The 136,841-nt window shown below is 50.5% G+C and overlaps 8 protein-coding genes, 1 long non-coding RNA gene and 1 pseudogene across 25 annotated transcripts in view; 4 read left to right on the forward strand and 6 right to left on the reverse strand.

Annotated features, from left to right (window-relative positions):
• Nucleotides 1-3,922: 3,922 nt before the first annotated feature.
• CES4A (carboxylesterase 4A) lies at nt 3,923-20,377 on the reverse strand. 4 transcript variants are annotated; one of them, XM_081513267.1, is made up of 14 exons: nt 20,320-20,377; nt 16,972-17,173; nt 12,999-13,140; nt 12,784-12,917; nt 12,311-12,464; nt 10,744-10,848; nt 10,562-10,666; nt 10,399-10,437; nt 9,749-9,889; nt 9,165-9,239; nt 8,620-8,773; nt 7,836-7,964; nt 7,551-7,623; nt 5,885-6,624 (listed from the first exon to the last, which is right to left on the reverse strand). In XM_081513267.1, exons 1-14 carry the CDS (start codon nt 20,375-20,377, stop codon nt 6,483-6,485), a joined length of 1,653 nt encoding a protein of 550 aa, XP_081369393.1. In that variant the 3' UTR covers nt 5,885-6,482. The 4 variants fall into 4 exon arrangements, with proteins under 4 accessions (XP_081369395.1, XP_081369393.1, XP_081369394.1 ...); XM_081513269.1 differs by lacking the exons at nt 5,885-6,624; nt 16,972-17,173; nt 20,320-20,377 and adding exons at nt 3,923-4,086; nt 15,935-16,031; XM_081513268.1 differs by lacking the exons at nt 16,972-17,173; nt 20,320-20,377 and adding an exon at nt 15,933-16,064 and having other exon boundaries at nt 12,999-13,223.
• Nucleotides 20,378-26,785: 6,408 nt separating this feature from the next.
• On the reverse strand, nt 26,786-41,604 carry CES3 (carboxylesterase 3). Of its 4 annotated transcripts, none has more exons than XM_081513263.1 (14): nt 41,523-41,604; nt 40,236-40,440; nt 39,990-40,128; nt 39,706-39,839; nt 39,093-39,246; nt 38,881-38,985; nt 37,918-38,015; nt 37,793-37,799; nt 37,419-37,556; nt 30,373-30,453; nt 28,959-29,106; nt 27,776-27,925; nt 27,545-27,623; nt 26,786-27,433 (listed from the first exon to the last, which is right to left on the reverse strand). In XM_081513263.1, the coding sequence occupies exons 1-14, from the start codon at nt 41,602-41,604 to the stop codon at nt 27,238-27,240; spliced, it is 1,716 nt and encodes a 571-aa protein (XP_081369389.1). In that variant the 3' UTR covers nt 26,786-27,237. The 4 variants fall into 4 exon arrangements, with proteins under 4 accessions (XP_081369389.1, XP_081369388.1, XP_081369391.1 ...); XM_081513264.1 differs by having other exon boundaries at nt 27,238-27,433; nt 27,545-27,614; XM_081513262.1 differs by lacking the exon at nt 37,793-37,799 and having other exon boundaries at nt 37,914-38,015.
• Nucleotides 41,605-46,750: 5,146 nt separating this feature from the next.
• CES2 (carboxylesterase 2) lies at nt 46,751-59,647 on the reverse strand. Of its 4 annotated transcripts, none has more exons than XM_081513274.1 (12): nt 59,512-59,647; nt 52,911-53,115; nt 51,855-51,996; nt 51,032-51,165; nt 50,688-50,946; nt 50,147-50,245; nt 49,738-49,878; nt 49,541-49,621; nt 49,157-49,301; nt 48,598-48,723; nt 47,595-47,667; nt 46,751-47,188 (listed from the first exon to the last, which is right to left on the reverse strand). In XM_081513274.1, the coding sequence occupies exons 3-12, from the start codon at nt 51,963-51,965 to the stop codon at nt 47,002-47,004; spliced, it is 1,356 nt and encodes a 451-aa protein (XP_081369400.1). In that variant the 5' UTR covers nt 51,966-51,996; nt 52,911-53,115; nt 59,512-59,647; the 3' UTR covers nt 46,751-47,001. The 4 variants fall into 4 exon arrangements, with proteins under 4 accessions (XP_081369400.1, XP_081369398.1, XP_081369397.1 ...); XM_081513272.1 differs by lacking the exon at nt 59,512-59,647 and adding an exon at nt 58,189-59,454 and having other exon boundaries at nt 47,595-47,668; nt 48,635-48,723; XM_081513271.1 differs by lacking the exon at nt 59,512-59,647 and adding an exon at nt 58,189-59,454.
• Nucleotides 53,675-53,845, forward strand: LOC145514692 (small ribosomal subunit protein uS14 pseudogene; annotated as a pseudogene).
• CIAO2B (cytosolic iron-sulfur assembly component 2B) lies at nt 59,484-61,399 on the forward strand. The gene is made up of 5 exons (XM_081513275.1): nt 59,484-59,675; nt 59,844-59,923; nt 60,177-60,302; nt 60,741-60,786; nt 61,189-61,399. The coding sequence occupies exons 1-5, from the start codon at nt 59,504-59,506 to the stop codon at nt 61,284-61,286; spliced, it is 522 nt and encodes a 173-aa protein (XP_081369401.1). The 5' UTR covers nt 59,484-59,503; the 3' UTR covers nt 61,287-61,399.
• Nucleotides 61,400-67,387: 5,988 nt separating this feature from the next.
• RRAD (RRAD, Ras related glycolysis inhibitor and calcium channel regulator) lies at nt 67,388-70,681 on the forward strand. 3 transcript variants are annotated; one of them, XM_081513278.1, is made up of 5 exons: nt 67,388-67,498; nt 67,716-68,100; nt 68,757-68,830; nt 68,957-69,161; nt 70,023-70,681. In XM_081513278.1, exons 2-5 carry the CDS (start codon nt 67,731-67,733, stop codon nt 70,298-70,300), a joined length of 927 nt encoding a protein of 308 aa, XP_081369404.1. In that variant the 5' UTR covers nt 67,388-67,498; nt 67,716-67,730; the 3' UTR covers nt 70,301-70,681. The 3 variants fall into 3 exon arrangements, with proteins under 3 accessions (XP_081369404.1, XP_081369403.1, XP_081369405.1); XM_081513277.1 differs by having other exon boundaries at nt 68,957-69,133; XM_081513279.1 differs by having other exon boundaries at nt 67,388-67,494.
• Nucleotides 70,682-74,767: 4,086 nt separating this feature from the next.
• CDH16 (cadherin 16) lies at nt 74,768-83,724 on the forward strand. Of its 4 annotated transcripts, none has more exons than XM_081513281.1 (17): nt 74,768-74,815; nt 75,091-75,174; nt 75,733-75,888; nt 75,959-76,097; nt 76,453-76,611; nt 77,605-77,801; nt 78,437-78,559; nt 78,727-78,877; nt 79,085-79,312; nt 79,395-79,471; nt 79,545-79,733; nt 79,836-80,077; nt 80,631-80,768; nt 81,690-81,862; nt 82,009-82,116; nt 82,443-82,559; nt 83,361-83,724. In XM_081513281.1, the coding sequence occupies exons 1-17, from the start codon at nt 74,768-74,770 to the stop codon at nt 83,456-83,458; spliced, it is 2,427 nt and encodes an 808-aa protein (XP_081369407.1). In that variant the 3' UTR covers nt 83,459-83,724. The 4 variants fall into 4 exon arrangements, with proteins under 4 accessions (XP_081369407.1, XP_081369406.1, XP_081369408.1 ...); XM_081513280.1 differs by having other exon boundaries at nt 80,631-80,764; nt 81,620-81,862; XM_081513282.1 differs by having other exon boundaries at nt 80,631-80,760; nt 81,736-81,862.
• LOC145514696 (uncharacterized) lies at nt 82,772-96,112 on the reverse strand. Of its 2 annotated transcripts, XR_014060303.1 has the most exons (4): nt 95,314-96,112; nt 92,658-92,950; nt 90,357-90,584; nt 82,772-83,838 (listed from the first exon to the last, which is right to left on the reverse strand). It is a non-coding gene; the product is annotated as an uncharacterized LOC145514696 (long non-coding RNA). The 2 variants fall into 2 exon arrangements; XR_014060302.1 differs by lacking the exon at nt 95,314-96,112 and having other exon boundaries at nt 90,357-90,630; nt 92,658-95,134.
• Nucleotides 96,113-98,568: 2,456 nt separating this feature from the next.
• Nucleotides 98,569-106,389, reverse strand: PDP2 (pyruvate dehydrogenase phosphatase catalytic subunit 2). 2 transcript variants are annotated; one of them, XM_081513286.1, is made up of 2 exons: nt 106,288-106,389; nt 98,569-103,325 (listed from the first exon to the last, which is right to left on the reverse strand). In XM_081513286.1, the coding sequence occupies exon 2, from the start codon at nt 103,272-103,274 to the stop codon at nt 101,679-101,681; it is 1,596 nt and encodes a 531-aa protein (XP_081369412.1). In that variant the 5' UTR covers nt 103,275-103,325; nt 106,288-106,389; the 3' UTR covers nt 98,569-101,678. The 2 variants fall into 2 exon arrangements, with proteins under 2 accessions (XP_081369412.1, XP_081369411.1); XM_081513285.1 differs by having other exon boundaries at nt 106,210-106,299.
• Nucleotides 106,390-133,574: 27,185 nt separating this feature from the next.
• CA7 (carbonic anhydrase 7) overlaps nt 133,575-136,841 on the reverse strand; it is a 9,088-nt gene continuing 5,821 nt past the window's right edge. Inside the window, exons 3-7 of the mRNA XM_081513287.1 lie at nt 136,769-136,841; nt 135,703-135,798; nt 135,537-135,599; nt 134,856-135,011; nt 133,575-134,352 (exon numbers count right to left, since the gene is read on the reverse strand). The exon at nt 136,769-136,841 is cut by the window's right edge and continues 46 nt beyond it. Of these exons, the coding sequence (XP_081369413.1) occupies nt 134,230-134,352; nt 134,856-135,011; nt 135,537-135,599; nt 135,703-135,798; nt 136,769-136,841 (511 nt within the window). The 3' untranslated portion in view covers nt 133,575-134,229. The remainder of the gene's footprint in view (nt 134,353-134,855; nt 135,012-135,536; nt 135,600-135,702; nt 135,799-136,768) is intronic.

Genomic DNA, 136,841 nt, shown 5'->3' on the forward strand with positions numbered 1-136,841 from the left:
GGCAAGGTCAGAATTCCTCCTGGCAGGAAGGATCAGAGAGGTCAACCGAGTGTCAGATCACACAGCAGTTGTATTCAAACTCAAGGCCACTGTCTATCAGCAGCCTTTCCTAGCACTGTAGAATCCCATGATTCAGAAACAAAAAAAAGAATGATGATGGTGCCCCCCTCCCCGAGATGCTGAAAATCCCAGTAAAAGGTCCAGTGTTTTCAAGTTTTGGGTATTGGGTCTTTGGAAGACCCTGGAAGCTACCAGTCGTGCCCTCAGCCCAGAAGAGCTGTTTCTTAGGTAAGAGACATGAATCAGCAGCAGGCACTTATGCCAGCTTTTGATGAATTTTCCTGCCACTGGGGCTAATTTCCTGAAAGGCTTTTCTTCCACCTTCAGGCTCCCCTTCCAAAAGATCCTTGCTCCTTCACAGTATAAGATAATGTAATGATCACCCAGTGACTCCTTGGGGAGGTCACGGGTGTGCTCCTCCATAGCACCTATGGATGAACAGGCTGAGAGTAGACAGGCACCCTAGACCATAGCTGAAGGGGAGGGAGGCTAGAGCAGTGTCCTACCCTAGAGATTGCTCCCAGTGCACTGGAGAATAGAAACCAGGTCCAGATAGGCAGTGGCTCGCCTGAGGACACACACACAGAGGAACAGGCCCAGACAGGAACACACAGCTCCCAAACTCTGCCTAAAAGAGATAGGTCAAACTCTGTTCTGTGAGGCTGTCTGCTGTCAGCTTCTGAGTTCTTTCAGGGCTCCAATGGGCCTTCCTCCCCTTCTGATTTGCTCCACAGACAAAGAGGCCCAAACTCAACCCCTCATGGCCATGGAGCTATCATTGCAATGATAGAGGGTCAGCGGCAGGAAGTTACAGTACTACCTTGATTAGCTTCTGGCGAGGGTGGTCAGACGGGAGGTGCTCTCCCAGTAACACCTGGCCCTCTGGGCTGTGCCCCAACCTGGGCTGGACACCCTCTTAGGCTTTTTCCTGGGCCCAGGCCCTAAGGTGGCTTCACTTGAGTTCCAAGGCTGGGTGGGAGAGCTCTGAGCCAAGGGCCCACCTGTGGATGGCAGCGGGTGGATGCTCAGAGCTGATCTCCTGCCTTGGCCCAAAGCTCCTTGGAACAACGAGACACCTAGGAGTCTCTCTCAACTTCCACCACCCCTCCCCTCCTCTGTCACCAAGTCTTGCCCATCTGCTTTATGAAGCTGTTTGCTCTGTTCTCTGAAGGACTCACTTCCAGTTCTGCACCACCCTTCCCTGGCCTCCCCACTTCTCCCTTCTCCTCCTCCAGTTGCTCCTTCTGGAAGGTAAACCTAACCAGTACCTGTCCTTCCCATGGCTCTCTAGTACCTCAGGGTAAGGACTGTGCTCCCTCCCAGGCTTACAGGCCTGGTGCTCCAGCTCTGGGCCTGGTTCCTCTTTTAATCTTCCTGTGTGGGCCATGGTGATGCACAGCTGCTGGGATGGAAGAGGCTAATTCCTGCCTCCCGGCCTGGGTTCCTCCCCTTGCCTCTCCACCTGCATCCCCTCCACTCATTCCTACTGGTCCTTTCAGGTGCTCCTCCTGGAAGCTTTCCACAACACCCCAACCCAGTCCAAGATAGGTTCATCTCTGTGCTCCCACAGCCTTTCCAGATGACCCTTCTGTCCTGCCCCGAAGGGTCTCAGCGGTCAGACAACTGGGATGAGAAACAGATCCTTTGCTCTCTGCCCCCTTCTAAGTGCCCAGGTAGTGCTCTTCTCCAGGACAGCCCCCAGCACTGCCCTGGCTCTCTGTCCATTTGCTTGTCTGGGTGCATGTGTGCCTGCTTCTGTTTCTTTTCTCCACACTCTAAGTTTCTTGGCAGACTGTTTCACTGTCTCTGTCACCTATCTCCATACCTTCCCACATGCTTTTTTTTTTTCCCCATTCATTTATTTACTTACTTGGCTGTGCCAGGTCTTAGTTGCAGCAGGATCTTCTGTCTCCGTTGTGGCAGGCAGGATCTTCAGTTGCAGCATGCGACCTCTTAGCTAGGGCATGTGGGATCTAGTTCCCTGACCAGGACTGAACCCAGGCCTCCTGCATAGGGAGCACAGAGTTTTAGCCACTGAACCACCAGGGAAGTCCTCTCATGCTTTAATTTAATGCACTGTCACCTCATTCCACAAAGGACCCAAGGTGGTATCTCTGTCATGGTCTCTCTTCCTTACTCAGTCCCCACACCCAATTTCTCAGTCTTCCCCCACCCTTTCTCCATACAGCTAATCACCTTGGTATGTAGAAAGGGGGAATTCTCATTCCCTTAGAAGTGATCCCTTCTCCTTCACAGGAAGTCTGGTCCAGCAGGGTCTGAGTGAGGTTCTAGAGCAAAAGGCAGGCTCCTGGCCCTTCCCTACTAAGACCAGACCTGAGTGGTGTGCATGCATGCGTGCTAAGTTGCTGACTCTTTGTGACCCCATGGACTGTAGTCCGCCAGGCTCCTCTGTCCATGGAATTCTCCAGGCAAGAATACTGGAGTGGGTTGCCATGACCTCCTTCAGGGGATCTTCCTGCCTCAGGGACTGAACCTGTGCATCTCTTACAGCTCCTACATGGACAGGCAGATTCTTTACCACTAGCACCACCTGGGGAACCATGGGGGCATAGAAATAAGGCCACTCTGAACCCCAGGACACTGTGTGCAGGACTGGTCAGAGGTCCCAGCACCTCTTACCTGGCCCTGTGTGGCACAGGAAATGGGAGTCTTGTACAGAGGATCTCTGGTGAACCTCATTTGTGAGCCTTTCCACTAAACCCTTCTCCCCTGCTTCTTCCGTTCCCCAGCCTCATCCAGAGTGTGTCCTGGGCATAGGCCCACCCCGCCCCCAATGCAGGGCCCCAGTGTGTCCAGTCTGGGCTAGAAAGGAGTCGGCTGGGGAAGGGGAAGCCTTCAAGTGGCGATGCCACCTCTTTCCTTCACCTGAAGCCTCCCTGGACCTCAAGAGTTTCCATGAGCTTGGGATCCCAGCCAAGTCCCTGGCAATTCTGTCTAGGCAGCCTGTGAGCTCCCGAAGGACAAGACTGATCCCCCTTGAGTCTCAAAGCCTACAGGTGAGCAAGGCAGCTTGTGCAGGGCCGGGACCCAGGGGAGGAAGTCCATGCATTGGCTTCTCAGTGAAAAGGGTCCTGCGGTGCCACACTGCCCACCCACCCTTCTGCCCACCTTGCCTGCCGCTGGAGCTTTATCAAGCATAAGCCCAGGGTTTCTCAAGCCAGGCCCTGCTAAGGCCGCCAACAGGGAACTGCTCTGGGCTTGGCCACCCTAGGAAGGAGCCTTGGAGGTCCCCAAGTCAGAGGACCGTGAGGCTGTAAGAGGAACCTCTCCTCTTACCCCAGCCCACCACTGTGCCCCTGCAGCCTGCCTGCCTGGCGACTGAAGGCAGGCGCCAGGCGCGAGCCGTCGGGGGCTCAGGAGTCTTCACAGGGAGGGAGGCCCCATTCTGCTCGCCCCCACCACCCAGCAGCAGCAAGTTGCAGCTCCCGGCGCCCTCGCGTCCGCCCGGGCTCTGGCCCCACGCCAGGCTGCTGGATCCATCACTGCAGTTGGCGGGAGGCCGGACGGCGCGTCCCCCGGGGCTCCCAGGCGGCTGGCGCTGTCTGCCCGGCAGGGAGGGCGGCGGTGGGCGAGCGGCGGCGGCGGCGCTGCGGGGGCTGCGGTCAGCGCGGGCACAGCCGAGGGGCTGCGACTCCCGCACTAATTGGCCCTTCCCCGGCCGCCTCTGCCGGTAATTGCTGCTTTGGGGGTAGGGAGCTGGGGGTGTTGGAGGAGAGGAAGGGGCCCGCTGAACCCCGCCTTTGCGCGCCGTTCCCAGGCCAGCTTTGCAGCGGTGCGCCTTTGTGCTCACAGTGGCCGGGGCGAGCCGCGGTAAACGTGCGGAAAAGCCACAGAAGCGCCCTGGGGTCTTCGCCAAGATCTAATCAGTTCTGAGAAGGGCTCCCTGCGACAGGGGATTTAGGAAGGACTCTGGGTGGCCATCGGGGGATCCCAGCGAAGGCATGAAGACAGGATGAAGACGGCAGTCTGTCGCCTTCTCCAACCTCTTCATCCAGCAGTGACATCCTAGAAGAGCGGACAAGAAGGGAGGATATGAGGCAGGGACTACGAGAGGCAGGGGCCCAGCGCAGCATCCAGGTTGCCCATCAGAGTTCTTGCTAGCTTGAGTTCTTAGAGAAGGTGCCAGGGTTCTCGGAATTCCTTTATGATCCTTGCAGCTCCTGCAGCTGGCTGAGCCCTGGCTCCGGTTCAGCTGCTCTCCCTCTGATTCGGAAGAGACTAGCCTATGGGTGGGGGGCTGTTCCCACAAGCTCCCTTCCCCAGCCCTGCCTGAGAAAGTCTGAGGGAAGAACTGAGGGAGCCTCAGAAGCAGGCCTGGACCAGCCTGAGGTCAGGCCTCTGGATCCCCAGGGCAGCACGTCCCATGTAGGCATTGTGTGTGTGTGTGTGTGTGTGTGTGTGTGTGTGTGTGTGTGTGTGAAGCCCAGCTAGACCTCAGTCAGCATCTGCTGATTTCTCTATCAGTTGCCCAGGACCGCCCTCCAGGGGGCTGAGCTCCCAGTCCTCACTCTGGCTCTCACTGAGAAATGGCTATTTAGTCACCTGTTCCCTGGTTAGAGGTAGACAGGGACTTCTGGCTATTCCTCCCCTGAAATTGGAGCTGTCACACCTCCTCTGGGGGCCACCTTCTCGCAGGGGTTGTTCCAGGTCTGGATAGAGGTGGCAGGGTGAGTCAGACAGGTCTGGATCAAATTCCCACTCTGCCACCACTAGCTCATGACCTTGAGCAAGGACTTTTATGTCTCTTGTCTCAGTTTACTTGTCTGTAGAAACGGGATAATAAAATCTATGTGCCAGCATTGTCATGAAGATAAATGTTTACCCGAAAGGGGCTCTACTCCCTCCTCCAATCATCCCTTTGTGGGAGGCTTAGATGTGAGGGTATGGAGGATTGGGTGTCCCTCACCCCATGGGGCTTTGCAGCCTCCAATTGTCTCAGAGACTAAGGAAACCCTCTAGGAATAAAGAACCTAATCAACATTATAGTTTATAGCACAAAACCTGTGGGACCCTACACTCATGTTCAGAGCATTTTTCACAACAGCTGAAAGGTAGTAACAACCCAAATGTCCATCCACAGATAGAGAAACAGAATGTGGTATGTACATACAATGGAACATAATTCAGTCTTAAACAGGAATAAAATTCTGAAATATGCTACAACATGGGTGAGCCTTGAAAAAAGCCAGACACGAAAGGACAAATACTGTATGATTCCATTCACACGAAGCTCCTGAAATACTCGAATTCATAGGCTAGGAAGTAGAATAGTGGGTACCAGGGTTTGGGCGCATAGGAAGCTGTTGTTTAATGGACGCTGAGTTTCAGTTTGGGATGATAAAAAAATTCTGGAGATGGATGATGATGATGATAATGTGAATGTACTTAATGTCACTGAAATTAAAATGGTTAAAATGGTAAATTGCATGTTGTGTATATTTTCCAAAAATAAAAAAACCCACAAAAAGTCCCCAAATAAAACAAAAAACCTGTGGGATCAGTGAGGGTATGCCCAGGTTACAAGAGAGACCAGAGAGTAAGGAGTCTGAATGCAGCACGAAGGCCTCACCCAGTGGACAAGTGAGCATGGAGTATGGATGTCCTGAAGGGTGCACTCGAGACAGTGAAGAAAAAAGCCAGGTGTTCTGCAGCCCAGGCAACTTTGCAGCAGCTCTCCTTGACTGAGTAAGCAGCACAGGCTCAGCCCAGCAGAGAGAAGCCAGCAGTGCTCCCTCCCTCCAAGGACTCAAATCGCGAAACCATCCGCTTCACCCAACTGTTTCACAGATGGACACAAATTCAGGGCGAGTCAACGTGTCTTTATTAAGGACTGTCTCTGTGGCCAGGCTTTGAAGGGGTCCTGGGAAAAATCGGTATGGAAAGGGGAGAAGATCCCAGCTGTCAAACCATTACTCCTTATAACATATAACTTGCCCAAGGCCTCAGTCCGATGTGAAAAGGCATAAGGTTGAGCAGGATGAATGGCAAACGGCAAACTGTTTGCAATGGTGGGGCAGTGGCAATCTGGGTGGACTTCCCATAAGAAGTGGCTTCAAGTTGACCTTGATGGGTGGGAGGATTTGGAGAAGGAAAAGAAGCATTTGTTCTGAGTCTGGGTAGCTGGGCAGAATCCAGCAGAAAGGGCCTGGACTAACCCAATGGTCAGTGAGATAGCTGGATATCATGGGATGTCAGGCTGAAGAGGGTGATTCTAGGCCACAAACAGGCTAAGGCTCTACCATGGAAGGAATAGGGACGCTCTGCAGGACCTGGACTGGGGAGGGCAGGATGCTTGTTCCAGATATGTCCATGGCCAGTCTTCCCAAGGCCTGTGTGGTGGGACAATCCCTAAGGCTCCCTCCTGCAGAGCCACCCTCAAAATTGCCTTGCTTTTCAGGTCCTTAATTCTGGTGCAGCCTCTTCCAAAAGGCCATCTTCTCCTTCCTGAGCATCACACCCACCCTTGTGGTTAAATCCAGCTGCAGGTACTTCTCATCCTTGTTATAGCGTGGCCAGTAGGGCAGCTTCCCACCATTGGGGTTTCTGCCCAGGAGGAAGGAGAGAGGATTATTTGAGCTGGTCTTCATCTTGCCTCCTTCTGTTACTTTTCCCTCATTCACTTTCCCTTTGGGAGGTAGGGTTCAAGAAGGCCTTACAGAGATGATGTTTAGACAGATCTTTAGGAAAGAGGAGGAAAAGTGTGGTGGGAGGGGCCTTCAAGGCAGAGGGAACTGTATGTGCAAAGGGTTGGAGGTAATGAAAGCCCAGGGCTTTTGGAAGAAAGCACAAGTACAGGATTAGGTGAAAATATAGAGTGTGTCAAGAGAATAGGTGTGGAGAGGAGATGAAACAGGAAGAATTTTGAAGATTTTTGTTCCAAGTGAAGGGGATGGGACTTTACCCGGGAACAAAGGGAAGCCATGAAGTTTTAAGTGGTTGACTTGGTCAAATGATATTTCAGAAAGATCCCTTGAGTGTCATCAGGAGGATGGAGAGAAAGGAGAGAGAACGTGGAGATGGGAAACTAGTTGCAAGACTACCCAAAGCTCAGCTCAGAAGTCATCTCTGCCAGGAAGCCGCCCCTGCCCACCCCAGGTCGGTCAGACACCTCCTCTATGCTCTCATAGTGCCTTCTGCTCCCCCAACACAATTCTCATCATGCCAGATGATAACTTAATATTTTTGTTAACCGTTAACAGGCTTCTGGCAGATGGGGATCATGTCTACAATACCTTTGAATTCCAGCTCCCAGTATTGAGCTGGCCACAAAAAAGCGCATTGGCAGTGACTGTGGAATGCTTGAGTGAATGAAGGATGTGGTCATGGGACGAAGAGAGGCACATTCTAGGGACATTTAGGCCCGGGTGCCTTTTCTATGGGACACACAAGGACAAATATCTGAAAGAGCTGACCATTGGGTCTAACACTGGTAGGAAGACCACTCACATGTGTTGGGGGATCAGACTCACCCTAAGCGGGCAAAGTTGGCCCAGTATTTCATCATCTGGAGGCTCAGTGCCTTCTCCTCGCTTGAGGAATGGCCTGGAGGCAGAATGGACGGTGGTGTTTAGAACAGAGCGTGAGATGGGGACATCCCACCCCACTGCTTCCATGCTGGGAGGCCTTCATTTGGGAAGCATTCCAGATTAAGAATTTGCTAGTTAACTCCCTGTGGTCAGTCAGGGAGGGTGGGGTCAGAGCACAAAGGTGGAGAGATTAGACACCCAGTGGGGAGTCAGGTGGGGCTTCGGCACCTTTGGAGAAAGGACTCCCAAAGACGAAGCCAATCTCATCTCCGTGGTCTGCCCCATCAGTGCGGGGTTTTATGATAGTGCCAGGAGCATAGTGCTCAAACTCGTACAGGTAGACAGGGAAGCCAGCATCTAGGAACAAAGGAACCCAGCGAAGGCTGCTGAAAAAGTCTCAGCCCAGGCTTCTCATCCACCCCACGCATCCCACCCACCTGCATCAAGTAGGGGAAAGAGCCTCGGCTTCAGAACCCAGGGAGCAGATTCAAATCCTACCTAGCTACTCATGAGCCATGTGACCTGCGGCCAGACACCCAACCTCTCAGAGCTGCAAGTCATCTGAAGACTAGGGATGTGAAAACAGTTCATGGGATTGTGGCAAGCCTTCCTCTTCCCTCCACTGAACCTCTCCTCTCTCTATTTGGCACTTAAGTTTCTTCAGTGTCTACCTTCTCCAGCCCCTCCTTTGACCTCTCACCCACGTGTTGCCCAAGCCTGGGTCAGCCTGGGGAGGATCTCTAAGATACCCCGATAGAGGCCTCTCCTCACAGCCAGGAGACCTTCCCTGACCACCCTAGGCTGTTTCCTCTGGGCTGGCCTTGGCCTTGCCCTCCTCAGCCCTAAGGAACAGCCTCTCTTCTCTGCAATTGACAGCATGCTCCCTCTTCTGTGGCCACTTGGAATTCTACATCAGCCCAGAGGTACAGAGAGGGTGAGTGAGTGCTTGGTCAGCCCAGTGGCAAGCAGCACCAGTGGACAGGGTGTGGCCACTCTTGAGGACCCCACATACTGCGGTGGTAGCGGGCAGCCTGCAGTGTGGAGTACACAAAGGTAGCATCCCCAGCTAGGTCCATCACATGTTTTTGTAGCATCTTCTGGTCGTGGTCATCCACATCACTCAGGTACTCCTCCAACACCAGTGGTAACTGCTCCTTGGTGACATTCTAGGTGGGGAAGTCATACCCACCCTGAGGTGTGGGGTGCCAGCTCACCAGTGGTAGAGGTAGGCACACCAGTGACTTGGATCCAGGCTCGGCACCCCCAGGAGTTTTTGGCCTGGGTGTGGGGGGATGAGGAGCCTCCTGGGAAGGTCTTCCCCTTTGATAATTCTTATCCCAGTGTTTTTGCTGCATGAGAACTGCCTGCTGTGTCTCCAAGGAAGTCTGAAGAGCCTTGCCCAGTAGCAGCCACATGATCCCATGCAAAACCCTAGGCCCCCCCAAGGAACATCTCTGTCCTGGCTGGGAGCCCTTTGTGAAGAGCAGCTACTAGGTAAAAATAGGGAGGCTGCCTTGTCCAACCAAACAAAGCACACGTGACAGCACGGCCCCTCACCAACAGCATGCTGGTACTCCAAAGCAGCTTGATGATGGTTTCTTTCCTCAGATGGCTCATCGGAAACTTCATGATCTGCTCCACAAGGCAAGGGCCCAGGTGTAGGCCAGGCCCAAACATTAGGAGGGATTCCAGCTGTGCTACATCAAGCCCCAAGACTCTTCTCAGAGCAGGAGTGCCCATGACCCTTTCCCACACTCCTGCTCCCAACCTCTCCATCACTAACTTGGTTTGGAGCTGCAGTGGGGGCCAGGAGGGCCCTCCTGAGCTCAGGCATCTGCCCTGATCCACCCAGGAGCAAGGGAGGGACCCAGGATGTACAAGCCACATGGAGGTGAAGGAATGGACATGAGGACCCATCCACACTATGAGCTAAAGATTTGGGGCCCCCAAACCTCCAAGAGAATACACTTATCTCCCTCTTGTCATTCCTGTACAGTTCTCACTGCACAGGGACTGCAGGAGGCTCCCAAGCTCTTGGACATCCCCAGAGAGGCCTCTGGGATCTGACCTGGTACCCAGCACCACTCAAGAGGCATCCTCTGCTACCCCTACTGTGATGGGCTTCCCTCCTCTTCACTTACAAAAGGCAAGAGCCAGTTGAACTCCAGACTGTTCACACCCAGAAGGTAAGGCACAGGTGCAACATGCCCCTGAGTCAGGAGCACAATAGGGTTGTCTTGGAACACTACACCGTCCACCACGGGGCTCATGAACCACACAATCTATAAGGCAACAGAGTTTCCAGCCAATCCTCCCACTTACCCTCCTAGGACCCCGTTGGTCTAAGATACCAGGTCACCAAGTTCCAGATATTACTCTAGCTATATGCCCTTTGACTGGGAAAAAGCTGGGGCTCAGTCAGCCTGTTGTGAGAGAGGACCAGCCACAGGCAGGACCAGGCCACTCAGACTCAGGATTCCCCCATCTCCCACCCCTCAGCTGACACCAAGAGGTATTCACATAGCGCAGTCTCTCATCTCTTGAAAATCTTTGCTGAGACTTCTCATTTCCTGCTATTTAAAATCCTACCCCTCCCGACATGCTCAACCTCCTTACTCTCCTCCTTTTGTTTCCATTAGCTTATCACCTCCTAAAGAAGTGAATAGTTCATTTATTTATAGTGTTTATTGTCTGTCCCCAGTGGAACATCAGCCCTGTGAAGGAATTTTGGCCTGAGTATCCTAAGTGTCTGGCTCACAGGAGATGTTCAGACAGAATGGGGCCTGCTCACCTCTTGGGGGTCTTCCTGGAGGTGCAGTTTTAAGAATCTCTGTGGGAAGAGAAGAGGATGGGACTAAAGGGAATCTTCTGAGGCATAGTGCCTGGGGTGGCTGGGTACCAGGTTGGAAGGATGCAGGCAGCTGGGTCAGAGGCCAGAAGGAAGTTCTACCTACCATCTTCCGGGAAACACGCATCACCTCAGCCCCTGATAGTGTTCTCAGGCAGTCTACCAGAATCTTTGTGCTGTTGTGATTGCAGCCTGCCAGCTGGGCAATCTTCTGTGAAGAGAAGAGGTGCTTAGGGGTGTGCCCATCCTGCCTCCCTTGCTGAACCTTAGGAGAGAGGAGACACTCACCTTGGCCACCTTCAGTGGATCAGGAGTGATGAAGATCCGGAGTACTGCAGTGCCACTCTGGGAAATGGCCCGATGGGAGAGACCCCGGGCTAGGGGTGATGTCATCTGCAGGGATGGGGGGAGTGGCAGCTATGACATGCACAAATGGGGACCACTTGGGCAGTTTGGGGTGCCTTTCTGGCCTGGCTGGGCTGCTTAAAGGGGCCCAGAGAGGGCAGAAGCAAGGGGGGAGACAGGAGTTCTGGGTTGGAGTCCTAAACCTAGAGCCTATGCCTTCCACTCTCTGGGCATCCATGTCCTGGTCTGTGGAATGGCCCCAGGGGTCCCCCAGGGCATCTGGTGTTGTTACAGTGGTTCTGCTGTTGTAACAAACCAAAAGGGCCCCCCCCCCCCCGCTACTGGGCTAGGAATATGGGAAGGGGACCCTATCGTTCCCATGACCCCGTTACCTGAGCTGATAGCTCTTAGCCTTCCCCTGCTACCCAGGTTGGAGAGAACAACCACATATGGGACCCCCATCCTGTCCCCTGGGCACCTCAGACTTCATGTGTCCCAAACTTGCTCCAGCCACTCCCCATCTGGGTGTTGTCCCCTACCCACACCATCCACCTGGGCCTTCCCTCTCTCCTCCAGTCATCTGCATGCTGCAGTTGGCCCCGTCCTGTCTACTTGGCCTCCTGCATCGCTCCTCTACTGTCCATCCTTCCTGCTTCTATTTCAGAACTAGCCCCCTTCAGATATACCATCCCTCACCCCAGGCTGGTCTCCAAGCCTCTGTCTGTACTTCATTTTAACCCAGATCCAGCAGACAGAGCCAACTGTAAAGGCACATCTGATTGTGTCACTCCCCTGCTTAAAATCTTTGCCTACTCTCCAATGCATTTTCAATAAAGTTGCTTAACTTCTCTGGGCCTCACTTTCTTCCTCTGTAGAGTGGAGAACACTTCTCTTTTTGTAGAGTGCAGAAAGGGAATACTCTTTTTGGATTGTTGAGGTAATTCAATGAATGAATGCGCTTAAGGTGCTTAGAAAAGTGACTGGCACATGGAATGTGCTCAAGTGTTTGAGTGTTATTACTGTGGCCCACGAGGTCCTGTGTAATGTGGTCCCTGCTGACTGCCCAGCTACATGTCCCTCACAGGGCACCTGACCTACCCTCAAACTCTAGGTCAGCAGTACCCCAGAAGTTAGGGGCAAAGCCCAGTCTCTAACCTAGGCCCGACTCTTACGCCTGATCTGTGGCCCCAACCCTACCCAGAGGGCACATAGTGGTCTCTGTTTTGGGCATAGACCTCTGGGGGAATGTGGAGAGGCAGGAAGTGCTGGATGATCTTTCTGGCCCACCACATTCATAGTCTTAGCATTGCCCTTTCTGGGCTGGCTTGGTTTCCTCCCTGAATGGAACAGATATCCTTGGCTGTGAGGGGTGGTACCCATGGCAGTGGTGAGGGCAGGTCTGTGGATTGGAATGTTCTTGTATACCCAAATCTGCACAAGTATATGTGCAGAACCCGTAGGCCACGCGGTCCTGCGACCGTGCTTAGGTCTATCTGGGTATTGCACTCACCAGTCCCGAGATGCACATGGCCCCTGATGACTGGCCGAACAAAGTCACGCAGCCTGGGTCTCCCCCGAAAGCTTCGATGTTCTTCTGCACCCAGCGCAGAGCCGCAACCTGGTCCAGCAGCGCCCAGTTCCCGCGCGCTTGGCTGTCCCCAGTGCTGAGAGCGCGGGGCTCACTATCAGGGTCAGGACCCCCGACGCCTGGGTGCTGGGGAGCCCCGCGCCTTGTCCCGCCCTGTCCCTCAGAGACTGGGTCTAACCACCGCATCTCCTTCCTCATAACTGGGCGCCGCCCCACTGAGCACCTACCTGTCTGCTCCAAGCATTAGACCCCTCCCTGCCACGCCCCTCACGAAGATACGCCCCCATATGCCACGCCCCCTTTCTTCCACCCAATCCTCACCTCCTCCGCCCTTAGCCCAAGTGCCGAGGAGGCCTCGCCCCTGAACCCAGGAGCGGGTTTCCGGTCCCGCCCACCTGAGGAAGCCCAGGATGCCGAGCCTGTGCTGCAGAACCACGATCACCACTTTCTCCCGGGCAGCCAATTCGGAGCCATCGTACGTGGAAGCGGAACCCACGAGGAAGGCGCCTCCTGGGAACCAGATCATCACCTGGGCGAGAAGGGCTGAGGCCTGAGCGGGACAGTGGGGTGCTTGAGTGGGATGGTGGGTGGTTGAAGGCTGAGTACTCACGGGCTGCAGAGGGTCCCTGCACGCTCGCACTGGCGCGTACACATTCAGGTACAGACAGTCCTCACTGAAGTGCAGCCATTTATATCGTTTGTGTGTGTTGAAATACATGGAGGTGACCTGCCCCCAGGACTCCTGGAGGCACCTGTGGACACGATGTGAGTTGGGGTCCAGAGCCGTGGTGATAGTGGGGAGAATGGTTTCAACCCAGGTTCCAGTAGTGAGGGACTAGAACCCAAAGCAAAATTCAGGCAACGTGTGTGTGTGTGTGTGTGTGTGTGTGTGTGTGTGTGTGTGTGTGTGTGTGTGTATCCTTGTCCTAGCAGTCTCCACTAACATTAGGTCCAGGGGTGAGAGGCAGGTTGGCATTCCCTGCCCTGCGCTTTGGTGTGCCTCTTCCCAAGGAAGGATGCAGTTCCCTGCTCCTGTTGGAGACCTGTTGGTGCTGTCAAGCTAGAAACCTGGGTGCCCTGAGCACCTCCTTTCTTACATGCCCTGTCCTCCCCTCAGTCTCTATTCTGACTCCAAAACGGCTTTTGAATAGGCCCCCTCTGTTCACTTCAAGGCTGCTGCCCTGTAAAAGCCACCATCACTCTGGCCAGGACTCTGCCCCTGCCTCTTCACCTCCCCTCCAACTCATCCTCCACTCCCTGGCCGGAAAGATTGACAGACAACACAAATCTGACCGTGTCACTCCCCTCCTTATTACCTTCCCTGGTTCCTCCTGCCTCCAGGATAAAGTCTAGGTTCACCCACACTGACCTAGACTCTCCTTCCCATCTAGTCAGCTCCTCCCAGTCACTCTTTGCTCCAAATACAGATGACCTCTTGCCTCCCACCTCCAAGCCCCCGTGTCTCTATTCTCTCTACCAAATGCCTTCTCTTCTGCCCAGCAAGCTCCTACTCACATTTAAGGTCCAGCTTATATGTGTCTCTGCTGGGCACTTTCCCCTCTGGGCCTCCCAAACCTCTGTACACCACTAACTACAATACTGGCTTGGAGTAATTTTGATTGGTTGTTTTTGCTTCCAAAGGGTAGGGATGGAGATGTGTTCATCTGATTCCTGGCACTTGGCCCTGTGCCTATGCACTGTATGGATCTTGGGCTGTCAGGCCATCTCGCCTTTCCTCCATGCTGGCCCAGCCCTGGGGATGGCTATTCTTATAATAGGTGGGGCTGGGCTCATTTGGCTGGATGCAGGAACCCTGTCTACCTACTCCTGTGTTCCCTTCTCTTGTCCCAGCCTGTCTTCACTGTGTGTATGTGTGTTTTTGTAGGTTTAATTCATCCTCACCTCCCTAACCCTAGATCATCACCTGCTCCTTTTCAGTCCTTCCCCACAGCACTTCAACATACCTTGGTCCAAACCTATCTTCTACTACCCACCTTCTCCAGCAACTAATCTATCTCTCTCTTCCCCTCAAGGCCAAACTTTTCAATAAGTTTTCTTTCCTTCCACACCTATCAGCCTGTCCAATATCACCAGTAGGCAACTTGTCTTTCTTTCTACAGATTGTCTTTGCTTGACTTCTCAGCAGCAGCTAATGTTGGTGTTAGGATCAGTTCAGTTCAGTAGCTCAGTCTTGTCCGACTCTGCAACCCCATGACTGCAGCACTCTAGGCCTCCCTGTCCATCACCAACTCCCAGAATTTACTCAAACTCATGTCCATTTAGTCAGTGATGCCATCCAACCATCTCATCCTCTGTCATCCACTTCTCCTCCCGCCTTCAATCTTTCCTAGCCTCAGGGTCTTTTCCAATGAGTCAGTTCTTCACATTAGGTGGCCAAAGTATTGGAGTTTCAGCTTCAGCATCAGTCCTTCCAATGAATATTCAGGACTGATTTCCTTTAGGATGGACTGGTTGGATCTCCTTGCAGTCCAAGGGACTCTCAAGAGTCTTCTCCAACACCACAGTTCAAAAGCATCAGTTCTTCGGCACTCAGCTTTCTTTATGCTGTCCAATAAATCACATCCAGCATCCCAGCAGGAAGGCCAGGGCTCTTAGAGCCTAGAACTGGGGTTATAAGCATTTGAGGCCTCTGTCTCCAACCTGCCACTAAAGCCATCCCCATCGAAGTCACCAATGACTTCCATCTTGCTAAATCTCTCCCATCATCTTACTTGCCCTGGTAGCCCCTCTATATGGTTGACCATTCTCTGCTTCTTCAAAGCTTTGCTTCTCTGTTGTTGTTCAGTCACCAAGTCGTGTCTTATTCTTTGTGACCCAGTGGACCAGGCTCCTCTGTCCTCCACTGTCTCCTGAAGTTTGTTCAAATTCATGCCCATCGAGTCGGTGATGCCATCCAACCAGCTCATCCTCTGCCACCTGACTTCCTTCTCTAGGCTTCTGTAATCCCACTCTCCTGGTTTTCCTGCCACCTCATGGGTGACTCCTCTTCTTTCCAGCTTAAGCAGGAGAATGCCCCAGGCCTCAATCCTCATTTCTCTTTTCAGTCTGATTATTCTTTCCTGCGCTGATGTCCTTCAGGCCTAGGACTTCACACCATCAACATTCTGATGACTAGTCTCCTTCCAGCTCCCTTTGTCCAAACCACCTATTCCACATCTCCACATGGATATCTATTAGACATGCCAAACTTAACATACCCCAAAATGAACTCTTGTTTTGCCCAAACCTGCTTTTGCCCTAGTGTTCTCCATTAAGGTAAATTGTGCCTCTATTCGCCTTGCTGCTCTGCCTCCAAACTAGTCATTATCTTTGATTATTCTTCTTTCCTTGTGACTCACATCCAATTCTCCAGAAAATCCTGTCAATTTTACCTTCAAAATAAATCTGGAGCCTGACTACTCCCACCCACCTCCACTGTAACTACCCTGGTCAAAGCCACCATCTCTGTAAGAGCTTTCTTTCTCCCTGTTCTCCCCTTAATTACCACCCCACAATCTGTTCTAAGTTATCCACAAATTCTTACACCTGACACTCTGTGTTCCAAACAGCCAGTGGCCAATATTCCCACAACTGACACCCAGATGTTTATACAAGGGACACCTCAATCTCAAAACTCCTGATCCTCAGTGTTCCAACAATGGTTTTTCCATGTTCTGTCACCTGATCCATGGAGTTCCAAATAACAGTCACACAATGTTCAGAATGCCTAGGCTTCTCTCAGTAATGGCCAGTAGTTTAACAACCAACACCCCAGTGTTCCAGTAACAGTCAATCACGTTCTAACAGTGGACATCCTGTTTTTTAACAACTAGATACCCAGGTAGTTGTAGTTTTTTATATCACCTGACACCCGGGTTCTTACAGTAGACATTTTTCTAAATCCAGTAATTCATCCGACCGATGCTGAACAGTGTTAATGTTCATCACAGAATGTTCTGGACAGTGCGTTACTCAATGGTCTGAGTGAACAGTAAATATACTTGTTCTTGGTAAACTGCCAAGCCCAGTGCTTCAAAGGGCAGTCATTGTCCCAACATGCTCATGTGATTCAGGCCCAGCTAGGGGTTGCATTAAGACCCTGGGACATTGAAACTGCGACTGAGTCCAGGTTTCCCCATATTCTGCAGTGAAGGGCTGGGGGTGACATGTGGGCTTCTTAGGTTCAAGCACCAAGGAAGAGGGAAGAGCTCAGGGTTCTATGTGTGTGTGTGTGTGTGTGTGTGTGTGTGTGTGTACTGTTCCTCACACACATTTAGGGAAACTCAGTTCCCCAGCAGGTCCTGGGGGTACAATCAGTATGCACCTCCTCTTTGCCTGGAGCCTTCCCACAAGAGAATGAAAAACAGCCTTATCAGTGCCTTAAATACCATCTAGACCAGCTACTTCATTATATAGGTTTGGAAACTGAGGCCCAGAATGGTCCCCAGGCTTGCCTGTGGCCACACAGTGAGTTGTTCACACTCTTCAGTGAGTTGTTCAAACCCTGGCCCAGAAGAGGGCCTGGGTTCACCGCCTTGCTTGGGATCTGCCCACCTCACACCCCACAGTCCTCTGGTTCTTACACAGGGGCATGGGTGGTGGCATCTCTGATTCCTTCCCAAGGCTCTAGGGGTTCTGGGGCAGCGAACCTGCGGGCACCCACAGGAGGCTTGGAGAAGGGAACTCCTAGGAAGACATTGATGGGTGTCTTCCCCACGTGTATCTGTTTTCCTCGGAGTGTCCCATGTTTGGTATCCACTAGAGGCTCCTTGGTGTGCAAGGCACCTAGAAAGAGAAGAGAAGGGTCACCCTGGACACCAGAAACACCTTGACCCATCTGCCACCGCACCAGCTTGAAGCTTTTCACAATTGTGTCATTGTCTACTTCTTTTGTGTTCCTCTTAGTAATTTTATCTAGTGTATTTGATTTAAGATATCAAAGCTATGTCTGTTTGTTTGTTTTTCCCCTTCCTGAAGCACCCCTGCCATTTCTTTCTCCTCCTCCCCCTTTATCAAAACTAAATTTTGGGGGAATTTCCTGATGGTCCAGTGGCTAGAACTCTGCACTCTTACTGCCAAGGGCCCAGGCTCAATCCCTGGCTGGGGAACTAAGATCTCACAAGCCACATGGTCAAAAAACAAAACAAAATGCCGAATTTTCTGTGCCCTGGTTCCCTGGGGGCTCACCCTACAAAATGACAGAAAGCAAATCTAATATTATTGAACTTGATTAGGCATTAGAATCCTCTGGAGGAATCATCAGGAAATTCAAATTCCTAGGTCCCATTCTACATCCTCTGAAAGAGAATCTCAGGTCACATCAGGAAATTAGATTTACAACCCCTTCTAGGAGATTTTGATGCAACTCATTTTTTGAATAGCATTGATACAGCTGAGTGCCAAAGAATTGATGCTTTTGAGCTGTGGAGCTGGAGAAGACTCTTGAGAATCCCTTGGACTGCAAGGAGATCAAACCAGTCAATCCTAAAGGAAATCAACCCTGAATATTCATTGGAAGGACTGATGCTGAAGCTGAAGCTCCAATACTTTGGCCACCTGATGTGAAGAGCTGACTCACTGGAAAAGACCTGATGCTGATAAAGACTGAAGGCAATAGGAGAAGGGGTGGCAGAGGATGAAGTGGTTAGATAGCATCACTGACTCAGTAGGCTCAATGGACATGAATCTGAGCAAACTCTGGGAGATAGTGGAGGACAGAGGAGCCTGGCGTGCTGCAGTCAGGCAGCAAAGAGGGATCGAAAAGAGTTGGACGTGACTGAGCAACTGAACAACATTTGGTGTGGTAAGAACACACCCTCACACCCCAGGTGCAGGTGCCCTCTCTGCCCACGTCCCCAGGTCTTACATGAGCAATATCTGGGCACAAAGAACTGGCCACAATAGTGACTCTTCAGACATGGAGGTATGCCAGTGGGGGCAAGGGACCATCTCAAACCTCCTCTGTGTGTGTGTAGTCCCTTACAACTTACAAGGCCCTTTCACATGGTCCTCTCATGTAGGCTACTCAATGGCCCTTGGAGGAGCAGGGTGGGGCCTTGAGGCCCAGAGATGGTTAGTGACCAGCTTGAGATCTCATAGGACAGAGCCAGGAGGTCAAGATCTATCATATTACTCAGATTTGCCCTGAATCCTGGGTCCACTCATGATTGAATAGCTAATGACTATGATTGACTGATCTTTTATTATAACTTGGCACTCTGCCAAACACTTTTATGCTATCTCACCTCATCTGCCTAAAAAAATTTATAAGGTAACTGTTTTATATTTTCCTACTACACAAATGTGGAAATGGAGGTTCAAAGGGGTATATAACTTGTCCAAGATGACACAGACTGTCTCACATCAGAGCTCTGCTTTAAACAGTGATGTTTTACTGTTATCACCCCAGCCTCTGGGAGCACCTAAGCATGTGACAGAGAGCTCTACACCCCTGAATCAGAGCTGATGAGAAGAGCTCCTGGTCCTAACTCTGCTACCCCGAGGCAATATGTAAGCACTTATGAAAACAATATTCCTTGTTTTTAGAAGTCATAAAACACTAATTAAAACCAAGAGTTACAATTTCCACCTAATAAATTAAAAACAACGGCACCTCAACTTCCCTGGCAGTTCAGTGGTTAAGACTCTGTACTTCAATGCAGGGAGGGTGTGGTTCCATCCCTGGTCCCACATGCCTCGCAGTCAAAAAACCAAAAACATAAAACAGAAGCAATATTGTAACAGATTCAGTAAAGACTTGAAAAATGATCCACATCCAAAAAAAAGAAGTCTTTAAAAAATGATAGCATCCAATTCTGGCAAAGATGCAATGAAAAGGACACTCACATATGCAGTTGGTGGAAGATAAATTGATACACCACCTCGAAAAAATAATTTGGCAAAATATATAAGAGCTGTAAAATGTTCACATGCTTTGGTTCAGTAATTCCACTCTAGGTCCACCCTTATGAAAATAGTCAGAAATGTATTAAAGACTTTATGAATCACAGTCATACTTGCCATAGTGGGGACAAGAAGCATTATTTGTATCTGTGGATCAGGAAAAGTAAATGTAATTATGAACTCAGGTTATAAACTGTTTATGCATGATCTTAAGTGAAAAAGAATAAAATTGTTTAAGTGCTTATATCACAGCTATATACAAATATGCAATAAAAAGACTAGAAGACAATGTGCTAGAATGCTAAAAGTTGTTTTAGCAAAGTTTCAAGTTAAAAAAATTTTTTAATGTGGGGACTTCCCTGGTGGTCCAGTGGTTAAGTCTCTGCACTTCCACTGCAGAGGGCTCAGGTTTGATCCCTAGCTGGGGAGCTAAGTTTCTGCATGTAACCAAGAAAAAAAATTAATGTGTTAATATGGGCAAAACTGAATTATGATAGCCATCAGAATGGTGGTGGTTATTTTGAGGGTATTGACTGGGAAGGTATATGTCAGATGTTGGAAATGTTCTAGATCTTTTTCTGTTTTTTTGGCCTTGCCTCATGTTATGTGAGATCTTAGTTCCCTGACCAGGAACGGAACCCACCCCAGTGCATTGGTGCACAGAGTCTTAACCACTGGACCACCAGAGAAGTCCTGAAATGTTCTAGATCTTGATCTGGTTGGTGGTTACATGATGATTTTACACACACACACTTACACTAATATATATATATACTAACATAATAAGAATTTCATACAGTATTAATTGTATAAAGAATATAAGTATACAATCATAAATATAGTTATGTAAATTATAAGATACATTTTATAAAAATGTAAATATAAATGTCCATGCTCCCAGCTGCCCAGCACCCCCATCCACCCAGATCTCTAAATGTCCCTACCCTGCTGCCCCCAGGAGAGGTTGAGTTGGGGGCCTGTCCCTGTGGCCTATGTCCCTCTTGAACCAGGGAAGGGTGGGGGCTTACCCCAGGCTGTCTGCACCACCAGAAGGAGGGTGAGGCTCAAGCACAGAATCCAGTTCATTCTCCAGCCAGCCAGCTCCTGCCACAGTCTGGGACGATGTCCACCCCGCAGATGTCAGATGGTGGGTGTGTCTGCGGTGAGCTGGGCAGTCCGACTTTTATCTTCTTTTAATCATCAATAGAAGGTGAGAGGGTGAAAGAAATTGTAACCAGCTCTCCCATCAGCCCACAGCCATATCCCTGCCTTGGGGTGATAAGTCACTGTCAATGGTCTTGGCTCTTAGAAAATCTGACCAGCCTGTACCCCCTTTACAGTTTGCTCATCTATGCAATGGGCTTAAAGTTGAGGTAGTGTGAGTCAAGCACTGAGCACCAGTAAGGTTGGAGCGGAACACCTGAGCACTGAGTTCTTAGCCCGCAGGCTTCCTCCCTGTGGATTTAAAGTCCTCACCCCCATCTCCCCCTCCACATATACGCAGAGGCTCCCCTCTGGTTTGTGCAGTCTCTTTTACAGGCACTTCCTAACCCTTCTCACACGTGCTGACTTTCTCAGCCAGGACCATGTGGGTCTGGAAGCAGTCATGATGTGGAAGTCCAGAACTGGGTGATGGTGGTCAGGGACCCAGGGTAACCAAATAAATATTAAAAACAAAACTACCCTATCCTTTGACCGAGAAATTTGGTTTGGGAGACCATCCAAAACACACAAAAAATTGTTTACAGGATGAGTGTCCTATAGTCTTGTTGACAACAGCCTCACCCCAGTAAGACTGTAGGGGATGGGTGAAGAAGGATGTTACATCTACAGAATATGATTTATGCTACACGGTCAGTAATATCATATTCCGTAAGACTCTAGAGTAGCTGATGATTTAGCACTGGTTATGAGCTAGGCTACTGGGCTTGAATCCCAACATTGACACTTATAAGCTGTGTGACTCTTCTGGACTCCAGTTTCTCCATCTGTAAATTCTGCATGATAATAATACTTACCAAGTTGTAGTGAGGGTTAAATGTGTTCATGTAGGTAAAGCACTTCAAACAGGGAAAACCCATTTTCAGCTGTCATCATTAGTCCTTGGGGAAAGGCTGATATGGTTTAATAACTTGAAAAAGGTAGAATCTGAAATTGTATATTGAATATGACCATGGAAAGTATATACCAATATACTCCAAAGATGTCTAAAGTAACAGGAAGGATTGATGCCAAAATGGTGTCTGTGGTTGGCTCTGAGTTGCAGAGTCATCAGTGACCTTGATTTTTTTTTCCTTTAAATTTTCTGTAGTTTCTATGTTTTCTTTAGCCAGCATTATGGAGAATTCACCATCACTGTGGGATTTAAAGAGTCAGGTATGGGAGAGAACAGGGAAGGCAAGATCAGGGAAGTACGGGTTACCAGCAGCTTCATCTGGCCTGGGCCACGTTTCTCTTTCTGGATCATATTCCCCTTCACATTAGTTCACGCTGCCGGCCTCCCCTGTGGTCCATGCATGGCCACATCAATGGGAGTACGGAGCCTGGTTTGGGGGAAGTGACAGAGCCACTTGTTTCTGCTTCCCAGGCTCTGACAAGGTTAGTTTATCTGTTTGTACTAAGCATGTGTTACTGAAAGGAAGGGCCAAGCTGGGAGGTGGAGGGGAGTGTGAGTGTGGAGGACAAGGGAAGTGGGTGGTGGAAAAGGCAGATAAGACTGGGAGTCCACCTGCCAGGCAGGCCTGGAGGCCAGTCACGTGTAGAATCCCCAGTCCAGCTGTGCGGCAACTTGGCCAGCTCTGTGTGGGCCTTAAGGACCGGTCCTGCCAACAGCTGGCTCCATTCGCGCCACCTCTCCCTGGGGAAGAAACAACCTTTCACCTGGGCCATATGGGTGGGAGTAACCCCAGGCCAGGCTTCTTGAGTAGAGCACCCTGGACTCATGTGGGTACCATCCAATGCCCACATGGGGCACAGGGAACATTGAGTAAGTCGCTGGGTCAGTCAGGTGGCCCTGGGAAAACATTATCTTAGGGGTAAGAACCTGAGATTCTGACATGTAATGCTAGGTGATCTTCTCCTGGGTCACCCAGTACCCTCTGTTTTTCTGAGAGAAAACTGAGGCTCTATCAAAAGACAGGGAAGCCTGGTGTGCTGCAGTCCATGGGGTCGCAAAGAGTCAGACACGACTGAGTGGCTGAACTGAACTGAAATGAGGCTCCATCCGGTCCACGACTGGGCTTCACAGATGCATGACAAGTGGGGTGGAGTGTCCTTAGGGGCCAGATCACAGGATGAAGCCAAGCTCCTGATAAGAGAAGCAGCCTGTGTCTGGAGCTCTGCAGGCCCAGTCAGTGTGGTGTGGTCATCTTTCATCTCTGTACTGCCTGAACTATTGCAAAACTCCCCACTCTGGGCCTTACTTGCTGACAGTGCTAGCTATTGGAATCCCAGTTCCTCTGCCTACATCACCCCTTAGACCCTGACTCCGGCAGCTGGAAAGCTCACTGTAGGCATGAGAGCACAGTCTGGAGGGAGGCCAACTGGTAGGAGTCCTGGCTCTGTCCTCACTCTCTGTGTGGCCTCAGGCCAGGTGCTTCCCGTCTCTGATCCTCAGTTTCTTCCTCTGTAAAGCAGGGATCCACTCAGGACCCCAGAGGATGGCCCAAAGGTCCTATAAGACTACTCAGGACCCCAGAGGATGGTTCAGAGCCTTGATGGAGAGAAAGGATGTGAGTGAACTTGAGCACAGAGGGAAGCTCAGCAAGGCTCCCTGGGGGGGGGGGGGGGCGTGTGAGGCCGGGCTCTCTGATTGCCTGGTGTCCTGGGCCCTGGTCAAGACCTCCAGAGTCAGAAGAGTCAGCTCAGGGACAGTAGGGAGGGGCAAGGCCACCTCAGGAGAGGCTCCAGTGGGCAACGCCATCTCAAGACATGAGGAACCTGGGCTGATGGGAAAGGTAGCCCAAGGGCTGGGGCAGAGGGAGGAGGGATGTGTGGATGCCACTATTCTCTAGTAACAGAGCTGGTGTTCCTCTGCCAAGTAGCTTCTTGTTTTTGGAATGGTTTTCCCAGGGCCTGGGCAAGCTGGGCTGGGAACTGGGGTCCAGGGGGACTGGAGGGCATACATCTAAAATCCAAAAGGAAGGACTGCAGGTAAAGTGGAGGAGGGGCTTGTATGACAGCTTTCCTGAGACCCTCAGGGAGGATCATTCAGAACATCATAGAGCTCCACCTGCCACCTCTTCTAGGCAGACACAGGCCCAAGAGTTATTTCAAAGTGAAAAAGCCTCATACTAACATTATGATGGCACCCCTAATGTCCCCCAGTTCTTCTATCTTTGAACTGTGGTTGAGGGAGCCATATGATTTTTTCAGACAGTGCAATTGAAGTGTGTGTCCACACCTACACCAGGGGGCAATTGTTGAGCACTTGGTGTGTGTCAGGCACTATTCCAGGCACTTTACAACTAACTATAACTCAGTCCTCATAGCAGATCCATGAAGGAGGAAAATACTATCATTACCCCCATTTTACAGATGGGAAAACTAAGGAATAGAAAAACTAAATAACTTGCTCATACATATCTAGTAAATTGCTGAGCTGTATTGGAACCCTATTAGTGAGGGTATGGGTGTGGATGTGTGTGTGTGACTGGCGCTGGATATGAACACACTTGTCTGCATCTACTGGGAGTATCTACCAATCTCTTATCGGGTGGCTGGGTCCAGGTGTGCACATTTGATCCTGCAGTACCCCCTGGTGCTCACACACTCACACTGCTCACTGGGTCCTTCCCATCACCCTGCCTTGGGGAGGTTCCCTTGGTCCACCAGTCCCTTCCCTGCAGGGCCTGGTCCTTCTGAATTTGTGGGTGCCCCTGGCTTGTTCCCTTCACTCTGGGTCCTAGGGCTGGACCATCAGTGGATGGAGGATGCGCTGCCAGCAGGGGAGGGCAGTTCCATGAGTAGTGGCCCAGGGAAGTGAGAGAAGAGAGGCAAGAAGACTGGAATCCTAGGAGCACCCCCTTGTCTGGCACTGCCTCCCCCTCAACCCCAAGCCACTGGGACTGTGCCAAGCCATTCCTCTCCCTCCCATGGACAGAATACCCTAGAAGTTGGGGGAAGGAGGAGAAGGGGGAAAGTTGACCTGGGACATGGTCTGACGCCTCACCAGCAGGCTTGCCCACCCTCCTCGGAGCTTTCTGGCAATGGTGACACCGAAGCTGGTATGTGTCCCCCCCAGCCCGCAATTCCCCACAGCTGCCAGGTGTGGTGTGCCCTCCAGCCTGGAGGAAGAGGCCTGTTGTAACTCCAGCATGGTCTAAACCAACCCCTTGATTCCCAACCCAGGCAACCCCTCATCCTCCAGGAGTCTTCCTTCTCTCATCTTCTTGTCCCCTCAATTACCACGTCAGCCTGTCACTGCTAAATCTAGAGCCCACCAGTGCCTTCTGTCCCACCCTGGAAGCCCGCACTGGCCCCCTTCTTGCTCTCCCTGTCCCCTCTCTCATCACCACCCCCAACCTGTTCATGTCATCCCCCCACCCCCCAGATTAAACCTTTCCCAGGCTCTCTGTCACCCTCTAGTCCAGGCTCCCAGTCCAGCCTGCAAGGCTGCTCCCAGTCTGGTCTTTGCCGGCCTCTCCAGATGTACAGAACTGTGTTTTCTCAGCACATCTCAACCTCCAGGCCTTTATTCCTGCTGTTCCATCTGCCAGGAACACCCTCCTCCCTGCTGCCATCACTCAAGCCTACCCGCCTGGCCTGAGTCACTTCTGCTGGTCCTTCCAGTGTCAGCCTAGATGTCCTGCCTTCCCTGTCCCCCAAGTCAGGCCGGTCTATGCCTCCATGTTCCTACAGCCCTTTGTGTCTCCAGTAACACACAGTGGAATTGGAGCCTGTTTACCTGTCAGCCTCTCTTATCAGCTTGTGGGGACAAGGGGATGAGAACAGAAGGCCTTCCATGCTGTGTAAAGAGCTTGAACTTGCCTCAAGGGCGGCAGGGAGCTTCAGAGTAGCCGAGCAGCACGACTTGGAACCTCTCTGGTTTATAACTCTTTTCTGCCCCAAATGGACTTCCCAAAGCAGAACTTCCCAGGTGGTGAAAGTGGCAAAGAATCTGCCTGCCAATGCAGGAGACACAAGAGACATGGGTTTGATCCTTGGGTCGGGAAGATCCCCTGCAGGAGGGCATGGAAACCCACTCCAATATTCTTGCCTGGAGAACCCCATGGACAAAGGAGCATGGAGAGCTACAGCCCATGGGGTTACAAAGAGTTGGACACGATTAAAACAGCTTAGCATGCATGCACAAAACAGAATTGGTCTCAATTGCAAGTAGTTTTCATTCATTCAGCAGCAGCCAGGAACTTATTCTGACTGAGGAAGGGAGTATGTGGGACCAGAGTTGGTGGGAAGAGATAGTGGGGGGAGGGGAAGTCATTGTGTTTGAATTAAAATCCAAATGTCTCAAGGGAAGGGTATATTGATCCTCAAAAACAAACAAAAGAAAGAAATGTGTGCCCCACTCAAAAACCTCTGGCTGCTTTTCACCTGTTGTTGCCTGAGAGGGCAGACCTTGTCTTCTCTCTGCGACAGCAGCCTGAATGATGCACTAGTCCAGACACCCACCCTCAGCCTGTTCTCCCTGTCCTTGTGGTGCTCCGAGAACTGTGCAACCCCAGAAGTCAGTCTCCCCAGCTGGAAGGAGAGGAAAGAGCCCAGGCAGGCCATAAGCGGGTGAGGTACTAGGGCTGGGAAGCTTGCATCTCATGTCCAAGGGTCAGGGCCCTGGCCCTGCTGGACTCTGCTCTGTCTTGTGCAAGGGCCAAGACTGGGCAGCATGGACAAAGGGACCTCCCCCAGCCCTAGTCAGAGGCCTCTGAGATCAGTTGTCGGCTGGATCCCCTGAGGCCTCAGGACCCATCCTCTCCAACCCCAGGTCTCTGCCACCAGAGTCCACCCACCTTTCTGATCACATTTGTCCAGAACTAAGCTGAGCTTTGATGCCTAAAGGGCCTGGGTTCACATGCAACAGTCCCCATCCTCATACTTTCTCAGTCTCTCACTCAGCAAGCATCCTTTGACCCCATGTCCTCCCTGATCCTGGTATGGGAGATGCAGAGTGGGGTCAGGCTGATTTCCACTCTCAGAGAGCTTCTGAGAGGGGAAGAGGAATACTGGCACCAACAGTGCCAGCCTAGAGTGGGACACAATGTCATGCACAGAGCCCAGGCCAGGCCCAGAGAAGGCAGGGAAGACTTTCCAGAGGAGGATCCTCTGGGGAGCTTGAGGTATGTATGGGCTGGAACTTTCCATGGAGCAAGTGAGAAGATGGAGAAGTTTGGGCAAAATCCCCCTAGATGAGAAGCAGGCAACATTTCACAGGAGTCACGGAGAGACGTCCCCGACATTTTCAGCATCAGGGACTGGTTTTGTAGAAATTTTTTTCATCAAATGGGGAGGGGGGAACGGTTTCAGGATGAGTCAAGTGCATTACGTTTATTGTGTACTTTATTTCTATTATTATGACATCAGCCCCACCTCAGATCATCAGGCATTAGATCTTGGAGGTTGGGGACCCCTGCTTTAAGAGACATGACTGCCCATCAGCCTGAGCAGTCTCTTAGCAGTGAGAGAGGGCTTCCTAGATGGCACTAGAGGTAAAGAACCCGCCTCCTCATGCAGGAGATGTAAGAGACCCAGGTTCAATCCTTGGGTCAGGAAGATCCCCTGGAGGAAGGCATGGGAACCTGCTCCAGTATTTTTGCCTGGAGAATCCCATGGACAGAGGAGCCTGGCAGGCTATAGTCCGTGGGGGCTGCAAAAGAGTCAGACACGACTGAAGTGATTTAGCACATAGCACAGCAGGGAGAGAAGGAGGCTGCCCGCCTGGGATGTGGCCATTCCTAGGGCTGAGCTCCAGCCCGCAAGGCCCAGGGCCTGCCTCAGAGCTCCTCCTGGGCCTTCCTGCCCTTCTGCTTCTGCTGCCACTGCCCGAACTTGGTGGGAAGCATCTCTGCCCAGAGCTGCATTCGGGCCTCCCTTGGCTTCTGGTTGACCCGTGGCACTAGGCTGATTTCCAGGTATTCCTCTGAATGGTTGAATGGGGGCCAAAGAGGCAGCCCCTTGCCATTGGGGTCCCTGGGTGGGAGGAATGAATGAATGAAGACCAAGGCCTCCTGTATTGCTCCAAGACAGGCAGATCTAAGTAGTCCTAGGCCCAAAGCCATGCAGGCCTGTTTGCTTACTCACCCTGTCCGGGCAAAGTTGGTCCACTGAGCCATCATGGTGAGGCTCAGTTGCTGCTCCTCCTCCATGGCTTCTGGAAAGGCTGTGGGAAGAACAGACTTGGATCAGGGTCAGGTAGGTCCTGAAGGAGACTCCAGGGTCCCTTATGCTGACCTGAGACCTCTGTTTCTGCAAGCCCCATTCCTCCCCTGGTGGAGCCAGAAACCCAAGGATCACTGGTCCATCCATCCTCACCCAACATGGAGCTCTCGTCTGTGAGGAAAGGACCCCCGAACATGAAGGTCAACTCAGCCCCATGATCAGCCCGCACCCAGGCTGGCTTGATCTTCGCAAAAGAACTGGGTCGATGCTGGAACTCATAGAAAAAGATGGAGACCCCAGAATCTGTGGAGAGAGGGCTGGATGAGAGATGGCCACCCACAGCCTGATCAGGCACTATCTTTGCTAAGCCAGGCTCATCATTACACCAATACCAGCGATAATAATGATGATGACAAAACGATGAGCAGCAAGCCTTTACTGAGTACTTGCTAGATGTTCAGCACCAGTCCATGTGCTTTAATGTGTCATTGTTCAGTTCATCCTCATAATAACCTATGGATTAGGTCATTATGCATTATGATTGCCATTTTATTTTTTTTAATTTTTATTTATTTGGCGGCACTGAATCTCGCTGTGGCACGTAGGATCGTTAGTTCCCCCCGACCAGGGATTGGACCCAGGTCCCCTGCATTGGGAGCCTGGAATCTTAGCCACTGGACCATCAGGGAAGCCCTTATTATAGCCATTTTAGAAATGAGAAAACCAAGCACAGAAGGGTTATGGATCTGCCCAAGGGGTCACAAAGACAGGAACCCGGGACTGTTCTAGGACTGTGTTAAGGTTTAGCCACAACAGGGGTCCGCAATCTCCAGGATTGAATGCCTGATGATCTGAGGTGGAGCTGATGTCATAATAAATAGAAATAAAGTGCACAGTAAACGTAATGTGCTTGAGTCATCCTGAAACCATCCCCCTCCCACTCCTGGTCTGTGGAAAAATTGTCTTCCATGAAAACAGTCCCTGGCGCCAAAAAGGTTGGGGACTGCTGAGCCATGAGGCTTGGAGGAAGCAAGACTTTTCTCCCAGGAGGAGGGCTGAAAGCAGAAAAAATCACTCATGAATCAGTTGAATCCCAGAGAACTGGTGATAAGCCCTGCTGGGCGACCTCTGACAGGTCACTGCACCTCTCTGTGCCTTGGTTTTCTCCTCTGCAGAGTGTCCTGCCAGAGTCACCTCTAATTGCTGTGACACTGCATCCCAGAGAGGAAGGGGTGAGTGGGGGAAGCAGTGGGGCGTGAGGCCGTGTCACCTGTGATAGCTCAGGTCCTGGGCTCGAGTGGGAAGGGTGGGACAGGTTAGACAGTGATAGGCTTACCTTGGAAGTCTCTCACAAATTGCAACATGGGTAAGATTATGATAATGTCACTTATCAATTCCTGGAAGGCTTCTCGTTTGGCTTGTCCATCTGAGCTGCTGCCTAGGTATTCCTTTATGATGGTGGGCATCACCTCAGGGGGCATATCCTGGGGCGAGAGGCCTTGTCAGATCCCACAGCCATGGCAGACCCTTCCAAGAAGTTCTGCATCCTCCTGTCTGGCCTTTTTCATGTCCCAGGTGGCTCCTGTGCCACCTGCCTTCCTTGGGAGTTCTAGATGATGTCTTGGTGGGAAGAGGTCAAGTCTGGAGTTAAATGCTAGCTCTGCAATCGTTGCTTGGCTGTGTGACCTCAGACAGGTTGCTGAACCTCTCTGAAAGTCAGTTCCTCCCTGTAAGGTGGTTTGGCAGCCTATGTGAATCACAGAGTTCTGGCCTAGAGCAGGCACTCAGTTGAAATTAACTAGGAAGTTAGTGGAAGAATGAATCATGGGACTTCCCCACAGCTCCAGAGAGCAGTGATGAGGTTGTGTGAATGAGGAGGGATCTAGGGAGTCTCAAAGGAAGGAAATGTACATCAGTTGAGCACCTCCCTGGATACCAGCTCCCTGGGAGACTCTTCCAATACAGCATCCAGTATCTTTCTTAAACAGCTCACATGGGTGGGAAGTAGCATCCCTATTTATGAGTGAAGAAATGGAAGGCTAACTGTGGACAAGTAGCCAGGGTCAGGATTTGACCCCAGGTCCACCTGGTTTTCTGGCATCCCAGGAGGTGCTAGTGGTAAAGAACCTGCCTGCCAATTCAGGAGACTTAAGAGATGAGAATTCAATTCCTGGGTCAGGAAGATACCCTGGAGGAGGGCATGGCACCCACTCCAGTATTCTTGCCTGGAGAATTCCGGGGACAGAGGAGCCTGGCAGACTATAGTCCACAGGGTTGCAAAGAGTCGGACACAACTGAAGTGACTTAGCATGCATGCACCACCTGGTTTCTTAAGCTCTGGGATCAGATGACTGGAGCAAGCTCTGCCTCTGCCCTTTACCCACCACGAGGCCTTGAGCCTCAGTTTCCTCATCTGTAACATGAGGGTAATGAAAGTCCCTGCTTCACAAGGTTGTAATGAGGATTGGAGGATATGAATGCCTGTCCTAGTGCTCAGCACAGCACAGTTCCTGGCAGAGTGTGTGCTCATTACGGGTAGTCTGTGATGAAAATGATGTGGTGATGATGGTGGTGATCTTCCTTTGAGAACCATGTTGTGTCATGTCCAGGGGGATTCCTAGACAGAACTAAAATCCAACAGTTGCCCCCTAGGCTTGGTGGCAGGTAGATAGCTGGGTGTTGGAGGGTAGGGGGTAGAGACTGTGTTGGGTTCAGCCCCACTGGACTATCCTTTCCTGCCTTTTTCTCACCATACTAGTCAAGAAGGGCCTCAGGATGGCCAGCATGTCCTCTAGGCTCAGTTGATCCATCTTATCCAGGAGACCCCAGCCCTGTGGAGACACCAAGGCCCTCTCAGTGCAGCCTCATTACAGCTCATGCCCTCACCCTCACCTTCCCAGCCCGCTCCCAGCTTGGAGCAGGCCAGTGTTCACAGCCCTGTGACCATGAGCTCATTATGGAGCGGAGTGTGGCCAAACCCACTAGCCTGAAGACCTCCCTAGAAATAAACTTCTAATTTGGGAGGGAGGAAAAGCACCAAATATAACAAGTAAGTGGTTAACAGCAGTCTCGGAATTTGTTCAATATTTTCATAGAATACCATCAAGACCCCCAGGTCCTGTAGCAGGGGTTACAAAGAAAGTTAAAATGTCTTTAAAATTGAATGTTGACTTTAGGAACTTCTCCGGTGGTCTGGTGACTAAGACTCTGTGCTTCCCATGCAGGGGGCCTGGGTTCGATCCCTGGTCAGGGAACCCACATGCTGCAACTAAGAATTCGCATGGTGCAACTAAGACCTGACACAGCCAAATAAATAATAAAAATTAAAAAAAATATTTTAAAAAATGTTGGCTTTGCATGTTACAGTTTTAAAAGCTCAATCTCTGGTTCAAATCCCAGCTCCGCTACTTACTATGTGCATACCATGAACCAGTTCCTTAAACTCTCTATGTCACAGTTTCTTAATCTGTAAGTGAGTAACAGTCGCTCAGTCATGTCTGACTCTTTGCGATCCCATGGACTGTACAAGTCCATGGAATTCTTCAGGCCAGAATACTGGACTGGGTAGCCTTTCCCTTCTCTAGGGGATCTTCCCAACCCAGGGATCGAACCCAGGTCTCCTGCATTTCAGGCAAATTCTTTACCAGCTGAGCCACAAGGAAGCCCAAGAATACTGAGCTATGAGGGAAGCCCCTCTTAATCTATAAAAGGAGTGACAATATCTTGCCTCATGGGATTGTTGTGAGGACTGGGTTAATGCATAAAAGCCCTGACAGAGTAAGCAAGATAGAAAGGTTAGTTATTAAAGTTATTTTCATGGCTCCTAGACTCTTGGCCAATCTTTGTAGCAGCAGAAACAAAAAATTCACAGATGAATAAACACAAAAACTGTATACCAAAGGGGAGATGTTAATCTTCACTAGGAATTAAGGTACTAAACTAAAGGCCACGGAAGCTAAAGTAGCAAAACTTTTTAAACGGTTGTTCTACAAGATCAATATACCAATTGCTTCTATACACTGGCAATGAACAGTTTGAAGGTGACATGAAGAAAACAATTCCATTTACAATAGCATTGAAAAGAATAAAATACTTAGGAATAAATTTAATAAGGGAAGTACAAGACTGTACATTAAAAACTAGAAGACATAATTGAGAGAAATTAAAGAAGACTTAACTAAATGGGAAGATGTTCCATGTTCACGGATTGGAAGACTTAATATTGTTAAAATGACAATACTTCCCAAATTGAACTAGAGAGTCAGTGTGATCCCAATCAGAATGTCAGTTGCTTTTTTTCTCTTTTCAGAAATGGACAAGCCGACCACAATTCACGTGGGAATGCAAGGGACTCAGAATAGCTAAACAATTATTACGGACTGATTGTGTCTCCACATAAAAATATGTGGAGTCATAATCCTCAGTACCTCAGAATGTGATCTTATGTAAAGATGAGGCCATTAGTCAAATTCAGATGATTACAGAGGTAATCATTAGGGTGGGCTCTAGTCTAGTATCAGCTTCCCTGATGGTTCAGTGGGTAAAGAATCTGCCTGCAATGCAGGAGACACAAGAGACACATGTTCAATCCCTGAGTAAGGAAAATCCCCTGGAGAAGGAAATGGCAACCTACTCCAGTATTCTTTCCTGGGAAATCCCATGGACAGAGGAGCCTGGTGGGCTACAGTCCATGCAGCCACAAAGAGTCAGATGCAACTGAGCACAGAGCACTGTCTAGAAGTCTAGTGTCCTTGTAAAAGGGGGAAATTTGGACACAGAGATAGATGGGTCAGAGGGAAAGCAACATGAAGCCAGAGGGAGAATGCCATCTATAAGCCAAAGAATACATGAGGCCAATGGAAACATTAAAAAGAGGTATAGATTCTCTCTCACAACACTCAGAAGGAACCAACCTTGCTAACATCTTGATTTCAGACTTGTAGCCTCTAGGACTGTGAGACACCTAATGTCCATTGTTTAAGCCGCTCAGATTGTGGTTCTTTGTTATGGCAATTCTGACAAAATAATATAGCAACCTTGAAAAAGAAGAACAGAGTTGAGGAATTCACACTTCCCAATTTTAAAACTTACTATAATACTGCTGTAATCAAGATACTATGGCAGTGGCATACGGATAAATTAATGGAGTAGAATTCAAAGTCCAGAAATAAACTCCTTCATTCATGACCAACTGATTTTCAATAAGGGCACCAAGACAGTTCAATAAGAAAAGAATAGTTTTTTTCAACAGATCATGCAGGGACAAGAAGATATCACATGCAAAAGAGCCCTTAGCTCACACCATATACAAAAATTAACTTGAAATGAATCTAGACCTAAATATAACAGCTAAAACTATAAAATTCTGAGAAGTAATCATAGAGGTAAATCTTTATGATCTTGGATTTAGCAATCATTTCCTAGGTATGACAAAAAAAAGGGCAAGAAACAAAAGAACAGATAAACTTCATCAAAAATTTTTTTTTAATTGTGTTGCAAAGGATACTGTCAACAACGTGAAAATACAATCCACAGAATGGGAAAAATATTTGAAAATCATATATCTGGTAAGGGACATCTATCTGGAATATATGAAAAAATTTACAACTCAACAATAAAAAGACAAATAATTCAGTTTTAAAATGGGCAAAACAGAAGACAGTTCTCCAAAAGAAATATCAAAATGGCCAATAAGCACATGAAAAGATATTCACCATTTTAGTCACTAGGGAAGTGCAACTCAAAACCACAATGAGATACCACTTCACACCCACTGGGATGACTACAATCAAAACAAAAAATATTAACAAGCATTGGCAAGGACGTGGAGTAATTGAAATCCTTACACACTGCTGATGGGAATATAAAATGGTGCAGCTACTTTGGAAAATAGTTCAGCAGTTCCTGAAATGATTAAGCATAGATTTACTCCATGACCCAGTGATTCCATCCCTGAGTATATAACCAAGAGCAATTAAGGCATATGTTTGCACAAAAACTGGTACACGAACGTTCATAGTAGGGGAATCCATAGGAGGCAAAAAGGTGGAAACAACCCAACTGTCTATCAACTGATGAATGGATAAACAAATGTGGTATATCCATACACTGAACTATTCAGCCATAAGAAAGAGGGAAGTACTGATATCCACTACAACACAGATGGCCCTTGAAAACATATTAGGTGAAAGAAGTCAGACACAAAACCCCACATATTGTATAATTCTGTTATATGAGAATCACATATTATATGATTCTGTTATATGTCCAGAAGAGGCAAATCCATAGATTTGACAGAAAGTAGATCAGAGACAGAAAGTAGATTCGTGGTTGCCAAGTGCTGGGGTGGGGGGCATGGGGAGGGCTGGGAAGTGACAGCTAAATGGGTATGGGATTCTTTCTGCGTGATGGTGAAGCAAATGTTCTGGAATAAGATATGGTGATGGCTGCACAGCTTTGTGACTGTACTAAGAACCACTGAATTGTACACTTTAAAGAGATAAGTTTTATGCTATGTAAATTATATTTTTCAAAAGTTGACATTTAAAAAATTGTGCTCTGCAAATTCTGGTAAGGTTGCAAGAAAGCCTGTAGGCTCCAGGGACTTCACTGGTGGTCAAGTGGTTAGGACTCTGTGCTTCCACTGCAAGGGGCGTGGGTTTGATTCCTAGTCGGGGAACTAAGATCCCGCAAGGCTCACAGGAGTCAAACAAAATGAAACAAAACCAAACAAAAAACCTGTAGACATTCCTGGTGGCAGTTCGAATCAGTGGAGTACTTTCAGAAAGTGCTGTACCAATAGCAACATGTAAGAAGTGGAGAGGTTTCCATTAGGCATACAGATTACTTTCCATGGCTAAAGCTTTCACCGTGGATACTTCGTAAACATCTAGTAAACATCTAAACATCTTAGTAAACATCTAGTAAACATCTGAAAATGTTATGGTTGTGCTTCTATGGAGAGTGAAGGGAACGCTTGCACTAGTGATGGGGTGAGCAGCCCTCTGAATCACCAGCTCTGAGAAATATCTTTAGCCACAAAGTCCTGGGCACAGCGTTCCACACCAAACAGATTTGCCCGTGTCTTGGGAGCCAGCGAAGTCAGCTCTCTTTCACTGTTAACACTCACAACTCAAAGTTGCAAGTGTGGGGGCAAGGCTGCCTACCAGAGTCCAGGGCACTGTTTCCCCTTAACACTCTTCTGCTACCACACACACACACACACACACACACACACACACACACACACCTGGACTGTAAACTCCTACAAACTTCAGTGAGTATCAACATTGCTTAAGGCTTTCATCTAACAAGCACCCAAAGGTCCCCCTGGGGATTAAATCAAAGGAAATTAGTCAGAGGACAAAAGCTGTGGACATGAAGATGTTCACTTCAATATTAGCTTCAGTGATTAAAATGAGAAGCTGCCAAAGTGATGAAATGAAGGAAGATTATGAGATGACCCTTTCTTTGTGGAAGGTTTTGCAGGCATTAAATTCATTAATTGTGAAGATGGGCGGAAGAGTGAGAATGAAATATGAGAAGATGCTTAGAAGCAAGGTATGATGGTGACACTCTGTGTGGGGTATTCTGTGCACCTGAAAAGGACTGGGAGGCACGTGGGCCGTGATATCTTCCAGTGACTTGACATTGTCAGAAACCTGGGAATCTCGGGTGGTTGGTTTCTCAGGTACAGAGTCACACAAACTAATCTCATAGAGCCTGATTTATAAACCAGACACCAAGGCAGGAATATGCCATGGATGAGTACTGCCTAGAAAGTACAAAAATGTGGTCCCTAAGAAGGAAATATTTGCTTTGAGGAAATGAAACTGGGTAACCTTGAGCAGAGCTCCAAGAATAGCAAGGAGAGATAAGAAAGCCTTTCTCAGCGATCAGTGCAAAGAAATAGGGGAAAACAATAGAATGGAAAAGACTAAGGATCTCTTCAAGAAAATTAGAGATACCAAGGGAACATTTCATGCAAAGACGGGCTCAATAAAGTTCAGAAATGGTATGGACCTGACAGAAGCAGAAGATATTAAGAAGAGGTGGCAAGAATACACAGAAGATCTGTACAAAAAAGATCTTCACGACCCAGTTAATCACGATGGTGTGATCACTCGCCTAGAGCCAGACATCCTGGAAGGTGAAGTCAAGTGGGCCTTAGGAAGCATCACTATGAACAAAGCTAGTGGAGGTGATGGAATTCCAGTTGAACTATTTCAAATCCTGAAAGATGATGCTGTGAAAGTGCTGCACTCAATATGTCAGCAAATCTGGAAAACTCAGCAGTGGCCACAGGACTGGAAAAGGTCAGTTTTCATTCCAATCCCAAAGAAAGGCAATGCCAAAGAATGCTCAAGCTACCACACAAGTGCACTCATCTCACACGCTAGCAAAGTAATACTCAAAATTCCCCAAGCCAGGCTTCAGCAATACGTGAACCGTGAACTTCCAGATGTTCAAGCTGGTTTTAGAAAAGGCAGAGGAACCAGAGATCAAATTGCCAACATCCGCTGGATCATCGAAAAAGCAAGAGAGTTCCAGAAAAACATCTATTTCTGCTTTATTGACTATGTCAAAGCCTTTGACTGTGTGGATCACAATAAACTATGGAAAATTCTGAAAGAGATGGGAATACCAGACCACCTGACCTGCCTCTTGAGAAACCTGTATGCAGGTCAGGAAGCAACAATTAGAACTGGACATGGAACAACAGACTCGTTCCAAAGAGGAAAAGGAGTATATCAAGGCTGTATATTGTCACCCTGCTTATTTAACTTATATGCAGAGTACATCGTGAGAAACGCTGGGCTGGAGGAACCACAAGCTGGAATCAAGATTGCCAGAAGAAATATCAATAACCTCAGATATGCAGATGACACCACCCTTATGGCAGAAAGTGAAGAGGAACTAAAGAGCCTCCTGATGAAAGTGAAAGAGGAGAGTGAAAAAGTTGGCTTAAAGCTCAACATTCAGAAAACTAAGATCATAGCATCTGGTCCTTTCACTTCATGGCAAATAGATGGAGAAACAGTGGAAACAGTGGCCGACTTTATTTTTCTGGGCTCCAAAATCACTGCAGATGGTGACTGCAGCCATGAAATTAAAAGACACTTACTTCTTGGAAGGAAGGAGTTATGACCAACCCAGACAGCATATTAAAAAGCAGAGACATTACTTTGCTGACAAAGGTCCGTCTAGTCAAGGCTATGGTTTTACCAGTAGTCATGTATGGATGTGAGAGTTGGACTATAAAGAAAGCTGAGCACCAAAGAATTGATGCTTTTGAACTGTGGTGTTGGAGAAGACTCTTGAGAGTCCCTTAGACTGCAAGGAGATCCAACCAGTCCATCCTAAAGGAGATCAGTCTTGGGTGTTCATTTGAAGGTCTGATGTTGAAGCTGAAACTCCAATATTTTGGCCACCTGATGCGAAGAACTGACTCATTGGAAAAGACCCTGATGCTGGGTAAGATTGAGGGCAAGAGGAGAAGGGGACGACAGAGGATGAGATGGTTGGATGGCATCACTGACTCAATGGAACTGAGTTTGGGTGGGCTCCAGGAGTTGGTGTTGGACAGGGAGGCCTGGCATGCTGCAGCTCATGGGGTTGCAAAGAGTTGGACACGACTGAGCGACTGAACTGAACTGAACTGACAAGTCCCTTGAAGCTCTCAGCCTCTGATTTCTCACCTATGAGATAGAAGGGTCTGAGCTCACAGCACATGGAGATGATGTCAGGGTGGGAGAGAACCACCTGGGGCAGGGAGGGCCTTGAAGGGCACACTCACCCTGGGGATGAGCCAGCCAAACTCGTGGTTGTTGACACCGAAGAGAAAGGGCACAGAGTGGAACTGCCTCTCTCTCAGGAGCTCCTCAGGGCTCTTGGGAAAGAAGGTGCCATCAATGTTGTGCGAAGCTATTTTATTCTGTTGGAGAAAGCAAGGCAGAGACCCTTCCAGTCAGGCCTTCAACAGATGGGACCCTAGAGATCCCTTGGCTGCCTGCCTGGGTGGCTGAGCCTTAAGGAGAAGAGAGGGGATGAGATCACCAAGGTGAGAAGACTGGAGGGAGTTGGGAGACCGGGCCCGTGATGCTTCTAAGCCGTCTTCTTTGCTAGAAGACTCTCAGGACTGGGGTGGCCCCCCTCTTCATGTCCCCAGACCCTTAGCCTCCTGGGTAGCTGCCTTACCCCACACTGCTGATTGCCCCTCTGCTCCTGCAGGCACTGGACAGAATCCCCTCTGTGTCACAGCCCACTGCCGTTCCCTAAGAAGTGAGCATACCGACTTGTAGGCGAGGATCATCTCCTCGCTTGTCTTTTGCCGAAGGCACTGCACCATCTCAGCCGAGGAGTCAGAGTTGCAGGCTAAGGAGTCTGCGAGGGTCTGGGGACAGAAAAAAGTGTCTTGACTCCCTCTCACTCATCAGTGCCCACTTCCAGCCCTCTGCCTCCCACAGAGAGGACAAATTTGTAGGAGAACAGGGGCAATGATGTAAGAGACAGGACCTTGACACTGGCCAGAGATCTGCCACCAACTCAGATAAGCCTTCCTTGCCCACCAGCTTGGGTGGTCCTCAGGCACCCCATGTGTCCCCCATTACGTCATTACTGTCATTATCTGTGTGTGTGTGTCTGGGTCCCCTCTACCCCTATGAGAACAGTGTCATTATCTAATTAACTCTAGTCCCAGAGTCAGCGGTTTTGTGGAGTAAGGGGTGATGCTAGTTGTAAAGATCTTGTCTGCCAGCGCAGGAGATGTAAGAGATGTGGGTTGGATCCCTAAGTCTGGGAAGAGCCCCTGGAGGAGGGTACGGAAACCCACTCCAATATTCTTGCCTGGAGACTCCCATGGACAGAGGAGCCTGGTGGGATACAGTCCATGGGGTCACAAAGGGTTGGACACAACTGAAGTGATTAAGTACGCAGGCACGCAAGGAAAGGAGAGAGGGTTTAGGTGGGGAGGGAGTCCTATGCGCGCTACTCTGGCAGGGAGGGGACCATGGTTGGTGCTGAGGCTGGAGCAGGATCAGGTAGCCCGTGAGGCTGGAGGGATGGCTTCCGGGACCATGTCACACCATGAGAGCTCTGGTGGTTTTCCCTGAGTTCTCACTGGTCGTGTGCTTCCTTCAGCCTAGTGTGTCCCTCTCTGCCAGCAAGGAGCTGGCTACTGGTAATACCTCCACCCTGGGACTCCAAGAGCAAGCATAGGGCAGGTGTACATGGGGTGAGAGAGTGAAAGAAATGCAGACCTGAGCCAGGAGCCAGGGGTCAGGATCCAGTAACCCCGGTACGGTGATGATTCCACTCTGTGCTATAGCTCTGTGGAACAGCCCTGCAGCCAGCGGGGACAGGACCTGGGGGCAATGTGGAGGACAGACGGCTGTCAGAAGAGGGCAGAAGATCTGGGAAGTCTGGGACCACAGGAGACACCGTTGCTGGCTCCCTCCATGGGGTGACTCACCAGGGCAGAGACGACAGAGGCCCCGGCGGATTCACCAAAGATGGTGACAGAGTTGAAGTCACCCCCAAAGGGGGTGATGTTCCCCTGCACCCAGCGCAGAGCAGCCACGACGTCGAGGAAGCCCCAGTTGCCAGGAGCGTGCTTGTCCCCAGTGCTGGTGGTTGGGTGGGGCAGTGGTTAGGGCTGCCTGGATCCCCTGACAGATCTTCCTCAGCCTCTGAAGTTTTGCTCTAAATCAGCCCCTGGGATGCCAGACCTTCTCTTGCTCCTCAATCTGGCCTGGCTATGAGCGACACCCAGTATCCAGATGCCCAGTATGTGGGATGGGTGGGCCTGGCTGGGCAACCCGCCCGCTCTGTCTCTCCAGCAGCTTCTGGAATGTGTTGTTCCTTGACCCTACAAACCCTGTTGACCCACAGGCCAGGAGCCAAAGTCTTGTGTCCAAAGGCCCAAGTCCCACTGTCAAACCCTGGCTTTGGCTGAGCCCCTCCCCCAAGGGGGTGGAGCCTCATCTGACTCTTCTCTGCCCAGCATCCTGCTTGCCTGGGATCCCTTCAAGCCCTGGACCCTCACCCTGTGCAGTTACTGCCCTCCGCCAGGCCTGCTGCCTCACCTGAAAAAGCCAAGGAAGCCCAGGCGGTACTGGACTGTGACCACGACTACGTCCCCGTAGGCAGCCAGGGCGGACCCGTCGTGGGAGGTGGCGGTGCCAGTCACGAGAGAGCCCCCATGGAACCACACCATGACCTGCAGAGACGGCCGTGGTCAGTGATCCCGGCTGCCCACTGACTGGCTCAGGGCATTCTGGGGGCTCCTGGAGCGCTTTCGGGGTGGCGGTGGGGAGGGGTCAGGCCTGGCCGCGCTGTCTGGGTGGACAGAGCCCTCTGGGCAGCTCACTGGCCTTCCTGCCCCCGAGGGGGCCTCAGCCGGGCTGTAGATGTTGAGAATCAGGCAGTCCTCCGAAATGGGGAAAGTCTGGTGCTTTCCATCTAGCGTAAACCTGCTGTTATTCATTCTCTCCCGATCCTGCGGGCACCTGCGGTGGAGGAGGAGATGCCCGAGGGCCAGTGGGTCAGCCCCACCAGCCCGGGCAGCTGGACCCCTGCCACCTGCCTGCCTGCCCACCTCCGCGGGGCTACTCACATGGCGTGGGCCATGCTGGCATCTCGCACGCCCTCCCAAGACTTCGCTGGGCGCGGGGCCGAGAACCGGTGGGGCCCCAGGGGCGGCTGGGTGAATGGGATGCCCAAGAAGACGTTCACAAGACGGTCTGTGCCCTTCACGCCCACCTGCCGGCCTCGCAAACGGCCCAGGGGCGTGTCCACTTCAGGCTGAGTGACCCCCGGCCCTGAGGGCAGGACAGAGGGGCTGTGGGTGAGTGTGCATGGGGTGGCAGATGGACCCACTAGTCTACTCTCTGAGCACCTCCTCTGCCAGGCCAGGTTCTGAGCACTCTGATGAGCTGCCCCAGCCTGCCTGTGAAACGGGTCCTGTGACTACCCCACCCAAATCCTCTCCCCACCTCTCTCCTCCAGGTCAAGTCAGTTCCCCCTAGCGAACAAGCTAAACCCCCCTGAGACCCACAGACTTGCCAGGAGGGCAGTGGGTGGTGGGCTTGGGCCGGCCACTTGCCCTCTCTTAACTCTCACCTGCTGAATAAGGTGTGACAACCTTATCTTTTTGTTTTTTCTGTTCTGATATTTTGATTCCGGCTCGCTGGCCCTGCCCTCCCAGGGCTAGCCAGTTCTTAAAGATGGTAAACAACTCACTGAGACATGTGTCCTTCACAGTCCATCCAGAGGCCATGCCCCTGGCCACCTCTGGGCACCCTCGTACTCCTGGCAACTAACCACCTGCCCTAATCAATGCAAGGCCAGGTCATCTAGGGATAGCCCCATGCCCCAGAACCTACTGAAACCATTCCAATGAGCTAACCCAGACCTGCTCTGCCTGTCTCTCCTGTTCCTCCCACAGGAAATAACAATGAAAGCTCTTATCCACACCCCTCCCCACCCTGCTCATTTTCTCTGCCTCCTGAGGGACCCCTGCTTCCCTGAGTGGCCCTGTTTCTAGGGAATGGCAAGTAAACTTTCTTTCTCATGATAATCATCTCTATGTCTGTGTCTTACTGATTAAATGAAATCCTAGGAACTCTTAAAAACATGACAAATCACACCTAAAAATGGTAAATTTTACGTTTTGCATATTTTATCATAATAAAAAAAGAGGGGGTTAGCATTACCTGGACAGTTGTCCCTGCCAAGAGAGGATGTTCAACACTTGGCATTCCAGCGAACAACAGAACAGAGGGCTCCTTCTCTGAGCAGGCTGCCCACCTTCCCTGTCCCTACCCCACTCTTGCCCCATCCTCCAACTCCTCCCACCAACCCAGAAGCTCCCACCTCTGCAGGCCCTGCAGGTGTGTCTTACCAGTGGCTGTAGCAGAGAATGCCAGGAGCAGACAGGCCACCCAGACTAGGACCCAGGACTCGGTTCTTACCACTGTGCCCATGCTTCTTACTCACACTCAACTGTGGGCAGAAGTGGTGGAAGGTGGAACAATGTCCCTGCCCTTTGGCACAGCCAATCTCTAAAGGGTTGTTGGGAAAGCCTCAGCAGACCACCCCCACCTGACGGGTGGCTAGTCCAAAGATCCAGAGTCTAGCACCCAGGTTGGGGGAGGAGGGAGGTGGGGCTGGGAGAGCAGCCCTGCCAGCAGGAGCCATGGTGATATGACAGCCCTAGGCAAGGGAAGGTGCTCTGCAACCCTGGGTTCAAGTTCCAGCTCTCCTGATACCAAGGCTTCCAGGACACTTTGTACACTCACCTCAAGACACACATATCACCTACTTGAGGGAGTAGTGGACATGACCCTGGTGCCAGTCCTGCTCTGAGTGAGCCAGCTCACCAGGGTGAGGGCCACTGTCTGGTCCTACCTGCTGGAGGGACACCTGAGCTCTGCCGCAGGGTAGAGGGAACTGGGGTTGATGCCGTCTTTAAAAAAAAAAAAAAAGGTATTTATTTATTTTTGGCTGCATCAGGTCTTTGTTGTGCAAGCAAGATCTCCTGGCTCAGGAGTTGGGGCGGTCAGGCTTAGATCCCTGGAGGCATGTGGGATCTTAGTTCCCCCACCAGGGACTGAACCCTCGTCTCCACATAGGAAGGCAGACTCTTAACCACTGGACCACCAGGAAGTCCCTTTTTTTTTTCTTTTTAAATCGAGTCTTCCCTTGTAGCTCAGTCGGTAAAGAATCTGCCTGCAAGGCAGGAGACCCGGGTTTGATTCCTGGGTTGGGAAAATACCCTGGAGAAAGAAATGGCGCAGGCAGGAGACCAGGGTTTGATTCCTGGGTTGGGAAAATACCCTGGAGAAAGAAATGGCAACCCACTCCGCTATTCTTGCCTGGAGAATCCCAAAGACAGAGGAGCCTAGCAGGCTACAGTTTATGGGGTCTCAAGAGTCAGACACAACTTAGCGACTAAACCACCACCAAAAATTCACATTACAATGAACCATTATAAAGTATACAATTCAGTGGCATTTAGTGTATTTGCAATTTCGTGCAATCTCTCTAGTCACAAAATTCTTTCATTACCCCAGCAATATACCCTAGCCATTAAACAGTCACTCTGCATTCCTGCCCCTACTCCCTCACCTTCCATGCCAATACTCCCATCCCCTGATGAGCTGATAACCATTAATCTGCTCTCTGACTCCATAGATTTACCTATTCTGGATGTATCACATTAAAGCAATCATATGATATGTGACCTTTAGTGTCTGGCTTCTCTCCCTCAGCAGGATGTTTTGGAGTTTCATCTAAGTTGTAGCACTTATCAGTACTTACTTTTTATGGTCAAATAATATTTCACTGTGGGTGCACCAAAATTTTTTCTATCCTTTCATTCATTGAACGACACTTGGGTTGTTTCCTCCTTTTGACTCTTATGAATTACACTGTTGTAAACATTTGTTCATGAGTTCCTGTGTGGTCCTATGTTTTCGTTTCTCTTGGCTGTAGAGCTAGGAATAGAACTGTTGGTCATATGGTAATTCTGTGTTTAATGTTTTGAAAAACAGACAAGCTCTTTTCCATGGTGGTTGGATGATGCCTTGAGCCTGAGCAGCCCTGCTAAGGGGCCTGTGGTCTGAGGATACCCAGGGTGCATGTTGGGGATAACTCTTAGGTAGGCTGACCCTCTGGAAGGAGCCTCACGTGACAGCGGTGGAGGCAGGGCACTACCCTCCACAGGACCTGAGACTCCTGGGTAGGGATGATGGAGGAAATGGGGCAGGAAGACTCCTTGTAACAATTCAAATCCTATACTCCACACCCAGGGAAGACATGACTTCAGAGCCAGACCTCCTGCACTGAGATCCTGGCTCTCCCAGGTGGCAGCTGTGTGACCTAATGCAAGTTACTTCACAGTTCCAGGCCTAGTTTTGTCATCCATTAAACAGTGATGATAAGAGGAGCCACTTCACAGGGTTAAAGTGAGGGTACAGTGAGAAAACACGAGGTATGAAACCAGAGGCAAGGGGAACCTGTTGTTGTGTCAGAACAGGATGTCTGGCTCTCTGCTGGCTTGGGAGACCCCCCACCCCATGGGCCCCAGTGTCAGGAACATGACTGGCTGGGAGTGAAAGGTGGGCGGATGGGTGGAGAGTACAATGCACTGGCAAATATTTGCTAATTCAAACAGCTGAATGTGCTGTTCATTGAGGGACAGGGTGAGGGTCATGCCTGGACTGGAAGCCAGATCCTCTCCTAGAGCTCCAGCTCACATCTAAAGTTGGAGAGCCTGAGGATCAAACTTCTCTCCTGCCAGAAACAACCAGGGCAGCTTCCTGAATTCTCTTTGTAAGTTTCCCTGGTGGGGCCATTCTCTCTTCCAGAATCCCAGGTACATGCACGGGCTCATGAGAGAGAGACTGAGAAAGAGGAAGGGGGGTGATGGAGGGAGGTAACCAGCCACAATGAGATACCACTACACATCCATTAAATTAATTGAACGTAAAAGACTGATAAGACGAGGTGCTGGATCTGGAGTAATTGGAACTCACATATATGGCTGATGGGTATGCAAAAATAGTATAGTCAGGTTGGAAGACAGTTTTGATATTTTCTTTCAAAGTTAAGCATACACTTTCCATATGACGCAGTGAATCCACTGTTAGCTATTTGCATGCGTGCTAAGTTGCTTCAGTCGTGTCTCTTTGCAACCCTATGGACCAGACTATAGCCCTCCAAGCTCCTCTCTCCATGGGATTCTCCAGGCAAGAATACGGGAGTGGGTTACCATGCTCTCCTCCAGGAATTGAACCTGTGTCTCTTATGTCTCCTGCAGTGATAGGCAGGTTCTTTATTGCTAGGGCCACCTGGGAAGCCCTAGTGACTTACTATTTGTGAAATGAAAGCATATGTTCACACAAGGACTTCTCTGAAAATGTTCATAGCGACTTTATTAAAAATAGCCTAAAAATGCTCAGTCACTTCAGTCATGTTCGATTCTTTGGGACCCCATGGACTGTAGCCCACCAGGCTCTTCTGTCCATGAGATTCTCCAGGCAAGAACACTGGAGTGGGTTGCCATTTCCTTCTCCAGAGGATCTTCCTGACACAGGGATGGAACCCATGTCTCTTATGTCTCCTGCATTGGCAGGTGGGTTATTTACCACTAGCGCCACATGGGAAAAAATAGAAATAACTCAAATGTCCATCAGTAGATGAATGGGTAAAATGTGGCATGTCATATATGGAATCCTTTCAGCAAGAAAAGAGAAAAACTACTGGTTGAATCTCAAAAACATTATGCTAAGAGACAGAAGCTGGTAAAAAAAAAAAAAAAACCAATTTATATGAAATTTTTAAAAAGGCAACCTATAACAACAGAAAGCAAGTTAGTAGTTGTGTGGAACCAGGTTCGGGGCAGTGTGAGGGTGCACAAAGGAACTTTTCTGAGCAATGGATGCATCCTAAAACTTGATGTGATGGTGATTGTATGTCTTATACATTTATCCAAATTTATAAAACTGTACACCCATTTCACATCTAAAATGGGCGAATTTGTATGTGAATTATTCCACAATAAAGCTGTTCAAAAAATCAGTTTACCTAAAACTAGTCCTGGGAGTCCACTTTTGCGAAGTATACTGTGCATATGCAGGACTGAAAAACATGGAGGCATGGATGCCAACAGATGCTTTGAGGATGCTGGGGAAGCATTAGAACCAGGCAGTGTTCATTATAATGGGCTTCCCTAGTGGCTCAGTGGTAAAGAATCTGCCTGCCAATGCAGGATGTGCGGGTTCAATCCCTAGGTTGGGAAGATTCCCTGGAGAAGAAAATGGCAACCCACTCCAGTATTCTTGCCTGGGAAATCCCATGGATAGAGGAGCCTGGGGGGGCTACAGTCCATGGGGTTGCAAAGAGTCAAACAAGACTTAGCAATTAACTAACAACAACAACAAAACAAAGCCTTCATTAGAAGGAGGTCTCCTTCCTCATCCAGTTGGTCATCTCAAACTCAAGGGTGTACTTGTGTGCCATCTGGTGTCCAGAGTGGGCAATGCATGAATCTCCACTTCAAGCCCAACTTCAGGGGGCTCTGGTTGGGCTGAACACAGTGGGTAGAAAGAAGGGGGACATTTCTCCTGGGAAACCTGGTGCTCAGAGAGTCAGAGGTAGGGAGTCCTGGATCTATGAGAAGAGGGATACAACCTCTTATTGATATAAAGAAAGTGCTTTGGTGGAACAAAGAGGCAGAATGAACATAATTGGTACCTTTGCATGTTGAAATGAAATATAAGATAGGGTTTTGGTGGGGGAGTTGGGGAGAGATGGTGACAAGGAATTAAAAGTTTAGGGAGAATGAGGTCCATAGGAAAACTAATCATGTTGATGCCCACAGTGAGTTGGTGAGTTGGGGAATGTCAGCAGAGGGGATGGTGGAGGGGGGTGGCAGCAGTAGCAAGGGGGATGCTAAAAAGCAAAGGAGACCCCCCTGGATGAAGAGGCCATTGGGAGCCAACAGACAAGTCTCTTCTAACATCCTAGATCTTCTGAACCCTCAATCCTGCTTCCAGGAAATATCCCACAGATAAACCTCTTCACAGATGTGCTGCGATCATGTAAATTCTGGGCCCTACAATGTCTGCAGAATCACTGAGGATAAAGACAGGCTGCAGGAGACAGTGACTGAGGAACCCGCCCACTTCTCCTGGCCACTGTGCAGCTGGCCCAGGCTCCAGCAGCCCATGGACAAGCCCAAATCCTGCTTCCTAAAAAAAATGGGGTCAATCACCTCCGTGGGACACTAAGTGAAAGAGAAGGTTGTTTAAAGGTCAACGACAGATGGCACTTAGTCTAGGAGAACAATGGGTGGGGATAGGGACATTGACATTCTGAGTAGTGGGTAGCCTGGGTGGAGGGTGGGGCTGAGATCCTGCGCTCCCAGGATTCTGGTGTCCAGTTTCTGATTGGCCATTTACAGATGGAGAGCATGGGGGCCTTGCTGAGAGCCATGTGTGCAAGGTTCCTGAAGCACCTTCCTTCAGAGGGAGAGGAGAGAGGGGCTGGGGAGGCAGTGGAAGTAAGGAAAGGAAGATGGGGCCCAGGGCCCAGTGGAGTGCTAAGGAAAGTAAATGTCCATTAGTGTTTGCTCGTGCAGCTTCCTGGGAAGGTTTATTGACTGTGTCTGAGAAGAGAGGACCCATAGCAGGCTAGGGAACGTCAGGCAGTCTGTTCTTCAACGTTTGCCGGATGGATAGATGGGCAGAAGAATGAATGAATGGATGAATGGCTGTGTGAATGAAGGAAAAAACTGCTGGCTCCTCACTGGGCATGTGTGGGCACATCCGGCAGACCCCCACCTATACTCAAGCCCCCCACCCCCCAGATGCAGGGAGCTATAGTTCTGTGTGCTTCTCCTTGGTCTCAGTTAGCTCCTGTATCTTCTGGGGTAGGGTCTTCATCCAGAATTGGAGCCTGTGGGCCCTCAGGGCCCGGCCCACCGCAGGCCGCGTGTTCAGCTGCATGTATTGGTCCTCCTGGTCGAACATTGGCCAGTAGGGCAGACCCTCACCATTGGGGTTCCTGTGGACATGAGGGTTACTCTGAGTCCTACCAAGCTCAGATCCAAGCACCCTGACATATCAGGCAAGGCAGCCAAACAGGGCTTGGGGAATGAGAGGAGAGGTTTCTAGAAGTAGGAAAGAAAGAAACCACCTCCCACCAGAGCATCAGTTCTACAGGGGGCAAGGCAGCCTTTGTTCCTTCCTGACAGAGAGAGGCTCTGTAGGCAACAGCACTGTCACTCCCTCATCCAGGTCACCCAGAGATGGAAAGGGAGTCCAAGAGGATCTTGGAGCTGGGGAGGGGGCCATGCAATGAAGGACACATACGCTCATGAGTCCCCAGAGACAGACCAGGGGAGCCCCAGATGGGTTCCAGGCCCTGCCCTCCCCACCATGGGGGTTAAAGTAAGGGTGTGACATCTCACCCATTTCGAGCAAAGTTGGCCCAATACTTGATCATCTTCCTGCTCAGCAGCTCCTCCTCCTCAGTGAGTTGGACTACAGAGCAAGAAGACAAGGGTCCAGGTCAGGGCAGCTCAGTTCAGCACGTGGGTCGTTCCCCAGTCCCCCCACCATCCCAGGCTCTGCCCTGTCATCCCAGGCCTGGGGCTCTGCCCACTCCCCCAGCCCTGTCCTTGCCCAAGCCCCATATATTCATCCCGGCCTCTGGCTGACCCAACACTGGGTTCAACCCTGACCTAGAAGGCTCTCTTCTTCTGACACTGGAAGAGATTTAAAAAATAAATAGGAGGGCTTCCCTGGTGGCTCAGCTGGTAAAGAATCCACTTGCAATGTGGGAGACCTGGGTTTAATCCCTGGGTTGGGAAGATCCCCTGGAGAAGGGAACAGCTACCCACTCCGGTATTCTGTCCTGGAGAATTCCATGGACTGTATAGTCCATGGGGTCACAGAGGTGGACATGACTGAGTGATTTAAAATAAATAAATAGGAAAAAGAAGGGAAGGGAGGAAGGAAAAAAAAAAAGAGAGAAAGATGCCTTTGAAATATGTTCTCTGCACCCATACCAGACACCTAAGATCAGGTAGGGAGAGATGGAGTGTGGGTTCTGGTCTGAAGAGTCCTGGACTCCAAGCTCAGTCTTTTTTCCCTTTCCTTTTCTTCTTCTTCTTTTTTAAAATTTTCTTTTCTTTTTTCTTTTTCTGTACCTGCAGCATGCAGGGCTTTAGTTTCCCAACCAGAGATTGAACCTTCACCCCCTGCATCGGGAGTATGGAGTCTTAACCACTGGACCATCAGGGAAGTTCCTGGAGTTCAGTCTTTCCAGCTGACAGATCTTGGACACCTGATCCTGTCCTCTCTCGGAGCCTCAGTTTCCTCATCGGTAGAGTGAGGGTGATTGCCCTCATCCAGGGTCTCAGCCAGCATCCCACATCCTGGGAACAAAGAGCCCCACCCAGGACGACTCACTTTGCTCATTCCTGAAGAGGAAGAGAACCTCATCTCCATGGTCCGCCTTCACATAGCTCGGCCTGACATCCTTGAGGAAGCTGGACTGATGTTGGAACTCGTAGAAGTAGACGGGGGCGTGGGAACCTGGGGAGGTAGGGCAGACGGGCCGTGACATGGCGGCCCCTCACTGGGAGCCTTCCTGCATGATCCATGGTGATGACATAGCTAGGTCCAAAGCTGGTTGGAATCTGGATAATGGGGTGAGGGAGTCCCAGGCTGGAGCAACAGCAGTGGGAAGGGCCTGGGTTCAAATCGTGACCTTGGAATTTCCTAGGGTGTGGTCTTGGGCAAGTCACTGAAGGTCAATGAACTCTTTTCCTCCTCTGTAAAATGTGGTAAATGTTTGTCTCTTAGACTAGCCATGAGGATTTACCAAGATGAAGAATCTCAAGTGCCTGGCACCTGGGTCCCAATATATACATATGGGCAGGGACCTGGGCACTGGTAGACCTCCCCTGACACCTGCAGCTCCAAGCTGCTCCCCTGCCAGTCTGGCCTTAGTTACAGATGTACTCACGATGAAACATTGCTACTTGGAGTGCAGGGATCACGAAAATGTAGTCCCCCATCAGCTCATGGAACTGGTTTTGGAGAGTCTGGTGGTCCTCACTATCCTCTATGTATTCCTCCATCAACAGGTCACCAAACTCAGGAGGCATAGTCTGCCCCAGGCGGATGAGGGAGAGTCAGGTTAGGCAGGCTGGCAGGGGCCGGGAGGCAGCAGGGGCAGAGGTGGGGAGATGGATTCTGGGTTGGGATTGAGAACTGGGGACAGGGACCAAGCTCTGGTTGGGGGAGAGGGGAGGTATTGCATGGACAGGATATCTGGGTGATGGGTTCCCCACGCCTTGGGATAGGAAAGGAACCCCTTCCAGTGAGGGCAGGTCCACAGGAACCTCACCATCATTGTTGACAATTCCTGCAAGGCATCCCTCACGGACTCTCTGCTCATTTCCCTCCTGGTTGTAGAATTGTTCACGGTCTGGGTGGTGGGAGAGACTCAAGTTGGAAAATAGGGTGGGCCCAGAACTATGAAGCCCTGAGGACTTCCCATTAGATGGGCTCCCAGGCACCTGGAGGCTTGGGAGTGGGCCTCACCAAGGGGATGATCCAACTGTACTCATCGTTGTTGACACCAATGATGCTGGGGACAGGTTGAAAGTCGGCAGAGGCCAGCAGCTCCTGGGGGTGCTTGGGCAGGAAGATCCCATCCACCAGGCCGGGGATGGTCTTGAAGGGCTAAGGATCCTCAAGGTCAGGTTGCAGACACTTTCTGATGCCACAGACATCATGTACTCCTTCCTGGCTCATCCCAGGATGCTCACACCCACCCCAGAAGGTCCTACATCTGCCTCAACATGGCCTGGCCTCAACTTCCCACCCAGGGCTGTAAGGACACCAGAGTGCAGAGCTAGAAAAACTTGCCCGGGACAGTGAAGGGTATCCAGGCTTGCCTGTCGCACACCTAATGGCCCCTCCCTCCAAAGCCACATCCATTCAGCCAAACCTTGTTGATGGCCAGAATCTCCTCTTCATTCTTGTGCCGCAGGCAGTCCACCAGGGCCTCTGAGTCAACCTGGCCACAGGCAGACAGGTTGGCCACCACCTGTGAAGAGATCAGGCAGTGGTTGGCTCATCCTTCCAGGGAGGGGAGAGAGGTATGCCCAATGCCCCAGGTGCAGGCAGGTGTACACCAAATCTCACTGAGTATTGTGAATGGATTTCTACAGGGTTGAAATTGTCCCAACCCCCCTGTTGCTCAGAGGACTCAGCTGGGGCGGGGGGTGCCATCCCACTTTCCCAGATGGTCCTGCCTCTGATGGGGGTCCCAGGGCAGGAGTTCTGTGGGCCACAGAACACACTCAGCCTCTGAGCTGACAGAGTCCTGTGAATTCTGACCCCTGAACAATCCCCAGGTAGGTTGCTGTTCCCAATGTCCTCTGATGGCAGGGGAGTCCCTGTTATCTCCACTTAACAGACAGCATAATGGGCTGAAGGCTAAGAGATGCGGGAGCAGGTCTGGGGTTTCCATGGGTGAGGGCACTCACTTTGGAGACCTTGTCAGATGAGTTGGTGGTGAAGCCAGGCAGCAGGGCCACGCCACTCTCCATGATGGCGCCATGGAAGAGTCCTTGAGACATAGGGGACATGACATGCAAAGACACGCTTATGCCGCCCGCAGACTCGCCAAAAATTGTGACACGGCCAGGGTCGCCTCCAAAGTAGGCGATATTCTGCTGGACCCAGCGCAGTGCAGCCACTTGATCCAGGTAGCCCCAGTTGCCAGTTGCGTGCTTGTCTCCAGTGCTGAGAGGTGGCAAGGATGAGGGTCATGGGACTGTCTTAGCTCCATCAGTACACGTTGCCCAGCCCAGCCCAGCCCCAGACTCACCTGAAGAAGCCCAGCAAACCCAGGCGGTACTGTATAACGACCACCACCATGTCCTCAAAGGCCGCCAGTGCAGAGCCGTCATACATGGAAGCCATGCCCAGGACAAGCCCACCACCATGGATCCACACCATCACCTAGGGAATCCGAGGTACAGTTACCATGTGGCTCCCACTTGGCCCTAAACCCCACCAGGGCTGCTACCTAAACTAACCACCACTTTGACTCTGCTCACCTAACCACATGGACAGAACTCCAGCAAGACACAGTAGGGTCTTCATTACCTGGACTGAAGGTGACCCACATTCTAGGGTCTTCATTACCTGGACTGAAGGTGACCCACATTCTATCAGGAAAACCCGCCTCCCACATGTAAGGCCTGTCCCACTTACCAAAGCCTGGCCGCATTTCCCCCAGAACCCTCTCTGGGGTGGAAAGGAAAGGGGTGTTTCTCTGATCACCTTACATGCATGCACATTAATTAAAAGAGTACTCCATTCTCACTGGCCCAATGGATAATCCAAGGCTGGGGTCTCTGGCCATCTCAAAGGGCAGGCCTTAGGCACCTAGGTACCTGACTGGGTCCTGGGTATGAGTTGGTTGAGTGAGGCCAGGGTCCCTCCCAGGGACACAGTTTCTGACCTCTGACAGCAGCCAGGGTTCTGTGACCCTGTGCCCAAGGGTCAGCCATCCATACTGGGTAAGAAGCACTCAGCATCTTAACAGGATCCACGTACAGTGGGGCTCATGCTGATCTTGTCCTTTTCAATCTTCTTGCAGAAGAAACGTCCTCCCACCCCTCACCCAGTTATGTCCTGGCACTCACAGGCAGATTGGAGCCCTCGTGGGAATGGGCAGGTGTGTGGATGTTGAGGTACAGACAATCTTCAGACATGGAGGTAGAAGACAGGGTCACATTCCCTAGTTTCAGGGTCATACTTTTCAAGCCATCGACATCCTGCAGACACCTGGTGGCCGTGGCAGGCAGTTAGTCCTGGGGCTGTGCAGTATCTGTAAACAGATCCTGGGCCCCGATTTACTCCCAGCTACCTTTGGTCCCACTTTATCTGATACCCCACTTACATGTGATCCCTCCCTAAAGGACCTTTGCACCAAGTTACAGTCCACAGACTCTGGGAAAGCTGGGATGGAGCCCAGTCTTCCAGGGAAGCCTTAAGCTTATGAGGGCCTTGGATACTATCCTCCTGAGGCTGAGAAATCTTGACTCTTGAGGGCCTCTATGAGAACTATTGGTTGCATGTGTTGACATTCACCACCAGATCCCTGTACTCACACAGACCTGGAACAGGGGAGTAGCCCGTATACATGTGCTGCCAAAATGAATGGATTAATTTCTCAAGAGAAGGGCAATGCGATGTCCTTTACCTTAAGTCAATCTCTCAGGAAACCTCATCTCTCCCACAGTTTCCAGCTGCAAGAATATTCACACATTCCTTAGTCAGTGGCACCTGGCCCTGTTGGTTGGCACAGTGACTGTAAAGACTTGGGTCTGTCACTCCTTGGGAATCTACAGTATGTGCTGCTAGAATCAGGAGCTCCTACAAGGGTCAAACCTCTTCCAGAGCCACTTTCTCTGGTGTCAGAGATCACTTGGTACAACTAAAACTTAGGGAGTTATATGTCTCTGCTTGTCCCTTCAGCATGTAGATCTAATGCTCTTTTGAGTGCTAAGCCCTCAGTCTGGGAAAGTTACTTTGCTCTTTCAAGCTTCAGCATGCTTATTGGAAAAATGCATGTGAAAATCCATCAAACTCAGAAGGAAAACTGGCTGTGGCTTAGATGAAATGACAACTGCAACCTGGCCCAGAGCTCAAGAGTACCCTCTATACCAGGGCCTAAAGTTTCCAGACCTCCTGCTTACTTGGCTGGCTGGGAAGTCCCATCCTTTACACCGCTCCAAGATTCTGGGGGCTCCGGGGGTGCAAATCGCAGCGGCCCTACAGGTGGCTTGGCAAAGGGAATTCCCAAGAAGGTGTGGACCCCCACATCAGCATTCTTCACGTAGACGAGGCTCCCCTGCACCTTCCCTGTGTGTGTGGTCCGGATAGGGGGGGTAGAGTCCTGGCCTGTGGGCAGAGAGATGGACATCAGGGTTGGGTCTCCCCATTCAGCTGCCCTCCCAGATTGTTGATGTTGTCACCTTCTTTCTGTCCTCAGCTCAGCTCAAGGGACACTGATCTACCAACACTTGCTTTACAGATTCCTTGCCTGTAATTCTGCCCCGCTCTGCACTGCCTTTACTGCTCCAGCCTTCTCCATCAGGCTCAGTGAACCTCTCTGGGCCCTGGCACTATGGTTTAGCCCCAGGAGCCTCAAATAGCCATAGGAGCTTGATGGGGGTGAGAGTGTCCCTTCCACTCACTGTGTGCTGGTCTAGGAGCAGCAAGAGAACTGTAGGAATCAGACAGACAAGATTCTTGCCCTTAAGGGTCTCACACTCCAGGTGGCAAGAATGACATAAAGTATTCTCCAAATAAAAAGTGATGTTATGAGAACTACAGAGGGAAGGGCAGCTGTGTCTAGAACATTAGAAAGCACAGCCCACCCTGCTAAAGGGATCAGGGAGCCAAGAAGAGATTGAGAGTCACCTAACACCTTTTGCCTCATTGCAGCCAAGAAAGCAACATGGGTCACCAGCAGCTCTACTGGATCCATCAGAGAAAATTCGGCCAGGGTTCTCGCTCTTGCCAGGTCTGCTAAAACCACCATGGTCTGATTCGAAAATATGGCCTCAAAATGTGCCACCAGCGTTTCCACCAGTATGCGAAGGACATCAGCTTCGTTAAGTTGGACTAACTGAACTTGCTTAAATGGATTGTCCAGCACATTTACCTTATGCAGAAACAATACTAGCTCTTTGAAAATAAAAGTTTAAAAACTTCAAAAAAAAAGAAAGAAAGAAAGCCACCTAACAGATGCGGAGCTGACATTCCCAATAGATAAAAAATTCTATAAATAAGAAAGATGACAGCAATGTACATTTGGCAAAAGAATATGAAATGGTGAAAGTGCATGTTCAGATAGAATGAGGAATACCAATAAATAGCTCTTAAGCAAATGAGATATTTGTCTCAATCATGCTAAGAGAAACGCATACTGAAATCTGAATGTGATGTCAGACATTGTATGTTTTCTGTTGGAAGTCCACTGTACCACATATGAAGCAGTCTTGCCCCTAAACAAAACAAAGCAAAACGTAAAATCTGAATTTGATCGAGACTCTAGAATATAAATACAAATTTACAGGCATACAGGGGGCAGAGAAACAGTTAAAAGATACCATATCAGCAAAATCCAAACTGTTATATGTGGAATTTAAAAAATGATACAAATGAACAAAATGGAAACAGATTCACGGACACAGAAAACAAATTTATGGTTATCAAAGGGAAAAGAGGGGAGGGATAAATTAGGAGTTTGGGATTAACATATACACACTACTATATATAAAATAATCAACGAGGGCCTAGAGCCCTTGTATAGCACAGGGAACTCTACTCTATGTCTTATAATAATCTATAAGGGAAAAGAATAGGAATATGTTTATCGCTGAACTACTTTACTGTACACCTGAAACTAACTTAACATTGTAAATCAACTATACCTCAAGAAAACAAACAAACAAAAATAACCCAAATCCCAACTCTGGGATCCTCTCCAGAACAAACTGGTTTCTTCAACACAACAACAAAATTACAAGGAAAACAGAAGCAAGGCAGAGAAGGAATCTGAAGATTGAGCTTCATGAAATACTTCAAAAAGACAGGTAATAATAAGTGTTGGAAAGGATGTGGAAAAGATGGAACCTTCATACATTGCCAGTGGGAAGCGAAAATGGTGCAGGTGCTTTGGAAAACATCCTGGCAGTTCTTCAAAAAGTTAAACATAGAGTTACCAAATGACCCAGCAATTCCACTCCTAGGTATAAACTCAAGAGAATTGAAAACATATGTCCACACAAAAACTTGGGTATGGATGTTCATAGCAGGATTATTTATGATAGTCAAAAGTGGAAAGAATCCAAATGTCCATCAACTGATAAATGGATTGATAAAATGTACCATATCTACACAATAGAATATATTATTCAGCAGTAAAAAGATTACCAAACATTCTACAACACGGATGAACCTTGAAAATATGCTAAATGAAAAAAGCCAGTTCTAAAGGACCACATATTGGATGATTCAATTTATACAAAATCACAGTTGGGATATTCACAGAGACAAAATGTTGGGGAAAAGGGAAATCAATGTGGTAACTCTGTAAATATACTAAAAACCATATTAAAATATTTATTTATTTATTTTATCCTTTGGCTGTGCTGGGTCTTAGTTGTGGCATGTGGGATCTTTTTCAGTTGTGGCCTGTGAGATTTAGTTCCCTGTGCTGTGCTGTGCTTAGTTGCTCAGTCGTGTCCGACTCTTTGCGACCCCATGGACTGTAGCCCACCAGGCTCCGCTGTCCATGGGGATTCTCCAGGCAAGAATACTGGAGTGGGTTGCCATGCTCTCCCTCAGGGGATCTTCCCAACCCAGGATTGAACCCAGGTCTCCCGCATCACGGGCAGATTCTTTACCATCTGAGCCACCAGGGAAGCCCAAACATACTGGATTGGATAGCCTATCCCTGCTCCAGGGGAATTTCTTGACCCAGGAATCAAACCAGGGTCTCCTGCATTGCAGGCAGATTCTTCACCAGATGAGCTACCAGGGAAGTCCCTACAAACCATATTAAATGCTATGTGAATTATATCTCAAATCTGCTATTAAAAAAAGAAGCACAGCTACCAGTTCTTAAAGTATGAACCTTATATAAATCATGGTTTTAAAAAATATCATAAATATCATGAGATAACATGAAAAAAGAATGTTTGACTAGATGTTTGATTACACTAAGAAATTATGAGACATATATACCTTTTCTTTTAGTAGGACATGATTAAAAAAATTTACAAGTGATATGATATCTGGGATTTGCTTCAAATAATAGTGCAAAGGAGAGGCGATAATCCAAACAAAACTAAGTTGCCCAGGTCTTGATAACTGTTGAAGACATACTGAGTCTGCTGTATTATTCTCCCCACCTCAGATGAGGAGCCCTGCAGCGCTATGTGACCTCAGGCAGTCCTGACCCCCTCTCTGTGCCTCGGGTTGCAGGGAGGTAACCAATCAGGCTCCCAATTCCTCTGGTGCTATCTCCACTGGTTCCCACCTCCCTGGCGCCTTTCTTCCTGTAGGCTCAGGTTCTGTCTGCAGAATTTGGCAGATCTGAGCCTGGTTTCGTAATAAAAAGTGTTCGTTGTTTTTTTTTTTTTTAAGAAAGAAAACAAAAAACAGCCTCACCTGACTGTACTACCCTACACCTATTAGATTAACATGGATTAACAGGCTTGATGACACATATTGTGGGTGAGGCCAGAGTCAGCAGCTACTCTCACGCTCCATAGAGGGCAATTGAGCAATGCCCTTTCAAGTCAGAAGACCCACCATTCTCCCAAGGAACATGCTTCTCTCTAGTTCCTGGTGGGATGTAATGTCTGTCCATGAAATTCACTGCCTCCACTAGCCTCTAATGCTGGTTGTTCGTTACAGCAAAGGACAAAACCTGCTAAAATGTTCCTGATCAGAGGCTGGTTACATTGAGGATGCTTACTTCTTGAAGAGAAGCCCTTTCATCAAACAGTATGAAGAAGTTCTACCACCATGGGGTGTGGAGGTCACTCCTGGGGTCAGGAAGTAGAAAAGCCAGGGACCAGAAAGGGAGGCAATGGGTGACCATTTAGGTGAAAACCAAGGATGCATGCACACACCCATTCTTGGGTGAACTCCTGGGCAGTGTGTGGAAAGCCCTGGAGATCTAGATGGTCCCTGTCGAAAAGCTAGGACTGGGTAGGACAGGAGAGAGACAGACCCATCATCTGTACTTATCAATTCTTCTCCTCTGACAGTGGGTCTAATCCAACACAGCAACATTTTTAAAAAGAGGCCTCAGCCAAGCTTAGCGGATTATGGTGCTGGAAGATTCCGGGGACCTCCTAGAGCCTGGTCAGCAAGGGGTAAGGGTGGAAGCCCAGTGGGGTGGGCCACAGGGGAGTCATGAGTGTGGACCCTGGGCAGATTGGACTGGGAGGGGACAAGATAGTCAAGTGTCACAGGCACAGAACTTCTGAATTACAGGATCACAGCGTTAAAGAGTGGGTACAAGAGCTGGGGCTGTGCCCGGGTACTGTGCCCACATAGCCTAAGCTACTTATCAGTAAAAGCTACTGATGAGGGCTGGCACAAAGAGCGATTACCTTTGCCCTGAAGGCCAAGGCATACCCTCATCTGGGGTGAAGAGGATGTGGCAGCCTCTTCTGCTAGATGTGGCTGCTGGGGATAGAGGCCTCTGTAGCCCGAGCCAGTAACCTTGCCTGCAGCTCCGTGGAGAGAGGCTCAGAGGCTATCAGGACGTCCCTCTGGTCAAGGGTGCAACACTCAGAGCCAAACGGTGGCTGCTGCTGCTGCTGCTGTCGCTTCAGTCGTGTCTGACTCTGTGCGACCCCATAGACGGCAGCCCACCAGGCTCCCCCGTCCCTGGGATTCTCCAGGCAAGAACACAGGAGTGGGTTGCCCTTTCCTTCTCCAATGCATGCAAGTGAAAAGTGAAAGTGAAGTCGCTCAGTCGTGTCCGACTCTTAGCGACCCCATGGACTGTAGCCTACCAGGCTCCTCCGTCCATGGGATTTTCCAGGCAAGAGTACTGGAGTGGGGTGCCGTTGCCTTCTCCGCAAACGGTGGCAGGAAGGTATTATTATTGTTGATGCTACCACCAATCAGCTCCAACTCCACCACGAACACTTGAAGGGAAATGTTCCAAATAACTTTCCAGCCCGCCCAGCTGCGTCTCACACACAGCCCCTAGAGCCCACTTACCCCTCAGCGTAGCTAGACCTGGGGCAGATCAGACTTTTTCTGAGCCTCTGGGGACACAGAGATGCATGGGATCCAGAGCGTGGTTTTGGTACTGTAGCGCTCGAGCGGCTCCCACCTCCCCGACGCCAGTACCCGCTCTTCCCCCACCCCCACCCCACAGCCTCTGCAGAACTTGGCCAAGTCCTACCCCGGTCCCTACGTCGCCCTGTGCGGGAGCCTCACCCTGGCCCGGGACGAGGAGAAGCAAGAACCCGAAGGCCACGGCCATCAGACACACGCGAGGCCCGTCCGGCTTCATCTTGAGCTCACAGGTCTTTTTTGCACTACTGGCGGGCACGCGGCTCTTCATCAAGAGGCTGCGCGGTGACTCGTCCAGCCAGGACTCGACCAGTCAGTGCCTCGCCCAGGCCTGGAGTTTGGACTGGGTAGGGCGTAGGCGGGAGCAAAGGTGGGTTGGCAGGAGAGCGGGACTAAACGGGTGAAGACCAGTGGCAGGCAGGGGATAGCAGAGCCGCTTCCCTTCTGTCTGGGTCCCCTTGGGCTTCCTTCGAAGGGGCACTGAGGCTTCTGCAGTTCCTGCGCAATACCAAGACCGCTCTCCCCAAACTTGCGTTCAGTGTCCCTATAGTCACAGGCTCGACAAATGTGGTGCTGGGGCGGGGGCGGAGCGGGGGAAGGGGCGAGGAGCGCGGAGAGGGAGCAATAAGCTGTAATTGGGGAAACCTGGAGCGTTTCCTTGAGGCGGGGCACAATCAGAATTCCCGCAGACAAGAGATATCAGAACGACTTTCGTTCAGAGCAGGAAAGGAACCGCTCGAGTAAAGGCAGGGAAACGTGACTGCCCGTCATTCCCCAAACTCCTCCTTGCTTTCAGGGATCGATTTCCTGGGTTCACCTTCATCCCTTTATTTTCTCTGGTCTGAGGGTCTCCGTGAGCCCCCCGCCCTACTCAGCAAAGGCTCCCCTTTTGAAATGCACACCTGATGTGACACTCATCTTAAGGACACCCTCAACCTCACCCCGGGTCTTTCCCTGTTCCCAGCTCTCTCCAAAATCGAGGTCAGTTATTTATCCATTGGACAAACATTTAAAGAACGTCTGCTGGTCCGCGTGCTGGGGACTGGGAGAGCACTCTCGGGCCCCAGGTGCAGCTGGAGCTGCAGGTGCGTGTCCGGGAAGTTCCGAAACGCAGTGAGCCGTGCCGGGGCAGACAGAGGCAAGTCTAGGCAACTGCCCAGCCTAAGGGGCAGGTTTCTCGGAGGAAATGATGCCTGGCTTGATCTCATTCGTATCTTCAGTGCTCCAGCCTTATCCTGCCGTGCCCAGCACCGTCCCGGCTCGCACACGTGCTCCCTTCTCGGTGCCGTTGTTGGAGCGCTCCGTATTTTCCCGGGTCCGCGTGGAGAACGCACAGCGGCCGCCATCCCACCCATACCCCAGGTGGAGCACGGGCTGCGTCGCGTGTCCCTCGCGATACCCCGTCACCACGCCACGCCCCCTTCCCGTTCCCCGGAAGTGCGCGTAGGAGAGGAAGTGCATGCCTACGGTCGCCTGCAGCGTTTCCGCGATGGTGGGCGGCGGCGGGATGGGGGGCGGTCTCCTGGAGAACGCTAACCCCCTCATCTACGAGCGCTCTGGGGAGCGGCCGGTGACCGCGGGCGAGGAGGACGAGCAGGTTCCAGACAGCATCGACGCGCGCGAGATCTTCGATATCCGTCGCTGCCAGGCGCGGGGGTGGGGGGGGCGGTTCTCGGGGGCATGGGATGCGGGGGATGAAGTGACGTTGTGTAGTCGGTGGAGCTGTGTTAGGGCCGGGCATTCCGGCGGAGGGTTCTGAGTGGGCAAAGGCGCAGAGTCCTCTTTCCTTCACTTGGCACATTTGATTCGCTGTATCAATGACCCGGAGCATCCCCTGACGCTAGAAGAATTGAACGTAGTAGAGCAAGTCCGGGTTCAGGTGAGTCACTCCCAGCGTCCAGGGTAGCGACTTGTTCGGAAGAGTCAGAATAGCTCAGCTGTGCTCCAAGGGTCTGGTGTGCTTTCAGGTCACGGACTCCTCCCTCAGTGGCTCTTTGGAACATTGCACACCCATTTTATGGATGAGGAAACTGAGGCCCATACTTGCTAGACGACTTGTTTGAAGCAACAGACTAAAAAGAGGGGCTCAGGGCTGAACGGGTCATGACTCCTAACATCCCGCTCCCCACTAGGTGAGCGACCCCGAGAGCACTGTGGCCGTGGCCTTCACACCCACCATTCCACACTGCAGTATGGCCACCCTTATTGGCCTGTCCATCAAAGTCAAGCTTTTGCGATCCCTTCCCCAGCGTTTCAAGGTGAGTTTGAACTTAGCCCTGGGGATGGGGCGGCTGTGAGTGTTTGTCACTGAGGAGGATATGGGAGCATGAGTCTGGACATCAGAGAGATCTGGAAGGAACCTGGCTAGCAGAGATGAAATTGGGAGGAGGCTTTCCAACTGGATAGGACAAGAATAAAGACCCATGCTGGAAAGTGCAGAAAAGTAGTGAGGAGTGTGGCAGTTTGGGCAGTAGGGAGCCACAGATAAGTTTGGAGCAGGGGTGGAGGGTGCAGGCAGGCCTTTAAGTCAGTAGCAGTTGGCCAGTCATTTGGGTAGTGATGGACTGGCAGTGAGTGGATTTGGAAGGCCAGAGTCCAAAAGCATAATTAAGAAGTAGGATGAACTGGAGGGGGTGAGTGGTGAGAAGTGGGTAGACAGGTGTGTGGGTGCTCAGGCCTACCTATCTCCCTCCCAGATGGATGTGCACATTACACCAGGGACCCATGCCTCAGAACATGCAGGTAAATGTGGGCTGATATTGAGGCATTAGCCCCAAGGCTTCCCCCTTGCCATGATGGTTTCTAGGGCAAGATTGGGGGTGTGGCACTAGGTGGATGACTCCTCAGTGGAGGTGGCAGCCTAAAGCAAAGTTGGCCTGACTTGAGTCTCCTATGTTTACCATGTTTTTTCACTCCTGCCCTCTCTCTCTTCTAAGTACATAGGACCAGGGTGTGTCAGGCTTTATAGTGTAGCGGGCAGACGAGAGTGGCCAGGTGGGAGGGGGTCACAAGAAGTTGGGGGAGGTGTGGGCTCAGATGGTTGGGGTAGCCAGATCAAGACTTGGAATCCTGAGAAGGTGGCAGGAGGGCTTTGTTGGGGGTGGGGGGGTTAGATATATTTTACCACTCTCTTCTTTCCACTAGTGAACAAGCAGCTTGCAGATAAAGAGCGGGTGGCAGCTGCCCTAGAGAACACCCACCTGCTTGAGGTTGTGAACCAGTGTCTATCAGCCCGGTCGTGAGCCTGGATTTTTGCTCCTAGCCCCACACAGGGCTCATGGCCTTGTTTTCTTGAATCACTGACAATAAGAAACTAACACTTTGCATTTTGTAATAAACCCTTAATTTATATTCATTTCCCAGCGTGCCTGAGAGTCTTTCATCGCTGTGGGGTCACTCCTGAATTGGGATGGGGGTGGTAGCGAGTGCCTATACAGGATGAATCAAGGAGGTTTGGTTCATTGTTAAAATTTCTCCCAATGGTTTGACTGGGAAAAGTTGCAAGTATGCCAAAAAATTGAAAGAATAAGGTAGCACACAGTCTTGTGTACCCACCACCTAGATTTAAGTTCTTAACATGTTACAACACTGGTTTTATTTATATGTGTGGAGAATATAAATATGCTGCTGCTGCTACATCGCTTCAGTCGTGTCCGACTCTGTGCGACCCCGTAGATGGCAGCCCACCAGGCTCCCCCGTCCCTGGGATTCTCCAGGCAAGAACACTGGAGTGGGTTGCCCTTTCCTTCTCCAATGCATGAAAGTGAAAAGTGGAAGCGAAGTCGCTAAGTCGTGTCCAACTCTTAGCGACCCCATGGACTGCAGCCCACCAGGCTCCTCCATCCATGGGCTTTTCCAGGCAAGAGTACTGGAGTGGGGTGCCATTGCCTTCTCCGAATATAAATATACTTGACAGTAAACTGCAGACATACGACCCTTCACTTCTAAGTACTTCATCCTATGTCTCCTAAGATTAATCCTGTAACCACAGTACTGTTATCTGGTCCCAAAACAAATAATTCCCTGACACTAATATCTAATATCCAGTCATATATGAATTTTCCCACAATGTCACTCATAATTGTTTGTTTAATCAGGCTCCAGTCAAGTTCCATGTATTGCATTTGGTTGTCATTTCTTTAGCCTCTTCTAGAACTATCTCCCCACCTCCCCACGTTTTAATCTTTCTTGACACTATTTTGAAAAGCACAATGTGAGTTGTCCTGGAGAAGTCCCACAGTCTGATTTCTTCCTTTGCTGTGTTTCCTATAAACTAGAAATTGGTTGAGTTCAGGTTAGAGTTTATTAATGAGAGCCTTGCCCAGGAGTGTTCTATGAATCCTTAGTATCCACCAGTAGCTGTGTGATGCCAGCTTGTCTCCACCCTCGGTGATGCTCAGTCTGGTCCCCTGGTCAGGGCAGTGACAGCAGGTTTCTCTGTTGAAAGCCGCCTGAAGCACTGTCTCCACCAGCATCCTCCAAGTGTGTCACCCCAGGTGCTCAGGTCTGGGGCCTCTGCCTCCCTCAGCACAATTGGTCACCAGGATAGGCTGGGGGGCTTAGATCTTGGATCAGCCAGTCAGAAGTCATAATGTAATGATTCCCTGCCTACATTTCTTTGCGGAAAAATTCAGTTATTAAGAAGACTTGTCCAGCCCATCTGGTGGGCAGAGCCTTCCAGAGGCCTTAGCAAGGAGCCTGGGCCCTTGGCAAATCTGTTCCTGGGGGCCTTCTGACGATATTGACCCTGTCCTGAGAGTGGGTATTGGCAGAAGCCTTGATATGTAAGTACCTAGATGGCCAATTCTTGAGCCAGCCCTGTGTGGCATTCTTATCTCTATTTTGCAGGTGAGGAAAGAAGCTTCTAGAATAAGTAATTGACTCCCAAAGACCTCCAGTTAGATAGAGTAGAGGAACCTAAAGAGTTCAGCAGGTACTGCTCAGCTGGCAGGGGGCGCTATTGCCTGGCTGGAGAGGCCTATGCTGTGCTAAGTCACTTCAGTCATGTCCCACTCTGTGTGACCCCATGGACTACAGTCCACCAGGTTCCTCTGTCCATGGGATTCTCCAGGCAAGAATACTGGACTGGGTTGCCATGCCCTCCTCCAGGGGATCTTTCCGACCCAGGGATCAAACCGTCATCTCTTAAGTCTGAATTGGCAGGCAGGTTCTTTACCACCAATGCCACCTGGTTTCCAGGCAGGAGTGGCTTTGCCACCCAGTAACCAAGATCTGGCTGCTCAGAGAGGTGGAGCCATCAGTCCATGTCACCCAGTTTCTTCATGTGTGATGTGGGAAGTGGTGACAACAGCTTAGGACTGTTGTGAGGGGATTGCAAGTGGATCTAGGACCATTTCAGGTGACCTTCCAGGCAGAGTACCCACCCTCCCATTTCCACAGATGAAGCAGCTCAGTGCTCCAGAGAGGCAGGTAACCAACCACCCAGGGTCCCCGCTTCCCAACCACCAGTACCCAGCTGTAGATTTCGCCGCCTGTGTACCTCTGCAGTGATAGCCCGGATCTGTCTAAGATCTATGGTGTCTCTGTTCAGCTGGGGGTGGGAGGGTCACAGGGAAGACAGGTGTCACTGAGTCATTCAGCTGGCCCTCCTGGCAGCCAGGCCACAGTGGATGAGGGACACCAAACTGCTCACATCCAGCCAGCCGGCATATCAGATATCCCCTTTTCAGTTTTGACTCATCTGGGCCTGGCCCCCGGCTGCCTGTAGTGACACCATTTGTGAATACTGAACTAGTGCCCGGGGAACTTTCTGGAATCCCAGCTGCTATCTGTGAACATTGGGGGGATGGGGGGGTGGGGGGAATGAAGTTTCAGGTCCCTGAAGCCCTCTACCAGGTGTGTCTGGCTGTGCTGTTTCTGGCCTGTGACTTCTCAGGCCTCAGTTATCATGTCTACAAAATGGGAACAACAAATCATAGCTAAGTGAGACCAACCCATGGATTAGAGGACACATATGAACATGCTCAGGTCTGTCCATTTTCTCTCATCATCCTACCCAAAGCACAAGGGCCTGGCATACAGTTAGGTACTTAGTACAGGTCAGTGAAATGAATGAATGAATTGAGCCTTAGAACAGAACAGAGGAACTGGGGCATGAGAGCTGTGGTGTGAGGTGGGGTGGGGACACTGAAATCCAGCCAAGTTCCCTTTGCAGCGTTTTGCTACCCGAGGAAGGAGAAGGGCATAGGGTCCCACAGAGAAAAGGTGGGTAGCAGGGAGAGAGCAGAAGTATCTGTACCTGCCCCTGTCCTGGGCAGACCACTGTTGTGGACAGAATAGAGCAGGAGCAGGAGAGAAGCAGCAGGAGAGGGCCCACAGAGTCACTCAACCTGTCCTGTCCAACCAAGGGTGATAATAAAAGTGTTCATATTGAGATATCAATATTACTATATGCCAGACACATGCCAGCCAGTTTACCTCTGAATTTCATGTTATTTATACTTTTTTTTTTTTTGGCTGCACGATACAGCAGGTAGGATCTTAATTCCCCAACCAGGGATTGAACCTGGTTCAGCCCCCTATATTGGAAGCATGGAGTCTTAACCACTAGACCACCAGGGAAGTCCTCAGATTATTCATATCTTGTAACAACCGCCATGAAGGCACTATTCCTGTTCTACACAGGAGGAAACTGAGGCTCAGCCAAACTAAATGGGCAGAGGTGAAACAGCTAGCAAGGTGCAGAGCTGGGATTTGAAGGCCAGGCTATCCTGGGAGTGTTCTTGCCTTGGTCTGTTCCTTCTGAGCAGCCAAGCTCAGCCCAGAGAACTGAGAGGACAGAGAATTGGAGGTGTTTCAAGGGCATGTCCTGGTATGGTTCCTGGGGCCCCTGGCCATACTGATGCATGTGGCATGTCTATCCTGTTGGGGAATGCTTGGGGCCTGAGTGGCCCAGTGTGGATGCAGTTCCCTTGGCAATGAGGAAACATTGCTGAGGTCAAGAGCTTAGATTATCAGAGGGGAAACCCAGCCCTAATTCCTTACATGACCACAGCTACCCCCCCAACACCCACCCTCTGTCGGACATCCAGGGGCTCTTGTCAGCAGCAAGGTCATGTGTAAGGTGGTTAGGAGGGGCCGTGAGCAGCCCAGCTGGGATTCCTGATGGAAAGTGGTTTTCTGGCTCTTAGGATTTTTGTTGTTTGTTTGTTTTTATATTTTTTGGCTATGCTCCATGGCATGGTGGGATCTTAGTTCCCTGACCAAAGATCAAACCCATGCCCCCTGCATTGCAAGCACAGAGTCTTAACCACTGGACCACCAGGGAAGTCCCAAGACTTTTGTTCTTTGACAGGAGGCTCAATCCATGACTCCGTCTTCCCACTGGACCTGGTGCAGGAAGCTAGAGCCAATATGGGGTTGCCCAGTCCTCCAAGACTCCCCATGCCATGTGAAGGACATAAATGGATAGACCACCCCTCAGTTCAGGCCTTGCTTGCTTTGAGGACGTCAAGAACTAGAGGGGCCTGCGTGAACTCTCTAACACTTACCTAGCCAGGCCCTGCTCATTCCAAGGCCATTTCAGATGTTGCCAAGGAAACTGACGCAGCAGCCAGAGAGCCCTCACCCCGGTCTCCATGACAACCTACAGCAGCCCACTAGGATTCATCCATTTGTGATGTCACCTGAGCCCTGAATGGGTGCCCGCCACCCCCACCACGCCTCTCGCAATCAAACGTCAGTCTAATAGCAGGTCCCTGTCACAAAGTACCTCACAGCTTGCCTGCCCCCAGTCCTCACACACCCCAAACATGAGCAAGGCAATAATAGAGGGGCTGGGATAGAATAATAGAAGCTGGGAGAGAAACAAGACCTAGGAGCCTGGGGACAGATTTAGGACTAGAAACCAAGTCTCTCCATTACATCTCCTCCCCTCTGTGCCCCAGCATCCTCCCTGGGTCTCAGGAGGGGGCTGATCTTTGGGCAGTGGTGGCACCAGGTGGTGGCTATCCCATTCCCAAACGCCTGACCCCATCCATGTGTGCATGCGTGCTCAGTTGCTAAGTTGTGTCCGACTCTTTGCGACCTCATGGACTGTAGCCCGCCAGGCTCCTCTGTCCATGAGATTTCCCAGGGAAGAATACTGCAGCAGGTTGCCATTTCCTTCTTGCCAACCCCTAGGGTTCTCCCCAACCTAGGGATTGAACCTGGTCTCCTGAATTGTAGGTGGATTCTTTACCACTGAGCCACCTAGGAAGCCCGATCCCATCCATGCTCTATGACTATGAACCTCCAGACCCCGAGTGTGCCTTGAATTACAGGCCCAGTCTGAGACTAAAGGGAAGGAAGGAGACATTGAAGACTCCGAGTGACTGGAACCAGACCTGATCCGGTCTAGTCCCACCCCTATCCGCTCCTGCTGGTCTCTGACACCTGCCTGCCAGGATTTCCCTAACTTTGGGCAACCTCCAGGCCAGAAGCAGAATGACCAGGTATTTTTAGCAGAGCTGCTGGCAGCTGCCTGGAGGGTGCTGAGGGGGAGGTGGTGCCGAGTCCATCCTTTTCCTTCTCCGGGCCCTCCTCAAGATTCAAGCTTGCACCTCTACCTGCACCACACTGTCAGAGGGCCTTCCTTCCCCACCCCTTCCCCACCCCTTCCCCACAGGCCTCTAAGGGCCCCCTGGGGGGCTCAGGTGTCACTAACCCTCATCTCGAAGGGCAGGCTCATCAGGTAGAATTGTCAACTCCCAGGGGCAGGGATGAGAGTGGGAAGGACCTGGTGTTGAGGTTAGAAGCTTGGATTTAGGGCCCCAAAATAAATGGGTGTCATGGGCAGTGAAGGGTGAAGTATGTGGACCTGTAACTGGTCTGCTTGCTTGGGCAACAGGCCAGGACTGGGAGAGAGGGAAGGGAAAAATCACTTTTAAAGGGCCAGACCTAAGTCTTCCCTAGTGGGGACTTGGCCCACTGGGCTGATGGGGCTTCTTTCCGCCTTGCCCCAACCCGTGATGGCACTCTCCATGTCTGTCCCCCTCCTCCTTGTACCATTCACATACGCCCTCTCCTTCTTCCTTACCTGCCCTCACCCACCCCCAATACTCTCTCTGTCTCTCTCTGTCTCTCTCTGTCTCTCTCTCTCTCTCACACACACACACACACACACACTCAGACCGGGCTTTTGTCTGCGGGGTCTGCCCCTGCCTCGCCCTAGCGAGTGAGGCGAGGGCTGGGTGGGTGTGAGGTCCTAGAAGGAGGGTGGGGGATTCCCCTCGGGGGAGGGAGACGGACACGTCAGCCCCCGCACCGCGCAGACGGGGGCGAGCGCGGGGGTGGGGGCGGGGGCGGGCAGATGCTTAAATAGGCGACTCTGGAGCCTGAGCCCAGTACGGACTGAGAAGGCAGCGGCTGCGACTGATCGAGTGTTCGCGCCTGGGTCTACGGGTGGACTGTATCTGAGCCTGATACCTACCTAGTCCTCACCGTGTCTGAGTAGGTGAGCGTCCTGGCAAAGCGGGGTGGGGGTGGTCTCACCGTCTGGGATAGACGAGCCAGGAGGGTGGGTCACTTGTCAGGGCGCAGAGACCTTCCGCGGCAGGTCCTATACCCCGAGCATCTTTCCTGACCCGTGGTCAGGCAGGCGTGTCCCAGGTCCAGCCTCCTACTCCATGTCCAACGCGGCTTACGCGGCCATCCGGATTCCCGTTCCCCAGACGGCGTCCGACACGATGACTTTGAACCGCGGCGGCAGCGGAGCAGGCGGGAACCGCGGCGGGGGCCGGGAACGCGATCGCCGTCGGGGCAGCACACCTTGGGGCCCCGCTGCCCCGCTGCACCGCCGGAGCATGCCGGTGGACGAGCGCGACCTGCAGGCGGCGCTGACTCCGGGCGCTCTAACAACGGCCGAAGCCGGGACAGGGGCCCAGGGTCCGAGGCTGGACTGGCCCGAGGGCTCTTCTGACTCGCTCAGCTCGGGAGGCAGCGATTCAGACGAGAGCGTTTACAAGGTGCTGCTGCTGGGGGCGCCTGGCGTGGGCAAGAGCGCTCTGGCGCGCATCTTCGGAGGTGTAGAGGACGGGCCTGAAGCGGAAGCCGCAGGTGAGGGGCTGGGAGGGACTGTTCAAGAGAGGGGCGAACACAGGGGTAGGGCTGGGGGCTGCAGGACTGGGGATCAGGGTTAAAAGCAGCAAATACCAACGGAATTCTGAAGGCGCTTTGAGAATCCCGCTGTCACAGATGGGGAAACTAAGGGGGAAGGTACCCCAGCCTTTAGGAGGGAAAGAAATGCTTGGAGTAGAAGACCCAGGGCATATGTTTAATTGTTCTGTAGTGTGAGGACAGGATATCCCTCCCTGCCAGGACCGGGAGAACACAGCCAGAGGGAGTCTAGGAGAGGAGTCCTAGGTAACCAAGGTCCCCAGGGGATGTCTGTTCTAACTCAAGCCACTGTGATCAAAACTATCCCGGATCTCAGGCAACAGGAGGGCAGAGAGCCCAGGAATGGCCACCCAGGACATTGCTAGCTTGGGGAAGGGGTAGCTAGGTGGGGGCCCGGCACACCATGCCCTTCACCCACCCCCCCTATTTCTCAGCCCTGTCATTTCTGTTACTATATAGCAGCCATCAGTGGAGGAGAAGGTTGGGGGGCTTTGAGGAGTTGAAGGGTGTGGCCAGAATAGGACACCTGATGCATTGGGGGGGGGGGCTTGTGGTAGCCAGCAAGTAACCTGACTGCTTACCTGTCTCCTGCCCAGGGCACACGTATGACCGCTCCATCATGGTGGACGGAGAAGAGGCGTCACTCATGGTCTATGACATTTGGGAGCAGGTAAGATGCAGGCTGAGACCCAGGGCAGGGTGGGAGGGGTGAGCTGGGGGTAGGGACCTGCTGGGAATGACAGCGTTGTAGCTGGGGCGTGAGAACTATTGGGTAATATGTGTCTGTGTCCCCTAGGATGGGAGTCGCTGGCTACCTGGCCACTGCCTGGCCATGGGAGATGCATACGTCATTGTGTACTCAGTGACCGACAAGGGCAGCTTCGAGAAGGCCTCAGAGCTGAGGGTCCAGCTGCGGCGGGCGCGGCAGACAGACGACGTGCCCATCATCCTAGTGGGCAACAAGAGTGACCTGGTGCGCTCTCGCGAGGTCTCCTTGGACGGTGAGCAGGGAGCTGGGTCGGAAAGGGAGGGAGATCCTGGCTGCACTATGGTCCACCCAGTCTTGACTCAGCTCGAGTCCCTGGGGATCATCAGTGGCTAAAAATATCCAGGAAGAAAACTCAGGGAGATGGGAGAGAGCGTCTGCCCTCCCACAGGACTCTCAAAGTCCTGAGTGCTGGGGAAGGGACCAGATGCGCTAGAGGAGGTGAAAGCTGCTGGCACTGAGCTGGACCATCTCAGAGCCCTCCTTTTCTGTCCTCTTTGTCCCTGGCCTGGCTGATGAGGGGTGAGGAGAGTTCAGGGCCTCAAGACAGGAGGTCAGAGCCTGGATTCCAGGCCCAGTCTAGTATCGGCATAGTCTTGCCCCTGGGGAGGACCCCTCTCCCAACATTGGGCTCAGCATCCTCTGTGACCCCCAGACCTGAACCCCACAGAAGAATCAGCAGTTACTTGGTGATGTCCTCTCCCCATTCCACCCATCATTCATCATGATATAACAGCAAGCCATAAAACACCATGCTGTCCAACAAAGGTGTCATTTTCCTGCTTTGACTACTATAGCACTACCGTTTAAATATCAAACTTCGAATTATTTCGATAAATGAGTCTCCTTTTGTGGGCCTCTGTGAGCTCCTTAAACATGGGCAAGCTCTACAGTTGGGTGACCCAGTGATGCCTGGGCCCCTCCGTACAGGAGCCGGGGTTCATTGTGTTCCTGGGGAGGACCCAGGACTCCCTTCCCCTTCCCCACGGATAGCTGCCAGGGTGTGGCCAGGGTTGGAGTGGGCTTCTCACCCACTCACCTTTTGCTTACTGATGTGTGCCTGTCCCCCACCCCCTACCCCCACCACATACACCAGAGGGCCGGGCCTGTGCTGTTGTCTTTGACTGCAAGTTCATCGAGACGTCAGCTGCGCTGCACCACAACGTCCAGGCGCTGTTCGAGGGTGTCGTGCGTCAGATACGCCTGCGCAGGGACAGCAAAGAGGCCAACGCACGTCGGCAAGCGGGTACTCGGCGGCGAGAGAGCCTGGGCAAGAAGGCAAAGCGCTTCCTGGGCCGCATCGTCGCTCGAAACAGCCGCAAGATGGCCATGCGTGCCAAGTCCAAGTCCTGCCACGACCTGTCGGTGCTCTAGGCCCTGGGGCACTTGCTGTATTGTGCAGACAGATGGGCAGATTGGTGGGCTGGCCCAGCCAACCGCCCAAGGTGCCTCAGAGCTGGCTCAGACTCTGGGCGTCCCCCACCTCACGGTCATGGACAGACAGACAGACGGTGCTGCCCAGGGAGGCGGCTCCCAGTGGCCGTCGAGGGCTGGGCCCACCGAGATGCCTGTGCCGGCCCGTGTGCATCCCAAGCAGCAGGCTGGCCCCAGCCAGCCCTTGGGGACGGGCCTGTGAGTGGGGAGAGGACTCTTCCTTTCTCTACACCCTGGTGTGCATGCCCTGGAGGGAGGCTATTCAGTGCAGTGGCTATTTGTTTACATGCTGATTTTTGTAATAAAGACTATTTCCTGATAGGCCAGGGCTGGCAACTCTGTGTTTCCTTTGATTCTGGGGGCTGTAGGAACAGGTAAGTTTCCTTAAGTTGAGGAAGGGGTCTCACTGTCCCACCCTAGTCTGTGGCCTTAATTATTCTGTTTGTGCCCAGCTGCGTCCAAGAAGCAGGTGTGGGTTGTGGTCTGGTTGTGGGGGTAATGGGGTGGGGGGTGGGGGTCCAAGCAGCAGGAAGAGACATGAATCTCACCCAACCTGTTATTCAGATTCTTCTGTACTGGGGCCTGGCATTCCCCGGCTGATCAAGGGTTCAATCACTGCAAATCCACTCCAGTATCCTTGCCTGGAGAATCCCATGGACAGAGGAGCCTGGTGGGCTACAGTCTGTGGGGTTGCAAAGAGTAGGACACGACTGAGTGACTAACACACACTGTATGTAAAGGAAATTGAGGCTGCCTGAGAGACCACGTTCTGCCCCCGGGTGTCATGGCCAAACAAGATTCCTGGGTCTGGCGCCTGGGTGGTTGTCTCTGCCCTGCTCCCTCCTGAGGGGCTGGAAAGCTGCTAAAGTGGTGTGACTGTGGAAGACTTCCGAGACTCGCTGTCTGGAGAAGGAGGCAGCTGGTTTGTTAAGGCTGGAGTGAGGAAGGCACAGGGCCTCCCCACTGGCTCAGTGGTAAAGAATCTGCCTGCAATGCAGGAGCTACAGGAGACGCCAGTTCGATCCCTGGGTGGGGAAGATCCCCTGGAGGGGAGCATGGCAACCCACTCCAGTATTCTTGCCTGGAGAATCCCATGAACAGATGGAGCCTGGCGGGCTACAGTTTATAGGGTCACAAAGGTCAAACACAACTGAAGTGACTTAGCACACACGCATGCACAAGAAAGGCACACTCAGGTGGACTTGACTCCATGTGGCTCCCCACTTCCTGGTGGAGGCTGGGTTGCTAGGCAGGAAGTGGTGGGGGGACAGGGAGGGCCATTCTTCTCCCCACTGAGTGGCCACGCCAGAGGGTTCCATGCTCGGCATTGCCTAATGTAGGAACAGGTCCCTGGTGCCCTCCATGCCTGGAATGAGAGGCCTTGCATTCTCGTGTAAATGTATGCATCTTTGCTGATAGCTAGCGGTGTGTATCTCCCCACCGCCCTCACCTGGGAGGGGGAGCCTTCTGGGCACAGGTGCCTGCTTGGTATACCATCATGGTTTCAGGAGTGAGCATCCCCATTCAACAATGGCAGATGGGGAACGAAGCACTTACCTGGGGTTCCACAGGCAGAAGTGGCTGAGTGGGGACTAGAAGCCCAGAGGCAGCCAGAGGCAAGGCTGGGGACGGTTTCTGAGAAGTTTCCAGGCCGGGATCCAGATATTTCTATATTAGTCACTTTTTTCAGGGCTCCTGGGAGCCCTCAGAACTTGGTTAGAACTCTGACTGCGGTTGTTCAATAGCAGGTGGAGGTTTGAAAGCCGTTCCTCAGGAGGTGTGCGACCCCCGTGACTAACCCACATGCTCCCCAGGGCAGCTCAAAGCTGCTCTCCCACTCCCAGTCTCAGTGTACTTCACCAAGGCAAATGGCGGGCGTGGTTTTCTCAGAGTAGGTGAAGGTGCTGAGGTCTGAAGAAGATTCCAGACCTTCTGAGCTCTGTCACTTATTGGCTGTGTGACCCTGGGCAACTCATTCAACTTCTCTGTGCTCCAGTGTGTGACATGGGCATGATGCCCTTTTCAGAATGGAATGGGTGGAATAATGATAGTATCTGCTTAGAGTAGTGCCAGGCACATAGCTGGAGACCCCTCTCATGTGGCCTTAATACACGTGAGACCCTTTCAACATTCCCACGCTGCACTGCTCCAGGCTGGTGTGCCCAAGTGACCTGGAGGCAGGAACTCAGCTTGTGATGGACAAAGTTGGGGTCAGCTGAGGGGTCCTGATCCAGCCTTCTAGCCTGAGAGAAATTAACCAGATATGCAATGGGAAGGACTCCAGGGAAACCACAGGAGAGATCGGAGACCAAGATTCCTGACCTTTCCCACCCTCTTCCCACCACTCCACACACTCAGGCCCCAGGAGCTTCTCCTGACTCTTCTAGCCTGCACCAGTAGGGGAAGGGCCTCCCGTCAGTCCTGCAACTCCCTCAAGGTCACCTGAACTGGCTCAAACTTCTCTCTCCTCTCAAAGGCACAGGACAGTCCATTGTCCCAGCCCTGTCTGTGTCCAGGGGCTAGTGTGAGCACCTAGGGAGCCTCAGGGGTTCTCACGGGCTGCTGTCTGCCTAACCGTGCCCACTCGTCACACTGGTGGGTGGTCTAGAGCTCCGAATATCTGGTTCAGGTCATGCACCACTCCCCTATCCTGCACGTGGCATCACCAGCTCCTTATCTTAGCTCCACAAGTCAGTTGGGAGCTGCCAGGGCCAGGCAAGGACCAGGTCATTAATTACTGGGTCCTTGAGTCTTGCCCCAGAGGGCGTCCTAGTGTGATGGAAGAGATAGCTAATAACAAGCTGGTGCCCTCCTCGGGTTGATAGATATAGTGCTATCTCTATGGCATATGGGCATGGGTAGGGGTGAAGTATCCCCACAGGAGAGCCTCGAACAAACCTGGGAGCCCAAGGAAGCTTTCCTGGAAGCAGGGAATATTTGAGCTGAGCGCTGAAGCCTGAGCGGACAGATGAAGGAGTGAGAAGGGCATTCCAGGGAAAAGGAATAGGGTGGCCAAGGCGGAGCTGCAGACACTGGTGCATAAGGGGGAGAAGAGGGAACAAGTCTGGAGCCACGGGAAAAAGGGTCATGTCCAAATCCAGGGGGCCGAGAAGTACCCACTGAGCTGTGTAGGGGTGGGACAAGCACCAGGTCGAAGATCTCCCCACCTCCTGGGGTTGGCGGTCATGGATGCCAAGCAGCCTCCAGCTTTTCAAAGTCAATGAGTAACTTGAGGGGCTGGGCAGGGTCAGGCCTGCTGCTGTGGGCCCAGGGGTGTTTTCCACTCCTGAGCAAGCGTGGCTGGCCCGCCTACCTGCTCAAGTGTCCGCCCTGCCCTGTTCCACCCAGTTTGGCCTGGCCAGCACTCCTGTAGAAAGACTCCTCTTACCTGGCAGCTGGACCAAGGGAAGCCAGCCTCGGGCATCGGTGGGTGAGGGCCTGGGACCTGGGACCTGGGTTGGTGTCAGGGCTGAGGCGGGGGTTGGTGGCAGGGGAGGGAGAAACACTGCCCTATCGTGCAGGGAAGACTTCCTGGGAGTGATTGGTGTGATTGTCCATGTTCTGTGTGCCCAACGCCATGCTGAGTGCTGGAAAACACTGAGGTGAGGGCAGGGGTCCTGTCCTGTGAGGGCTCCATGTCTGAAGGAAAACAGTGGGAGCTAGAACAGTCTTGGAGACCCTGAACCCTGAGTCCTCTGTTTCAGTAAGAATTCTCCCGTGGTCAAATCCTCTGTGACCTTGGTCAGCTCTTGCCCTTCAGGCCTTGCCTACAATGTGAGGCGACCACAGGCGGTGGCCCTCAGTGTCATCAGGGTCTTTCTAGCTTCAAACTTTGGTGATTCAGGGAGACTGCTGGGAAATGAGTACTTTGGGATCTACGAGCTGGGGAAGCTATGGCGGGAAGGAGACAGAAGTCTGGAGGTGAAGCTCCCTGTGGAGATCCCTGTGGGCACAAGAACCAAGAGATGCAGCACAGCTGGGCCTGGGAGTCTTGGTGGGCCCAGCCAAGGAGCTAGACACTGTGCTGCAGGCTATGGGGAGCCACAGGTCCCTCAAAGCAGAGGAGGAGGCGGCCAGTCTGTTGTGAGGCCTGGCTGGCTATGTGTATGCAGTAGGCTCAGGTCGGGGACAAGGGTGGGAGGGGGTGGGGGCAGTGTCCAAGTGGCGGGGGGGAGGGGCTGCTCTGAGAACTGCTGGGGCAGCACAAGACAGGGCACAGGAGGAGGCCTGACTGCCTGCCCCCTAGTCCAGCTGAAGGAGGAGGGGCCACTGTACCGCATGGGGCCTGGGGAAGCTGTGGCCCAGGACTCAGTGGGAATGGGTGAGGAATACTTTCTAGAGGGAGGGTTATGGGAGGGACCCTCTGCCCACCAACCTGGGCTGGATCCTTACAGGCCCATCCTGACCATGGTCCCTGGTGCCTGGCTCTGGTTGCTTTGCTTCTTAGTCCCCCAGGTGAGTCGGGCCCTCTCCTTGCCCTCAGATCCTGGCCTTGGGGGTTGCACCTTCACCCTCTACTCCACCTGGACCAGTTGCACTGACTATGGATGGTAGTGTCTGGGGGATGTGGCTCTAGGCCTGTCACGGGGTTAGGAGGTCAAAGGCCAGGGGGCGGAGGGATAAAGTATGACCAGGCCCAGGGAAGGGGTAGAAATTCCCCTTCTCTGTTGGGTCGTAGCACCCATGGGAGGAAGGTATAGCTTGGTGACGTGTTGAGAATCCCTCCACAGGCTCTCCCTAGAGTCCAACCTGCAGAGCTGTATGTCGAAGTCCCGGAAAACTATGGTGGAAATTTCCCTTTGTACTTGACGAAGGTGAGTCTGAGAGCTGACTGGGTGGGCTACCCTCCCCCCAGGTCCTGCTTCTCCTATCTCTAGCATCCCTTTCTCTTCATTGCTCTGGCTTTCTAGAGAGTGTGTGGTATAGTGTGAATGGCTAGTAAGATTTTCATCTCAGAAGAAAGTAGAGCTTTAAATGGAAAGAGTGGGACTTCTCTGGTGGTCCAGTAGTTAGGACTCAGTGCTCTCACTGCCGGGACCCCAGGTTCAATCCCTGAACAAGGAGCTAAAAATCCCAGAGGCTGCACGGCATGGCCAAAAAAATTTTAAACATAAAAATTAATTAATTAATTAAAGGATGGAGGAGGGGTTTCAAGCTTCAGGAAGTAGGGAGTATAAGGGAGCACCCGACTCAGGGGAGAGAGCTTTGGCTTCGAATGCCCATCCTGTTCCTTACTGGCTTTGTGACCTGTGGCAAGTGCAAGCCTTCTCTGAGCCTCAGTTTCCCCGTATTAAAAAATGGGGCTATTGGGTGGAAGGGGCATCCCCCAGACTCACCCCCAGCTCCCTTCCCTTCTGTTCTTCCCCCACCAGCTGCCATTGCCCCGTGAGGAGACTGAGGGCCAGATTGTGCTGTCAGGAGATGCAGGAGTGGCAGGGGAGGGCCCCTTTGCTGTGGACCCAGAATCTGGCTTCCTGCTGGTGACCAGGGCCCTGGACCGGGAGGAACAGGCAGAGTACCAGCTACAGGTACAGCTGGGCCAGGGGGAGGGGGAAGCTGCCGGGGGAGGGTGGGGCTCTGACCACGCCTTCTTGTCAGGTCACCCTGGAGACCGAGGACAGACGTGTCCTGTGGGGCCCGCAGCCTGTGCATGTGCACGTCAAGGATGAGAACGACCAGGTGCCCCACTTCCCCCAGGCCTCTTACAAAGTTCAGCTGAGCCGGGGTACTAGGCCAGGTGAGTGCCCAAAGCAGTGAGCTCACAGCAAAGTCAGTTGGGCACCAATGGGAGAACAGAGAGGAAATAGATGGCCAGAGAGATGGCATAGGGACAGGGCAACAGGGTCCAAATCGCCCCCCTCCCATTTCTGTCCCATCTGCACCCCCTACCCAACTGAGGGTCCACAGGTGAGTTCCATCTACTCTAGGCCTCAGTTTACTCATCTGTGCAGTGGGGTGAAGAGTCATGGCACACCTTCAGAGTCCTGATATGATGATGGGTATGGAAGGAAGAACCAGGGAGAGATAGGCGAAGCATGGGAGGCTCTCCCCATCCCTTCACCCCTAATGGTAAACTCTCTCCATACTCCCAGGTATCCCCTTCTTCTTTCTGGAGGCTTCTGATGGGGATGAGCCAGGCACAGCCAACTCGGATCTTCGGTTCCACATCCTGAACCAGGCCCCAGCCCAGCCTGCTTCAGATATGTTCCAGCTGGAGCCTCGGCTAGGCGCTCTGGCTCTGAGCCCTGAGGGTGAGCATGAGCTCAGTGTGAAAAGGGAGGAATGGGGAGAGCTGGGTTTCATCTGAGCTGTAGGATGGGTTTGCAACTCAAGAGATAAAAGAGGAGGAAAGAGTATTGCAACTGGAGAGAGTAGCGAGGCAAAATCAGGTGTGGAGCCAGAACCATGCACGGAGAGTTAAGAAATAGTGTGCCTGGAAGTAGGGTTTCCCTGGTGGTTCAGTGGTAAAGAATCTGCCTGCAATGCAGAAGGACCAGGTTTGATCCCTGGGTGGGGAAGATCCCCTGGAGAAGGGAATTGCAACCCACTCCAATATTCTTGCCTGGAGAATCCCACAGACAGAGTCTTGTGGGCTATAGTCCATGGGGTCACAAAGAGTTGAACACAACTGAGCAACTAAGCATGCATGTGACTGGAAGTGCCTCAACCCTACTTTCTACAAAGCTGGGCCTAAGAGGCAAGGGTAGGAGAGACCAGGCCCAGAACACTGCTGGGAGACCTTGGGAAGGATGGCAAGAGAGACTTGGACCTGGGAGTTCAGACCAAAGAAACAAATTGGGAAAGGGAAAAGAAAAAGAAGTCAATCATACAACTCTCTCATTCACCCCTCTACCACCCAACCACATATATAGTCCATCTACTCAACCATCCATCCTCAGGTCCAAATCCCCATCTATCTACCCTCCCAAGCCTCCATCCATCCATCTAGCCAACTGTCCATTTATGCAAGCAGTCATTCACTCATCTACATATCCACCCATGTACCCCCTCACCCTGGCCATCCACGAATCCAGTACATCAGCCTTTCATCGTGTGGACAGATGTGCTAGTGATTCTGCAGACTGTCAAGTCCAGGTTGGGTGCTCATAATGTGCCACAGGTCCCTCTCATCCCCTGGCCAAGAGAGTATCCTGAACACCTGCCATGTACTTGGCTTTGTGTTTGGTTCCTTGCTGAGAAGGATGCCCTGGCCCCCTGACCAGCTGACTGCCTTCCCCTTCTAGGGAGCACCAGCCTAGACAAGGCTCTGGAGGGGCACTACCAGCTGTTGGTACAGGTCAAGGACATGGGTGACCAGACCTCGGGCCACCAGGCCACAGCAACCATAGATGTCTCCATAGTGGAAAACACCTGGGTGCCCCTAGATCCTGTCCACCTGGCAGAGAATCTCCAAGTCCCATACCCACACCACATTGCCCAGGTGAGTAAATAGCTGTTACAGCTGAAATAACCCTATGGATGGTGCAGCTGGGCCTGAGTCTTATGGAGATGTGGGGTTTGGATCTGGGGCCCAATTTGACCTTGACTCCTGCTCCACCCCTAACTATGCTCCCCCCTCCTCTGTTCCCATCAGCTCCCATGATGCAACAAGTGTTTAAAGGGCCAGGCCCTGAGCTCCTCACTTGGCTATCCTCTGGCTGGTGTGGCTCTGTACTCTGACCTGCTGAGCTCACCCCAGGCTTCCTCACAGAACAGCTGCTACCTCCTTGCTGCCATGGGGATTGTCACCTAGGCCAGGAATGTCTCAGGCCTCTTCGAGGAATGCCCTGGGATCAGGCTCGGTCTCAGAGGGCAGAGAATAAAACAATCTGGTCATTCAGACACTTTGGGAAGGATCCAGGCTTGAACCAGGGCAAGGCCACCACAGAGTTGCCACAACAACCGCCCTGAACAAAAGGATCCTACCTGGACTCCCGAGAGGACAGTCGCTTGCCTGGAGTCACATGGCAGTTGGGGCGCAGTCTCCCTAAACCATGAACAGTTGGAATATAAGGGATAACATGGGCTATTCCTGTCCCTCATCCTGGGGACCCTCATTCTGTGTCCCCCTCCCAGGTCCACTGGAATGGGGGGGATGTACATTATCACCTGGAGAGCCAGCCCCAGGGACCCTTTGATGTGGACACGGAGGGGAAACTCTACGTGATCGGGGAGCTGGACCGAGAAGCCCAGGCTGAGGTGAGATGAAGGGGTAGCCAGGACAGGCTGAGGGGTGTTTGGTCCCTGGTCAGGGGGCTTCTGGGGGTGTCACATCCTCCACAGGCACTGAGGCAGAAGAACTGGAGCTGCCCACCAGAAGAGAAGACCCTGGTCTTCACCTGAAGCCCTCCCACTGCCCACTACAGTACCTGCTCCAGGTGTGGGCTCAGAACATCCACAGCGAGGACTATGCAGAACCACTGGAGCTGCAGGTGGTGGTGATGGATGAGAATGACAACGCACCCATCTGCCCCCCACGAGGCCCCTCAGTCAGCATCCCAGAGCTCAGCCCCCCAGGTGGGCTATGGGCCCTGTTAGGGGGTGGGGTAGTGGTAAAGTCCCTGTGAACTATGCCACGTGACTCTCCTGTGCTATGGGGCCAGCCAGCCCCAGGCCCCTATATCAACGTCCGACCCAACCCACACACATACACAAAGAAGAGTAGTGGGGGTAAGGCCTCCAGGCCTGGCTGTGGTCCCACCCCAGTGGGTGTCATCTCTGCAGGCACCAAGGTGGCTAAGATTTCAGCAGAGGATGAAGATGCTCCCAGTTCCCCCAATTCCCATGTTGTGTATCAGCTGCTAAGCCCTGAGCCTGAGGAGCTGGCAGAACTGAGAGCCTTCGAGCTGGACTCCATCTCGGGCAGCGTGACCCTGGGGGCTGCTCAGCTCCAAGCTGGCCAGAACATCCTGCTTCAGGTGCTGGCTATGGATCTAGGAGGAGCAGATGGTGGTAAGTGCCGCAGTGGTGACCGGGATTCTCTGACCCCTCAGCTCCTACCCTGGCCTCCCCAACATACCCTCTTCTGTCTCAGGCCTCAGCAGCACCTGTGAAATACCTGTCACCATCACGGACATCAATGACCATGCTCCCGAGTTCACCACTTCCCAGGTAAGCAGGCACAGGGAAGGACCCCTTCAGAAGGCACTAATGGTGGGCTCATGGCTCCTCGCCATCTCTCCAGATTGAGCCCGTAAGTCTCCCTGAGGACGCAGAGCCTGGGACTCTGGTGACCACACTTACGGCCACTGATGCTGACCTCGAGCCTGCCTTCCGCCTCATGGACTTTGCCATCGAGGCGGGGAATGAAGAGGGGACCTTCAGCCTGGACTGGGAGCCAGACTCCGGTCATGTCCAGCTGAGACTCCTCAAGGTAAGGGGCTAGGGGTGGAGAAGGGGCACATACATACACGCATTCATGCATGATGGCGCCATGCCTTGGCCCACATAGTGACCCAGGTCCCTCTGGTTCCAGAACCTCAGCTATGAGGCAGCTCCGTGCCACAAGTTGGTGGTGGTGGTGCGGAGCGTGGAAGAGCTGGTGGGGCCAGGCCCAGGCCCAGGAGCCACAGCCACCGTGACTGTGCTGGTGGAAAGGGTAGTGCTGCCTCCTCAGCTGGACCAGGAGAGCTATGAGGCCAGCGTCCCCGTCAGCACCCCTGCTGGCTCCCTCCTGCTGACCATCCAGCCCTCAGACCCCATGAGCAGTCCCCTCAGGTAAGCCAGGAGCCCAGCCCCTTACCTGGACTGGACCTCCTCTGTTCCTTGGGGATGACCCCCGGACCTCAGAGGGAACTCACTTTATTTACGACCTGGAAAGTTCCTCAAACCATTGGCTAATATGCAGGTTGGGGGCACCAGGGTAGCAGGGAGAGGGGGTACTGGGACCCCTTGAGAGCTCAGATAATGCCTCCTCATTCCATCCTGCATACCGGGCCCTCTTTCTGCCACCCACCCAGACTGCAGCACTGGGTGCTGTTCCCAGGCTCTGGATCCATCCTGGCCCTTTGTGGGCTGACCTGGGTATAGTGGAATAAGTCTTGAGCCCCATAGGCTCTAGTGTGGTCCCTCTCTCAGCCTCAGTGTCTGTGATTTAAGCCCTGCCCCTCCCCAACAAGTCCCTTAAGCTGGAAACAGATCATGGATGCTGCTGCTGCCTTCAAGTCACAGAGGGAATGTGGGACTCGGGCAGGTCACATGGCCCTTGAGGTCTCTGGGCAAGACCCCATATGCAGTCACTGCCTCCCTGCTCATTTTCTTTGGGCCTCAGGTTCTCCCTGGTCAATGACTCCGAGGGCTGGCTCTGCATCAAGGAGATCTCCGGGGAGGTGCACACAGCCCGGCCCCTGCAGGGCGCCCAGCCTGGGGACATGTATACAGTGCTCATAGAGGCCCAGGATGCAGGTATGGCCAGCCTATGGTTGGGACCCCTGGGAGGGTGAGAGAGCCTCAGACAAGCAGATGGGCAGGAACAAGCCTCCTCCCCAGGGCCCTTGCTGGCATCCACTCTGCCCCAGGCAGGAGGGAGGGACAAGGGGCTGGGTGCAGTGTCCTTCTCTGAGAATGCCTGGCCTCTGCCCCACCACCATCCTCCTCGCCAGACACTTATAATCCCCTGGGGCGGTTGGGGAGGGCCTAACCTCAGCCCTGGGGCGATTGGGGGGGGCCTCTTAGGGTGTCAGCTTTAGACACAAACTGGGAGCTGAGGGTTTGGGGCTGGGCGGGAGTTGAGGGAGCAGATAAGGGGCAGATAAGGGCCAGGGGCTCTCCCCGGGAGGCATGCCAGGAGGTAAGCTTGGATGAGGTCAGGTGGGGAGGACTCCAAACACCACGTTGACGGGATGAAGAGCTGGCCCAGGGGCGGGACGTCAGGTTTCAGCTCTGAGCTGGGCTGTCCTGTGATGCAAGACAGACCAGCAAGGGTGAGCTCATGTACAGTCAGGGCATTTCTGCATTGTTGGTCCCTGGCTCCAGGGGCCAGGGGTGGGGGTGGGGGTTGATGCAAGCTTTCCATCCAAAACGGCACAGAAAGACCTGGCAGGTGTTTGGATGGTGAAGGGGGTGAAGGGCATTGTGAGGAAGAGACAAGTGTGGAGATGCTGGGGATGGAGGGGTGGAGATGGAGGGGAAGGAGGGGCACGGAAGGGGCTCAGCAGGGTGAGAAGATGGGCTGTGGGGAAGGGGACCAGCCTAGGGACCCTGAATTCACTCCACTCCCCTGCAAGGGGCTGGACCACCTCAGTACTGCCTCCTCTGCAGATGAACCAACGCTGAGCACCTCTGCGACCCTTGTGATCCACTTCCTGAAGGCCCTTTCTGCCCCAACCCCGACGCTGGCTCCCGTGCCCTCCCGACACCTATGCACACCCCGCCAGGACCACGGCGTGGTTGTCAGTGGACCTAGGGAGGACCCTGACCTGGCTGGTGGACATGGTCCCTACAGCTTTGCCCTTGGTCCCAACCCCACTGTGAAGCGGGACTGGCGTCTCCGAGCTCTCAATGGTGTGTGCTGGGGAAAGCGGAGAGGCTGTGGCCGAGGCAGGGGGCGGGTGGCTTTTGGACGTGAGACACCCTCTCACCATGAGGGTGGGGCTGGGCCTGGGAAGGAGCAGACTGGTGACTCTGATCGCTGCTTATGGTCCCAACAGGGTCCCATGCCTACCTCAGCTTGGGCCTGCATTGGGTGGAGCCTCGCGAACACGTAGTTCCCATAGTTGTCAGCCACAATGAGCAGATATGGCAGATCCAGGTTCGAGGTGAGGCCGGGCTGGGGTGCGGCCAAGGTCAGGGGCATGCAGTTTCTGAGGGAGCTACTGGGACGTAGGGGGAGGGACTGGGCAACATGTCTGCAGGCTTGTGTGGACAGCATATACCTGTGCACACCTGCACTGTGTGGCTGGGCACGTAGAGCCCAGTGCACACAGGCAGATGCACAAAGGCTCTTGCATCCCACCCCCACACCCATGAACACATACACAGGCACAGAAGCACATATACTAGCCAGCTGGGCTGGGCTGAAGGCTCTGAGAAGCTGGGGAGCCCTCCCCTACTGCCCTGACCTTCCTCCCCTTCCTGTCCTCAGTGATCGTGTGTCGCTGCAACGTGGAAGGGCAGTGCATGCGCAAGGTGGGCCGCATGAAGGGCATGCCCACGAAGCTGTCGGCGGTGGGCATTCTCGTGGGCACTCTGATAGCAATAGGTAACGGAGGCTGGGCTCCTGCATGGGGGAGGGCAAGGATGGTCAGCGCCACAGCCTCCAGATAAAAAGTACCCCTGTTCCCATGGTGCCCCCAGGGCTGGGAAGAAACCCACCCCCACCTCTCCGAATCATTGTGCTCTTGCCTCCTCTTACCATAGTCCAGGTCATTCTCATTGATAATAGCATTTACTGTTACATTGTTACGCCTTAACTGTGTATCAGCCAAGCACAGGTTTATTGAGTTGAATCCTCCCACAACCTTGTGATGCTGGCATTTCCCCACTTTTCCAGATGAGGTCACTGATGCTCAGAGAGGTTAAGTAACTTGTTGGAGTTTACACAGCCAGCGTGTGGCAGAGCTCACTCTTTCCAGCCTAATTGCTTCAGTTCAAGCCTCCCTCTCCATCCCTTTTGTTTCTTTAGCCTCCTAAATTTTTTTTTCCTGGCTGGTTTTCTTTACTGGTGCTCGGACATTGCTACAATGTGCCTTCCTCTCAGAGGTCCATGGGGACAACTCACTGGCTCCCACATGACCCCTTCTCTGTTCCCCAGAGAAGGGGACCTTAGAGGCTGGGGCGTTCTGGGGCAGCCTCAAGGGGATGGGGGCCTGGTGAGGGCCGGACAAGCCGGTCAGACTCCTTCAGGCACCAGAACCACAGAGTCATACGCAGTCCAGCCTCAGAGATACTATCTAGGCAACTGCTTCCTCATTAAATCAATTCCAATAGCAAGGAGTTCCCAGGGATGGACAAGTCCTATTGCCCTTTCTGAGGGCTGATCTATCCCTCTCTGGCTCCTCAGGCATCTTCCTCATCCTCATCTTCACCCACTTGACCCTGGCAAGGAAGAAGAACCTGGATCAGCCAGGAGACAGTGTGCCCCTGAAGGTGGCGGTTTAAATGGTCCAGGCAGCCCTTGCTGGGAACTTGGCATCTGGTTGCATCTGAATCCACTAGGAGATGGCCCAGCACTCCAGATCCACGAGGCCGAGACAGGGCAAGAAGCCCCTTCACTTGCCCTAGGAGGGAGGTAACATCACCGGACATGTCTGCGGAGCCTGCACGCTGACTTAAGTGTCCTTAAAACCACTTTAGACGGCTCATGTCTGTCCAATAATAAAGCCTCAGAGAACTGGCTGTGCGTCCTCAAGGACCATGAGCCCACATTCAAGTGTCCATTGCGTGTGTGCATCATCCAAGTCAACCTGCCTCTTCATCCCTTCCCCATCTCCTGCTGCACAGAAAGAGTCTCAGGGCTTGAGGAACGAGCCTGGGGTCCCCTGTAGGGAAAGACACGAGATCTTGAGGCTAGAGACAAATGGTTCATTTCTCTGGGCATTCGAAGACCACTGGCTGCAGACCCTGGATGGGTTAACTGTCCAGGCAATGGTTGAGGAGGGTGTCCTTGAGAGTGACATGGACTCACAGGTGCTCTTGGAAGGCAACTTGTGAGTCCATGTCCTGTACTTATGTGTGAATACGCTCGCGTCCCTATACATGAATCACCCGCATGCAGGGGTGGGCAGAGGTCCCTAAGTCTCAGGAAGGGTCTGGGTAAGAATGGTGAGGGCACCACGGTGCTGGAAAGGAGAGGTGAGGCTGAGGTTGGGTCTCTCTGCCCCTAGCTTGCCCCAAGGCACCTTTGAGTGAGTCTGCAAAAAATCAGAGAATTACTCAGATGGACACCACTGGGGTGGAATAGGAACCCTCGTGGCTCACCTTGCCTCTGCCCCAGGTGAGAACCCTTTCCCCTGGCCTGAGATTAAGCCATGGCCTGGTGCTAAGCCCTGACCCCACTCCAGACTGACTCTCGTCCCTGACCCTTTGACTGACCCCAGACACATACTGATCCCCCATGCCTTCATCCCAACGGTCTCTGGGATGGGATTTGTTGTCGCAGGTGCCCTGAGCTGATAATGGTAAATCACAGGAAAGGAGAAAAACAGTCTCAGTGGGGCCCAGGCCCTATTTTTAGGAGATAATCTCCTCACTCCTGGCAGATTCTGTGGGATGGAGGCCAAGCACAGCCAAGAGATATGGAGCAGGCATCCTGGAGGGCCTGGGGGAGCCTGGGAAACTCAGCCAGGATCCCCAGCCCAAGGATGGACTCTGAAGCTGATCCTATCCACTCTGGGCCCACATCATCCCTCCCTCCCCCACCCCACAGGAGGCTCTACTGACTACTACAGTCCAAGCAGAGCTTCCTGCTCATCTCCTAGGATCCTCTGCTTGGCCTGCACCTACTCAGAAGCCTTCAAGGTACAAAGCTCTTCGAAAGCAGATCTCATTGAATCTTTCCATCAATGTGCGAGGGCGGGCTTATTGGCCCTATTTTTCCAGTGAAGGAATTTGCAGGTCAGGGAAATTAAGGGCTGCAACTGGGAGTCTTAGAAGCAGGGAGGTCAAGGTTTGTGTTACCTCTCCAGCAATGTCCACAGTCCTCAGCTGGTCTCTGCACCCACAAGATTCCCCCAGAAGGGCTCTAGGGATCAACCAGGCCAGCAACTTCTTATCAAGTTGGAAAAGTAAATCCAAAAGAGGTGGAGAGGCCTTCCCAAGTTCATCCATTCAGGGGGATGCAGCAGCTGAGCTGGGCCCCGGGAATTACCTACTTTCTGGGTCCTTGTTCTGGATAGGTAGGTTGATAGGTGGGTGAGTGGATGGATGGATGGGTGGGTGGGTCGGCCGAAGATGAATGAGTAGACAGGCTGATAGATAGATGGGTGTGTGGATAAGTGGACGAATATATGGGTTGGTAAGCAGGTAGGTGGAGCCCCCACAAAGGAAAGGGTGGATGACATGACACCAGGGCTCATGAGGGCATCTGCCTCAATATGAGGTCCCAAGCCTCTAGACCTCAGAGCACTTTCTGATTGTGGGGCTGACAACAGGGTCCACAACCCCCAACGACATGGACTCCATTTTCCTGAGCACCTGTAGACATAAGCCTCTCCTGCGATCATCATTTTCCTGTAGACATAAGCCTCTCCTGCCATCCTCAGCTCCTTCTATAGAGAAAAGTGAGGGGTGTGGAGGGGTGTGGCTTCCCCTGGTTCTCTGAGGGAGAGAAGCTGGCGCTCTGTTGTGGGCTTGGTGGTAGGTCAGTGAGTGCATGTTTGCGCGAGAGTGAGGCAGACCTCACTCTGCAGGCGGGGCTTGGACCCTGCGAGGGCAAGGTTGGCGGGGGGTGAGGGGGTGGTGGCTCAGTGTGGGCAGAAGAACACGTGATTCGTGCTCCGCCTCCTCCCTGCTGTGTGTTCCCAGGGGAGTCTCTACTTTTCTGAGCCTCGGTGTTCTTGCCGATAAAATGGGTCTCACTCAAATAGAGTTGTTGAGAGGACTACACGAGGTAATCCCTGAAAAAAAAAACGTGTGTAGAACCATGGCAGGCACATAGCAGGAGCTCTATCAACATGGTTTTCCCTGGTCCATGGACTGTGGGTTGTGGGGGGCTCACCTCAGATGCCTACAGTCACAGATTCTGACACCCTCCCCAGGGGCCCTGCGAGGCCCAGGCTTTTGGGAGGGAGTGTGGAGAAGGACCCCAACTCCTGCTCCCACGTGGCCCTGCTGGGTGACCCTGGGTAAGACATCCCTTCCAGCCTTGGCTCCTCGCCAGCTCCAAGGCTCTCTCTGGGTGCCGCTGAGTGTTCTCACAGGGTTCGGACTGGTCTGGAGAGAGTTGTGGGGTCCACTCTGGTGGGGAGCTCATGGTCTCCCCCTCCCAGGCCCCTTCCAGAGGCACAGGGCCAGATCAAAGGGACCCAGCACTGAGGACTGGGAGGCGGGCTTGGAAAGAATGTAAACATGAGGATATTTTTAAACTTTTTCCAGACCCAGAGATTAGGGCTCTTGAAGCAAGAGACCCAGAGGTCAGTCTGGCCCTTTGCTCACAAAGAAAAAAACGGTCTTGAGACCTCAGAGACAAGCCCTCCTCCAACCCCACTCACACCCATCAAGACTCATCTCAAGACTAGCTTAGGCCTCAGGACAGAAGTTCTTTCTCTGATCTTACCTCCCAACATCCTGCTGCTGTGGGATAACATGTTTCTAATGAGAGGGTCTCAGGAACGTGTGAGGACCCAGAGGACTGAGGGGTGGGGAGGCCTATCTGAGAGCTAGTTCCGGGAGACTGAGCTTGGAGACCCCATGGCGGCCCAGTCACTCCGTTAGGAGTTCGTGTGTGCCTGTGTGCACATGAGTGTGTCCGTGGATGTGTGTGTGTTAAACACTAGTCTGCGTGGTAAAAGTGTGCCAGGAACCCACCCCAGCCCTTCTCTTCTTTCCCTTCCCTAGCATCCTTGGGCCCCTCCCCCCAGGACTCCTTGGCTCTAAGGGGGACATGGAGCGGGGCAGGAGGTAGGCTTGAGGGTCAAGAGAACAGGGAAGATGAGGAGAGCAAGGGGGCTGGGAGGGGTGAGAAGGCTGGGGGAGGGGCTGGGTCCAGGTTTGAGCCATGCAATGAGTCAGGCTATGAGAGATTCAGGGGCCACGGTCCAGGGGAATGAGGGACTCAGCCTCATCTCCCTTAATTACCCCCAGGTGCCACAGTGACTCAGGACTTGGACTCAAGCCTCCCTAACTCTCCCTGCCTCAAATGTCATGGTGACGCTCACCCTGGATTCCATGACAACAGCCTCTTCTCTCAGAGTGATGCAGCCACCCTTGTGGCTGTGAAGCACACAACAGGCGTGTCACAGGCAGAATCATAGAGGGAACTCAGCCACAGCATATGCCTTATTCCAGGGACTTCAATATCCCCATCCATATCCCCTCTGACCAAGAAGTCCAAGGGTCAGAGTTCCCAGGGGCACTCAGGAGACAGACCCACAGCAGGTACCAGGACAATGAAGGGCCTTAGCAAGAGGAGAGGACTTGCTGGCTATTTTCCATGCCTCAGGAGGCTGCTGGGCCACCTTACTCTGCTTATGGGCCCAGAGAGGGACAGTGTCTGGCTCCAGGTCATGCAGCTTGTCAGAGGAGGGCGGGGCTCCGGCCCTAGGCCAGGATCTGCACAAGGCAGCGTGCTCCCCTGCAGGTCCCCGCCAGTGAGGCAGCAGGGGAAGAGGACGAGGCTTGGCACTATAACACAAGGTGTGGCTGGATGTCAGGACAATGGGTGGAGGGTGGCGAAGCCTGATGGGAAGAGACAGCTGGAGACTTGTCCTCAACCGGAGGGCCAGAGCTGCCTGCCTGCAGCCGTTGCTGTGTTGTCCCTGTGTGCCTGCTCACTCAGCAGGGCTGTTACTATTCTTACCCACTTGCTGGTGGCAGTGGGGTCAGAGATAGTGGCTAGGTGGGAGCGAGTCATGAGCACCAGTCCCTTATCGAACACGTTCCCTGGAAACTTGGCAAGGGCTACCAGGCTCCAGGGGCCTAGGCAGGGCGGGCGAGGTGGTCACAGGGACAGGGTGGGGGAGTGGGCTCACTCGGGCAAGGCCTTATGCCAGCCCACCTACCTCTCCTACAGCCGGGCAAGTTTCCATGAGAACCAGCCTGGGGTTTCCAGTGCAATTTCTTCCCATGTGGTCATTAAGACCCTCAAGTTATCTTCCTAGCCAGTCCACCCCAGAGGGCACCACCTCAGAGCTTTAAATACCCTAGAAGATGAGGTGTTGGTTTTCCCAGCGAGGCTGTAGGCAAGGGGCCACCTCTACAGGGAGAGCACTGTACTGTGAGCCACAAGGGTCCAGGTTGACTACTGTCCTGTCCACTTCCCAGCTGTGTGACCTTGGGTAAGTCCTTTCCCTTCCTCTGAGCTGTGGTTTCCTCACCCTCTCCAGGGCTGCTGTGGGGATGATGAAGTCCAACAGTCAGGAAAGTGGGCTGAGGGCTGCAAATATGGGTGTGTCTGTGCACGTGAGAGAGTGTGCTTGGCGGGTGGAGGGGGAGGGGGAAGAGGGAGGCACATGGGCTCCCCATCTTGGAGACTCCCGCCCAGTGGATTTTCCACTGGCACGTCGGCACCCTCTCCCCCAAAATAGGCCCTACGAGCCGTGTGCGACAGAGCCCAGACTGAGGGGACTTTTTTTAGCTGCCCTTTGATTGTCAGCTCTTGAGCAGCTGCTATTTTGAGCCCCAACGCTTGAAGGAGGAGGGCCAAGTGGGGGCTGGGGTCAGCTCCGTGGGCCTGGCTGGCTCCCGGAAGGCATCCCCGAGGGGGCCAGCCATGCCCTTTCTGGCCCAGCTCTGCTGGCAAGGAGAGCAAGCATCTCCTGTGTACTGGGCCTGAGAACTCAGTTGTTCACCTCCAGGGAAGCTGCGGACCTGGCAAAAACCATCCTTGTTTATGACACTTACCCCACAGGCCATGGGCCTTGGCCATTGAGGGAAGAGCACGTTGTGATGATTAACTGAGATAACACAAGCAAAGCCCTTACTTAGCACAGGGACTGGCCCTCAAAACTGGGAATAGCTACTATTATTGTCATCACAGCTGTTGTCATTCTTGGCTTTGTCGTTATGGTAACATTTTTATCTAGTTTCCTTCCAGTCTTTTTTCTGTGCATTTATCTTATGTTGCCAAGTTCGGGTCATAAAACTCCTCCCTCCTCCACGCTTGGTTTCAGCAGAAAAGAGACCCTAGGTCTTCTGGGGTACCTCTGTATGCATCTCTGGCCCCCACTCCCAGGGGTCACCCCTCTATACATGTACTTTGGGGTCCATGACCTCTGAAGTTTTACTTGACCTTCCAGAGTGTCTGTGGTACACCTACAGCTTCTGTCATCTCCTCAAATGTCATTAACCACTGCCCCACAGGATTCCAGGGTCCTAGAACTGGAAAGTCAAATTTAGGTGCTGGGTCCTCACTTAGCCCTTGCACCTGGACTCTAAGACTCTCTGGCTCGCACCTAAGGAAATGGGCTTGTTTCCACAGATTAGATGTGAGAAAGAATTTTCTGGCTGTTCAGATGCCTAAGATTAGGCAATGGATCATGAGGACAAATGATCCATTTGTCAGCTTCCTGGTCTTTGTGTGTGTTGGATGGGGGGAGGGTGTGGGCTGTCAAGAAAGGATGAGGTAGGAAGAAGCTAGATTCTTGGACGTATCTAAGTAGGGTGAAAAAGGGAGCGTGGCTGAGCCAGGCTTCCTCCTTCCCCACTGGGGTCATTTCCTAGCAGGGCAGCAAGGTCAGCTGGGGTTGGGGGTCATATGTTTTCCCCTCACCCCAAGTAGTTACTGCACAAGGTGAGACTTCCTTGTTACCCGAAGGACAAAAATAGATTCCAGGTGATGGCCAGCAATCCGTGCCCAGAACCACCAGGGTTATTCTGAGTGGTAGGCACAGGGCCAGCCCAGGCTTGGTGAAGAGAAACTGAGCTGGAAGTGGCAGCTTCAGCCTGTCCTTTTGGGAATCCTGAATGGGATGGGGGCACTGGAGCTATAAGCAGGTCGACAACCCTTGATAAGTGGGCCTAGAATCCTGACTTGGCCATGTGATCTTGGGCAAGCCACTTGGTATCTCCCGGCATCAGCTTTCTTCTCAAAAGATGGGGACCTTGATCTCTGCTTCTCAGGGTGGTTGAGAGAACCCTGTGAAGCTGACAGATGGTGCTCAATAAATGCATGAATCTCCACTTCAGCTGTTCCAGAATCCAGAGAAGGGATTTCCCTGGCCATCCAGTGGTTTGGACTCCGCACCTCCATTACAGGGGGCACAGATTTGATCCCCTGGTCAGGGAACTAAGATCCTGCATGCTATATAGTGCGGCCAAAAAGGAAGAAGAAGGAAAAAAAAAATCCAGAGAAGATAAGGGCCTTGCCTGCATATACCCCCACCACCAAAATGCCCCTTACCTGCCAATCTGAAGGAACTGGAGTCAGGCATAAAAGCAAGTTTCTGCAAGGGCCTGTGGGGATTTTCCAGGAAGACTCCATCCAGCTGGAGAATTCCATTCCCGGCCCTGCCACCCAGGGCTCAGGCTAAGGAGGGATGCTCCGGCTCATTCCGGTTCTGCCCAGTTCTTGCTCCTCGCCTGCCAAGCTCACATCAGGGTGTCCCACACTGTATTCTCTTGCTGTTTTCTGTGGAGTGTGAGGTGCCTGAGGCTCCAAGGGGTCCCTCGGAGGCCTGACACAGAACAGTGAGGGGCACACAATTGGTCCTCTCCTGACCCCCCTCCCTATCCCTCCCTTTCCTTCACCCAGCATATTTTAGCATTTCCCCTGGAGCCAGCCCCTGCCCCCAGGGTCACCCTGGATGAACATGGACAAACCAATACAAAGGACACTGATTTGGGGCACAGATGGCACCTGACACAGCTTTGGAGTGGGTATGACAAAGGCAGCTGGAGTGGGAAAGTGGAGCCAGCTTGGGACAACTGCCTGGGCAGAAGCTCAGAGGTCTGGTATGTACTGTGATGTTTCCGCGAAACTGGAGAACAGGTTTGAGGGAGTCAGGTGGGCACTGAGATCCAAATAGGAGCTGAACTGAACTCATGTACTGTATCTACTTAGCTGGAATTGGACTCCAGTTCCCTTCCCACTCCAGCCTCTCCCCTCCACAGCTACCCCCACGAAGGTTTTCCCTGGGTTTAGCCAGAAACAGGAGTCTTATCAGGGGAAGTCCCAGCTGGCAAATAGGAATCTCAAGACACAACAAGACCTGGGCCTGGGGGGCACCCAGCTCAGCACATCACAAGGGATATTCCACCCTCTTGGATATTCCTGCATCCATGAAATGCATTTTCTGCTCACAAAGACTCCTGGGGAGCAACACTCAGATCTGCTGGGAGCAAAGCTCTTGCAGGGTCCCAGCCGGGTCCTGGGGACCCCCAGACCCATTCTGCCATTATATTACAATTTCAGCCCAGACCTGTGCTCTGTCCAGCTTCAGCCACCTCTCTGCCCCTTGTGAGGGGGAACGTGTTCCCCCTCCAACCGTAGGCTGGCGCCAAGGTTTATGATCCGGCACAGAAGACACTGAGAGCCACACGGGTGGAAAAAGTTACCCGGTTCTAAATCAGCCAGTCTTTCGATGATCTCATCCCCTTCCCAATATAGTCGTTGTCCCCTCCCCCGCGGTGGCCCCTGGCCAATGGGGTTAGTCACGAGGGAGCTGGTGGAAGGGTGGAGGGGTGTGTGTGAGGTCCGGGGGGAACAATTTCAACCTGGGGTTTTACTGTGCATACTGTTTTGCAACCTGATTTCCCATCCCCTCATTTACAGTATTTCCATTTAGTAGTTTCCCGTCAAATAGTAAGGATCTTTCATCATCACTTTAGTTTTTCGCTATCATTTTAATGTCCACCAGGATGGATGTACTAGAAGCTCTTTGTCCAGTATGTTGAGGAAGAACATGTCCACGGTGTCCAGTTTCTCTTTCTTACAAACATTGGGCTATGATCATTTTTGTTCAAACCCCCTTTGCACAGTTGCCTAATCTTCCTCCTTCCCTCCCTCTGTCTGTTTGTTGTTTTTTGATAAATTCTAACAGGTACTAGGGTGAGAGAGCAGGCTTCACTGTTTGTCTGATGAGCTCTGAACTCTCCTTGAAGTCAGAGGTGCCAGGCCCAGGAAGGGGATCCAAGACCTCTCCAGGGCCACAGGTTCGGTGGAGCAGGGCAGGCTGTGGTCTGCTAGTCCCTCCTGCTGCTCAAGACCAGCCCCCACACCCAGCTTCCACCTGCTCTTGCTTACCCAGTCCCATAGGCCAGGCTGCCTCGGGATACAGGGAAAGGCTGTACTTAAGATCTATCCATATTATATCTACACAGCCCCACCCCAGGCACAAGCAAAGGGCCCCTGAGTCCATCCAATTCATGTCTGGCCATGAACTTTCCTCAGCTTCTGCTAGAATGCTTCCATGGACAAACAACTTACTCCTTCTTCCCAGGCTTTTGGGGAACAGATAAGGTATTTTTAAAAAATCAAGTGAGTAGATATTCAACAGAATTACATGATCTCTTAGCAATTGCACAAAAATCTATGAGGAAACTTTGGAGAACATCACCAGAGTTTTGAAATTCAACTCTGCATTTACAAACTTTGTGACCTTGGGGACATCATTTTACTACTCCAAGCTCAGTTTTACCATCTGTAAAATGGGTTTATAATACTTGCCTCATACAGTTATGAGATGATAAGGGATTGACTCACGTGATAATGGAGGCTGAGAAGTCCCACCATCTGCTGTGTTCAAACTGGAGGCTCAGGAAAGCCAATGGTGTGGTTCCAGTCCAAACTCAAAGGTCTATGAACCACAGGTGCCAAGGATGTAAGTCCCAGTCAGAGTCCAAAGGCCTGAGATATCCAAGAAGATCGATCTCCCAGCTTAACAGGGAGCGACTTTCCTCTTCCTTCCACGTTTTTGTTCTATCCCAGCCCACAGTGGATTGGATGATGTCCAGGCTCTTCTTTATTCAGTCTCCTGATTCAAATGCTAATCTCTTCTGAAGTACCCTCAGGGCAGAAGTACATGAAAAATAAAATGAAAAAAAAATGTTTTGTCCCTTAGCCCCATCAAGTTAACACATTAAACCATCACAGCCGTCTATCAGATGCACCAGTTACCAAGACTTTGCTGCACATTGACTTTGTCGATCCTCAGTGTCACTTCTGCTGTATTCTATTCTTTACAAGCAAGCGGCTAAGGGCACCCAGATTCGAGAAGAGGGGAACTGGATCTTATTGCTTGATGGGAGGAGTGGCAAAGAATTTGTGTCAACCTTAAAAGTATAGCCAGGGGACTTCCCTGGTGGTTCAGTGGTTAAGTCCCATTCCAGTGCAGGGGACAAAGTTTTGATCCCTGGTCAGGGAACTAAGATCCCACACGCCGTGTGCCACAACTTCAGAGCCCACGTGCTCACGACTAGGACTGGATGCAGCCATAAATAAATTAAAACAAACCAACCAACCACAGCCAGAAGCAAAAGGTGGAGGGTTCTAAGCTATATCCCAGCGGAGACCAGGGGTCATGGAAGGGGTGACTCCAGCCTTGCAGGATAAGACAAAGACCACTTTCTCTTTTCCAGCTCCTTCCTTCGTGTGTGACTGTAGTGCCCCCACACCTAGGGAAGAAGATTCCGCACTTTCTCCCAAGTGTGATGGGAAGCCGTGGAAGGGATCGGAGCAGAGGAGTGAAGCGGTCAGATCTGAGTCTGACCAAGATCGCTCTGAATGCTGTGTGCTGGGTAGAGTTGATCAGAGAGGGCAGCCATTGTTTAGGGGTGGAAGAGGATAAAGGTGGTTTGGACCATTCTTGAGGCAGGAGGGAGTAAACCCCAGAGATGCTCTGGGTGGGGGAGGGGGGGGTCGGAGTCAGAGGGGTGGCCGTGGGGACTGGCTGAAGGGAGTGGAGATGGGGGTGAGAAGGATTCAAAGGTTTGGGGCAGTCCCCAGAGAAGAATTCTCACATTGGAGGAGACCAGAAAAGGTGGCAGCCACCCTCTCACCTCTCTTGGGATCCCAACAGCCTCTTCCCCAACAGGCAGGGCTGAGTGACCACAGAGAAGGGTCCTTCCCTCCTACCACGTACTTGTTCCAGCCCCTAGGACTTCCGGGGTCTGGAGAGGCTCCCTGAAGGGTCTTCCAGGCCGCAGTCACCAGAGACCCTGCTCTGCCTGGTGGTGAGTCCCAGGGCCTCATTTTCTCTGGAACACTTTCCTCCTACTGCAGCTGACACCAACACGGCCTGATGGTGACACCTAGAGGCAGCACCTGCCTCACATTGCTTGACCACAGCATCCCACAGCAAAGGCCTGTGCCTCCAGGGCTCCACATGGGTGTTCCCCTCATGCCACCCCGGGATTTAGTGGCCAAGCCACTGGGCAGAGCTCTGAAGCCCAGCTCCTCCATCCTTCCCTGATAAAGCCCAGCATGGGGTCAGCAAGGTCCCCGGAACTCCAAATCAGCCCATGGATACCCTCCCCTGCCACAAGCCAAGGAGCATGTTGGCTTGTTGATGACATTTCCCTGTCCCCCCACCCACTGCTCTGATTTGTTTTCAGAGGAAGGGTCATCCCATCAGCTCAGCATTCACAGAACTAACCCCTCAGCACCTCACCATTTGGGCCCATCCTGAGTCCCGTGTGAGAAGATGCAATGGCCCTCAGCTTTTGTTAGAGATCTTTTTAGCTAATTGTTCACTGTCATCTACCCACACCCACAGTCTTTGCTGTGTCTGGATATGCCTTACCCCTCTCCTCACTTCCATGCCACCACTCACAGTTTTCCTCCTTCTTCTCTGGTCTCTCTTTTTCTGGTTCCTCTCCATCTGCTCCTCCCTTAATCATCCATCTATCCACCCATCTGCCTCCATCCCTCCTTATTCATTGTACAATCAGCAGGACAGGGGGCTAAGTCTGACATTACAGGGATGAGGGTAGGAAAGGAAAAAACAAGGACAGGTGCCCAACAGCATCTAGTGGTCACACAACAGGGAAAGTGGGGGGATTGAGGTGGGACTTTCTGCGTGGCCCCCACCCCACCTCTATGCTGATGAAGAGAAAGCCATGTCCTCTCTGAGGTCACTGCATGGCCTTACCCACTTCCCCATCCCCAGAGATTACCCAAGAGGCTCCTTCTTTCTCACTCAGCCACATTTGGCCAGCTCTCCTTCAACCTTCTCTACAACTCTGGCCCTACTTCTGTGATGTCCCTAGAGCGCATACCGATGCTCTGAACCAACCCCTCCCAGCTCCATTGTGCCCAGTGTCATGGGCAATCTCTGGGCGGCTCTGCCTGCCTGGCCCCAGGGCCACACAAGGTATGTGCAGGTGGACTGGAGAGAGAAGCAGCTTGTGGCAGACATTACCTCTGTTCATCTGCTGTAAGAAGAATAGCGGGAAATTGCACACCACAGATGGGACTTGAATGCACAGTCTTCCAACTGAAACCACACAATTGTTTCAGGACTTAATGAAGCTCAGGTCCTTTACGTCTCAGCACTGAAGTAATTCAATGAGAGGTAAAGTGACAGGTAAGCAGTAGATTTATTAATATTTTTTGTAAATAAGTTGCAGGAAAATGGGATGCTAGAAGGTGATCATGTCCCAGGTCTCTGGCGAGTTCCTGGGCCTTGCTGCCAAGTGAAGGTCCTTGGCTTCCTGCAGGAAAGAATTCAAAAACGAGACTAGAGAACCATAGTCAAGTAAAAGCAGAGATATATATTCTATAGACAGAAGGTGAGAGAGCCCTGAAATACGGGGTGGTTAGTTTCTATGGGCAGGGTAATTTCATAGGCTAGTAAGGGGAGGATTATTCCAATTATTTGGGGGAAGGGACAGGGACTTCCAGGGAACTGGGCCACCTCTCCCTTTAAGGCCTTTTATTGTTGTTGTTCAGTCGCTCAGTCATGTTTGACTCTTTGCGACCCCATGGACTGCAGCACGCCAGGCTTCCCTGTCCATTACCACCACCCAGAGTTTGCTCAAACTCATGTCCATTGAGTCGGTGATGCAATCCAACCATCTCATCCTCTGTCACCCCCTTCTCCCCCTGCCCTCAATCTTTCCCAGCATCAGGGTCTTTTCAAATGAGTCGGCTCTTCATTCACATCAGGTGGCCAAAGTATTGGAGCTTCAGCTTCAACATTTTATGGTCTGCCTCAAACTGTCATGGCGCCATTGTGTGTGTCATTTAGCATATGCTAATGTATTACAATGAGCACATAATGAGGCCCAAGGTGTACCAGGAGTGGAATCTTCAGCCATCTTGAACCTAATCCCTTCTGACTGCTTTTCATCAAGTTCTCAACGTCTCAGCTTGTGCCCTGCCCACTTCCCTCTTGTCTCAGTGGGGCAAGTGAGAACTTTTCAGAATCCCAGGAAGGCAGGAAGAGTTAAGATCTGAGAAAGAGTGAGCTTTGAAAAGTGCCTCCACGGACTGCTTTTTCTAAAGGTGAGGGTAAGTAACGTTTCCTGGTCTATGGATGTTACTGGACTAAACTGAATCCGCTCACTGGCCACATGGCAAAACCAACTTACTGATACTGGATTGTGGTGACAAAAAGTGCGTTTATTTGCAGGCAAGTTGTGTGGGCAGCTTTCATGCTGTAAAGACCCAAACTCCCTCACGACTTTCAGAGAAGGATTTTTGTTTTTAATTGAAACTCTTTTTCTCTTTACTTATTTTTGGCTGCTCTGGGTCTTCATTGCTGTACGAAGGCTTCTCGTTGTGGTGGTTTCTCTTATTGTGGAGCATGAGTTCCAGGCATGTGGGTTCAATAGTTGCGGTTCCCAAGCTCTAGAGCACAGGCTTAGTAGTTGTGGCACAGGGCCTAGTTGCTCCGCGGCATGTGAGATCCTCCCAGACCAGGGAATGATCCCCCGTTTCCAGCATTGGCAGGTGGATTTTTCACCACTGTGCAACCAGGGAAGCCCTAGAGGTTTTTTTAAAGGCATCATTTAGGGTGAGGGTTGCCAGGTATGTGACTTTCTTCAGATTTGTTGGTGGTGAGTAAAAAGGTGATGTTTTGGTAATCCCCATCATCAACCTTCTGGTTCCAATGGGTCTGAGGTCTACAGTGCTTGTGGTCAGCACATATTTTTATTAAGTTCCAAAATGATGGGATATTGGAATGTATGGGTTATCTATCAGCTTCTTGTCCATACAACCTACTTCTCCACCCCATCCCATCCACCCTGGGCCAAAATTGTGGCATGAGATTTTTCCTGCATTTTCCCTTTCTGAAAGCCCAGCATTGGTACAAGTGCATGGGGCAGTGGACTTGGTTCAAATTTGTGCCCTATTGTAGTGTCAGAAGCAAGTTTTCAAGCCTCTGGGCCTGTTTTTATCATGTTATAAAGAAGGAAACGGCTCCTCCATTATTTTCACCTTTCTCTCCCTCAAATCTGCTCTTCAAGGCCCAGCTTAAACCACTCTTTGTTGTTATTCAGTTGCTAAGATGTGTCTGACTCTGCAACCCCACGGACAGCAGCACACCAGTCTCCCGTCCTTCACCATCTCCAGGAGTTTGCTCAAACTCATGCCCATTGAGGTGGTGATGCCATCCAACCATCTCATCCTCTGTTGTCCCCTTCTCCTGCCTTTAATATTTCCCAGCATTAGGGTCTTTTCCAATTAACCACACTAGCCCACACTAAAGTTACCAACTTTAGCTGTATTTGCATTTTAAGAAGTACCCATCAAAGCGGTCTTTGGGAGGTGTATCACTCAGAGGCAGTGAGATATGGCTCAGTCAGTGGAGGTGGGATCGAGGGGGCTCTTTAAGTACCTGGCTAGAACTTTCCTCAAAGCTGGCTCTGAATTTAAAATTAACAAAGAAGCTGGTTTTACAAGGCCAGTTAAATATAGTGAAGTCCCAGCAAGCCTCAGCCCTGAGTGTGTGGAGACCGTCACAACAAAAGTCTCTCTTTTCCTTCTTTTCAGCTCTCCACACAAGTGAACACTAAGCAAGGACTTCGTGTGGTTAGCAGTCACCAAAAATTGGCAGAGAAAACTTCTTCAGGGTAGACTTTTTTTTAATGTGGAACATTTTTAAAGCCTTTATCACATTTGTTACAGTATTGCTTCTGTTTTATGTTTTGGATTTTTGGCCCCAAGGCATGTGGGATCTTAGCTCCCCAGCCAGGGATCAAACCTGCATCCCCTGCATTGGGAGGCAGTCTTAACCACCAGACCAGAGAAGTCCCTCGGGTGGACTCTTGAACAAACTAAAATCTTCCATGGCTAGGTACAGGTGGTGAAACAAAGGCTGGCCTAATCTAGTACCCTACTGCTGCTGCTGCTAAGTCGCTTCAGTCATGTCCGACTCTGTGCGACCCCATAGACGGCAGCTCACCAGGCTCTGCCATCCCTGGGATTCTCCAGGCAAGAATACTGGAGTGGGTTGCCATTTCCTTCTCCAGTGCATGAAAGGGAAAAGTGAAAGTGAAGTCGCTCAGTCGTGTCCGACTCTTAGTGACCCCATGGACTGTAGCCTACCAGGCTCCTCCATCCATGGGATTTTCCAGGCAAGAGTACTGGAGTGGAGTGCCATTGCCTTCTCTGATCTAGTACCCTAAGGACCTTACAAATACAAGTGTTCAAAACCAAAAGAAACCAAATCTCATTTTGCCTCTTTTATTTACAAGTTTCACTTAAATACCTCTCATGATGAGAAAATGTCAAAACGAACATTGGAATACAGTTTACAAATATCAGTAAATATTAAAGAACATGGTTAATGTTTCCAAGTAAATGCTTGATACGAAATATTTTCCAGGAGGCTAGTTAAATGTCAGGTGCCTGAGGTGTCAGGGAAAAAGCCTCGAGCCTGCTCAGGAGATGGTCACACTGCAGGCCACTTGTGTTTCTCACTTGGTGACACATGTGGCAGCTCACAGGACAAAGCGGTGCCACCAGCCTTTATTCCTAGCCCGAAAGGCGCACCAGGGCTTCCTCTGCAATGAGAGCCATGTTCAGAGACAAATGAACCACTTAAAATGAAACTAGGATAGCTCAGTTCCAGAATATCCTGGTTTAACCTGGGAAATGCAGAATTCCAAAACTGTCAAATGAAAAATAGGTCACTAGGGACTGATGGATGAACAAGTCAAGCCAGACTCATTCTGAACATTTTCTTGTCAACCTTTTAGGCCAATCATACTTCTGGGGAAAATGCTAACATATCTCAAAGTTTACACTTTCATTATAATAAATTAGTTCTAATGTTCCAAATAACATCTCAGAAGACTGAACACATAACTTGACCTAACATACTAACTTGAACTTAGAAATTCTCTATCCATTTTGATCAATCCCCAAAATCAGCAGAACTGTATTGTTCATATATATAACAATATCTAAAGTATGCCAATATTACCAACATTTCTTACCTAAAATAAATATGCCATTTAAAGCACCAATAAAGCATAGTTTATTCATAAGTGACACCTTAAACAATCTCATTCTTTAGTTCATTTTAGAAGTCTCAATATCAAAATCTTTACATACAAGGAATGATATGTATTTCGGAAGACCTGACAAGTACCACCAACCCCCTCTCAAATTCCACTATCCGTCCTCAAGTGGTAGCCCATGTGTCTCAGGCCAGTGACAGCAAAATTGTAGTCAGGGAGTCAGACACACTGGGGTTAACCAGGAGGAGCTGCTCCTCGAAGCATTCATGGCAGAGTTCACAGTGGAAAAAGGGTAGACAATAAAACAGCCTTTCTTCTCTCTCAATATGCCAATTACAAAGCAAATCTATTAGGCTGAGAAAAAACACAGACACCCCTGAAGGAACAGGTTGGAAGTCTGTATTCTCTCAGCTGTTCCACAAGTCAATCAGGTATATTTATGAGCCCATGCGAGGCTCCAAAACAGAATTCAGACACACTGTAACCCCAGTAAATGCTCTGAGCGTGTGCCAGGGTTTAGCTGGCATAAAGAATGAAGGATTTCAGACAAGTAGTGTTTGGCTCTAGTAACGAAACTTCATGCAAGCGAAATGATAGGGATTCAGGTTTTATTTGGGTTAAGATTTTTCAGAATAAAAGGACAAAGGCTTAAGCACTCAGAAGAGAATTTCTTAGACAAAGCAATATCACTAAACGTACAGGGAAATATCCCTAGGCTGTCTCAACACTTGAATGTCCCTTGTCCTGAATGTGAAAGTCATACCTAGCTATTTTGCTTTCCTTTCAGTGGGTGGCTCAAGGGGGTGAGATGAGGGGAACCATCAACAGGAAGATAGTACAGGAAAATAAAGTCAGTTCTGCAGGTTTATATTTGTTTCCATCTATAGACACATTTCCTGTTTAAATGGTACAGCAATTTCAGAACATGAAATTCATCTCCCTAAAAAAGATCCACATGGTTTAATTTTCAAATAAACACAGACTGTGCAGCCCACAGAAGCTACTACAGGTTACATTGGTTTTTGCCCCAACTCCTATACTAAATAAGGCCTAGTTACTGAGGAGTAGCAGTGGCCATTTATCCCACTAGTCTATGGGCAAATGTCCCACCTGAAAAAAATCTCCCTCCTCCCTCCCCTCCACTACCCCTGGGGATGCAGCCAGGGAGCCTTGGTTAGCAACTGTTCTCAGGTCCTTCACATTTTTACCTCTCCAGATTCAGGCTGAATCTTCAAGTCTAGAATCCACTGCATAAGCCAGTCCTGCCTAAACTGTCACGATTACCACATGCAGTCTTGAATTTCCTGCTTCCCTGAAACCATGTGAAGTGAGAGCATTCTTCCTAGACAGTATTGCACAGTCAGCAGGGTGAGCGAGTTCAGCATAGCAGAGGGGGAAGGAGCATTAGGAGGAATTAGAAGAATGTTTGAGAAGTATAATCAGAAAGGCTAAGTACTATGAGTAAATCTGTAGAGATTTACTGAACACTGGAGGAAATTTTATTAAGGAAGGAAAGGCCAGGAGTTAGGCTCAGACAGAAGTTACCACCTAGCATGGCTCAAAGGTTCAAGAGGTGGGACACAGAGGAAAGGCTTGAAAGCTACATAAATTCAGCTGGTCCAGAGCCCTGGCCTCCTTCACCCTCAGCTGAAAAACCAAGAAAACTCATTCCAAGCATGCTCGCTCACAGCACGCCTGTTTTGCAAGTTTGAGGACTCAATTTTAACATAAACTAAATCAGAACTAGAATGCAGCATTACAAAATGTTTTCACAACTAAACACACACACACAAGTTAGAATATTGCATAGAAAAGTTTCCTGTAATATGCTTTGTAAACCTAGGTCTTTAGTAACTTCAGAATAAAAAACAAAAACCTCCCTCCATAGTGTAGAAGTCCATGATTACACACAGAGAATTATCAAGCCTGCAGATTTTGCAGCAAGAGCTCAGAAGATCCTGGACTTCTTCATAATCTTAGAATCATAATTAAATTTACCCTTTCCAGTCTCAGGCTGACAGTTTTAACAACAGTGTCTTTATAAAAGGACTTGGGTTACACGAGCCCAAGACAAGTCGATCGTCACTGTGCTCTACCCTCTCTGCGTAGAAGAGGTGACCAAAACACGCAGGCACATAAAATCACTAGATTTGTTTTTAACCCAAGGCTGTTTTTTCCTCACATTAATCTATAATTAAGCAAGCTGCATCTATCCGCCTGCCCTTCAAACCATAGGGTCTAAAGAGCCAGGTTCAGAGCAAGGGAAAATGTCTCAGAAGAACATTGAAGTGAACCTTGGCAACAGGGTGGGAGACTCTTAACTCCCCTTGGAAGATGCACCAATCAAGTCTGAGTTGAAATACACCACGGTGACTGTGATGTCATCCCTGTACATCCTCGCCAAGTCCTCCGGCAACGTCAGCATTGCCGACAGCCGCTCAGGCTCCATCTCCCCGTATTCGTTGTTCCCTATGGCGTATCTGATCAGGCGTGTGGCCGCGTTTTGGTCGGCCGCATGGAGCCCCTGGGCTTTCCTTTGCTGCAGCAGGCTCTGCATGAGTCCCAGGTTGGCGGGTCTCTGGGCCAGGTCTGGCTTGTGCTGACCCTCTTCAGCCAGGTGCTCCACCACCAGCCTCACCACATCCTCATTGCCCAGCACGTCCCACAGGCCATCAGAGGCCAGCACGAGGAACTTATCCTGGGGCCTCAGCCTGTGGTAGGTGACCTCTGGCCTGGCCGTCAGGTAAGGTGGGGTGTAGTAGTGCGGGGGGGTGAACTGGTAGATGTTGAGGGCCTGGGTGTCGAAGCCCCGCTCCAGGACACTGCGCTGCAGCTCTTTACTCCACTTCAGCTGGACGTCCCCAAAGGCCCTGCAGGGCATGAGGACACCCAGCAGCCTGTTTTCCATGATGACCGTCCTGTCCTCAGACTCAGGATGCTCCCTCTTCAGCCGTGACAGCTCGGCTGGGTTCCAGGCATTGTGGTCCTGGGTGAGGGGCAAACAAGACCACATGCCATTGTCTTCCTGGACACCAAGGATGGCCCGGCAGTCACCAGCATTTGCCACGTGCAAGTGAACCCCATCAACATGGGCCAGGCAAGCCGTTGCCCCTGAGAAAGCAACCTGCAGTGAAAGGTTCCTGGTCATCTCATCTTCGAGGGGGGCCTGGATCTCTAGCGAGATGTCAGAATCCAGTCTCTGGAAGGAGTACATTAATGCTTCCTCAGTGTTCAGCCCCATTTCCACGTGAAGGTTCAGCAGCTCCTGCCAGTAGACACGGAGGTGATCAAGGTGCACCGACGTGACATCCTTGTAGATACTGTCCCCTGGGTGCTTGAGCCACTGAAGGATGGGCAGCAGGGGCTTCATGCTCTCCATGGCCTCCTCCATTTGCTCCAGAGTCTTCTGGGACATTAGTGACACGGCCACATAGTAGAAGAGCCTTTCGCTCACTGCTTGAGCACATGCGTGGCCACCATGTCCATCGAAGATGCCAAACAGCAGTCCATTGGTCTGCAGGCAGGCAGCTATACCTCCCCGGTCCTCCACTGGGGAATTGGCAGCTAGCTGGTTGCTCTCAAACCGTAACACTGAATCTGGAGCTCTGCTGACAAGGTCAGGAATCTTGTGGGCTGACTCACTAGCTCGCAGCACTTCATTTACCTGCTCGGGGCTGAGCTGCAAGTGGAAGTCCTCTTCCTCCGTTGATGTGTGTCTGTAGGCTTTCTGCAGAGCAATGCCACCACATGCAGTGGCATTGTCTTTTAGGGTGGCTGGCCCCTGGGGAAAGAGTCTCCATTTTGATTTAATCCTATTTGAGGCATACCTTGAATATAAACGTTGTCCCCCCTGTAATGTGGCAATGGTCTTCCTTGCAGAACTGAGAATCCAGTAGGACACAGTACTGGACATTCTGAAACCGTATGAGCGAATATGTTCTTTCCACAAAAGGATTCTATAAATCTGAAAATTTAAGAGGTTAAGAAATTTAATTTCTTAAAAATAATGACTTCTGCAAACAGTTAATCTCAAAGTATTTAAGTCTCCACACATCCCATCATAACATATAAATGCATTTCAGAAAATGGGTTTTTAAATACTCTGCACTTAAGAGTCACTGAGGGCTTCCCACAATTGTTTCCTTCTTCCCAAATCCTTTCCCTTGCCAGAGCCCAGTGCACAGCTCCCATGTTCCCCCTCCCAGGAAGGCTGTGTTCCTTTAAATACATACAAGCTCTTTCTTGCTCCCCAGCTATCTTGGTAGGGGCTCTCAGTGGGAGGCCATCCAGCTCTTTAGGCAGGAAGACAGTGGCAGCAAAAAAGATGAAAAAGCCGCTGGAGTCAGATCAACTCGAGGCTCCAACTGGTTATGGTAAGTGGAAAAAGTATGTGCTGGGGTACAAGAGACTCTGAAAATGATCAGACAAGGCAAAGTGAACCTGGTCATCCCCGCCAACAGCTGCCCAGTCTTGAGGAAATCTTGCATAAGCACTATGCCATGTTGGGGCTTTCCTGGTGACTTAGACGGTAAAGAATCTGTCTGCAATGCAGGAGACCGGGGTTTGACCCCTGGGTCAGGAAGATCCCCTGGAGAAGGGAATGGGAACCCACCCTAGTATTCTTGCCTGGAGAATTCCATGGACAGAGGAGCCTGGTGGGCTAGAGGAAGAGTCCATGGGGTTGCAAAGAGTCAGACATGACTGAGCAACTAACACTTGCAACTTGTATGCCATGTTGGCTAAAAACTGGTGTCCATCACTATAGTGGCAATTGCTAATTGCTAAGTCGCTTCAGTCGTGTCCGACTCTGTGCGACCCCATAGACGGCAGCCCACCAGGCTCTGCCATCCCTGGGATTCTCCAGGCAGGAATACTGGAGTGGGTTGCCATTTCCTTCTCCAGTGCATGAAACGGAAAAGTGAAAGTGAAGTCGCTCAGTCGTGTCCGACTCTTAGCGACCCCATGGACTGTAGCCTACCAGGCTCCTCCATCCATGGGATTTTCCAGGCAAGAGTACTGGAGTGGGGTGCCATTGCCTTCTCCGGTAGCGGCAATAATACCACTGAATTGGACACAGCATGTGAAAACAGAGTATGCACACTAGCTATCATTGATCCAGGTGATGAGCAGAAGCATGCTAGGAGAGAGTGATGAAAAGTAAATCATGCAAAAATTTTCCTTAATAAAACTGGCCAGAGCTTGTTCTACATATATGTAAATGAACACATGCATGCATGCTCTGTAAGTTCAGGAAACATGGCTGCCTTATTCACCAATGGCTCTCCAGTGCCCAGGCTTCAAACACTGGCTAAACACAGCAATTTCAAGAGGTCCCAAAGCACACTAGCTATGACACTAGCTGTCTAGCATCAGACATACAACGACTTCACTTGCCTGAGTTCCAGTCATCCATCTGCGGAATGGGAATACTAGTTTCATAGGGTTTTGTGAGGATTTTAAAGAAATAACCCTTCAGCTCCAGGGAAAGATATTATTAGCAATAATCTTTTATTATTAGGTGTATCACTGAGGATTTAGAGGTTGTTTCCACTATCTCCCTATTTATAAAATACCAAACTACCATCCTAAAGGAGATCAGTCCTGGGTGTTCATTGGAAGGACTGATGTTGAAGCTGAAACTCCAATACTTTGGCCACCTCATGCGAAGAGTTGATTCATTGGAAAAGACCCTAAAGCTGGGAAGGATTGGGGGCAGGAAGAGAAGAGGACGACAGAGGATGAGATGGTTGGATGGCATCACTGACTCGATGGACACGGGTTTGGGTAAACTCCGGGAGTTGGTGATGGACAGGGAGGCCTGGCGTGCTGCAATTCATGGGGTCGCAAAGAGTCGGACACGACTGAGCGACTGAACTGAACTGAAACTGCAATGCCTAACGCATCAACATTTTCCCTACTTAAGTTTTAACCTACTTATTTCCCAAGGGTAGCATCTGTAGGTCAAAAGGTGTAGACTCATCCTGCCAAATTGATTTCCAAATGGTTCACATCTGCCTCCATAAGGGCATGAAGTAAACCCTACACCTTCAACAGCCTCTGGTGGTATTTTTCCTTAGAAAAAAATTTTAAAAGCTGCTCTATTTTACTATTTTCTCTGGAGAACCGGGTGGGGGGCGGGGAGCACTTTTTCACTCCACGTGTTTTCGGAATCCCTCCCTCCACAAGTTGTTCCGTCGGAGTATGGAGAACGCCCACACTCGAGGACCGCCCGGTCTCCCCAGCCCACCCCGCCGAACTAGGGGCAGGATTGGTCGGATCCGGCGCGCAGAGGGCGCCTCCGCGTTCCCCTCGTCCCCACCCCTAGCCCTGCAGAGAAGCCAGGCAGCGTTGTCCGACACAAGGCCGTCTGCCGCAGACCGGACCCAGTTTCACGTATCTAAAGAAAACAGGTCCCGAAGTCAAGTCTCTGACCCACAGGTTCATAGATAAGAGCGCGGCCTCCGGAATCCACCAAGCCTATCTCCCTCAAACCCTGGCGCGGCCACGTCCCTGAGTCCCAGCTTCCCAGTCTATAGATAAGGCGAATTAAGTTGAGATGCTGAGCTCCGAAGGCTAAAACAGCTACTGCGGATGTTCGGGCACGCAGCCAAAGGTCCTACGCCAGGCTGCGAGCCCACGTGGCGCGTGCGCGCGAGAAGGGTGACCGTAGCTGTGACCAAGGCTCTTCCCAGTCCGCCGCGGGCCCGCCCCCTCACCTCACTTCAACTCCGCTCTTCACCCCATCACCTGAGCCGTTGCCGTGGGCTGGAGCGGACGCGGGGAGGCTAGAGGCTTTCACATCCCGCGCTCGTCCCGTTCCCTACCTCGGACCCTCGTCCTCCTCTCACCTGCACCAAGGCCGCCGTGTCCGTCGGTCAATTTCACGCCCGCAAGCTGTACCGCGGCTACCACTACCCGGGACTCACCTCCCCGAAAAGACCTCTCGTGCTGCTGATCTAGCTGGAGAAGGAAGCATCCTTTTGCCAGCCTTTATTGGTTCATCTGTGGAGGCGGGCCCCTGACGAACAGCGCAATTGTCCAATGGATGAGGAGAATGAGAGGGCGGGCTCCAGATGGGCCAAATCCGGTTCCTCCCCCTCTCCCGCCCACCCCCACCCAACCTTTACCCACCCCGCCCTCCATCTCTGACTGCGGGTAGGCTTGGCCCGCGGCTTTGAGATTAAGCAGTCTTGTGGCTGAGCGCTCCCACCACGTGACACCCTGCCCGTTCTGCACACCTCAAACAGAGCAGCCTCTCCCATTTCTCACTGTTGTTGGCTTCCTCTCCACTTCTGTCCTGACCAGTTCAGACCCCTCTCCCAGGCGCCACACCATTCTATATCCTCTTAGACAACCCCCTTAGACGCCTCCCTCCGAGTCCCTATGTACACCTTAAACAGAGTTTGTCTCTAACTCATTTTTTCTGCTAAACCTGCTCTTCCCCTCCTTCCCTAACCCAGCGATGGCCCCACCACGTGCTCAGAGACCCAAGCCCCAAGCCTGGGAGTCATTTTGACTCCTCTTCCCTCACCCCCACCCCTCTTCTGTCAGTTGTCTGATCCTGTTCATCATCTCACCTCCTAAATATCCCTCTAATCCAAATATTTGCCTCCAGTTGCTCTACCACTCTATACAATCTTCTTATCTGGTCGCCCCACCCTGACTTCAACTTGGCCCTAGGCACTCTTCCTCTATCCCTGGAGAAGGAAATGGCAACCTCCTCCAGTATTCTTGCCTGGAAAATCCCATGGACAGAGGAGCCTGGTGAGCTACAGTTCACGGGGTCGCGAAGAGTCAGACACAGCTGAGGGACTGAGCACACTCTTCCTCTGTAGAGCAGGTAGGGTGACCCTTCTACAACTCAAATTGCTACTATAAAGTCTTTGTTGACTCCCCACCAACCACTGGCCCTTCAACTGACAATTACATTGGCATGGCCACTGACAGTTATCACAATAGTTAGTGGTTGGTAGATTGAGAAAGCTGAGAACCAGGACACCAGATACTCCATCCATCCCTGTAGAATTCAGGTTATAGCCTACTGCCTTACAAATTGCTTTAATAGAACCTATCTACTACCTATTGTGGGCTTCCCAGTTTGTTGTTCAGTTTCTCAGTAGTGTCCAACTGTTTGAAACTGTTTGAAACTGCAGCATATCAGGCTTGCCTAACCTTCACCATCTCCTGGAGTTTGCCCAAACTCATGTCCATTGAGTTGGTCATGCCATCCAACCGTCTCATTCTCTGTCATCCCCTTCTCCTCCTACCTTCAGTCTTTCCTAGCATTAGGGTCTTTTCTAATGAGTCAGCTCTTTGCATCAGATGGCCAAGGTATTAAAGCTTCAGCTTCAGCATCAGTCTTTCCAATGAATATTCAGGACTGATTTCCTTTAGGATTGACTGGTTTGATCTTTTTGTTATCCAAGGGACTCTCAAGAGTATTCTCCAACACCGCAGTTCAAAAGCATCAATTCCTCGGTGCTCAGCCTTCTTTATGGTCCAACTCTCATATGCATACATGGCTACTGGAAAAACCACAGCTTTAACTGGATGGACCTTTGTCGGCAAAGTGATGTCTCTGCTTTTTAATATGCTGTCTAGGTTTGTCATAGCTTTTCTTCCAAGGAGCAAGCATCTTTTAATTTCATGGCTAACACCATCCATAACGCTATGGCTGTCACCGTCCACAGTGATTTTGGAGCCCAAGAAAATAAGGGCTTCCCAGGTAGGTCAGTGGCAAAGAATCTGCCTGCCAATGCAGGAGACACAGATTTGATCCCTAGGTGGGAAAGATCCCCTGGAGAAGGAAATGGCAACCCACTCCAATATTTTTGCCTGGGAAAACTCATAGACAGAGGAGCCTGGCAGGCTATAGTCCATGAGGTTGCAAAAGAGTGGGACTTGACTTAGCAACTAAACAACAACTATGATAAATCAAGTGTAGTCTTCCCTGGAGGCAGAGAAAACTGGGAGATGACCAGAAAAGGCCATTTAGAACCCTGAAAATGTGGCCTTCTGGGAGGAAAGCACACTGGCTTACCTGAGGAGCCTGGCCAGCCCACCTGGATCCAAGGACATGGATGCCATAAAACAGCTCCTGTCAGACTTGCTGGTGATATGATATTCGTACTACCACTCACCCTTGCCCTTTTTCAGAAGTTCTACCAGTAAGTCAGAATTTGCAATCTCTCTCTTCCTGGATATTGAGACAGCTGTTTCCAACTTAAACTAAAAATAACTCCAAAGGCTTCTAAATAGATAGGTGCAATTATTATTATTTTTAGGGCCAACGCAGTTTCTGGGTGCCTACCATATGTCAGGTCCTGGGCCGGTGACTACTGGAGAAACACAGATGGCAGCTCCAATAGCACTTTCCTGAGAAAATTGCATCATTCTGCTGTCTGAAACCACTGAGTTTTTCTAAGTTTCCACACGTACACCACTTCCAAAGTAAAAATCCACCCTTGAGGATTTTGTGTGCACTGGTAGTTTTGTTTAAAACCTATAGTGAGCTTAGTTGCCCTATATATATATGATGGCTAGCCCGAGAACTCTATTCAGTGTCCCGAGGCTTCCTTGGCACAAAGTCTTATTAGGAAAAAAAAAAGACGGAAAAGGACTTATCTCTGCCTTGAGAAAAGGGAAGCAGCAGCTCAGCTGTCATTTTCCAAGAAAATATGTAAAAAATACTGTCTCATTCAAAACCAAGCAAATGTGAATTAGAATGAGATACTAATTTTTGTCAGTCAAACTGACAAACATTAAAACATGATTAATACCTAATGTTGGTGAGTGGTCATTGCCTTCTTGGCAGGTGGGAGTATAAATTGAGGCTGCCCAATGGACAGCTCTTTGATCCACTAATTCTATGTCTTTTAATTTTGTGAGACAATCAAAGGCAAACATTGGAAATTTTCTACAATAAACACACATTACCCCCATCTTGTATAATCATCTTGTATAATCAGAAAAAAAAAAAAAGAAGCAAAACTGTATTTTGCAAGTAGAGGAGTGGTGGGGGTAGGGAAACAAATCTCTTAGATGATTCTGGGCAGGTTCCCTGATTCCTTAGCAATGCAGATAAGCCCACCTATGGAATGTTAGGAAAGCTGGAGTTGAAGATGATCTTTGTGTCAGGAGGAATTGAGGTGGTGGCAGGGGGATTTTGTCTGGCTGTCAAAACCGTATCTGGCCTGTTCATCTGGGAGAGTTTAGAAAAACCTCAGAAGTCTTCTTTGCCAGCACGAGCTTGCCCGTGCAGCGTTTCTGTGGCATCACTGTTGCCCAAGGCAGCTTTAAGCCCAGAAAAGCCTTCTTGCTGATCTGAGCACATCTGTGCTCTAAGACAGTTGTCCCAGAGACCAGTGCCATCCCAAATCAAATTATTTAACTTCACCACCTTTTAGCCAAGCAGGTGGCTTTCCCTGGCTCTGTTCTCTCCCAGGTTGATCACACATGCACACACACACACCCCACCTCTATTCCCACTGGAGGGAATGGTTACCAATCCCTGCAGAGCAGCAAACTCAGGGACATATTTAGCCAGTCTTGAGGATGCTCGTGACAAAGGCTCGGAAATTTTTGAAAAATACAAGTCCTGCCTCAGCCCTCTTAAACCTGTTGTGAAGCAACAGCATTGACAGCCTTGCCAGGAGGCTTCAAAAATGGTTATATTAAGCTCCTAGCTCCTAGAGTCAGGCTAAGATTGCCCTTCAGTAGAGGAGGATGGGCAGAGCCTTTTTGGGGAAACACAACCTGTGTTTCTGTCTCTTCAAGGCTTCTTCAAACATAAGTTAATCTTTTTCAGCTGCTGCCAAGGCTGCGATGATCTAGGCCAGAGGGCACCTTCTTCTGTGACCCTCAATGAATCATTCCCTCTGCCACTGTCACCCCATACCCATTCTCACTCAGCCCTTATTAACTGGTGAGCTCAGAATTTTTCATCACCCTGGAGTCCCAAGTCTGAGGCCCAGCTCTGACACCTGTTTGCTGTGTGATCATGGGCCAGTCACTTCCTCTCTCAAAGCCTCCATAGAACTATTTGGAGAGGGCAGTTATGTGGGCCTTGGAGTTGTCATTTGCGCTCTAGGTTGCCCATGACATATCCTTTCTTGAAAGTGAATTTGGAGAGGAGCAGAAGAACAGCATGGGCTTCCCAGGTAGCACTAGTGGTAAAGAACCCACCTGCCAATACAGGAGATGGAAGAGATGCAGGTTCGATCCCTAGGTTGGGAAGATCCCCCTGGAGAAGGAAATGGCAACCTACTCGAGTGTTCTTGCCTGGAGAATTCCATGGACAGAGGAGCCTGGTGGACTACAGTCCATAGGATCACAAAGAGTCAGACACAACTGAAACAACTTAGCAGCAGAAGAAGAACAGCAATAGGGGCCTAGTGTGGGGAAGAAGAAGTTGGGAGACAACTCTGGAGCTCCGCAGAAGCACACTTGCTGTTCTTTCCCTTGAAGCACCGTCCTGTGCTCCCCTGTGAAACAGTAGTTCTTCAGGGAAACTTCCAGTGCCTCTCCCACTACTACCGTGGAGGCCCCACTCCAAGTGCCCAGGGCACCTCTTTCAGACAAGGTTGAGTGAGTGAAGTTGCTCAGTCGTGTCTGACTCTTTGTGTGACCCCATAGACTGTAGCCCTCCAGGCTCCTCCATCCATGGAATTTTCCAGGCAAAAGTACTGGAATGGGTTGCCATAGACAAGGTTAGGAGTGGAGTAACAGCACCTTGGCCTGAGCAGGTCCCTAACACCCAACAAGAAGCCAAGAGCCAGGTTGGAAAGTCCAGAAAGGAGCTATTGTGACCAGGACAGATCTCAGATGGAAAAACCAGATTACCACAAAGAGAAGTAGTTTGATAATAACAGCAATTATCTCTGCATTTCTCCCCACCCCTCCTTTCTCTGCCTGCAAAGAAAAGTTTAGTAGGACACATGCCAGCAATTAACAACGCTTATCTCTGTAGGAACTTTCACATTCTTTGCCTGTCCATTTATTTATTATTTCCTTAAAAAAAAAATGTTTTTAACAGTCAGCCTGTCTATCCTACCTAATTACACCTGGGAATGGGAGGGAAGGAGACATGGCACAGGGTGGGTAGGCACTGTCCTGAGGCAAAGGGGGCAGCTGGGGAGAGCGCAGGTTCCTAGAGGAGACTGCTGTTCTAGATGGGGAAAATCAGGAAGGTTCATCTGATAAGACAGGCTTTGGCCAGAGATCTGAAGGGAGTTAGGGAATGAGCCTGACAGTATCTGGGAAACTGAGATACATTCAACAGAGAGAAAATATCAGGGACAAAGGTCCTGGCCTTGCCAGCCAAGGGAAGGGCTTAAATTTTATGGCCAGGGCTACCTGTCTCATCTCCAGCCCTTTGACCAGGGCTGAAGAGAACTTAAAGGAGCATTTCCCCCCTTCTTTCCTAAAGCATGCTCCATGGAACATGGTCTCAGAAAATGTTCCAAGAGAAAAGGACCACATCCATACCACTCTGCCCTGGCAGAGATGCACAGCAAACAATGGCTTAGTCAAAATAATTGGCTGAATCAAAATTATTCAGTAAAAGGAATTCATCCAACTTCATTGCATCAATGCAAAACTGTTCACCATGAACCTCCTTTTTACAGTAAAATTTTGTCACATCTGGCAAAACCCGTGTACTTTGTCAGATGCCATGTATCTGTTCTTGGAAGAGCAAAATAGAGTCAGAAGACCTGAACTGACTTCCCCAGGCTCCCCTTTAAGCTTGTGGCTGAGAATAGTCTGAGTCCTGCTCTCTGGACTCACCGGCAAGCCACATTCCTAGAAGCACCTTATCTATATTTAATAGCCTGAGGGACCAGGTTAGACTTCTCCAAAGCCAGACAAATCCAAAGGAAGACCCCTGTACACTGTACAGGGAAGCTAGTTTTCACCATGCCATGTTTTTGTTTAGCCATCTTTAGGTAAAGACTGTAGCTTAAATAGGCACTTTATCTTCATGGGTGTTAACAATGTGTGTGTCTTGAGCCTGGTCCCTCAGTGGGCAGTGCAGGCTGATGCATTTCAAACACACTCATGGAAAATCAAATATACTTTAATCAGGTGATAGAGACAATCAAAACCTCCATCCGAACACCCCACTTCTTGCAGAAGACTGGGAATCTGTGGATTGTTTTTTTTTTCCCTATAGGATTTTTTGAAATCAAAGTATAGTTTGATTGTGTTGTATGTTGCGTTCATTTCTGCTGTAAAGCAAAGTGATTCAGATATATATACTGTACATTTTTTAAAATAGCCTTTTCCATTATGCTTTATCATAGGATATTTAAAAATTTCTCTGTGCTATACTGTAGGACTTTGTTGTTTACCCATTGTATATGTATAGCTTATATCTGCTAACCTCAGCCTCCCACTGCATTCCTCTCCCAGCTCTCTCCCCCTTGGCAACCTCAAGTCTGTTCTCTATGTCTGTGTGTCTGTTTCTGTTTTGTAGATAGGTTCATCTGTGGCATAGTTTAGAGTCCACATACAAGTGATATCATATAGTATTTGTCTTTCTCTTTTCTGACTTACTTCACTTAGTATGATAAGCTCTAGTTGCATCCATGTTGCTGTAAATGGCATTATTTTGTTCTTTTATACGGTTAAGTAGTATTCCATTGTATATATGTACCACATCTTTACCCATTCATCTGCTGATGGACATTTAGGCTGTTTCCATGTCTGGACTGTTGTGAATAGTGGAGCTATGAACATAAGGGTGTATGTATCTTTTTGAATTAGAGTCTGGCTCTATGCCCAGGAGTGGGATTGCTGAATCATACGGTAATTCTATTTTTATTTTTCTGAGGAACCTCAGTGGCTACATCAACTTCCATTCCCACCAACAGTGTCATAGACTAGGTACTTTTTCTTCCCTGCTAAGGACCAGTGTGGCACTGTGGTCTTGGGCCTCATTTATGAAGTGCCAAGCCCCACCTGAGCACTTTTTACACCTCTTCCAAAAGAAATGCCTATGAATTGATGCTTTTGAACCGTGGTGTTGGAGAAGACTCTTGGACAGTCCCTTGGAGAGTCCCTTGGACTGCAAGGAGATCAAACCAGTCAATCCTAAAGGAAATTAGTCCTGAATATTCATTGGAAAGACATGCTGAAGCTGAAGCTCCGATACTTTGGCCACCTAGTGCAAAGAGCTGATTCATTTGAAAAGACCCTGATGCTGGGAAAGATTGAAGGCAGGAGGAAAAGGGGACGACAGAGGATGAGATGGGTGGATGGCATCACCGACTAGATGGACATGAGTTTGAGCAAGCTCTGGGAGTTGGTGATTGACAGGGATGCCTGGCATGCAGACACAACTAAGCGATTGAACTGAACTGAACTTCCAAAAGAAACACACTTCACAGACCGTGTACAGGCCATCGCAGGAGAGAGTGGCCTCAAAATGTGGTTAGCTTTTATGGGCTGAGTAGTTTCATAGGCTAATGAGTGGGAGGATTATTCCAACTCTTTTGGGGAAGGGGCAGGGATTTCCAGGAATTGGGCCACTGCCCACTTTTTGGTCTTTGAAGGCCTTGGAACAGTTATGAAGCCTATGGGTGTGTCATTTAGTTTGCTGACGTGTTATAATGAGCCTGTACTGAGGTTCAAGGTCTAGTGGGAGTTGTCCTGTCCACCATCTTGGATCCATTTGATTCTTATCAGTTTATGTTGTATCCTTGGGCTCTTTCTTTAAAAGGCTGTGCCCCTTCCCTTCTGTTTCAAAAGGGCACCCTGTGTAATGTGGTGGTTTCAGAGGCTGGGCCTAGGGTCAGGCAGCACATGAGAACCCCAGCCATCAGCTGGATACACGATTTGGGCCAGAAGCCTCAGCTGAATTTAGAGCCTCTGTTTCTCCATCTGCTGAACGGGGGCAGCCATTCCCATGTATGTTGTTGCGGTGAACCCCTCCTCCTAGGTGTGTTGTGACTACAGAATGGGGGCAAGGGATAGCATATAGGGATGTTGAAGTAGAGCTGTCCTCCTTTCCCTGGCTCTGGAGATATTTCTGTCTAAAGAACTAGGGCCTGTCACTATAATCAGGGCACCCCCATCCCCAGACTCTGCTGGAGACTGGGTCAAACTTAATTCCACTTTTTTTCTGTGCTCATTTCAGTCCCATGTAACTACTTGCAGGTCTTTGTTCCTATTGTTCCCCTGCCTAGAATGCCCTCTTCTATCCTCCATACCTTTGGGAACAGTGGGGCTACTGTCTCAGCCCCCCATGCATGCTCTTTCCCAAGTAGCCCAGTGGTCTCGGTGGCACTGACCAGCTGCCTGCTCTACCCAGTGCTGGACCCCAGGGGCAACAGAGGAAGCAAGAGCCTAGGATGTTAGTAAAGCAGGACCACAAACAACAGCAAAAATATTTTAAATATTTCAACAAGTAAAACCTTCTGGGCAGGCTTCCCAGGTGGCACAGTAGTAAAGAATCTGCCTGTCATTGCAGGAGATGCAAGAGACTCAGGTTTGATCCCTGGGTTAGGAAGATCCTCTGGAGTAGGGAATGTATTCTTGACTGGAAAATTCCATGGACAGAGGAGCCTGGTAGGCGATAGTCCACGAGGTTGCAAAGAGCCAGGCGTGACTGAGCGTGTGCACATACACACACACAACCTACTGTTGTTGTTGTTCAGTCACTAAGTTGTGTCTGACTCTTCGCAACCCCAAGAACAGCAGCACGCCAGGCTTCCCTGTCCTTTACCATCTCCCTGAGTTTGCTCAAACTCATGTTCATTGAATCAGTCCAACCATCTCATCCTCTGTCGTCCCCTTTTTCTCTTGCCTTCAATCTTTCCCAGCATCAGGGTTTTTTCCAATGAATTGGCTCTTTGTATCAGGTGGCTGAAGTATTGGAGCTTCAGCCTCAGCATCAGTCCTTCCAAAGAATATTCAGGGTTGATTTCCTTTAGGATTGGCTGGTTTGATCTTCTTGCTATCCAAGGGACTCTCAAGAGTCTTCTCCAGCACCACAGTTCTAAAGCATCAATTCTTCAGCTCTCAGTATTCTTTATAGTCCACCTCTCAGATCCATACATGACTACTGGAGAAAAAAAAAACATAGCCTTGACTCTGATAGCTTAGGGTGGATGGTGTCAGATTCATGATCTTCAAAGAAGATTTAGCTTTGGGACCAGGGACCAGGCTTCATCACTCAAGAGCTTTTGAGTAGCAGAGTTTTATTAAAGTATGAAAAGGGACAGAGAAATCTTCTGATATAGACATCAGAAGGGGAATGGAGAGTGCCACCCTAGTCTTAGCAACGGAGCTATATACTTTTTCAAATGGTTATTACAATAAATCAAAAGAATGTCTCAAGGTTGTAAAGGTCTTACCAGACCCACTCCCATAATATACATTTTAAGATAACAGGATTAGTCAGAAGGTTCTGTCAGGCGAGTGTATTCTCCTTGGTTCGGTCTTATCTCAACAAAATTTGAAGCCATGGACGTTAGAGCCCTCGGCGGGTCATAGCCCTCGGACAGACCATGTTATATAGCTCTGTTACAGCTCTTAGACAGATCAGTGTTACAGCTCCGTGTTACAGCTCAATTTTATTTAGAAAATAGCAGGAAAATACATTCTCCAGGCGAGAGGGCATGCCGACCCAAAGACAGAAGAGAGAGAGAGAGAGAATGAGCACGCGAGGTGGGGGGAGGGGAGAGAGAGAAAGACCTGGCCCTTTGGCTCCTCTTTTTATATGTATTTTCCTCCCCCCTGGGCCTGCCCTATGTAAATTGGGCTAGTCAGGAGTGCTGTTTGTTCTACCTGAGGTCCTCACTCCGGTGCCCCGGACCTTCCTTTGACCTTCCTTTGTTCTATTTTCGCAGGCTTTTCCCTTCCTTGTCTTTTAGCCACCGCCATTTTGGAATCCTTTTTCCTATTCTAACTACCTAACAGTTCTCAAGAAGAAGAAACATGTCCTCAAGCAGGATACATTGTTGTTATATAATCCGTAGTACAGAGTTTAAACTAAGTTGTTTTCTTGTGTAATCATAGGCTCTGGGCTTATAGAAAAAAAAAAATTTATGTGACTAACACTAAGGATGTAGAAAAAAAAGTTTGTCCTTTTCTCCTCCTTGAGAACTACAGACCCCTTTCTCTTCCTTGGGGACCCTGGACTTCTTATCAATTCTTATCAACCTATGTAGAAATTGACTCTCTCAACTCTACAGATGGTTGTTGGCAAAATGATGTCTCTGTGCTGTAATACACCACTTAAGTTTGTCACAGCTTTCTTTCCAAGGAGCAAGTCTTTTAATTTTGTGGCTGCAGTCACCGTCTGCAGTGATTTTGGAGCCCAAGAAAATAAATTCTGTCACTGTTTCCCCATTTATTTGCCATGAAGTGATGGGACCAGATGCCCTGATCTTAGTTTTTTGAATGTTGAGTTTTCAGTCAGTCTTTTCATTCTCCTCTTTCATCCTCATCAAGGGGCTCTTTAGGTCCTTTCTGCCGTTAAGAGTGGTATCATCTGCATATCTAAGCTTATTGATATTTCACCCAGAAATCTTGATTCCAGCTTGTGATTCATCCAGCCCAGCATTTTGCATGATGTATAACTTCACATAGAAGCTAAATAAGCAGGGTGACAATATATAGCCATGTTATAGTTCTTTCTCAATTTTGAACCAGTCTGTTGTTCCATGTCCGGTCCTGACTGTTGCTTCTTATTCCACATTCAGGTTTCTCAGGAGGCAAGTAAGGTGGTCTGGTATTCCCATCTCTTTAAGAATTTTCCACAGTTTGTTGTGATCCACCCAATAAAGAGCTTTAGCGTAGTCAATGAAGCAGAAGTAGATTTTTTTAAAATTCCTTTGCTTTTTCTATGATCCAACAGATTTTGGCAATTTGATCTCTGGTTCCTCTGCCTTTTCTAAATCCAGCTTGTACATCTAGAAGTTCTCAGTTCATATACTGCTGAAGACTAGCTTGAAGGATTTTGAGCATTATCTTGCTAGCATGTGAAATGAGTGCAATTGAGCAGTAGTCTGAACATTCTTTGGCGTTGCCCTTATTTGGGATTGGAATGAAAACTGACTTTTTCCAGTCCTGTGGGCACTGCTGTGTTTTCCAAATTTGCTGGCATACTGAGTGCAGCACTTTCACAGCATCATCTTTTAGGATTTGAAATAGAATCTGGAATTCCATCACCTCCACTAGCTTTGTCCATAGTAATGCTTCCTAAGGCCCGCTTGACTTCACACTTCAGGATGTCTGGCTCTAGGTGAGTGACCACACCAAAATGGTTATCTGGGTCATTAAGACCTTTTTTGTATAGTTCTGTATATTCTTGCCATCTCTTTTTAATCTTTTCTACTTCTGTTAAGTCCTTGTTTCTTTTCTTTATTGTGCCTATCTTTGCATGAAATGTTCCCTTGATATCTCTAATTTTCTTGAAGATATCTCTAGTCTTTCCCATTCTGTTGTTTTCCTCTATTTCTTTGCATTGTTCACTACAGTTCAGTTCAGTTCAGTCGCTCAGTCATGTCCGACTCTTTGCAACCCAATGGACTGCACATGCCAGGCCTCCCTGTCCATCACCAACTCCTGAAGTTTACCCAAACTCATGTCCACCGAGTTGGTGATGTCATCCAACCATCTCACCCTCTGTCGTCCCCTTCTCCTCTCACCCTCAATCTTTCCCAGCATCAGGGTCTTTTCAAATGAGTCAGTTCTTTGCATCAGGTGGCCAAAGTATTGGAGCTTCAGCTTCAGCATCAGTCCTTCCAATGAATATTCAGGACTGATCTCCTTTACGATGGACTGGTTGGATCCCCCTGCAGTCCAAGGGACTCTCAAGTGTCTTCTCCAACACCACAGTTGAAAAGCATCAATTCTTCAGTGCTCAGCTTTCTTTATAGTCTGACTCTCACATCCATACATGACTACTGGAAAGCCCATAGCCTAGACTAGATGGACCTTTGTTGGCAAAGTAATGTCTCTGCTTTTTAATATGCTGTCTAGGTTGGTCATAACTTTTCTTCCAAAGAGTAAGCACCTTTTTATTTCATGGCTGCAGTCACCATCTGCAGTGATTTTGGAGCCCCCGAAAATAAAGTCTGCCACTGTTTCCATTGTTTCCCCATCTATTTGCCATGAAGTGATGGGACCAGATGCCATGATCTTAGTTTTCTGACTGTTGAGCTTTAAACCAACTTTTTCACTCTCCTCTTTCACTTTCGTCAAGAGACTCTTTAGTTCTTCTTCACTTTCTGCCATAAGGGTGGTGTCATCTGCATATCTGAGGTTATTGGTATTTCTCCTGGCAATCTTGATTCCAGCTTGTGCTTCATCCAGCCCAGCATTTCTCATGATGTATTCTGCTTATAAGTTAAATAAGCTTATTGTTGACTTAAGAAGGCTTATTTTTTTAATCTCTCCTTGCTATTCTTTGGCACTCTGCATTCAGTTGGGTATTTATTTTCCTTTCTCCTTTGCCTTTTGCTTTTCTTCTTTTTCTCAGCTATTTGTAAGACCTCCTCAGACAACCATTTTGCCTTTTTGCATTTATTTTTCTTGGGGGTGGTTTTGGTCACTGCTTCCTGTACAATGTTATGAACCTCCATCCATAGTTCTTCAGGCACTCTGTCTATCAGATTTAATCCCTTGAATCTATTAGTCACCTGGTCGGCTGCCATCTATGGGGTCGCACAGAGTCGGACACGACTGAAGCGACTTAACAGCAGCAGCAGCAGCAACTGTATAATCACAAGGGATTTGATTTAGATTATACCTGAATGGTCTAGTGGTTTTTCCTACTTTCTTCAATTTCAGCCTGAATTTTTCAATAAGGAGCCGATGATCTGAGCCACAGTCAGCTCCAGGTCTTGTTTTTGCTGACTGTATAGAGCTTCTCCATCTTCAATTGCAAAGAATATAATCAATCTGATTTCACTGTTGACCATTTGGTGATGTTCATGTGTAGAGTTGTTTCTTGGGTTGTTGGAAGAGGGTGAGTGCTATGCCCGGTGAGTTCTCTTGACAAAACTCTGTTAGCCTTTCCCCTGCTTCACATTATACTCCAAGGCCAAACTTGCCTGTTACTCCAGGTATCTCTTGACTTCCTACTTTTGCATTACAATCCCCTATGATGAAAAGGACATCTTTTTTCGGTGTTAGTTCTAAAAGGTCTTGTAGGTCTTAAAACAGTTCAACTTCAGCTTCTTCAGCACTAGTTTTTGGGGCAGAGACTTGGATTACTGTGATATTGAGTAGTTTGCCTTGGAAATGAACTGAGATCACCCCAGCTGGTGATCCCTGGCTGGGATGGACCAGAGATGAAGCTGCACATGGCCACCAGGGGGCGTAAACACACTGCAGGAAGCGCGTGAGCCTCCCACTTTGCCTAGTTGGTGGAGAGAGAGTGTGTGTGTATATGCATGCATCCTTCCATAGCGCTTAGCACCAGGAACTGACAGTGGTAGAGAGGTTAAATGCCTTTTAAAGAACTTAAAGAGTGGTGGCTCAGGCTTAGCTCTGGATGTTGGCCAATCCTGGTCCCAGCAATTCTTCCTGTGCGCCCCAGAGCAAGCGTTTTAATCAGTCTTATCCTCAGTATCTCATCTCCCAAATGAGAATAAGAATGGTCCCCACCTTGGACTTCCCTGATGGTCCAGATGCTAGCATTCCAACGCTCCCAATGCAGGGGACCCAGGTTCAATCCTTGGTCAGGGAACAGGTTCCTACCTGCCGCAACTAAAGATCCCCCATGACAACTAAGACCGGGGACAGCCAAATAAAATATAAATATTTTTAAAAAAGAATGAATGGTGCCCATCTCAAAAGGTCTTGGGTTTAATTAAATGAGCCAGTTCATGGGTTGTGTTCACTGGTCGGTCACACCACAGGCACATGGAGCCTGTTCTCAGGGGCAGCAAAGGAAGGTACTTTAAAACAACTAGTTATTTAGTATTTTATTAAAATAAAAGCATAATGGGAAAAATCAGAACTTTGTTTAACTTCTTTATAGTTACCTGTCAATTTAGTATCGTATTGTTTTTATATATAATTACACAGGTGCACATGTACTTAGTTGCTCAGTCTTGTCTGACTCTTTGCGACCCACGGACTATAGCCCACCAGGGTCCTCTGTCCATGGGACTCTCCAGGCAAGAATACCGGAGTGGGTTGCCATTTCCTCCTCCAGAGGATCTTCCTGATCTGGGGACCAAACCTGGGTCTGCTGCATTGTAGGCAGATTCTTTACTGTCTGAGCCACCAGGGAAGCCCCAATTACACAGGTGAGGGTCCTGTAATCCTTTTGATGTATGGCTTATGTGGGTTTTTCAGCCCAGGAAGGTCCCCAGAGGAGCTACTGATGATGGGGCCCCCTATGTCTATTAGGGGGTTTCACTTCCTGTGAGGCCCAGAGCAGTTGAGCAGACGTGCACGCAGGGCTCAGGAAAGTAGGTCCTGGTAGCATCCTCTGAGCAAGGAGTGGGGATGGGTAGCAAGGTCCACAAGGTCCAACCCTCCATCCCGAGACCAGCCTCCTACCCCGGAGCTGGCCTTGGGGAGGCCCCGCCTTAGGGATCCCATCAGTCCTCCCATCCATGCCCCCACCGCCTTCAGACCATGCCCAACCTTCTACCCTCTGCTTCCCTTACCCCCCCACCCCCATGGTTCTCTGACCCCCAGATGACCTCCCCATTTGTTCCCTAGACTTGTGGTACCACCTCAGAAGGCATTTGGAGAATCTGGGGGTAGTTGTCACATGGTTGAGGAGACCCTGGCTTCTGGGACAGTCAGTGGGCTGGGAGTCCTACAGGACAGCTCACACCACAGAGGATGTCTGAGTCCTGTCCCACCTTCAAACATTTCACTTGGATATTCAGTCAAGTGAAGAAACTTTATCTACATCAGAGCCTACAAACTTGTCCATTTTATTTGGAAGTACAAAGTAAGGCTTGCACAGGTTTAGTATGCAGCAAATTATCATACTTTGTGTCATTTGGAATTTTACCAGGAGTTGTTCACCAAATAGGAAAATCTCCCCATGATGGCAACAATATCATGTTCCTCTGCTTGGAATGTGTGTGTGGCTGCCATGTTACAGGGCTTCTGAATATGGGTACGGGCACATAGGAAGACTTCTTTACATCCTTGTGCCCCTGCATTTACATACTGACACCCCTGATATTTTTATTGAAAATTACATATTTGTATATATAAATGTATCTTATTATGTACTATAAACTACTGTCCTTTATATCAGTGGTCTCTAAACTTTTTGACTCCAGCCACTGGTTTTGTGGAAGACAATTTTTCCATGGACCGGGCCGGGGAATGTTTTAAGATGATTCAAGTGAGCTTACATTTATTTCTATTAATAGGACATCAGGTCCACCTCAGATCATCAGGCATTAGATCCCAGAGGTTGGGGACCCCTGATTTATTTACAACTAAAGTGTTATGCTGATTTTTTGAAATTACATGTAGATGTTACATTTTCTTCCATTTTCATTGAAGTCTCATAATGGGAAGTATGGCATTTATTATTTTAGAAGTAGGCTCTGAGAATCTCACAAACATACTATGAGCAAAACATCCAGAAACCATGGATGTTTCTGAAATAAATGACTTTATTTATTCAGAGTTCAAAACCAGACAAATGTAGTTTATGCTATTAGAAGTCAGGATGGTGGTTACTTTGGGGAGATAGGAACTTGATGAGGACTTGGTAGGTTTGGAGTGCTGGAAATGTACTTTTGTTGATCTGGGTGCTGTTTGCACATGTGTGTTCAGACTGTGAAAGTTCACTGGGTGTATGTACTTTTCTGTATATACCCTATGTGTACGTGTGTGTTTGTTAGTCGCTCAGTCCTGTCAAACTCTTTGGGACTCCATGGAATGTAGCTTGCCAGGCTCCTCTGTCCATGGGATCCTCCAGTCAAGAATACTAGAGTGGGTTACCATGCCTTCTCCAAGGGATCCTCTCAACCCAGGCCTCCGAACCCAGGTCTCCTGCGTTGCAGGCAGATTGTTTACTGTCTGAGCCAACAGGGAAGCTGTATATACGTTATGCTTCCATGAAAAAACAATAACAGAAAACAAAGTTAACATCACCAGTAATGGGACAAGCTAGCAAAATCACGCTAGCAAAGTGATGCTCAGAATTCTCCAAGCCAGGCTTCAACAGTACGTGAACCCTGAATTTCAAGATACTCAACCTGGACTTAGAAAAAGCAGAGGAACCAGAGATCAAATTGCCAACATCTTCTGGATCATAGAAAAAGCAAGAGCGTTCCAGAAAAACATTTATTTCTGCTTTATTGACTACACCAAAGCCTTTGACTGCATGGATCACAGCAAACTGTGGAAAATTCTTAAAGAGATGGGAATACCAGACCGCCTGACTTGCCTCCTGAGAAACCTGTATGCAGGTCAAGAAGCAACAGTTAGAACTGGACATGGAACAACAGACTGGTTCCAAATCGGGAAAGGAGTACATCAAGGCTGTATATTGTCACCCTGCTTATTTAACTTATATGCAGAGTACATCATGAGAAACACTGGGCTGGAGGAAGCACAAGCTGGAATCAAGATTGCCAGGAGAAATACCAATAACCTCAGATATGCAGATGACACCACCCTTATGGCAGAAAGTGAAGAAGAACTAAAGAGCCTCTTGATGAAAGTGAAAGAGGAGAGTGAAAAAGTTGGTTTAAAGCTCAACAGTCAGAAAACTAAGATCATGGCATCTGGTCCCATCACTTCATGGCAAATAGATGGGGAAACAGTGACAGACTTTATTTTTGGGGGCTCCAAAATCATTGCAGATAATGACTGCAGCCATGAAATTAAAAGCCGCTTGCTCCTTGAAAGAAAATTTATGACCAACCTAGACAGCATATTAAAAAGCAGAGACATTACTTTGCCAACAAAGGTCCATCTAGTCAAAGGTATGGTTTTTCCAGTGGTCATGTATGGATGTGAGAGTTGGACTATAAAGAAAGCTGAGTGCCGAAGAATTGATGCTTTTGAACTGTGGTGTTGGAGAAGACTCTTGAGAGTCCCTTGGACTGCAAGGAGATCCAACCAGTCCATCCTAAAGGAAGTCAGTCCTGAATATTCATTGGAAGGACTGATGTTGAAGCTGAAACTCCAATACTTTGGCCACCTGATGCAAAGAACTGACTCATTTGAAAAGACCCTGACACTGGGAAAGATTGAAGGCAGGAGGAGAAGGGGACGACAGAGGATGAGATGGTTGCATGGCATCACTGACTCAATGGACTTGAGTTTGAGTAAACTCCAGGAGTTGGTGATGGACAGGGAGGCCTGGTATGCTGCAGTCCATGGAGTTGCAAAGAGTCAGACATGACTGAGTGACTGAAATGAACTGAACTGAATGGGACAAATCAATATCATGTGCTGAAGACAATATGGGATTGATTTGTGATATTCTCATGAAAGGTACATAACCCGAGTCTCCATGAGGAAACACTTGACAAAACCTAACTGAAGTATCCCCAATAGATGTATTCCTAGTACATCACTGGCCTGTGCTCTCCAACCATGGCACGGTTGTGAAAGAAAAATGTATGGGGGAACTGTCCAGAGAAAAGGAGACTTAAGGGACTGGACAACTGAATACAATGCATGGTCTGGGAATTTTGGTGGTTTACAAAGACATTATGGGGACAATGAGCAAAATCTGATTAAGGTACACTGATTAGATAATAGCAACATATCAATGTGAATTTCCTGGTTTTTGTTCTTGTATTGTGGTTATGTAAGAGAATGTCCTTGTTTTCAGGAAAAACCACTAAAGTATTTAGGAGTGAAAGTGTATCATGACCGCAACTTATTCTCAAAGAGTTTTTTAAAAATGTGCATATGAAGAAAGAGTGGGAGAGAGCAAATGTGATAAAACCGAGTCTGAGTGGCTGGTCTATGGGTATTCAATGTATTTTTTCAACTTTTCCATAAATTTTAAGTTATGCTGAAGTAAAGGGTTATGGGGCTCCAGGTCTGATAGTAGAACCCTAAGCATTGGCTCTTCCTTTCTCTATTCCTATGACCACCTTCTCTATTTCCTTCCTTTCTCCATTCCCAGTTCTCATGGGTGTCAGTGTGAAGAGAGGCAGAAAAAGAAAGAAATAAAGCCCGGCATTTCCTGACATGGAGGCCAGGGCTGTGTGCCATAGGTGCTGGAGGCCCATCTCTAAATATGCTAACCTACAGCAAAGCTTAGCGAAGTTGGCTGGGATTGGCAGTTCTTGCCAGTTGCCTGCCCCCTGACTTCCCTTCCTCAGCATGACCTCCGACCTCAGGGGACACTGGGATCAGGGCAGGTGCCCCAAAGACTGTAGAGCTGCCTGCTGTGCTCTGATCTGTGCCCCCAGAGTTGCCGGAGCCACCCCTGGCTCCAGCTAAAGCAACCAGGTTGGCGCTCAGCATTCTGGACCCAGCCCAAGGTCAAAGGATGCATGTGAGCAACTCTGTACGTGGCAGTCCTGAGGTCCACGGGCTGAGGAGGCCCCCAGTCTCCTTTGCTGCCCCTAGAAACCACAGGCTAAGTGTGGGGGCCAAGGTTTCTAAGGCTTAGCTGCCCCCAAATATTTTTTCAGCTCACCTGCCCCTGCCTGAAATTATACCATTAGAGGTCTGTTCTCCTAGGAGAGACCATTTCCAAACACTGACTTCTCCTAAAACACAGACCTCGTATTATAGGGAGTCATAGTTCATGGACTTGGGTAAACACATCGGATGCCTTTATTTTCCATAAATCATATGAATCCACCTCTAAGCTCCCATTACATTGGGCTGGGAGGGATTTCAGCGCAGGTGTTCTCCTGGGTTGATGAGCACTGATGAGAGCTGGGGGTTTGGGGAGGCTCTTGTGATCATCTGTCCCCGCAGGTTTTGACCCAGCACTATGTCCACTTTCAGTGTAGGGAATGCCTAGGGCGACCCACATCCTGAAAGCCAGAGCTGTCTGCCCCTCAACTCATACACAGACTAACTCTCCCCATGGGAACTCTGTTTTCCCTCTTCTCTCAAGATCTATCTTAGGCCTCTTGGGCCTCTCACTGACACAGGCCAAGTGAAGAGATTGCAGAGCAGACTGAGAGGAGGTGCTAGTCATTCCCCCATAAGGTGTTGCTGTGTGCCCCTTCCGGGGACACTTGCCTTTCCTCAGAGGACCGTTCTCAGCTGTGAGCACTGTAGCTCAAAGGGCAGGATTTCAGGCTCCACGACAGGTGTGCGTGTGTGCTCAGTCAATTCAGTCATGAATGACTCTCTGCGACTCCGTGGGCTGCAGCCCGCCAGGCTCCTCTGCCCATGGGGATTCTCCCAGCAAGAATACTGAAGTGTTATCATGCCCTCCTCCAGAGGATCTTCCCGACCCAGGGATCGAACCCACATCTCTTATTTCTCCTGCACTGGCAGGTGAATTCTTTACCACTGAGCCACCTGGGAGGCCCCCATGACAGGCAAGCAGGAATTATTTGGTATGGGGGAGATCTTTCTGCTAGATTCGGCTCTCGTGGTGGGTGAAGAGCATAGCACTGGGTGTCATAAACCTTAGATCTCCCAACTCATTTGAACAGACGCTGTTCCCTCTCTGGGCCTCAGTTGTTCTATCTGTAGAGTGGGGTCAGACCAAGAATCCTCTCGACCTGGGTGCTCTGAGATTCCCTGAGCAATTTGTTGATCACTGCCATGGCTTCCTCTGGCTGAAAAAGGCATTCCCCCAAACCTCTACTCCTGAACACTCAGGAGAAGAAGCAACCACAGCAAAAATTCACACGCCCACTCCCAGTTGGGGGCTGGATAGCTGGAGAGACAGGGCAGTGAGCCCTCTGGGGACACTCGTGCCCAGAGCAACAACAACTTGTCACTCAGAGCAGGTGCTGAGAGGAGGAGCAGGAGAGAGAGTTCCTTTCTGAAGAGCCAAGGAATCTATGGGGGCCCAGCTGATACCAGGGCTCCTGTGTACCCATGCCTTCCCTGCAGGGCTTTTCCCTGGAGGGCAGCTTAGTGGGAAAGAGCCATCTGCTTACCCTCACATGCCACTAAAGACAGGTATTTGGGTTGCAGCTGGAGAGATTTAGATTAGACTTACAGACTGCCAAGCCAGGAACTGCCAGGGCATGGGCATGAGTCCATCTCCAGGAGCCAAGGTGGGGCAGCAGGAGAAGCTGATGAATCGCACCTGCCAACATTTGCACTTGAGCCTGTGTTGGAAGGTGAATTCAGGCCAAGATGCCCAGCACTATCTGAGCCTCAGAGAGTCCTCTTCCTCTAGTCTGGGAGCCATTTAGCCCCTGCTCTAGACCTCCCAGTAGCTCCTCTTGGCCCCTGGATGTAAGGGTAGACTCCTGCCTGGTATTTGTGGCCTCCTGAGCCTGGAGATCTCTGTGTCCACAGCCACACATCTCCCCTTTGTTGATCCATGCTGGGCAAGAGCCAGACCTCCCTCCTCTCTGTCTCATAGGGTTCCCTGCTGCTGAGGTTTTTGTGCCTCCACTTGGATTCTGACAACTTTGCCCTGGCCCCCTCTTCCAGGAAGCCCTCCCGAACGAATCAAGTCTCCTCAACCAAACCATGACCCTTCTCAGGGGCACTCCCACCGCCCCCCAGTCTCTTGCCATTTGTTCCTTCTTGAGGGTCTTGATCTTTTTCCCAGTGGAACAGCAAGGGTCCTGCAGGGGGTGTCCTAGGACAGGGCCAGCCAGGCCAGACTGAGGAAGGGAGTTAGGGCGGTTTCCTAGAGGAGGGACGTCCTGACAGAGAGAGCCAAGTTGGCATCAAGTGTTCTGAGACTGCCCTTGTTGAGGACAGAGGCTTGGAGCAGATCTGACTCATGCCTGCCATCGCCTTGTCTGGCTCTGGGCCTGGTCAGAGGGCCTGCTTGGACACCTTGCTAGCAGATGGCCCGGTAAAGAGTGGCATCCGTTTCAGGCTGTGCTATCCAGTATGGTGGCCGCTGGCCACATGTGGTCTTGAGCACTTGAAATGTGGTTAGTCTGAGCCGAGATATGTAGAAAGTGTGAAATAAACACTTGCCTTCAAGAATTTAGCACCACAAATAATGTGAACTATCTCATTAATTTTTTATATTGATAATATGTTAAAATGATAAAGTATTTCGGATATAATTGAGTCAACTAAAATATAGTATTCAAGTTAAATACATTTTTTCTTTTTATCTAAAAATTTTATTCTTAAATTTTATTAATCTTCCAGTCTTATTGAGATGTAGTTGACACACAGCACTATATGAATTTAAGGGGTACAGCATAATGATTTGACTTTATACATCATGAATTGATAGTCACAATAAGTTCAGGGACCATCCATCATCTTGTATAGATAAAAACATAAAGAAATAGAAAAAAATTTTTTTTCCTTGTGACAAGAGCTCTATGGATTTACTTTCTTAACAACTTTCATATATGGCCTCCAGCAGTGTAATTATATGTATTGCATTGTACATTACATCCCTAACAATTATTTCTTTATAACTGGAACTTTGTGCCTTTTGACTGTCTTCATCCAATTTCCTCTAACCCCACACCCTGCCTCTGGTAACCACAAACTTGATCTCTGTTTTGGTTTGTTTCTGTTTGTTCTTGAAGTACAACTGACCTACAGCACTATGTTAGTTTCTGGTACCCAACATAGTGATTCCATATTTCTATACATTTCAAAATGATCACTACTATAAGCCTAGCTACAGTCTGTCATCATACAAAGATATTACATAATCGTTGGCTATGTTTCTCATATTGTACATCTCATACCTGTGACTTATTTATTTTGCAACTGGAAGTTTGTACCTCTTGATCTCCCTCACTGATTACTTTCTTCCCCCGACCCCCTTCCTTTCTGTCAACTGTTTGTTCTCTGTCTATAACTCTGTTTTTGTTTCTTCATGTTCGTTCACTTGCTTTGCTTTTTAGATTCTACATACATATGAAATCATACAGTATTTGTCTTTCTTGGATGTATTTCACTTAGTATAATACCTCTCAGCCCATATCCACATCATCACAAATCAAGACTTCATTTTTTTTTATGGCTGAGTAATAGTCAATTAAATATAAATGAAGTGGTTTCTTCCATATATTGGCAATTATAAATAATAACTAATGAACATAGAGGTACATAAATGTTTTCTCAGTAGTAATTTTATTTTCTTCAGATAAATACCCAGAAGTGAGACTGCTGCATCAAATGGTAGTTCTAGTTTTGATATTTTGAAGAATCTCCATATGGTTTTCTGTAGCGGCTACACCAATTGACATTTCTATCAACAGCGCAGTGAAGGTTCCCTTTTCTCCACACCCTCGCCAACACTTATTTGTTGTCTTTTTGATAACAGCCATTCTGACTAGTGGGAGGTAATATCTCATTGTGGTTCTGATTTGCGTTTCCCTGGTGATGAGTGATGTTGAGCATCTTTTCAAATGTCTCTTGGCCATCTGCCTGTCTTCTTTGGAAAAAATGTCTGTTCAGATCCTCTGCCTATTTTTTAATTGGGTTATTTGGTTTTATTTTTTGTCTGGGTCTTCTTCACTGTGCATGAGCTTTCTCTAGTTGCAGTGAGCGAGGGCTCTTCTCTAGTTGTGACATGTGGGCTTCATTGCCCTATGACATATGGAATCTTCCCAAACCAAGGATTGAACCCATGTTCCCTGAGTTGACAGGTAGATTCTTAACCACTGGGCCATCAGGGAAGTTCTATTTGTTTTTTTATTTATTTTTTGGTGTTGAGTTGTATGAGTTCTTTTTATATTTTGGATCTTAACCCCTTATTGGATATATTGTTTGTAAATATCTTCTCCCATTCAGAAGGTGGCCTTCTCATCTTGTTGATATTTTCCTTCACTGTACAAAAGCTTTTTAGTTTGATGTAGTGCTATTTGTTTATTGTTGCTTTTGTTTCCCTTGCCTGAGGAGACATATCCAAAAAAATATTACTAAGACCAATGTTAAAGCAAGTACTGCCTTGGTTTCCTTCTAGAAGTTTTATGGTTTCAGGACTTATTTTTAAGTCTTTAACTCATTTTGAATTTATTTTTGTGCATGGTGTGAGGGCATCATCCATTTCAGTTCTTTTTCATGTAACAGTCCAGTTTTCTTAACACTATTTATTGAAGAGATTGTCTTTTCTCCACTGTATATTCTTGCCTCCTTTGTCATAGATTAATTGCCCATATAAGTGTGGGTTCATTTCTGGGTTCTCTATTCTGTTCCATTGATGTATAATCTGTTTCTGTGCCAGTATCATACTGTTCTGTATGGAGTATACTGTAGCTTTGTGGTATAGTTCAGGGAGTGTGATGCTCCTAGTTCTTCTCTCTCAAGATTGTTTTGGCTATTTGGAAGTCTTTTGTGTTACCATACAAATCTTAGTATTATTCATTCTAGTTCTGTGAAAAATGCCACTGGTATTTTGATAGGAATTGCATTAAATCTGTAGGTTGCTTTGGGCAGTATGGTCACCTTAACAGTATTAATTCTTCCAACCCATGAGCATGGTTTATCTTTCCATCTGTTTGTGGCATCTTCAATTTATTTCATCTGTGCCTTATAGTTTTCTGAGTACAGATCTTTTACTGCCTTAGACTTATTCCTAGGGGTTTTATTCTTTTTGATGTGATCATAAATGGGAGTGCTTTCTTAATTTCTTTTTCTGATAGTTCATTGTTAGTGTATAGAAATGCAACTGATTTCTGTATATTAATTTTGGATTCTGCAGCTTTACCAAATTCATTGATGTGTTCTAGTAGTTTTTTGGTGATGTCTTTAGGATTTTCTAAGTCAAGTATCATGTCATCTGCTATAGTGATAGGTTTACTTCTTCCTTTCCAGATTTGGATTCCTTTTATTTCTCTTTCTTTTCTGATTGCTGTACCTTGGACTTTTTTTTACTTTTAAAAATAGAGCTACTAGAAAAGTTTTAATTACATGTGTAACTCACATTATATCATTTCCATTTTACAGAGGCAGACACAAGCATCAGAGGGCTTGAGTGACGTGTGGTGCAAAGCCCAAGTGTGGAAGTCAGTGAATCTGCTTTAGAATTTGTGAGCAGAGAGGACTCCAAAAAGATGCATTCCTCAGGCCCTTTGGCTGTGGGACAAATACCTTCCAAATACCTTCCATGCTCAAAGAGTCACATTGCCCTCCTCCTCGGAATCTTAACCAACCAGCAGTATATTCTGCCTTTGAGGGTGGGCTTGGAGTTGAAGCTGTCACCCATGGACACGGGAGGCTCCCCAAGATGCCCAGACTGAGCAGATACCAGTAACTGACCTCCCTCCCCAGTTCCAACTGCAGCTGGCCAGCCTCTGCCCTGCCCCAGGCCCCATCAGCTTGAACTTCATTGTAGCCCCCTCCCAGACATCAACACTGTCAGCCACTCTGTCAGGTTATCTTGCACCCTCTACCTCAGACCCACCTCTGTCCCTGTTCCCAAACATTGCTCAGGCCGCAGACCACGTTCCCCACAGTTAAGCATCCTGGTTAGTGGTTGTTCCTGGCCAGACCTTAGTGGGTCCCTGCCCTGGCCCCTGCAGCAACAGATGTAGAAATGACCTTTGGGTTTGGGAGCAAGTTCTTGGAAGTCTGGGTCTTCACAGCCATACCACCTCCTGAGATGGGGTGAGGCCAAGAGAAGGGAGATGCTCTGGAGCCCAGGAGGTGCTTTGGGGGGAAGATTGTGCCCCCTAGCCTGGGCACAGGCTCAGCATGCTGTGGCCACTTGCCTGGGCCCTGCAGTCCAGATCTCTTAAAGAGTCACCCTGGCTACCCTGGGAAGGGGTCACTGGGGTCTTGGGAGTAAGCAGAGCCCATCTTGTCTTGGGTACCCTAAATGTGCCCAGCAGTGCCTCCAGGAGGCAATCTTGCCACGGATAAGGATTCAGGACCCAGTCCTGTGTCCCTCGAGGTCAGGTCTGCTGGAGGCATTTGGGATCCAGCCGGGGCATCCCATTTGAATGTGATAGGGTCAAAGCTTGCACTGTAATTATAGCGAAGGAGGCCACTTTTGGTTTTAAAATAGTTTTAAATTAAAAAAATGAATTAAGTGGAAGGATGTAAGGCGTGAGGAATCTTGGCAGCCTTGGGATAATTATTTTAAAACCAGCTCCCATTTCTCAAGTCCTCTGCAGCGCCAGGCCTATGGTGCCGCCATCCCTGGAAGGGCAGCCAAGATCTCTGGCAGGGCCGGTGGTATCAGGGCTATTGTACCACCTCCAGGTGGCCACCGCTTTGCTCATCCCTCCCGCCCTCAGGCCCAGCTGTTCTGGCAAAGAGCAGGCAGGTTATCAGACAAATCTAGCTTCAAATTCTGCTTGGCCACATGTCTATTTAACCTCCCGCAGCCTCATCTTTCTCATCTGTAACATGGGGATAATGACAGCTCTTGGGTCATAGGGAGAGAGTCAGACACCTTCCCCAGGCCCTTTACCTGCCTTCAGAGGTGCATTACTAGCGTATTACTAGTACGCTAGTACTAGTAAATTACTTCCCCCAAGCTGAGCAAACGCTGTCCTCCAGACACCATCCCTTTAACCATCACCAACGTGGAGGGAGGAAACAGTCCCTAGATGAGGCCAGGAATGTCTGCAGGAGTAAAACTGTTTGACCCTGCGCTGGAGCAGTCCTTGGCAAAGGACCCTGTACCTCCTGTGCCCCAACACACTGGGGAGAGCATGAGAGTGGAAAGGGGGATTCTCAAGAGACCAAACCTCTCCCTCCCCTGCCTCTCTGGGATTGAAGCTAGAGGTCTGAGGCCCAATTTCACTCTCTCCTCATGGCCTCAGCCAAAGCCCAGAAGTGTCCCGTGACCCTGGAGTGCCCTTCTGGTATAGTGACCACAACAAGCTGTGGCCAAAGTGAGTATACTGATGCACCCCCACCCCAAGGATGTACCTTGGGGCCTGCAGTTTGGCCTCCTTCCCAAGGATGTTCAGGCACATCTTGAACATGCCTCCTTCCCAGGCATGCCCTGGTTCATCTCTCCAAACACCTTGACCCTGCTTTCCCTCAGCTCTCCCTGTCTTTCCCTTCACAACCTCATGCATACACTTGCTGTCCCAGTTTTGCTACCCCCCCTCACTCCTCAGTGCCCCCACTGTCCACCATCTTCCCTGCTTTGGCTCATCAGGGGCGCAGCAATGTCCAGCGAGGCACTTCAGGTGCACATTTAAGGAGACGTGCACTCTCAGCATCATTCAGATGCAGGGTTGGGACCTGAGGGTGCATGCCTCCTTAAATTTTGCACCCTGAGAGATCACTTCTCTTACCCCAGCCCCACCCTGGCCCTGCCTCAGACTCCTCAGACCCCCGACCCCCCACCCCCCACCCCACCCCCACCCTGGCACCTTTCCAAACACTCTCATTAGGTGTATCAGACCCCATTCTGTGGCTTTCCCTCTCAGCAACATCTCCCCAGGGTTGCGCACTGGTTCTGGGCTGGATCTCTCACTAAGTACCCTCCCCTTCCCGCCCCTTGGCTTCACCTACCTCCTTGAATGAAGATGCTCCAAACCTCCCTCCACCCTCTACCTCTCTTCTTGGCTCAGACTCCAACACCCCACTCCTTCCTAGCACTCCTTTCCAGGGCCCCACCAATGCTGTGTGTCCCTCCTGGTCTCCTCTTGCCCAGGATTTCCTGTCACCTCTCTCTACCCAGGGACATACCCTGCACTCCCCCCACCCCCCTCCCTCATAGATAGCCGAATGTTATCTAAATCTCTCTCATTCAGCCCCCTGCTCCCAGCCTCCACCATCCTGTATTCTTTCTCCTGGCCGCTGGCCACCATCTCCCCCTGCTGCCACCCCTGCCTGCCCCCTGACACTCCCCAGGGATCTCCCCCTTTGCACATCCGGCCTCACCCTCCCTTTACTCCAGATCCTTCCTGACTCCCATGAGCCTTGGAGAGAGTCCCAGGCCCTCCCCCAGGGCTCCAGCCCCCCTGGTGCTTCTCCACTTCACAGACACCCTGGGCTCTCACCTGGGAGCTGGCACCTCTGCTCTTTCTGCTCAAACACGCTTTTCCCATCTCTCTGCCTTGGAACACTGGTTGGAATTTAATTCCTTCACCAGATGAAGATATCACAGTCTGAGCTCAGTGCCCATGGCCCTCTGAACATCCCATGCTTGACTTATCACCATGGCCTCTCCGATGTCCAGAATGGTAGTTGATAGAACACAGGCACTCAATGGGTATTTGTTGCATGAATGATTGAATTTATTAATCACTGCATGGATGGATCGTCATGTAGGTGACTTTGGTGGCTGGGTGGGGATGAAAGGAGATACTACATAAGCTGTAGCCAGTGCCTGCCTACGGCAGCAGGTGGCTGGAGGGAGAAGGCCACGTCACCCGCAGCAGGCTGAGTCCCAGGTTTAATGGCCTGGCAGTGAGGTGCGTGCATGGCGGAGGCCCGCAGAAGAGGTAATGCTGAGAGGGCAGCTCTGCCCACTCTTCTAATTATTGCTTGAGTCTTTCCAGGAGTGCCAGCTGCCTGCCCCAGAGAGTTTGGTCTCATCCGTCACAGTGTGAGCTCGGGGTAGGGTTGCTGCCACTGCCAGTGGGGAAGACAAGAGGAGTTTCCCAAGGGCCTCTGGGTCTTGGAGGGCAGAGGCAGCCTCAGGCTTGGATCACACTCAGCTCAGGTCCCTTCCTGTCCCCAGGGCGGCTGAAAGGTGTCCCCTGACTTGAGGGTCCCATCATGAAGCCTCCAGCATGGCCAAGGAACAAGCCAGCTGGAGGAGGGTCCACAGCAACCCCAGGCAGGGAGCCTCGGATGGTTTGGTGTCTGCTGACATGGAAGCCCTTGGGAAGATGGTGCCTCGGTGACTGGCTGGGCAGGTAGGCAGCTCAGGCCTGGAAGGAGGCCTTGACCACACGGCCCTTCAGTGGCTGTGGCGGCCGGAAGTTGTTCACCATGTGGATCCTCTCATCCTCCTCTGAGGTGAAAAGCAGGCTCCGGAATTTCTCCATCTTAAGGCAGAAGAGATACTCAGGGCAGAATGGGGGAGCTGTGGTCCCCTCTGACCCCAGACACATCATCTGGCATACCCTACCCAGCCAGCTCTGCCCCTCTCTCCTCCTGCTCCGAGGGCTTGTCCCTACGTCTCCCCACTCATTTCCTGTTTGGGACCCCCAACCTCAGTGACTTATTCACTAAAGAGCCTCTGAACCTGGGTCCTGTTCCATGTAGCTCCAGTTCCAATCTTTGCTCTAGCTAAGAATCATCCGCAAATGCAGCATTCAGATTCTAGCACACTAGGGGCGGTCCCAGAATCCAGGGATCTCTCCTTCTAGCCTGTGTCAAGGTCCTAATGACTAACAACCAAGCTGACCCCCACCCAAGAATCTGAACATTTATTAGCAAAAAATGGGAACTTTGACGGTGGGACCGCAGGCTGTGGGCTGCTATGGTCATGCTGCCCAGGTGTGCCCGAGTGTTGCCCCCCTCCATCTGCTGCTCTGGGAGGACTCACCTGCCTCTCAGAGATATGGATGGGCTCCCGGAGCACAATCCAGGTGACGCTCTCGCTCAGCGGTGGTGTCGTCAGGGACCCGGGGTAGGTCCAGTAGTGCCGGCTGGCAGGCAGGAGGCACTTGGGGTTGAAGCAGCTGAACTGGGCCTTGGTGCCCTGGGCCAAGGTGGGGGACCCAGGAATCAGCATAGACCTCCCACCAGGATGAGAGCACCACCCTCCCAGCCCATTTCTGTCAATAGGATTTAGGCTTATATGGACCACTGATGCAAATTGTGGGCAAATGTCTGTGATCCTAGAGGCCATCTCCCAGCCTGGCCGGCCCTCTCCACCCATCCTTTTGCATTAGAAAGCTGTGGTTCCTAAACTCTTGGGGGCAACATGTTCTCTCCTTTGCCCTCGACAAACCTTAGTGGTGCTGCCTGTCAGAGGACCATCAATGTGATAAGCATCTTATGAATCCTATACCCAACCAGACGGCACGCTGGGCATGCAGTGGGGTCATGGATCCTGATGACGAGGAGTCAATCGCAGCGCCCCACAGCTGCGGACCTGCACCCTTCACCTCTGCAAGGGTCTGCTGCCAGGATGGAGGATGGGAGGGCGCACTCAATGATCTAGCCTGGTCCTCCCTTCACTCCCAGGCTGCTCTGGATCAAGGGCACCAACCCCTGGTCTCACCTTAAACCGAACCATGTAGAGCGCATCTGTCAGACGGTTCATGCTGGGGTGCTCGTCCCCTGTCTGTCAGAGAGAAGGCAACGTGAGCCCAGAATTCACTGTGTTCTGGGACTAGGGGTGGCACCAGGCCTCCCATGGCCCTCTGGGCCCCAAGTAACCCCCTCACCTCCAGGAAGACACCGACCACAGCCAGGCCATCGGGCGCCGAGGCCGCCTCCCCAAAGGTGCTGTACTTCTTGGCGTTCCAATGAACCAGGTGCAGCTACAGGGAAACAACAGGCCAGGCCAGGCCAGTGCTTAGTGCCTCCCAGGGTCCGTGGGAGTTCAGGGCTAGGCTTCCCTCATTCCCACAGGACTCCTGGCCCCCCTGCAGGAGGGGCTCCTCTGGGAGCCATGGGTCAAAGACAGCATTTACCCTGTTCTGGGTCTGACCCTTTCCTGAGCCCCAAGGGACCAAAGAGCTCAGGCTCTGCCCTCCATGAACTGTGAAATAGATAATGAGCATCTAACGTGACACCTCCCTGAGGAAGTGGATCCTGCAGCTGAAGCCAAAGAATCAGAAGAGGGTTACCTGATGGAACTCTCAGGGCAAGGTATTTCAGGCAGAAAGAACAGGATAGGTAAATGCCTAGAGGTATGAAAGAGCCAAGCTTCCCAGGTGGCTCAGTGGTAAAGAATCCGCCTGCCAATGCAGGAGACACAGGAGATGTGGGTTCGATCCCTGGGTCCAGGAGATCCCCTGAAGAAGGAAATGGCAACCCACGCCAGTATTCTTGCCTGGAGAATTCCATGGACAGAGGAGCCTGGCGAACTATAGTCGATGGGGTTGCAAAAGAATAGGACAAGACTTAGCGACTAAACAATAACAACAGCAACACGAAAGAGCCAGGTGTGGGCAAGGGATTCATTACATGCATGTCAGTATGAGAAGAGGTCAAGGTGAGACGAGGCCAGGCAAAGCCATGTCACGCAGGCCCTTGAATGCCAGGCTTAATCCTTGATGGGTTGTTGCAAGGCTGTGATGGGATTGGATTTGCCCTTCAGAAAATGCCTTCTGGACACACAGATCAGCACAACAGTGGGCCAACTTCAGGTGGAAGACCCTGTGCTGAGGGTGGGTGGAGGTCCCCTAGGGGACTTCACTCCCTCCAGTGCCCCACACTGGGCACCTAGCAAACCCCTGACTCCCCAGTACCCCACTCCTTCCCCCAACAGGCAGAGGAAAGTCTTACCTCACTGGGGAATGACTTGCCATCCACCATGTGCTCCGAGCCCACACTGTGCTTCTTGCCCCAGTGGAAATGG

The sequence above is a fragment of the Giraffa tippelskirchi genome, chromosome 7, assembly GCF_054371585.1.
Source record: "Giraffa tippelskirchi isolate mGirTip1 chromosome 7, T2T-mGirTip1v1.2.pri, whole genome shotgun sequence".
Classification (NCBI taxonomy): domain Eukaryota; kingdom Metazoa; phylum Chordata; class Mammalia; order Artiodactyla; family Giraffidae; genus Giraffa; species Giraffa tippelskirchi.

What these genes read in the sequence shown, in the direction of transcription:
- CES4A (XM_081513267.1), bottom strand. Translation starts at nt 20,377, where the DNA reads ATGAACTGGATTCTGTGCTTGAGCCTCACCCTCCTTCTGGTGGTGCAG. An exon ending in TGCGTGTTTCCCGGAAGATG is followed by an intron (nt 10,438 to 10,561) that starts GTAGGTAGAACT and finishes CTCTTCCCACAG; the next exon opens with AGATTCTTAAAACTGCACCT. An exon ending in TCAACTGGCTCTTGCCTTTT is followed by an intron (nt 9,240 to 9,748) that starts GTAAGTGAAGAG and finishes CTTGTGGAGCAG; the next exon opens with ATCATGAAGTTTCCGATGAG.
- CES3 (XM_081513263.1), bottom strand. Translation starts at nt 41,604, where the DNA reads ATGGGCACAGTGGTAAGAACCGAGTCCTGGGTCCTAGTCTGGGTGGCC. An exon ending in CCTCTGTCGTCTCTGCCCTG is followed by an intron (nt 38,986 to 39,092) that starts GTGAGTCACCCC and finishes CATTGCCCCCAG; the next exon opens with GTCCTGTCCCCGCTGGCTGC. An exon ending in TTGGCTGGCTCATCCCCAGG is followed by an intron (nt 30,454 to 37,418) that starts GTGAGTGTGCCC and finishes GTGTCTCCACAG; the next exon opens with GGCTGGGGTCTCCTGGATAA.
- CES2 (XM_081513271.1), bottom strand. Translation starts at nt 58,315, where the DNA reads ATGAAGAGCCGCGTGCCCGCCAGTAGTGCAAAAAAGACCTGTGAGCTC. An exon ending in ACGAGGGCTCCAATCTGCCT is followed by an intron (nt 51,166 to 51,854) that starts GTGAGTGCCAGG and finishes CGGATTCCCTAG; the next exon opens with GTGATGGTGTGGATCCATGG. An exon ending in CATCTGACAAGGTCTCCAAA is followed by an intron (nt 50,246 to 50,687) that starts GTGAGTGCCCTC and finishes ATCTCTTCACAG; the next exon opens with GTGGTGGCCAACCTGTCTGC.
- CIAO2B (XM_081513275.1), top strand. Translation starts at nt 59,504, where the DNA reads ATGCCTACGGTCGCCTGCAGCGTTTCCGCGATGGTGGGCGGCGGCGGG. An exon ending in TAGAGCAAGTCCGGGTTCAG is followed by an intron (nt 59,924 to 60,176) that starts GTGAGTCACTCC and finishes GCTCCCCACTAG; the next exon opens with GTGAGCGACCCCGAGAGCAC. An exon ending in CCATGCCTCAGAACATGCAG is followed by an intron (nt 60,787 to 61,188) that starts GTAAATGTGGGC and finishes TCTTTCCACTAG; the next exon opens with TGAACAAGCAGCTTGCAGAT.
- RRAD (XM_081513277.1), top strand. Translation starts at nt 67,731, where the DNA reads ATGACTTTGAACCGCGGCGGCAGCGGAGCAGGCGGGAACCGCGGCGGG. An exon ending in TCTATGACATTTGGGAGCAG is followed by an intron (nt 68,831 to 68,956) that starts GTAAGATGCAGG and finishes TGTGTCCCCTAG; the next exon opens with GATGGGAGTCGCTGGCTACC. An exon ending in TGGGCAACAAGAGTGACCTG is followed by an intron (nt 69,134 to 70,022) that starts GTGCGCTCTCGC and finishes CACATACACCAG; the next exon opens with AGGGCCGGGCCTGTGCTGTT.
- CDH16 (XM_081513280.1), top strand. Translation starts at nt 74,768, where the DNA reads ATGGTCCCTGGTGCCTGGCTCTGGTTGCTTTGCTTCTTAGTCCCCCAG. An exon ending in GAGCCGGGGTACTAGGCCAG is followed by an intron (nt 76,098 to 76,452) that starts GTGAGTGCCCAA and finishes CCATACTCCCAG; the next exon opens with GTATCCCCTTCTTCTTTCTG. An exon ending in TCTAGGAGGAGCAGATGGTG is followed by an intron (nt 79,313 to 79,394) that starts GTAAGTGCCGCA and finishes CTTCTGTCTCAG; the next exon opens with GCCTCAGCAGCACCTGTGAA.
- PDP2 (XM_081513286.1), bottom strand. Translation starts at nt 103,274, where the DNA reads ATGTCCAGTACTGTGTCCTACTGGATTCTCAGTTCTGCAAGGAAGACC.